The sequence below is a fragment of the Mercenaria mercenaria genome, chromosome 10 (genome assembly GCF_021730395.1).
Source record: "Mercenaria mercenaria strain notata chromosome 10, MADL_Memer_1, whole genome shotgun sequence".
NCBI classification, from domain to species: Eukaryota; Metazoa; Mollusca; class Bivalvia; order Venerida; family Veneridae; genus Mercenaria; species Mercenaria mercenaria.
In genome coordinates, this window is record NC_069370.1 from 54,816,906 (window position 1) to 54,925,386 (window position 108,481).

Sequence of the window (108,481 nt, forward strand, 5' to 3'; positions counted from 1 at the left end):
TATTTTACAAAGCAGACTTGCCTTTCAAAACAGCCTATTAATTAGCTGGATAGCAACACATGACTTTCATGCCAGAGGCGAAAGCATTCTTCTGTGAATCATTAACCACAAACTGTTTTCTGGCAGAAAACAGTGACTTTGACCCTCTGACCAAAACAATGGAGTCATCCTTGGTGCAGCTATTATATCCTACGGAATTCCATGTCTGTAGGTACAAGAACTGGTCAAAAGAGTCAGTGTGAACTGAAAACTGGTATCATTTATCAACAAGCAATTAGCATGTATGACTGATACATTCCTACTGTACAAATTAGAACCTTATTATCAAACCTGGGGTCAACTTGAATTTTGACCCTTGAATGAATTGGGCTCCACTACTTCCAAATGCAAGCGTAGTTCAAAAATAGTTTATGGCCCAACCTCTCTCCAGTTACAAATCAGTGTGACCTTGACATACTGACCCAAAAGTACAGAAATACCATGTTCTTGCCATTTATCCAGTAAGTTTCATGCAAGTATTCTCCAGTTTTATACAGAAAAACAACAGTATTGTTGAACCCAAAACCAACACTACCGGCTCATCTGGGCAATTATGTAATAACTTTTATTATTATACCTCACATAAATGTCTAATGCAAATTTCCCATTAGTTTAACTTGAATAATATATCATATTCCCCAGTGATTTAATATCACATGCGCAAAATCATTATTTTCAATTTCTGCGCAGGTGATATGATCCATAATTTCATATCACATGCGCAACAGCGTTATTTTGTTTTTCTGCGCATGTGATATTATTTTTTCATATCACTCGAGAGAATGATACTTTGGCATTGATTAAAAGAGGGAGCTGATAAATATTCAGACAAGACGCTTATATAATTATACGTTAGGATTAAATTACCCTTTTCTGATGCTCTTGCATGTGCGAACACGGCTGAATTTTCTTTTTTATGCTACGTGCAAAATATTTCGAAAACAATTTTTCATCAAATATTGAATCGAAACTACCACAATAAGTTTGGAAATGATCTAACTAAGAAAATGAGTGCTCACACTTTTATGTTTCATTTAGAAAACAGAAAGCTATCGCCGTTTTTTGAATGCTACTGATTGATGCTATATTGAAATATTAGAATAATTATAGGAGTCAGCGATATGTAAACGTCTCGACTAAATCTATCAAAAAAGTCTTATTACAAAGCAAAGTCGCAACAAATTATGAGTGCTAACAAGTAAAGACTCTTTAATTCTGTCTTCATTAGTTCGTTAGTAATTAATTTTTAATGTTAAATACATTATTATGTTGATTTTCCAGTAAATGCTTTGACACTTATACATTTTCGGTATAATAAAATAAATATTGCATTCCTGAGAGGGCGATATGAAAAATGTTCACCGCGAGATATATGAATATTGACCGAGGCGCTCAGGGATGCAATATTTATATAATATTCATAATTATGCTGAAACTGTTGCCAGATACTGACTGGAAATCTAAGTCAAGCATTTTAACAGCCTTGACCTGCAGCCAGAACCATAAACAACATCTCCTAACCATTAGCAATCTTCTATTTGTCCATCTTGTTTCAGTTGTGGACAGAATACTTTATTTTCAAGGTTATTGTGACTTTCACCATTTTGACCAATGACAACACTAGGGCTTACCTACTCACCACAGGAAATCAACCTATAAAATATTATGGCTATAGTCTCAAATAATCTTCTGAATTTGAAACTTCCTAGTCTACTGATACAAATATACTAAGTAGGCTTCACTACTTGAATTTTCACTAAAAAAAAAAACAAAGACAGAATTTGTTTTTTTAATTTACTGCAAAATTGTTAGGTCATTATTATATCATATTGTATGGTATAAAAGAAGAATATAAGTTACAAATATAATACATGCAGCAATATTATACATGGGATACATACATAAACATTTTGAATTACTTGGTACAATTCACTTCCTGGTTATAGCTGGTGACCAGCATAGTGTAGGCAGTGTAACTAAAGTAGGAACAATGTATTTGAGATATATGTGTATTTAACTCCATCAAAGTAAGTAGACTGAAAAAATAATTAAAACATCATTTTCTGAAAAAGAGTTACTCGAGCTGAAAAAAAAATGATCCCGGGTAAAATATTTGGAAACGAGCTGTCACTAATGGTGACAAATGCCCCCGCAGCGCCTTGACCTTTGACCTGGTGACCCCAAAGTCAATAGGGGTCGTGTACTCAATAAGTAATATTAGCATGTGAAGTTTGAAGATCCTGGGTGCAGTGGTTCGCGTGTAAAGTTAACGTTGCCTTCATGTAAAAAGTTAACATTGTGACGAACGAATGGACGGACAGTTGAAAACTAATATGCCTCCCTTCAGGGGCATAAAAATGGAGACAACTCCGCTAAGACTTTATTGTAGGCTAGGTGGCTATTGACCTAGAACCTCATGCAGACTTTGCACTGTTTACCTCTAGGCAAGGATAAAACATGCATAATTGCCACATGGATTAGCAATCTGAATAGAAAATTATGTAAAGATCAAATAAGTTAATGCCCTGGGGAAAGTGTGACATTTTCTGGGGTGAAATTTGTCAACAAACAGACAATTTTTCTGAAAAAGTCAAAACCCACAGAATTTACAAGGTAAAATATGTTGAAAAGGCTACTGCTGGAAAGAGAACAATTTCTACTACCCATATAATATATGCGTCAAAGTATGGGAAAAATATCTAGAAATATGAGAAAACAAGGCAGTCTGAAAGACAGCTAAATCCCCCGCCACTGCTATGGATAGTGAAAGGGTAAAACCTTTGATTTTAGCTGTGACCTTGACCTTGAACTGACACGGCTGACTCATGAATTCTGCACAACGTCTTGATGAGGTGATCATTTGACCAAAGTTTCATGAAAATCCTTCAAGGGGTTTAGGAGATACAGAGCTGAAACCTTTGACCTTCAGTTGTGACCTTGACCTTGAGTTGACATGGCTGACTCATGAGTTCTTGATGAGGTGATCATTTGACCAAAGTTTGATGAAAATCCTTCAAGGGGTTAAGGAGATACAGAGTGGACACCAAATAGAAGGCTCAAACCTTCGACCCTTAGTTGTGACCTTGACCTTGAGCTGGCATGGTTGACTCATAATTTCTGCACATCGTCTTGATGAGGTAATCATTTGACCCAGGTTTTATAAAATTCCTTCAAGGGGTTTAGGAGATATAGAGTGGACACGAAATGGAAGGCTCAAACCTTTGACCTTCAGTTGTGACCTTGACCTTGAGCTGACATGGCTGACTCATAAGTTATGCACATCGCCTTGATGAGGTGATCATTTGACCCAAGTTTGATGAAAATCCTTCTAGGGGTTTAGGAGATATAGAGCGGACACAAAATGGAAGGTTCAAACCTTTGACCCTAAGTTGTGGCCTTGACCTTGAGCCGGCATGACTGACTCATGGGTTCTGCACATCGCCTTGATGAGGTGATCATTTGACCCAAGTTTTATAAAATTCCTTCAAGGGGTTTAAGAGATATAGAGCGGACACAAAATGGAAGGCTCAAACCTTTGACCTTGAGTTGTGACCTTGACCTTTAGCCGGCATGGCTGACTCATGGGTTCTGCACATTGTCTTGATGAGGTGATCATTTGAGCCCAGTTTTATAAAATTCCTTCAAGGGGTTTAGGAGATATAGAGCGGACACAAAATGGCAGGCTCAAACCTTTGACCTTGAGTTGTGACCTTGACCTTGAACCGACAAGGCTGACTCATGGGTTCTGCACATCGTCTTGATGAGGTGATCATTTGACCCAAGTTTCATGAAAATCCTTCAAGGGGTTTAGGAGATATGGACCGGACACGAATTTGTTACGGACGGAAGGACGGACGCACCCCACGGCGGGGGATTAATCAAAGAAACCAATTTTAGGACTGTTAGATGCATGACTGTCTTATCATGCATAACATTTAACATAGATAGGTTACTTTTCCTTTGCACTAGTTGGTATAACATGGACAGGATTAGGATTGACAAAAGATGTTCACTCAACAATTTAACTATATAAACAGATTGTTTCCCATATGTAAAGAAGGCTTAGGGCAAGTCTCTACATGATAGTGACTACAGTTTTTCCAAGAAAGTGATCCTGTAGTCTATGGTATTTTAGGTATAGTATACTGTGAAATCATTCATTTTCTAGGGGGACTTGTATTCTTGCTTGCATCAATCCACAAAATTTAATCCCAACAAACATATGAGCCGTGCAATGAGAAAACCAACATAGTGGCTTTGCAACCAGCATGGATCCAGACCAACCTGCGCATCCGCGCAGTCTGGTCAGGATCCATGCTGTTCGCTTTTAAAGCCTATTAGAATTGGAGAAACTGTTAGCGAACAGCATGGATCCTGACCAGACTGCACGGATGCGCAGGCTGGTCTGGATCCATGCTGGTCGCATACCCACTATGTTGGTTTTCTCATGGCTCGGCTCAATTATCAAACTCGCACTTGTTTAATCTTCAAAAGTTGAAATCTACGAATTCATATCCCCATGAAATGGCTGCTTTTACCAAAACCATGAAATTTCATGCCCATGAAAATAAATTATTTCACAGTACCTAGTTTGGCTAACTGTTCTGAACAAACAAAAACAAAATAATTTTGAAGAGTCTGATTATCAGAGTGGAATTTCTAGCTAGTTATAAAAGAAAAAGATCTTTTAAACATTTTACCACTGTGTGGTCCGCAAATTGAAAAATGGGCCTGGATTATATAAACTTGGCAGAGAACAATTAAGTAAATGTGTACAGAAAATATTTTGAGTCTAAACTTAGCACTTTTTGGTAAGAATATAGAAATTTTCTATAAGTAAACGTGTACAGAAAATATTTTGAGTCTAAACTTTGCACTTTTTGGTAAGAATATAGAAATTTTCGAGAGAGAGAGAGCGAGAGCTTTCACAGTAAAAAGTACCATTCCTTTGTTGCTATTCAAGATGATAAAATTCTTTTCAACAATATTAACATCTTTCTAGAAATCATTTCTGTAAAATTATTTGAAATTCTGCATTCCAGTTGCAGAGAAGATTGTTTTCTTTTGAACAAATCCATCACCATGGCAACCAAGATTGTTTAATATTGCCAACATGAGAATTTCTTCATTGCTTCTGTGCATAACAGGCAAAAAGAGTAGAAAAGATGGATGGATATAAGGCAATCACAATAGGTACCCCTTGCATTCTTGTGCTGGTGAGCTAAAAATATAATGAGTATTTTAATTTAATGCAAAGTAGAATTGACATCAGACTGTGATACACAATTATGCAACACCAGGTCTTGTACCTGCCTTGTTATTCTTGAATACTGCAGTTACCAGCTAAATATCTATTGAATTTCTGAATTTTTATGAGTCTTGTTTTTGCTCTTGTGTATAACAAATGTCTGTCCACACATTGTAGGGTCTCTGTTCCACACCAGACTTGTCACCATGTCAGACAGCTTGTTATAGTCACCAACATTCTGAAAAACAAAATTCTCGATTTGTGAATTATGTTGGTTTTGTTGGCTCCTAAACCAAACAAGTACTATCAATAATAGCCTTCCAGGTTAGCTCTGTAGGTAGAATATAAGACTACTTATCAAAAGATGAGTTTAATTCCTGGCAATATTTCAGTCCCAATATGACACAAGACACAATATCTGATGGCATTCCATCAATCTGGCAAAAATTACCAAAGTAGATATAGTTTTTAGCTGAGGCAACAAATTTTGTCTTCCAGATTCATATTGGCAAACTGTTCAGTTACTTGCAGAGAATAAGTCAGTATTTCTAAAGAATTCTTCAACACTGGTACATGTATTTCAAAGAGAACTAAAGACCAATGTTTTAATATTTAAACCCGTATCAAAAAATAAATGTTTTAAAGTGCTAAAAAGGTGTTATGCTGAATGGGACTTTTTGTTTTAATACGCCATTTTGAAATTATAACAAGCTGAAGGTTGGTATATTTGCAAAAAGATCTGTGTCTCTGAGTGTAAAGCAGTTCTCATAGTCAAACTTCATTTTCTTCTGATTCAAATAGACAGCAATAGGGATCATCTACTTGGCATGTCCAATCATCCCATGAAGCTTCAACACTCTGGGTCATATGGTTCTCAAGTTATGGCTTGGAAATGGTTATCCATGTTCTGCCCCTGTGACCTTGGCCTCTGAAAGAATGGCTGCAAGGTCAATAGGGGTCATCTACTATGCATGTCCAATCATCCTCTGATTTTTCAATGTTCTGGGTCAAGTGATTCTCAATTTATGAATTGGAAAAAGGTTTTCCATGTTCTGGCCCCTCGGTAACAGTTTTCCATGTTCTAGCCCCTGTGACCTTGACCTTTACTAGTAATCGAGTGACCCCAAAATCAACAGGGTTCATCTACTCTGCAAGTCCAAGTATCCTATGAAGTTTCAACATTCTTGGTCAAGTGGTTCTCAAGTTATTGATCAGAAAGGGTTTTCCATGTTCAGGCCCCTGTGACCCTGACCTCTGATCAAGTGATCTCAAAAACAATAGGGGTCATCTACTCCAAAAGCCCTATCAGCCTATGAAGATTGAAGGTTCTAGGTCAAATGGTTCTTCAGTTATTGATCTGAAACGTTTTTCAATGTTCTGACCCCTTCAACCTTGACTTTTGATCAAGTGATCTCAAAATCATTAAGTGTCATTTACTCTGCATGTCCAATCATCTTATGAAGTTTCAACATTTTGGGTCCAGTCGTTCTCAAGTTATTGCTCAGAAACAGTTATCCATGTTCAGGCCCCTGTGACCTTTGATCAAGTGACCCCAAAAACAATAGGGGTCATCTAATCGGTAAGCCTATGAAGTCTGATGGTCCTAGGTCAAAAAGTTCTCTAGTTATTGATCAGAAATGAAGTGTGACGGACAGACAGATTTTGATTCTATTGTACAAACTGAAGTTTTTAACAACCATTCATCACTAAACATTTACACAGATGATACCGCTTTACATAATAAGCAATTAGGAAATCTCAATCACAGACAAGGAATTATAACCTTATTTTAATTGCATAAGGTGTTATTAACATGCACAGCTAAAAAACAGATGAAACCTATAACTGACAATATTAATATCACATCAGTTTAACATAAAAATGCTACTTACAAAATGTAATATTCCGAAAATGAGGATATCTGGTATATTTTCCATTGCTTCACTAACTGTTTTCATAAATATGAAAATATCATCCTTGTCTAACAAGTTCCCATCATAAACATGTACCACACATGACCTTAGAGGGGTTGTCATGGTAATATCTGAGTCTACAGCAGATGTCTGAACACACTTTGTGTTTTTGAAGATTGCACTTGTACTGAAATTTGAGTATATGAACACAACGCTGTTGCAAATGACAGACTCTAAGCCGGTATTTTCCTACAAGGAAAAAAAAGAATCACGTTCTTGTAATTAACTCTTTTTACTAAAAATTACTTAAGTATATCCATTATTGTGCCTAACACAACTACTCCGCAGAAAAGTTTGTTGTGTGTGTGTAGATGCAGTTTAACCAGACTGCATCTTTTTACAATAGTAAGTTGAGAAATATTTCCAGTGGTGTCATATTTTCCATCTAGTTTGTGTAAATTCAAAGATCCATTTGTTTTGTGATACTTATTACAATTATTCATCAGAAAAAAAATCAAAATATAACTAAATGTATTAATATTTATCATTCTGATGGGTATGATGGTCTTAAATTGCTCACCTGGGCTTCACAGCTAAAGAGGTAACAACATTTGTGGAGAATCATCCAAGAAACATTTCTGTCATTTCTTTTAAAACTTGCTTGTAGATTCAGAGAAATTTTCCATAGAGCCATGTTAGGAAAACCAGCTTTGCTTCTGACAGCCATGTTTCTTGATAAATCACTATGACTTTGATAACCTTAGAGGATGTTTTTTTAAGGAACATTTCTATGAATTGATTTCAATATTCAGACCAATGCTTCTGGAGGAAACGATGTTTGACGAGTTTTCTATGTTTAGCTCTTGCTGCCATATTTTGGCAAATATGAATATTAACTTAAAAATCTAGGTAGAAGGTTACCAAAGGTGCATTTCTCTGAATTTTTTTAAAGCAAACCAACAGTTTAGGAGGTGCTGACTGGAGATTTTTCTATGCGTAAATTGTTTTAAAATCTGGCCAGCAGATTCTGACAAAAAGGTTCAAATGTTCCACTATATATACATGTAGGGAAATGTGATCATACTCATTGTTGGCAATGTTTTTTGTTGTTTTTTGACCAATCAGAATGTTTTGAACAATCTTGGATGGTCACACAAGGAGTGTTTGTCATAAATCATTTCAAAATCAAGCCAGCAGGTTCTGCCAAGAAAGTTTGTTTCCATTTTATACATAAAGGGAAAAGTGACCTGACCCTTGTTGGCCATGTCTTCTTACAAATCAGAATAATTTGAATAATATTGGTAGATCACCCAAGGAAATCTCTGTGAAATTATTTTAAAATCAGATCAGCAGTTTCTGACAAGTTTTTATTAAAGGATTTCCACTAGAAATGTAGAGAAAAGTGACCACATCCCCTGTTGACCGTGATTTTCGAAAAATCTGTGTAATTAAAATAATCTTGATAGAGGGTCACCTAAGGCACTTTTGTGAGCAATTACTCTGAAATCAGCAAAGCAGTTTTGGACAAGAAGATTTTTTTTTTTTTTTCTTTTCCATTGCCTTGACCAACAGTTCATTCCTGTGAAGTTTGTTTGATACTGGATATTGTTATTTAGGAGGAGATGTCATTTGAAGCAAATGCCGATGGACGACCGACACTAGCTGGCTGGAAAACCTTTTGCTTAAAAATAGGTGAGTTTACAAGCCATATTTTAAAGCCAATATATTATAATCAGACTACAGAATAGATGTGATCATAAAATTGCAACATATGGGCAGACGGACAAAATGTCTGACTACGTGGACAGGTATTCAACTTCTGAATGATTAGGAACTTGTGTACTTACTTTTACAGCAAGACTTTTACTTCTGCATTTTGAGAATATAGCCTCCTTTAGATCTTTGTTAACTTGGCAGGATGTAAAGTTAACTTGAACAGTCACATTCTGTTCTAAAAGTAGATATTCCAACTGGTTTTGACATGAAACATAATAATAGAGACAATAAATACTTTAACTTCTAGATTTTTTTGTGTGATTTATAACTGACCATATATGTCATTGAAATGGTTGAAATCCAAGTAAGCAAAGAACTGATCTTTGCTACCAAACTGGCTAAAATGTAACAAGTATACTAATTTTCTCAAATCCATTTGACTTGCTTATGCATATATAGGAAGCTATTTTAATCAGTACCTGTATATAAATGTTCAGAGTTTTATCCACTGGATAAACTGTCTACTAGCTTATTTGAAATTATTTCTACACCATATATATATAAGCACATCATTATTTGTTCCAAAGCAAAAGATGTATTGATAGGACAAAAATATTTTCACATATTTATTAAATAAAAATATATTGACTGATGCCATGCTTTCTGCAAGATTGCAGCATTTCTTTTGGTCAAGAGACATCATATGCTGATAAAATATATTCCTTACCAGGTTAGTTATTCCACATCAGGTTGCATACCATTTGACATGGATTTTGAAGTTATGCTGTTTACGTAAATCTACAGCAAGTACAGAACTAAAGTGTAGTAAACATGATGAAATTGTTACCTTGGATACAGGATATACACCGTCTTGAAAATCTATATAATAGATGTCCTTGCCAGCATCACACCATATAGATAATAATACATGAGAAATAGGTTAAGAAGAAACAAATCTATTTAAAGAAGAAATCTGCTTAAATCCCAGTTCTGCTCGGTTTCCATTACATACTAGTATAGCAATGCTTATGGGACAATTTCATATACAGCTTCCATTACATACTAGTATAGCAATGCTTATGGGACAATTTCATATACAGCTTCCATTACATACTAGTATAGCAATGCTTATGGGACAATTTCATATACAGCTTCCATTACATACTAGTATAGCAATGCTTATGGGACAATTTCATATACAGCTTCCATTACATACTAGTATAGCAATGCTTATGGGACAATTTCATATACAGCTTCCATTACATACTAGTATAGCAATGCTTATGGGACAATTTCATATACAGCTTCTATTACATACTAGTATAGCAATGCTTATGAGACAATTTCAGATACCGGTAGTTCTGGTTCTTAGTATAAACCCAGGAAAAAGCTTTAGGAAATCAAGATAACATTTCCCCATATCAGTCACTCTCTTCCAGATATTTTACAGTGATTTTTTTGGTCTTTAAACATACCTTTTACAATTGCTTCAGCTGCATACAAATCTTTTCTGTAAGTCACCTGTGTTTAACAAATGCAACATTATTATAGCAATTTTACAACATGTTTGACATTGTTGGATTAAATAATTTTGGTATTGTCAAATTTTAGCATTGATGCTGTGTCAAGTACAAAAGGCGTTCGTCAAACTGACATGGTCCAGAGTATGTCATAAAAGAAGGAATTTTGACAATCCAGCAGGAAAAGCTAACATGTAATAAAAAGAATATCACATTAATTTTGTATATTTCTACACAGAAGTTATTAAATTTGTTGAATAAAAGAGATGAGTCCTCCACAGGGTCTAACATTTTAATATTTTATAAGACTTTTTTAATAAATTCAATATGAAAAGACATGCATGTTATATCCTCTTGATGAGTAGAAATTAAATAAATGTTTATATACTATATAGAGTTAAAATATACAGCAGAAAATCATGATGGGGAAAAAAACAGATGTCTTTTTTCATATCAAACAAAAATTAAAGGTCATGCTTGAATAAAATGGGCTCATTGTCATGACAGAAAAATGCAAATTTTGCGACACTTTCTAGATATTCATGGAGTATTCTGATGATACCATGTGGAGTCTATGCCTAGATATGAAAATGTTCACACACCTAAACTCTCATTGATTACTGATGACTTTAAGGAAGTTACAGAAGACATTTGATTTCAGAAAAATGCATGCTTCATTTAAAGTCAGTTGAATATTCTACAAAAAGTGAATAAAATTAGACCAAGTGAGCAAAAAAATATACTTTTTAATTTGTAACTACGCTACAAAAACAAAAAAAGAAATATTTCATCCTTTACACATGCAAGTCTATGTAATAAAAGATAATTAGGGCCTACCTATGTATGGGCATGATCACCAATGTTTATGTCTTACCTTCCATAGATTGTCTGGTCCAGTTAACAGCTTGGCTCTTGTTCCTGTGTACTTCATGGCAAGTAAAAGACATTCTGTACCATAGTCAAAATCATGATCATCTGACTTTATGGAAAAAATAAAAGGAAAAAATTGAAAACACAACACTCCCTCTTTTTGTATATAACCTAGGGCAAAATATATGGTCTGAGAATAGACAATGTGACTATGAAAAACCTTGACTTCTGCAAAAATTTGGTAGAAACTTTGATGCTGTTTTGACCAACAATTTTTAAATACATCCTTTTTTGCATTTATTTTTTTCTGCCAAAAACGGTATTAACAGAGGAGACATTTACTTACATTACTTGTCCCTACTATACCTCTCTTTCTTGCATAGATGGACAAATAACAACTGGACAATGTTTTCTATACAATATTTCTAAACACTGTTTGACAGAGGTATAAAAATAGATTACTCTCCATATTGTTACCTAATACAGCACAGTGGTAATTATCTTGACTTCAAGGCCAGGGGTTGAAAGTTTGATCCCCCACTTCTTCAGAGGCAACTTTAAATCAAAACAGACACACACACACTTGGGTTACCTTTTCATAAGCAGTTTTTATGACACTGAGCTGGAATCCTTGTGGCATCTCACTGGCACAGTACCGACTCCTGTCTAGAGATTCTCGCAATAAACCCTCATCATCTGCTGATATCACCGTGGAAACCAGCGGTCTTGTAACACCTGCTGCCTTAGAAAAAGTTTTCCTATAACTTATACAGTAGATAAATGATTCACCAAGTTAAGTTCAACTGACATACTTTAGTAAACTGCATACCTGCATTTATGATTTGGTGTAAAGAAAATTATCTGAAACAAAACTGGTTTGAAACATTTAATTATTAGGCAGGGTCCTCCTTTCACTTTTGGGATTAGGACCTCTGAAAATAATTTCATCAAATCCTTGTTGTTTCAATGGTAACAGGAGTTCTAATTTTATTATCTTAGACCCAGGGCACATTTACTAAAATTAAAAACATACCCCAAATGACCTTGCATAAACGGCAATCTTCTGGATCACTTTCTCATCTATAAATGGTCTCACAGCATCATGGATAATTACTACACTAGACATGTCTACATCTGCGGAAAGTATTAGAATCAAATATAAATTAATATTAAGAACTTTTCTCCTCTAATTATCTGCCAGAATCTCAAGGATTTTGACTCAATATTTACTGACAGTATGTAAGGTCACACAGATGGAAGGACATCAACAATCTATATGTCCCCATATCAGTTTTAAGGGGACGCAAAAAAAAATAATTAGTTGTTCAAATATACACAAGAGTTGTGAAATCTGCAAATGTATTTTACTTTTTTTTCATGATACTTAATATATGTATTAAGTCCAATAGCAATACACTGTGTGGAAATAGAGATACCTGGCTACAAACAAACCTTAAAGCAAAAAGACTGTGTAAGAAGTTGCTATCTTAGTAAAATATCAGACATGGTAATGAAGCCTACAATCTGATCTTGTTTATTAATGTCTGAACTTTTGCAAAAAAAGCAGGATTTTAACATATAGCAGGGACATGCGACAACTGTTAGAACTTGATCTTTTATGACCACGAATGCCCTAAAACTGACCATGTATTTTCTGGTCTCGTAATCACTGTACCTTTGGCCAATATCTTCACACCAGCATAAATAGATCTGTGTCTTGTGGTACAGCCCTTCACAACAACTACCTTGTCTAGTTTATTATCCAGTACCAGTTGATCCATGTAGGACAAAAACTTTGCGTTAACAACCACTGCTATCCTTTTAATCCAGGTTATCCTGTTAAGTAGAAAGTATTTATTAACTATACAATAAATCTATATGTTTACACTAAGTTAGAGCATTCTATTCCCTAGCAAAGTCCTACAATCATTATAAACCAAATACAGCATTTAAGGTTTGTATAACTGTCCAAAAAGATTACTCCTGTATATTTCTAGAAATCAAAGGTATTTCTTAAAGAGAATGGATTTTTTGTTCTTCTGCGTTGATGCACTGAATAAGATGTCTAATAGATATATTAAGGATATAAAACATTTTTGGACCATGCTCAATATGCTCAATTCAAAACTGGTAAGAGATAAAGATTTTTTTATCACATTTTCTAATTCTCTCTTATTTTAACTAGAAAACTTTACCTATGAAAAGCCTTGATTGTATGAAGTATGACAGGTTGGTCTATGAGTAAGCTGTATTGTTTAGGTAAATCACACCCGAACCTCTCCCCACATCCTCCCGCTGGTAGCACAACAGATACATCAAAGTCTACAGTACTAGTTGTTTCCTCCGCTTCATCCATGACCAACTGCCACTTGATTATAATGCAAACTAAAAAAAAGCAAGTTTGAATGACAGCATATTCAATATTAAAATAAGCGTGACATTGTCGGTACACTACCAGTCAGGAGTGTAACTGTTTAAAGTTATCGCAGTTTATAACCCATTTGAGTTATTGCTTATACTTTCATAACTTGTTTCAGTTATCATAAAATATTATAAAGCCCTCCTGTGCCAATTCCGTATTTTGAATGTGACTAATGCTATTATTACCTGAATCCTTGACGTTTTATCTTTCCAGCTCTGCAGTAAAAAAATTTACACAAGGCTGATAAAGTTTTACGCAAGAGTTTTAAAGCTATAAAACTCTTAACTTCCCATTATGCTTATCAGGTCATGATCAGATTAAAAGAGAATTTGATTAATCACAGTTTGCTACTAATTTCACTATAAAGGTCACTTTGTGAGAAGAGCAAAAAGACTTTTATTGAATAACTTACCCGAGTTAACAATATTTTATAACTAATACAGGTTATAAAATGCTTGAAAAAGTAACTGAAATAGGTTACATAACTTAAAACAGTTACACCCCTGACTGACTACAGTAATATAATTATGAAAAATATGAGTAGATTTAGATTACAATAGTAGATGTAAATATCAACTAGGGGTTAGAATTAGAGGGTATATGTTTATCCTTTAGTATCATAATGATAGCCCAATTGTGATAACATGTAATATGGTTATTTATAAGTGCAATATGATGTGGAATTTATTTTTATGATATATTTTTATATATTTAACAAGATAATATAGTCTCAGGTAACTCAGTATTGAGTGGCAGCATTCGATATGTTTAATGTTATTATATGTAATACATGTATGTACTGTAATGTTATTTATGTATGCTGATGAGACTGAAATAAATAAATAAATAAACTAATATTACAATTTGAAAGTCATTCATTTCATTGTAGGTCAATATTTTAAACTCTTCATAGGTATTGTGTTTAATCAACACCTTTTGATTGACAGGAATAAGTGTTAAAATATAAATGGATTAACTGGCTAACCTACAGTATATTAAACTTTAATTAATCTAAACCTTTATCCATAATTTGGTCAATAGTTGTGCAATTTTGATGAAATTTTTTTCAGATTGTAGATTGGGAATTTTTGCACTCATTTTGGGAAAAATACATGCTTTTTGGCATTGGGAATATAGCCGAATAACGGCTATAAAAACGGCCGAAAAAAAAGCCTGTATGATAATCTAAATCTACTAAGAGCAATTCGAAATTTTTTTCTTCAATTATATTTAAGTATTTTTCAAGATTAAAGGAATGTTTAAATCTGCTATAAGAGAGTAATCGTTGAGAATTGTTAATGTTAGCATATCAAGTTTGATAATAATTGTCCAATATTCTCTGTAGAAAAAGAATTACTGTTACTATCTTGACCTATCCATATATCCGACAATCCCAGGTTTTCTAACAGCATTTTTATTTGAAACGCCCAGTTTGAATTATTATATGTACAGTAATGTTATTGTTTGCATTGTTGCACAGCATATGATAAATTCTGTTTTGTAGTGAGTTTTCATTCGAATTCAGTAAAAGGAACCAGCAGCTTAGCATATTTATCTTTTTTTTTCTTATTCTATTATACTTAGTTCACATGCTTGTAAAATTTATTCTATTTCTCTCATTTTTGTCTTTCACAAATGTATTTCTTGCTTTCTTGAAATTATTTTTTGCTATTATGTAACAAGATTCATCAAACTATTTCGACTTATTAGATAATCGAGAATTTGTTATTATTTCAATTTATTGATATAACTTGAACATGTACAGTTTATCATTATAAGGACAAAATATACTAAAACATGCAAGAGAATGCTGCCAATAAATTAACGGTTGATAGACTTAATTTATCTTGCATCACTTGCCTATAAAGGATAACAAAAACTAACAATTAAGTTGTCGACAACAAACGATGTGCGATATAAACAATTTTAATATAACATTTTTTCCACAATAGATATATTGCTTATTTCCTACACAAAATCAGCATAATATTTGGACAAAATTAATGAAAGTCCGAAAATCCCCAAACTTTGTTTTAATCATCCAAATCATTAATCTTCTAACACTTGATTGACTTATATAATTTATTTTCTCACAATATAACAAACAAGACAATCTTATTTTTTACCATTGATAATTTATTGTACAAAATTTGCGTATATTATATTTCTATACTATGATGTAAATTATTTGATAGCGGCTTTTAGCAATGTATTTTTTTATGTCACAACACTGTTAATTGATAGCAAACTTTCAAACCTTGAACAACAAGGCTAATTTTAACATCAATAAAATATTTTATTTTGTAGTTATTACACCCCTTCCCCCTCCCTACCATGCGCACCTCCTGCCCCACTATCTATTGAAGTACGATCATCAACTCTTCTCTCTTTTCTTATAGTCACTGTTTATAATGTTATAATGAAATAGAAATAATGTTAGCATACTTACTTTTACAGAAACACCATGTCATATGAAAATTTGTAATAATTTACTTTTGTCTGTATACTCACATGTTGCATATGTAACTTGAGTTAATAAAGTCATGTTCTGTTCTGTTCTATTATCAAAAGTACTTTTATTTTTTTTCAATCACTGAACATCAAACAGAGGGATTAAAATATTTTTTTAGTTTTGTAACTATTGTCAAAAGTATCTTTAATCATCAAAGTCACATTTACAATCATTGAACAAACAAATGAATTAAAAGATAACCTTGTAAATAACTTATGTTTAAAGTTTATGGTCATCTCTACTAACAAACATCATAAAATATTTTTTTAAATGTATTAACTAATGAAATTATTCATAACTATACAACCCCTCCCCCCCAAAAAAACATTATAATCATATTTAATAATAAAAACAAATAGGGGGTGAAAAGTCTTCATATGCTATAAAACACCAGACTTTTCACCCCCCCCCCCCCCCCCCCAAATTGGGGGTGAAAAGTCTTGGGAGGAAAAGTCTTGGGAGGAACAGTCTTGGGGGTGAAACGTCTGACACCCTAGCTGAAGTATCCAATGGAATTTCCGGGAGTCAGCAGCGCTATCTAAATCTTACCTTCATGATCTTAGATCGTTCAAACCTGTGGTCATACTGAAATTAATGTGTTTATTTGTGTGATAACTTATGAATAGACAGTGTGTAAATATTGTTGTGGTGGTGGACACAAGTGTCTATGTACAGTTCTCCATTGCTGGACGTCTTGAAGAAATAAAACAGGAATAGTACAGGCTATAGCGTCTGATCTACACTAAAATAAGGTTATCAATGTAGTTTTTTACTTGAATACCTTCTTTAAATTACCTATATTGCTACCGCATTTAAAATGTTTCTGATGTGCACAAAGCACAGTAAATGGTGTATACTCAACAAAGGGGAACAACTCTGTATTAAGGCATAACTATCTGTACACTTGGGTATGTGTAACGTTTGAGGTAGAGAAGATTTTACACAGGGAGTCTATGATAAAGTCAGAGTGAAATGTAATCAATACCCAAGTGAAATTAGTATAGGTTAAAGGTCAGTAATTCAAATCCTTCTTTGTTTCATATAAAAAACGACAAATTCATGTCGTCTTTACGTATCTTTAGAGAACATCACTTTTTCCTACACCAATTTTTCATGAAAGTTCTATCACAAATTAACGCAAAAATGAAAAGAAAATAGGGGGTTGAATAGTTCCTAGTGAAATGCCAGTCAGTTGTGGTCTGCTACCCTAAAAATGGCGCATATTTGCTCTCCTCCGCGCAATAAACACCTACTTCCGGTTTCGATCTGCAAAACTTGCCATGTGGGTTGTATGCATGAAAACCGTCTCATTTCATGCAGAATGTATTCTAGTAGCGAAAAAGTGTGATTAAAGCACTCGTTCTACACGAATTTGCGCAGAAAATGGGAAAATTAGGATCTATTTATTATGGACTTCTTTCGACACGGAAGCACATTTTCGACCGAATTACTGACCTTATTCCTATAATATCCACAACGTTTTGGACATATATATGCATGTTAAAATTATCAAATGTTCTCGATCTGCGCACACTATATTTGGAGTTTGATTTGCTCTATCAATAATATTACTCTACTGTAAGATAACTTTTTTTTAAAAATTTCACGCTTTTTTACCTTTAGTAAAAAAGGAAATATTTTAATATTTTTATTGAAGATTACAGACATTTTTGATACCATTTCTTCAAATTATATTATTAAACATTCATGATAAATCAGTTACTTATTACCAGCAGTATTTAAATATAAAATTTGAAAAAATAAAATTCCTCTAGAAGACACATTAATTAGACTTTCACGCCACCATTCCGACGATCAATTTTTGTTTAATTATTTGATCGTTGACCAAGAAGTTGTGAGGAATGTTAAGGCCAATTTTAAAGCCACACTCTCTGACCCCCCCCCCCCCCCCCCCCCCACCCCCACCCCATGAAAATTATGTGTTCTTTAATTTTTCAGCCTATTTGCAATTAAGCGACTAAACCCTGTGCTGCTTCCTATCTAACTATTTATACTGCAGCACTCCTCTTTACAAGAAATATGTGCAGCTGCGCGCCTGTACAAGAAATTTAAAAGTAGAATGGATAGGAGGATAAAAGTAATACACGATGTGTATTGCAAGCATGAATACAGTTGATAGTGTTAAAAACAAGAAGGATTTACAGATAAAAGCAGTTTAAAAACAGGTCTATCATGTTAAGCACAGTCTGCAAAATTTCCTTAAGTTTATTTAATTGTGAAATATTATGGATGTAGCTAGCCTACTATATTTACTTGAAAATGAAATAAAATTTAAGGCCATATAGGGTTCAGCAAGTTAATAGTATGCACTTGTCTGTTATATAAAACCTTTCTCATAGGTTACACGTTATATATCTTTACCCAATATAATGCATCAGCATTAATTACGACAGGGTATGCGTTGTCAGCAACTTTTAAAGATCAAGTTAACAAAATTGATCAAGCAGATATTTTGTGTATTTTATTTTGTTAATATTTCTAAAAAATATATACACCCAGCTATGTCCTTAAAAGTAACATAGTACAGTCATAACATATGACAGTTGTAAATGTAAGGAACCATCACAGGAAGAAAAAAATTTTAGTCACTTAATAGTAGACAGGTAATAGAACATATATTTTTCACTTGGGGTGGTCAGAGGGGGATATTATGGCGTTTTGTTTAAACTTTATTATGGATGAATTTTTGACATTTTGGGAGAGAAAAATGAGATAGAATTAATGTTGTATTAAGTGAGATAAGACTAATTTCCAGTACGGGTAGTACCAAGATATGTACAGCAGTGTAATTTTGATGTGATGTTGTAGTGAACAAGTGTGACAGGAAAAAACCCTCTTCAAAATAAGGCCAAGATTGGTAATATTAAATTTGTTTGCATGGCTTTATTTGACAACAACTTGAACATAATACCGTTTATTAGGAGTTAGAGACCCCAGCTCCTCCAATTAAAAAACAACTAACACCAGGATAAGAGTTCCGTGGTGTTTTACCCCTGGCAAGGTAAACAGGGACTCTTCTGGATTTAGAGCATATTAGACTTTCCTCGCACTAACATTACTACTTTTTAACAGTCATCTGAAGGAGCCGCCTTATGGGTTTTCGGTGACGACTATAAATAAGCTTACATACAAACGCCTTGTGTCCGTCTCCACCATTTAAGCTTGAAAGTTGCCGCCATATGATCTATAAATGTGTCTGTGTGGCCACAGGCCAATTGCAAGTACAGAGACCTATATGACACTTTTCTTGACAACCTTGTTAACTGTAACCTTCAGCAAATGGTCACAATCCCCACTAGGAAAGAAAATATCCTAGATCTTTTTCTCACTAATCATCCTTCCCAAGTTAACGCAACTAAAACCCTCCCAAGCCTTGGTACCCCAGACCATTACATAGTATTTCATGAACTAAATATTAATATATGAGACCAGTTCAACCGAAAAGATCAATTAGATGTTATAAGAAAAGTAACTGGTCAAAATTCAAATCAGACCTACTTGCTTAAAGAGAAAATAAATAAGCTGAGTGATAAATACATCCCAACAAAACTGAATAAGTCACGTGCGGACCTGCCCTGGTTATCCCCCAAAATCCTCAGACTTATACGCAAACGGGACAAATTGTATTCAAACATGAAAAAGAAATGTAAACAATCAGCTATTGCCCAAGCATTTAAGGCCCTAAAATGTAGTATCCAGAAGGAAATAAGAACCTCCTATTGGTCTTATTTAGAATTGGTCATTTACTGGCGACTCCCAACCGGGTAGGAAAAAAAGTTCTACTCGTTTGTTAAACATAACAGAACAGAGAGTTGTGGTGTAGCCCCCTTGAAGTATGAGGGTCTAACTCATACCGACAAGGCAAACATCCTCAATAAACAGTTATAATCTGTCTTTTCAAAGCCCCAACCCCTAAGGCTGAAACAACTCAGCAAAAAAGCAACAAATGCCAAATCAGCACCAGAGATGCCAACGATCCTTATAATTGTTGAGGACGTGGACAAGTTACTAATTGGGCTTAATCCAAATAAAGCCTCTAGTCCTGATGAAATTTCACCAAGATTACTAAAAGAACTTCACCAAGAGATAGCCACAATCATCACAAAGATATTCCAACTATCTCTTGAAACAGGTCAAGTTCCAAAAGACTGGAAAAGAGCAATCATTGCACCAGTCTACAAGAATGGCCCAAAATCCAAGGCTAGCAACTATAGGCCCATATCCCTAACATGTATTGCCTCTAAATTAATGGAACATATTCTTGTCTCAAATATCATGTCCCACTTTGACAGAAATGATCTCCTTAGCCAATATCAACATGGCTTCAGGTCAAAGCATAGCTGTGAAACACAACTTATAAGTTTCACACAAGAGGTATTTGACAATCTTGAAAATGGCAAACAAACTGACGTCATCGTAGTGGACTTCAGTAAAGCCTTTGACAAGGTTGACCACAAACTAATTCATAAGCTCGATAACCTGGGAGTCCACCCATTACTATCCCAGTGGATCGAGTCATTTCTCAAGGACCAATCCCAAATAAATAGTTGTGGATGGCTTCACCTCGGATGAACTTCCTGTTCTGTCTGGGGTTCCACTAGGGTCATTCATAGGCCCCTGTCTCTTCCTAGTCTACATAAATTACCTCCCAGAGTCCATTAAAAGTAAGTCACAACTTTTTGCAGATGAAACTATTGTCACACTGTGAAATGATTTCAGTTGGTCAAAACATATTAATAACATCACATCAAACGCAAACAATTCACTTAGATTCATCAAAAGAAATGTAAAAACAAACAGAAAAGTAAAAGAGCTTCCACCCAGATAAATGCACCGTGCTGAGGATTACAACAAACCAACGTCACTGTCGGGAGACCAGCTACTATCTCCATGGTCAGCGTCTCCAAGTTAACGACAGGGCCAAGTACCTTGGCGTAACCCTCAGCGATGACCTTCAATGGGAGAAGCACACTCAAGCAACAGCAGCCAAGGCATCACGGTCACTTGGATTTCTCCGCCGCAACCTGAGAGATTGCAGCAAAGTGGTCCGCGACACCACCTACAAATCAATGGTGCGACCTACAATGGAATATGCTGCAGCTTCCTGGGACCCTTACAAAGCTGAAGATGTCAACCATCTTGACAAAGTCCAGCGTCGTGCCGCCAGATACGCGTGTAACAACTACTCTGACAGGACTCCGGGATGCGTCACAGCAATCGTTAATGGACTCGGCTGGAAAACTCTTCAAGAGTGCCGAAGAATCTTACGATTGACCATGCTCTTCAAGATCTCCCACAACTTAGTGGACATTCCAGAGGCAGCACATATTATCAGAGGCAGCGACAGCATAACTAGGGGTTCCAGGAGGCTATTTCTCCTATACACGAACATCACTGTGTATAAGCAGTCCTTCTTTCCCAGGACGATACAGGACTGGAACCGCTTGCCAACCACTTTCACAGACATCGATGCTTTCAAGGCTGCTCTCCATGCCTCGGTAGCAGCCCCGCCTCTGTACTCGGTGTAGACAGCTCATGTGTTTACCATAGTTTTAACTGTATACATAGTCAACTTTTAACTGTACAGCCTTTAGAGATGAGACTGTCTTGCTCCAACCCAACCGTGGACAAAGTACAATCCATGCAGTTATTGGAGTCCTGTCCTGTACACGGAAGAAGAAGAAGGAGAAATGCTTAAATATCTCAACTGGCAATCTCTTGAACAGCACCGTATCATTCGCAGCAACAAAAATTCGTTCACGTTCTGGCGAAAATTACTCTTTTGTACTGCAAAACATTAAAAAATATCAATACGATCTGTAAGAAATGATCAATATATATTTGAAATATCGGTGACATTTCAGAATTTGATATTAGCGCTGGATCGACATCCCGCACAGGCTACGGCGTTTAAAAGTTAAAAAAAAAATTAAAAAGATAAATAAAAAAACTTGTGTTATTAAATATACTTCGGATATTTTGTATCATTTTAAAGTTTTTTAACACCTATGACAAATGGCTCTTAATACCGTCGTCAACAGAAATTTTTAGTCCATAAACTACCAGGGTCGTGAGCATCTCATTGAAATTACCGCATAAATACGCTCATTTACTTTTAAAAAAAAAAATGTTTTTCTTGTTCTTTACAAATTAAGCACAGTCAGTTCACACCTTTACGCGTGCCTGATCACCGTCAGTTTTAAAATTAAACAGTTTTATATAAGCCTACAAGTCTAACCCTCTAAAACGCAATACTGAACTTAATTTAGAACCAAAATTACAAAAATTTACAAATTGTTTAAAACAATGGCAGCACAGAAAACTTACTCTGGTGGGGAAGGTAACAGTAATCAAAACATTTGCTTTACCTAAACTTATATATCCCTTCACAGTACTTGAAAATCCACCAGAAAGTATTGTCAAAGATATAACAACAAAACTTTTTAAGTTCTTATGGGATGGAAAAAATGATAAAATCAAAAGAAACACTCTCTTCAGTAATTACAGTTTAGGAAGCCTTAAGTTTACGGATATTAATACATTCCTAACTTCTATTAAAGCATGTTGGGTAAAGCGCATAATTTCGAATGAAAATAATGGTTACTGGAAAGTCTTTTATGGAAACGTACTTAACAGGTTTGGTAATACTTTCATTCTACAATGCAATATGAACCAGAAAGATGTTTCAAAAATATGCACAGGTCACCCTTTTTTGAAAGATGTACTTGTTTCATGGTTTTTAATAAACAGTTATTATGCTGAAAACAATGAATTACAAAAACATATAATTTGGAACAATAGTGAAATTAAACTTGGAAATAATGTAATCTACTGGGCAAGATGGCATGAAAAAGGTATACAATTCATTGATCAACTTTTTGATTTTAGAACAAATAAATGGTATCAATTTGAAGACGCAAAACAAATACTTGATCTGAATGAGACTGACTTTTTGAAATATCATCAGTTAGTATCAGCAATTCCGAAAATTCTTAAAGACCTTATTTCAATGCAATTTCTTTATGGAAGCAAAACCAACCACCTTATTGAGAAACTGAAATCAAGTAAAAACCCAAACAAGTTTCTTTATAACCTTTTAATGAGTAAGAAAACATATGAAAAACCAGCAGCTATATTCAAATAGGAAAACATTCTTGATGATAAGGAAATTGATTGGAAAAAAGGTTTTAGTAACCCATTCAAAGCCACAATAGATAACAATCTTAGAAGTTTTCAATATAAATTGTTAATGCGCTTGCTTCCAACAAACAAATATTTTTATAAATGTAAACTGCCTCAAAGTAAGTTATGTGATTTCTGTTGCATGAGTAATGAGAGTATAGAACATTTAATTTGGGAATGTCCAAAGGTACAAATTTTCTGGAACAGACTACAAGTCTTTCTGGAAAATAAGGGACACAATGAGTTAAAACTGAATATAAAGAATGTTTGTTTTGGTTACATAGATAACACAGATAAAGAAGATATCCTAAACTTTATCATTATTCTTGGTAATTTTTTTATCTTTAAAATGAAATATACAAAAAATGTTCCTTCTTTTGATAACTTTTTTACATTTTTCAAACAGAGAATTAGAATTGAAAAAGAAATAGCAATGATTAATGACAGGCTCCATAAATATGAAGAAAAATGGTTAAATTTTACTGAAGTGGACTAATATTGAAATAAGCCAAGCCTCTTAGCTATACAATACAGTACCAAATTATCAATTATGAAAAACAGGAAACGAACAACACTATCCTTTAAAATTATCCTTCTTTTTGCTTTTTAGGATCATGATTCCAAGTGACATAACTCAACTCTTACTCTTCTCACTTTCCCTTCTCATCCTTCCATTTTTGCCTGAATGATTATTATCTTTCCCACTGTCCTTTCACTTCTAATCTCTTTAACTTTTTTTTAAAACTCTTAGATATAAACATGTAAATCTAGTTGTATTATTGTAAATTCTGTCTTCTATGTACTTCTTTTTGTGCTTTGATACTTAAAATAATGTTTTGAGTGTAATTTGAAATATAAACGATTTGTATGTTTGTATTTAAGATTGAAAAATAAAAGAGAAAAAAAAAGTCTAACCCTCTAATGATATTTGTTTGGTTCAGATTGGCTATATGCGCGTGACATCTATGTTCTTAATCTTAGTAATTGTAGGTCTTTTTAACTTTGCAACTTATGAGCTTGCTCATCTTTTAACAGTCTGTCACAGACAAAGCGCCTCCCAGTTATAATCACTATGTTTTTTGGGGGGCCTGTAGATGTAAAAGCGGTGCAATAGATGGAACGGATAAACTGTACGGTACGTGAAGGTGATTAGCAGCGGCTCACTTACCCAATCAGAAAGCATGTTGCATTTGGAGTTAGGCATGGATGACAATATGGCCGACAACTCCACAGAGGAAAAGAAAGTTTGTAATTTTTTCAAGAAAACAGTAAAAAGACCGCAACAACGTCCTAAAATACAGTTTAGTGATACAGGTTAATGATTTTAACTCACCTAAGTCAAAAAGTAAGATGATGTTTAATTTGTATCGGACTTACACAAATTAGTCCGACGTTCTCAGTATCCTGTTTTCTCATATTCTCGGGGGCCTAAGGGGTTGACTTTATTCCCAGTAACAGATTAACCATTTCATAAACAGCATTTGGGTGTTATTTTGTAGAAAATTCACTTGTCTTTCAGATGGAGTCATAAAAGGTTACTGAAATTTTCCCATTTAATTATTTTGTTACTGTATCGTCGCACCACATAATTTTACGCACACCTATTTCGACGCCATTTTTTTTTTACCTCGTTCTCGATTAACTTGGGGTTTCCGATGACGTAGTAACTCGGTGTAATGACAGAAAACATCATGGTTAATTTTACCGATAAAAAAGTTGGAAAGTTTAGGATATGAAGATATTTATTAACTTACATTTACCCTATACATGATTTTTAATGTTTCTACTAATGTAAATTTTCATCCATTTTAAAAACGTCCCTGTGGAAGCTTAGATTAAAAAAGTCACTGGAAATGTTGTTGTACGTCTGCAGCCGACTTTGGTGCTATCAAGGTCACATCACTGCCATGTGACATATGTAGTCGCACTATTTTATGCACTGTTTTGGAAGGTGTACGGATTATATATCAATGCGATCATTTCTACTCACTTCCTTTTTTTTTCTCTTGTCAAGTAGGCTGCGAACACTGGGTTCATCTAGTTTTGTATAAAACAAAATGTACCCAATTCCTCTGTAAACACTGCAGTCCAGAAAAATGAAAGAAAAAACAGGAGACAGTGTGTATTAAAAAAGCAGAGTGATTATTTATGTTCTTAGCCCCTTATGTTCATGAATGTTTAAATGTTTTCAGATTTATTTATATCATTTGGCCTTAATATTGATGATCTACTTGCATCTGCTTTTGTGTCAAGTTTTATTGCAGCGTCCATGACAGTTATGGTGTAGCACATTACTTACAGTGATTGCACAAATATTTAAGCCAATCAAAAGCTTCGTAACAAGTATCATGTAAGATGCGTCGAAATAGGTGTGTTAGAAAAAAGTATGGCCGACCACACTAGTTGTTGTTTACCTTTTGATTTCTGGCAGTCAGTTGTTTAGAATAAGATGTTATCAGTATGATTCAATGCATAAAAGGTTTGTGCACATGCAACATCTAATAGAGTCACGTATGTTACTGAATGAAAAAGCGCGGCCATGTTGCTTGTTATGTGCGTCGAAACTGGTGAGTCTGGGATATTTGAATGTGGGACTTTATGTACCAGTCCACTTATGTACCAGCCCTTTATGTACCACTTTATGAGACTTTATGTACCACATATAAAAATAAAATAAAATTTAAAAAAAATCCAGCATTAATTGATCTCTATGAATTGTTCCTTATTCCAATTTTGTGAAATGCATTGTTAAACTGTTTAATCACTTTAAATATTTAATTTAAGTCAATTTAAAATGTTGGCCCATATTGTTGATTTAATCAACAATTTCACAGTAAATTACAACCAAATTATCACCTATTATCACCTATGCACAATAGATATATAGATAGAAAGTTATAGCTACTATATAATATATGTGGTACATTAAGTCTCAAAGTGGTACATAAAGTACCTGGTACATAAATGAACTGGTACATAAAGGGTCCCACCCTATTTGATACCACCCTCACTCGCAGAAATGGACCAAGAGTTTCTCGTATCCTGCGACAACCTATTTTCGGACACAACCCGTATTCGGCCGGCCCCGGTAATGTTTTAGTTTTCCTGGAAAACACGCCCCTTCCGGTTTCCCTCACGCATGCTTTGTTTACAAACACCATACAAATGTCACGCTGGTAGTTTTGAAGAAAAATAGAAATTAAAAGGGTAAGCAAATGATAAAAACTTACATACTGTTACATTTTTATATTTTTCACTATTCCCAAAATATCACGTCCAAAATATGTGTTTTTTAGAAATAAATCCAATGTTTTCATGTTGAAAGCTCTGTCGTCCGACAGATGAGATTATTTTACAGGCTCCGCCCCCACTGTCAAATTTTGCAAAAGTATACTTCGCACAAAAAGTTACCACTTATAGACCCGTGTACCTTACGAGGTTTTCTTAATCAATTGGTTAATGAAATTTTAATTAGTGGTAGTAAAGTTTTTTTTTCTCTGTTTCTTTTCAGAATCATGTGCCCACTAGGGGATCATACAGACCTTATGATGATAATATGTAAGGGATGGGTACACTTATCATATTGTATGTAACAGTGAGGGTAATCGGAATAGGAGACACGTTCCTGTGTTCCATTTGTGCTGCTGATCCCACCAACTAACTCCATAAACTAACACTGAAAATACTTTATAAATGCGTTTTGGGTAGTTTTCTTGATACTAACAGTTAAAATGAATGTTCGAAATTTGTTTAAACTGTTTCTGACTTTTTGTGACGTAAACTTTGGAGCGCAGTATATTTTGAAGCAGGTGTCCGAAAACGGGTTGTACAACTTCCGGTTAATGGAAAAGTAGGTCAGCCATGTTGGAAAGGATATCTGAAACATGCTGCGGGATGGGGTTTGTTTACTTGCATATTTTTTAGGATAAATGATTGTTGAACAAAACTCCAGCATTTATAATTGTTGTACATTTTCCACTTAGCGAAACCGTAGCGATATACCGTTAGGTGTCCGAAAACGGGTTGTACCGGGATATTCCCGTGGATTTAGATTTGACTTTTCATCACAAATAAGTTGTTGAATTTAAAACATTAAAATTACCATTGTGTTATAAAAAGATATATTCTGTAGTAAATACATCAAGAAATATTACAATTATTTGCATAATCAATAATTTATGGCAAATTTGCTAACACCACCAGAAACAAATAAGGATTTTTTTAAAAACTGAGTAAAATGCTGATAGTTTCGTCAATATGCATTCAAATCACTTGAAATTTTCAGTGTGTCAATTTTGTACCATTCCTGTCTAGAAAATAACAAACATTAAATTATTTGACAACTTGAAGGCAAAAAACGAGAATATGAGAAACCCTGAGAATACGAGAAACAGGGATACGCAAAGAAAATTATACACAGAAATTATGGCAGCAGGAGATAATCTCGCATAAGCTCGTGTCACCACGTTACCTTATTGAAGTGTGTGCTGACTTGATCTTCGCAATTAAATCAACAGATGCTTATTATTAAAGTATTACACTGGCCATGACATAGGGCAGCTCGTGATAAAACGAATTACGTCCAATTTTTAAATGACAACTGTTGATTTCTCAGACTTCCAATTACAAATTTATGCCTTCCCCATGTAGAAAATACTAATAACATAAAAAAAAAACACCATTATCATAAATAAACGAGGTTTGAGCCTTCCATTTTGTGTCCGCTCTGTATCTCCTAAACCCCTTGAAGGATTTTAATATGACTTGGCTCTATATCGCTTGGAAGTTGGAACAAATTCATTGATATTGTCATACATGGACTATAAAATATACTTAATGTCAATGCTTCCACCCAATACCATCAACCCTTTTACTATCCATAACAGCGGCGGGGGATATAGCTGTCTTTCAGACTGCCTTGTTTTAATCTTAACATTCAATTGAATTATTTTCTGTACTGAACTGAAATTGCAAGTTCCAAATCTGTAGGTAAAAACACATTAATTGTATACATATAAATTTTTGCAGATAGCAGTAATGATGATGATGATGGTAATGTTGCTGTGAAAGCAAAGAAATCCAGAGGACCAAATAGAATGGTTCAGTCTGTAAGTTGGATAGTAATTTCTCCTTTTTTTTTAATGATGTAAACTTTTGTTCTAAAATTACACAATTTGAAAACTTTATTAAATTTATAGTCACTATAGTATTTAGTTACCTTTAGAAATTTTAAATGTAAGAAGCTTTATTCAAAAATATATTAATAATATAGTATTCCCTCAAAATGTTTCTAGCTTACCTGTGCCTTTTGGTTTGAAGTACATAATTTAATGTATGTTTGTTTCATGGTTTGATTTATTTTTAGATTGTTTCATTGACTTTACTGTAAAATAGTCCTTTAAACTACTGTTCATCGTTGGACTGAAAAAATTGAATATCTTTATTACGTAGTAGCCTAGTGGTAGAGCGTCTGCTTCAAGTGAGGGAGGTCGTGGGTTCGATCCCTGGCCGTGTCATACCAAAGACGCGAAAAATGGTACTAGTAGCTTCCTTGCTTGGCGCTCGGCATTAAGAGGATAGTGCTAGGACTGGTTAGCCCAGTGTCAGTATAATGTGACTGGGTGGGGTATCATGTCACGTGTCTAGGGCGTGATATTCCAGTGCGGCAGCACTATAAAGTTGGGCATTGTGCTCACTGCTACAAGTAGACACTGTCGTTTATATGACTGAAAAATTGTTGAAAAAGACGTTAAACCCAAACACACACACATACACAGATTTTGAGACATGTTAATCAATTGATTTCAAGATATTACCTCAAAGTCATGGCTCATTCATATAAAAACAAATTAATTGAATATAAAGAAAATAAAAATCACAATAAGAAAGTATATGTTAGAAAGTACCAATATATAATATACTGTGAAATCATTAATATTTGTGGGCATAAAATTTTGTGGTTTTGGTCAAAATGGCAATTTCGTGGGGATATGAATTCGTGGATTTCAACTTTACAACATAAAATGAATGGAAATTTCACTTGTTCGTTGGGATTAAATTCCGTGGATTGACTCAACCACGAAATCCACAAAAAATTTCCCCCACGAATATTAATGATTTCACAGTACACACACATATGTATATATTATACACTACTGAATAACTTGCTGGTCGATACTCAGAACTATTTACCAAGGTATGAATATTAATGAATATGAGCAATTACATCAAAGTATCATTCAATTTCAATAAAAAATTAACATGTTTGTGTACATGTATATGAAGACTTCAGAAGAGTACTGTATGAGAGGTTTAAAATAGTACACACCTATTACATGTATTGCTAAACACAGTATAATAATTATGTTCTACCAAAGAACTGGAAGGTTGTGGTTTTTTTAATAAATGACTTTTATACACAACATTTAATTGTGAATGTGGCTCTTCAAACACCGTAAGTTGATATATATTTAGTCAAATTAAATTAATTAAATGTATTTAAAGCATTCAAAGTTAGTACTTCCCATATAAAAGTAAACTGTTGTTGTAAATGGTGCACATTGCAAACATATGAATCTTTAATCTCAGATAATTTTTCTGCAAGTCCTGAAGCTTTTGCTTTATAGTTGTAATCTTAAAGGTAGAAAGCAGGTTTTGTACCAACACAGTTAAGCCCCAAGTCAACTTTTTTCAGACCAAAACAAAGAAGTTTGGTCAAGAGAACCTCTCTGATAGTGACAGTGATGAGGAGATTAGAAAATCTGTAGCAGTAACATACAAGTCAACAAAAACAGGGGTGAGTTATTCCCTTGTTTCCTTACAAAACCCTTAGTTACTCATCCTTCACCTTGAATTCAATGTAAGAAGCAAAGATATAGGATTTTGTGTACAGTCCAGGCCATCTGACATGTGAGGCAAACTTGGAGCAAGTCTGTTAACTTTCTGAGAGGTCCTTGACTGAATGTCAGATGTTTACACAATCTATCAATTCATATTAATGTATTTAAAAATTGGTGAAGGATGGTTGATTCAGACAAAAAATGCAACAAATGTTATGACGACTTACCAGTTGATGTTTTACATCCAATGGCAACTGTTTAATACTAGTATAATATTAAGACCTGCATTTGAAATTGCTTTTTTCAAAACAACAAAATATGGATCTGACAAATTTTCATTTGGTCAGACAGTCATTGTCTGTTTCTCTGACCAAATGTCAGACAATATATCCAGCAGTATTGCAAAGCCTATGCATAATATGCTTTATTACCAAAAGTATACATTTGTATTTAAGTCACCTTTAGAGAGTCTGGTGATTCAGTCATGAGGTGATTCAGTCATTAGGTGATTCAGTCGTTTGGTGATTCACAGTCATTAGGTGATTCAATCGTTAGGTGATTCAGTCGTTAGGTGATTCAGTCATTAGGTGATTTAGTCGTTAGGTGATTCAGTCATTAGGTGATTCAGTCACGTTTTGTTACTGGTGTATAATACAAATCTTGGTTATTAATACAAATGAACTAGTACGGTGCAAATGGTAGCCATATTGGAAACCATCGTGAATTACTCAAAATGCTGACAATCTGATCAGCTTCAGACTAAATCCAAATTAGCAGGAACATTTTGGTATATAACATGCTAAGTATCTGAGTAAATGTGTATCAAATATCTATCATATTGCTGGACAGAGTAAACGTTTGTACTAACATGCCTTATTTTATTGTTGTAGAAAAGTGAAGGACCACAAGATATGGGTGCAACATCAACAGTGCAAATAGATACAGACCTGGCAGCAGATGCCAGAGCCATCTTTGAGAAACAACAAGAGATAAACAAGGTTTGCTCTCTATTTCAGAACTGGTGAATTTATTTACACAGAATTTTATTTCAGATTCATTTCTTAATTAAGAAATTTTACAAGATTGTTTGACCTTTAAGTGGGCTTACCTTTTTAGGTATTATAGAATTTAGAAACAAAACAGAACATTATTGAAAACTATTTTGGTGTTTGTAACATTAGTGGTGAAAACAAAATTTCTTCAGTGTTAGCTTCAGGTGATTTTTTTAACAAACTGTCAAACAATGTTATTTGGAAGTATTGTTTGAATTATTCTTTTAGCCTGCCTGGTTAGCTCAGTAGATAGAGTACACAACTATGAGTTGAGAAGTAGTAAGTTCAAGTGCATGTTCGTGTTAACCTTTAGCTTGCTGGCAGCAAGTGATTTTGCCTTTGTGACCAGTGCACACTAAGATCAGCCTTCACATCCATGCAGGCTGATCATGGTCTGCACTGTTTGATATTCAGTCAGTAAATTTTCATTGAACACCCCTTTGAATAAATAAAGATACTGTCCGATTGAATGATGGACTATTCCATTTTAAAAACTTAGAACGGTAACGGTTAAAGACATGACGGGAGATATTGTGCCTGAAGTGATTTATCCTCCACATTGTCATGTTGAAGAGTTGTGAAATACAGAGAACAAGCCTGTATGGTAACAGAATCCATGAACACATTAGGTTAAGTTATCATTGTTCACCTTACTGAAATACTGATGAAAAACTGTCTTATAACAGTCATACAAATATTCAAGTCCTGTCCCAAAAACACATGCACAAAATATTATTATGTTTCCCCCTACCTTGATAAACATATTGTTTTTGCCCTGTCCGTCCTTCCGTATGTCCCTCTGTCCGTTACACTTCATTTCCGATCAATAACTGGAGAACCATTTGACCTAGAACCTTCAAACTTCATAGGGAGGCAGGGCTTACAGAGTAGACGGCCCCTATTGTTTTTGGGTTACTCCATCAAAGGTCAAGGTCACAGGGGCCATGGAAAACAATTTTCAATCAATAACTGAGAACCACTTGACCCAGAAAGTTTAAACTTAATAGGATGATTGGACATGCAGATTAGGTGACCCCTACTGATTTTGCAGTCACTCGATCAAAGGTCAAGGTCACAGGGGCCTGAACAGGGAAAACTGTTTTCAATTCATAACTTGAGAACCACTAGGCCCAGAATGTTAAAATATATTAGGATGATTGGACATGCCGAGTAGATGATCCCTATTGCAGCCAACCATCAGTGTCTCTTTGACTTTTGCTCCTGTCCCCTATTGACTTCTTGCCTATACAGCTATGCATTGGGGGAGACATGCACTTTTCTACAAAAGCATCTTCTATTTTTAAATCAATTTTGGTTATTTCAAAATATGACACTTGATCCTTTGTCAGTTGAAATACTGAGTTTCAATTGTATTCACACTTCCAAACATTATACTTTGAATAATTAGGAGTTGAAAGGTAAAGAGGATGACAAGGTATACAGAGGGATCAACAACTATCAGGTTTTCTATGAAAAGAGAGATACTGCACAGGGTAATGCAGCCAGTAATGCTGTCAGGTAAATTTATTTTTTCTTTATCAAAAACACCATTTTTTTCTGCACAATTTAGTTTCTTTAAAATGATTTGTTATGGCAATAGTTTTGTTGTTGTCTTATAGTTTTGTTTGTCCTACATGTACAATGTACTTTCCATAATTCTGCATCACTAAATGGAGCAGGCCAAACCCAGTATAGTTTGGTACACAACAGAAAGTTTCCCTTGTATCAAAGTAAACTGTTTAGTGAAAATTATTATAGTTGGTGATGAAGAGGAGGATCAGCCATGTAACTTGTACTGCACAATCTGTCTAGCTCTTATTGCATAACTCATATTAGAAGAAACATAATAACAATTAATTTCATACAAATTTTTATAATTTTATCATAAAATTGTTTACAGTTTCAGCTGGAAAAATGGCTAATCATTTCCTAGGATTGAATTTGATGGATTGTTGCAACCATGGAATCCGTAAATTAGTCCCCCATCAGTAATAATGATACTAACTAAACAATTCTTAATTTAGGAAAGGGCCCCTTCGAGCACCTGCACATTTGAGGGCAACTGTAAGATGGGATTATCAACCTGATATATGTAAGGATTATAAAGAAACAGGAATGTGTGGATTTGGAGGTAAGTATCTTTTGTTATACATCTTAATACATTTCCATTCCTTCTATTAACCAGTGGACTGTGTTTGTTACACAGTTAGCATTTAATTACATTGACCTCATTAGTTTGGTGTATCTAAGAGTCAGAGAGCCTGGTTAGGTAATCTTGTGCTCACTCTTCACAATGTTGTGCCATGTCAGCAGTGAACAACAACTGCATAATTGTCATGCAAGTATGAAATACATAAATTTGTAAAGAAGCATTGAAAGGGCCTCTGTGGCCAAGTGCTTAATGTAACTGACTTTGAATCTCTTGCCCCTTACTGCTTTAGTTTGAAGCCTTACCGGGTACTTTGGGTGTAGAAATCTCTTAGGTGAGGAAGTTATCTTGTTGATGGTTCTACAGGTGCCCTCCGTTAATTGAAATAATCCCTGGAGGGGCACCTCAGGCCTTCTTCCACCACCAAAAGCTGGAAAGTCACCATACGACCTGTAACTGTGTTGGTATGACATTAAACCCAACAACAACAAAAAAAGCATAGAAGCTAGGATTTATGACCCACCTTTAAGAACTGTGGGTAGTTATATAACTTTATACATGTCATTAGTCAGCTATTATTGAGATACGTATCTTTCTGTCAGTGACAGTCTGGATACTTGTATGTGATAAGTTAATACTCATTTGAATGTAAAAGACCCTGTTTCTGAATACTACAGTGCCCTCCAAAAGTCTGGATACAGATGAGAAATAAATAATATTTCATCAGAATATCGGTCATATATTTAACAATAAGCTTCACAACACAAAATAATACTTTGACGGCATAGATTTATAATGTATGTTTATCTGATAATTATGTCTTTTAAAAGAATTTCAGTTTAACAATTTTGGTGTTATTTCCAACTTGTCTCTAGACATTTTGAGGGCACTATAGTTGATAAAGTTCTGTCTTCATAATACTAATAATAAACAGATTTTTAAGAAACAACAGGAGTTTATTGTTGAGTCACATGTTTAATTACAGACAGTTGTAAGTTCTTGCACGACAGAAGTGATTACAAACATGGCTGGCAGTTAGAGAGAGAAATGGAACAGGGAACATATGGACACGGAGGTAGGAATAGTTCTATCCTGATTTTCTGTATTTCTTGGTGATGAGTTAATAAAAAATCAAATCCATTTTAGTTATTAGCAAACCATTTATGTTTCCATTACATATATTACCAAATCAAGATAATGTGAACACTGAATTTAATATTCATGGGGTAATAATTTTTGTGGTCCACATATCAAAATTCAACAAACAAGTGATCGATCTATATGTATTCATCTTGAATTCAGAATCTGAAATGTACAAATTCATATCCCCATGAAATAACTTTGTTGGTAAAAGTAAAAAAAAACTGTGTTTCTAACAAAATCCTGGCTTTGGATGATAATGAATGTGAGAAGAGGGGTTCGTGTGCTGATTTTCAGAAATTATCTCTACATTACAGAACAAATGTTTTGTTGATTAGGGAGTTTTTAATGCAAAATATTTATTTAATGTTCCATGTTTACAGAGGAGGAGAATTATGAAATCAGCAGTGATGAGGATGATCTCCCTTTCAAGTGTTTCATTTGTAGGAAATCGTTTGTAAACCCTGTAATTACTAAGTAAGTTTTTTTCTTCATCATATGGTCTGTTATAGAGTTATGTCTCATGTTTCTTTTTTTATCAGGAGTTGGTTATTTCTCAGATGCAGTCTGATTCTTTGCACTTCTGGATTATTCAGTGAAGTATATATATTTTGAGTCTGTTTTGTTTGAGTTATTTTATGGAGTGAATTTCATATATCCAGATGTCATGTGATTATTGTCTGTCCTTGATGCTTATATGGACTTCAGATATCAGCTAAATGTCTTATAGATACACCAATCATCGAACACATAAAAGTATCATGCAGGGATAACAAACTGTTTTTATGCTCCCAGCATCTGCTGATGCGGGAGGCATATAGTGATTGTCCTGTCCATCCGTCTGTTTGTTTGTTCGTCCGTATATACGAGGTTAACCAAATGGGACCATTTCGTCTAGCATCAACACCCCTTACTAGAATGACTTGATACTAATGCAGATGTAACCTGTGACCATTCCTCATCTTCAGACATCACCTGACCTCAGTTTGACCTTGACCTTGACCTCATTTTGGACTTAGGTTGCTTTATATGGGCCGTCTCTTGGTTAACCAAATGGGACCGTTTCGTCTAGCACCAATACCCCTTACAAGAATAAATTGATACTAATACAGATGTAAACTGTGACCATTCCTTGTCTTCAAACATGACCTGACCTCAGTTTGACCTTGACCTCGTTTTGGTCTTAGGTGCAAAATCTATTGACAAGGATGCCACTGGGGGCATCAAGCGTTCATTGAACGCAGCTCCTTGTTTTGTGTGTTTTAACATTTGCTAAGGGATAAGTTGCGCCAAGCCCTTTTTATATGATAAGGTGTGTTAACAGCACAGTATCTCCTTGTTTTTTGCTCTTGTTAAACACTCCTTGAAAATGATGATATAAGATCTTGATTTGTTTTCCAGTTTAGAGTATATTGTAATGCTAACATTATCAGCTCACCTGTCACGAAGTGACAAGGTGAGCTATTGTGACCGCTTGATGTCCGTCGTGCGTCAACAATTTCTAAAAAAATCTTCTTTTTGAAAACCACTGGGCAGAATTACACCAAACTTCACAGGAAATTCCGAATGATCCTTGGGTAGCCCCCTTTCAAAATTATTCAAAGAATTGAATTCCATGCAGAACTCTTGTTGCCATGGCAACCAAAAGGAAACACTTTAAAAATCTTCTTGTCCAAAACCACAGGGCCTAGGGCTTTGATATCTGGTGTGTAGCATCATCTAGTGGTCCTCTACCAAAATTATTCAAATTATCCCCCTAGGGTCAAATATGGCCCCTCCCCGGGGGTCACATGATTTATATAGACTTATATAGGGAAAACTTTGAAAACCTTCTTGTACAAAACCACATGGCCTAGGGCTTTGATATTTAGTATGTAGCATCATCTAGTGGTCCTCTACCAAGACTGTTCAAATTATCCCCATAGGTTCAAATATGGCCCCGCCCCAGGGGTCATTTGGTTTATATAGACTTATATAGGGAAAACTTTGAAAATCTTCTTGCACAAAACCACATGGCCTAGGGCTTTGATATTTGGTATGTAGCATCATCAAGTGGTCCTCTACCAAGATTGTTCAAATTATCCCCCTAGGGTCAAATATGGCCCCGCCCCAGAGGTCCCAAGTTTTAAATAGACTTATATAGGAAAAAAAGTTTAAAAATCTTCTTGTCTGATACCACAACACTTAGACCTTTGATATTTGGTTTGTATCATTGTCTTATGATCCTCAACCAAAATGGTTCAAATTGTACCTCTTGGGTGAAAAGAGGCCCTGCCCTGGGGGTCTCAAGTTTTATATAGACTTATAATAGGAACATACGACCTAGGCTTTTGATATTTGGTATGATGCATTGTCTAGTAGTCCTCTACCAAAATTGTTCAAATTATGCCCCAGGGATTAAAAGAGGCCCTGCCCTGGGGTCACTTAGTTATTATGTGAGTTATATAGGGAAAATACTTAAAAAATCATCTGATCCTATTTCCAAGACTGGTTAATTATAATTACCTGATGCCCTCAAGTAATATGATGTCACTTTACTGTGACCTTGAGCTACTGACCTACTTTCTTGTTTTTTAAGATACAGCCTTGAAATATTGATGACATACACGGTTTTGCACACAAATCGTAAAACGGAATTTCGTTGACCATGAATGGGACCTACTGACTTTCTTAATATTTTATCATCAGTTTGACATTTGAAACTTGTAGCTCATATTACTCAGGTGAACGATCCTGGGTCATCATGACCCTCTTGTTTATTTAAACTGTTTGCCTTGTTACTTTCAGATGTAAACATCATTTTTGTGAAAAGTGTGCATTATCTCAGTACCGGAAGTCCCAGAGATGTTTTGTATGTAATGAACAAACAATGGGTGTATTTAATCCTGCAAAAGGTGAGTACTGTGATTAGGTGACAATTTCATTGCCTGCATCATACATGGCCGTTTGATAAAATCACTTAAGCCAAAGATTTGAGGTAAACATCATTACTTTGCATGACTCAGAAGAATGTTGATTTCTTGTATCGATCTCTAGATTTTATAAAACTAATATTAAGAATTTATTCATGCTTGTTCTTTTACATCTATTTGTCAAGCTTTCTCAAGCTGATGATGGACCTCAGCGGGTGAGTGGTCAAGATCACTGCCTTCGAATCACTTGCCCTCCACCGCTGTGGGTTGTCTGGTGCCTTCCAATGACCAAAATAATACCTAGAGGACACCTAAGGTCTTCCACCACCGTCAAAAACTGGAAAGTTGCCATAATGGCCTATAATTATGTCATTGTGACAGAAAACAAAATAAAGTGAACTCTGGAGTCAACATGGATTTTTTTAAATGAGTTGATGATTAATTGAGGAAACCATTACCAGACTTGATCTGTAAAAGCTTCAACATATAGATGTTTATTTTTTCATGTTTATTTGGAAAAAAAGTATCAGAGTTATAATTAGATCAGATTTCATGTAAATAATTTGATGATGATATGTTACACTCCATTTATGACCTTCTGTCTACAACTTCTTCAAATGGGTTGTGCCTCCAGCTGCCAGACTGTGACGCTATTGTTTTGGAGTCTTTTAGGTTAAAACTCGAGGTCAAAGTTACTTTAGTGCCGGACACTTTTTCTGATAGGTAACTAGAGAATGGTTTAGCCTTTTGCTAGTCAGTAAATGAATCCTATTGTTTTTAAAGTCATTTGGTCAAAGGTCAAGGTCACAGTGACTTCAAGTTCCAAAAGGATTTCTGCACTATACATGGAGAAGACTTGGGTCATACAGTCACAAAGCATTTGGGCATGTGTGTTTTAGAAACAGCTTTTGTCAAATTCTGTTCTATTTTTTGCCGTTTGTGGTGCCTTGTTCCCAGTCTCCAAATTTCAATGTCAGCTTTCCTGTAGGGTCACCATAGTTTCGACGCCCCAGAATAAGAAGGGCGTAAGTGTTAGTTACGCCCTTTTATGAACCATACATTTTTTGAAACTACACTGTGACACACCAAGGGGCATAATTCTGTAAAAAAAAATTTTGTCACAAACTGCTGTGTTGACCAAATTCACCAATAATAAAAGGGCGTAAGTGAAAAGTTTTTCAGCATCCCAGTAATAGAAGGGCGTATCTACACTTAATTGTTGTACCAGAAAAGTCCACTTACGCCCTTAGAATTAGAAGGGCGTATCTGTCATAGACAGTTTTTTTCATTTTGCCAAAAACTATGATTTACCACTTACGCCCTTCTAATTCTGGGGCGTCGGTTTCTTCTTTAGGTATTTACATTTATATATGAATTTTGGGGGCCTCCGAGGCCGAGTGGTTAGGGTCGCTGACTTCAAATCAGTTGCCCCTCATCGATGTGGGTTCGACCCTCACTCAGGGCGTTGAATTCTTCATGTGAGGAATCCATCCAGCTGGCTTACAGAAGGCCGGTGGTTCTACCCAGATGCCTGCTCATGATGAAATAATGCACGGAGGGGCACCTGGGGTCTTCCTCCATCAAAGCTGGAAAGTCGTCATAAGACCTATAAATGTGTCGGTGCGCCATTAAACCCAACAAAATAAATAAATATATGAATTTTGCCCTGTTTAAGGTAATGTCAAAATCTGATTGTATATTTTTCTGTCCTTTTCAGATTTGATAGCCAAGCTAAAGAAGAGGCAGGAAGAAGGAATTCCAGATCCAGACAGTGACAGTGGTGCTGAAAATGGTTGATTCACTCATATGTTAATTTTAATGTGTTAAAAAATCAACAGTCATAGCACAACCATGCATAAGGTGACTGGTTTTTATAAATCTTCCTTATAAAATTTTTTGAGAAAGATGATTGCCAGTCTAGAATGATTCAGGATTGTGTTCTTGTGTTCATAGGCACAGACTGAACAGTAGATGAGTAAAACAAGAGGAAAAGTAAATATGACATGTGATATTATGTATGACATTCTGTGTCTTATATTTATGTACATTTGCTACATGGCGACTGTAAAGATATTTAATGCAATAAAGAATTATATCAATATCTCTACATTTTAGTTTTTACATTAATCTGTTGTTTAACAAGAGCATGTTCTGAAAAGGGACCTATTTTCATGTGTGGAATGTTTGGAGTGCAGATGTTGTTGAGTAAGAAATTAAGTAAAAAAGAAAATGGGTTCATCCAAAGAAACTTGAAATTTACAGTTAACCCTTACACTGCTGGGCACGATTGAGTCTGCCTTTGCAACCAGTGTAGATCATGATCAGCCTGCACATCCATGCAGTCTGATCATGATCTGCACTATTCAATTAGTAAATTTTCAGTGAACACCCCTTTGAATAATAAGTGGTGTTGCTAAAATTGAATGATGGACCAGTCCATTATAGAAATTCAGCAGGGTAAAGGATAAAATAATCTATAGGAGAGGAGAGACAGTACCAAGAGACATGAGCAGTGTAAACAAAAAAAATACTTGATGTGGGTCGGGGCATGCCAAGAGACACTATAAAGAAGGTAAAAGGAAAAACGTGTTAAAATACATTTTTGGGATACTAAAAACCAGTATTGAGAAATTACAAACAACTTAAGGGTGTGGATGGGAGGGGGTTGACAGGATATGAAGAAACTATCAACAAACACAAGGAATAAAAGCAAAAATGTTTAGAGATGGGGATTTGTAATTTTAGGGAAGATGGAAGAAGCAGATGATGGGATACTAAGAGAGAAGAAACACAAACTAAAAATTTTTTATGGGGGATATGAATACACAATATCAAGAAACACAATGAAATAAAAGTAAAACTAATAGTTTTTGTGTTGTGGTGTTTTGAAAAAAGTAGATGGAAGCAGATATCACAATAACATAAAGAAAAAAGTAGAATTAAAAAATGAGTGGTGGGGGAATAGACAGCTGTATGAACAGCATTTCTTTATCCTCGATCCACTTCACAGCAGGGAAAAACAAAATATATTCAAGAAAGGCAAATTTAAAAGACGCCAGGTTGATGTCTAGTTAGCTCACCTGAACTGAAGGCATCATTATAAGGCCCTCTCCCAATTTTGTTCAAATTTAGGCAGTTGACCCCTTTTAGGGGCAATGAGAACTAAAAATAGAAATGCCTCTAAAAAGCTTCTTCTCATGAACCACATAATGGATCTTCATAAAATTTGATCTGTAGCATCATAAGGTCCTCTCCAAATATTATTCAAATGGGGTCACTTGCCAAAAGGGGCCGTTTGAGCAAAATTAGAAATACCTTGAAATGACCTTCATGAACTGCTAGAAGGATCTTCATCAAAGTTGGTTTGTGGCATTATTATAAGGTCCTCTCCCAATTTTGTTCAGATGGGGCCAATAAAAACTTGATTTGTAGCTTTATTATAAGGCCCTTTACCAAAAATTGTCTAATTGGGACACCTTGCCCCTTTTAGGGGCTGCTAGAGCTAAAACTAGAAATACCTTTAAACAACTTCTTTTAATGAATGGCTAGATGGAATTTCATCAGGCATGGTTTGTAGGATCATTAGAAGATCCTCTCTCAAATTTGTTCAAATGGGGACAGTTGGCCCCTTTTAGGGGTTGCTAGGACTAAAAGTAAAAATACATCTTAATGACTACTTATATCGGGAACCACTCAGTGAATCTTCATCACACCTGGTCTGTGGAATCAATATATTAAGGGCCTTCCATAAATTTGTTCAGATTTGGGTGTTTGGCCCCTTTTAGGGTCAAATGGTTAAGGACCTCCTCAGGCCCATATGGGCCTCATGTTTTTATTTTTGACTTGATCTTCATGAGACTGTCATAATGTTTGTTTGTTTAAAATGGGGATAAAATTTGTTACAAGGACACTTGGGTAAAGAATTACGCCATCAAGCGTGATAATGGAAGGTTGGTGGATCTACCTAGGCGCCATCTCGTGCCTGACACTATGCCTGAAAGGTCACCTAGTGCCTTCCTTCACCATCAGAAGCTGGTAAGTCACGATATAACCTATAGATGTATCTATGTGACATTAATCCAAACAAGAAGAAATTCTTTGTAATTTTTTCTTAGCACCATTAAGCATTTCCATTTGTCACGTTCTAATACCTGTTCTATCTGCGAGACAATAAAATTCATTACTGTAGGGACAATCAGTCAGTATCAAATTAATGTTATTTCAAAGTCAATAGACTGTTTAATTTGCTGTAACAAGAATAATTCATTGTCTCGTAATCTGATGTAGATCTATGGATTTTTCCGCAGTAGGTTGCTGTTTGATGAAAGGTTTTTTTTCATGATCTTGTGATCGTTACAGGTGTACATGGATTGCTGTTTGATCTGTTAAAATTTTAAAGATGTATTGGATCTAACGTTCATAGAAAAATCCTAATGTTTTTTTATGATGTGCCGCTGAAAGAAGAGGGGTTATGGTAATGGTGCCGTCCGTGTGTCCATTTGCCCAAGCAAACGAGAGGGCATTGGGAAACAGTAATTTCTGTTCACTCCGTACTTCTTATAAACTGGATACTTTCTGTCGCTTGTTGAATACATTGTCACAAGAATGTTCGTTTGTAAGAACGTCCGTGTATCCGTAACAAGAGGCCATTATAATATAGGAGACGTGCCGTGTACAAGAACCATAACTCTACCTTGCTTTATAAGTTTTCTATGATTTACTCATAACCTGTTTTTCGGAGGCATAACTCACAACCTATGAAAGAGATATTGTTAAAACATCACACAGAGGAAGCGCAATGTATAAGAACTCTACATTTCTTAATTTTGTAATGATCTCCTTTTTAATCCGGAGCATAACTCAAAACATCTGAAAGGATTCTGTTAAAATTTCAAACAATAATAGGAACTATTGAGAGAAAGTGCGGTGTACAAGAACAATAACTACAAGAATCATAACTCTGCCTAATAATATCCCTTTTATTATTTATCCATAACACTTATGTCTAGAGCATGACTCCAATCATATTGAAGGGAGACTGTTAAAACTTCAAGCAATGATAGAGTTCATTAAGAGGAAATGCAATGTACAAGAACCATAAGTATACCTTGCCTACCAATTGAATTACCTCCCTTCTTTGATTTACCTAGTGCACTTTACAAGAACTAAAACTCTACCTGGATTATTTTCTTAATCATCTCTCCTTAATTGATTAACTCGTAAAACGTTTGACCGCAGCATAAATCGAAACTATTTTGGGGATTCTGTTTAATTACGCACAATAAGAGAGGACATTGAGAGGAAGTGCACTGTACAAAAACCATAACTCGACTTACTATTAGGATAATTTCCCGTTCTTAGATATACTTGTCCGGGGCATAAATCTTCGTGTTGAAGGAATTTTGCTCAAACTGCGTACAAAGATCGAGGCTATTGAGAAAAAGTGAAATGTGCAAGAACCATAACTCTACCTTACTTATTTTTTAATACTTCCCTTCAATTGATTTACTCATTATACACTTGTTGGAGAAGAACTCTTAAACTCCGAGAAGGATTCTGTTATTACTTCATGCAATGACAGAGGCCGATGGAAGGAAGTGCAGTGTATAGGAACAATATCATTTTTAATTTTCTCCCTTTGTTAGATCTGCTTGTCCAAGGCTTAACTCTTTGAAGGGATACACATGTTGAATAGTGGATGAAAAAAATAGAAAAAAAAACCTTTGAATTACTGCACAATTTTCATTCCGGACATTTTTTCTGATATGCTTACGTCCTACTTTGACTTCATGGTTGCGTATTTAAAGCTAAGCAGACTAACGCATGTCTGGCAAGGGGAAACAGCTGAAACTGCTATAAAATGTCGTATTCCATTTTTATTTTAATTTAACTACTTTTTACCAAGGGCAGGATAAGCTCATTAGAATATTGATTAGACAATATTTCACGTTTCCATGACTCAGCAAGGATTCAGAAAAAAATGAGATTGTCTATACTAATATAAGATATAGAAAAACCTTTATTTAAGCGTATCCTAAACATATTCGCCCTTAACAGAAACGCACTTTTCCATCCGGGCTATACATGACCTGAAAGCCGAAGAGAAGTCTGCCCTTGGTATATTATGCAGACACTGATACTTTGCGCTACCAAGAGCACTTCTGTAATTGTAGCGACGCATGCAAGCATTTTTTCAGCAAAGGAAAGAGAGAGAAATCAATGGGACTTAGGTCGGGTGAATATGGAAGATGCGACATCGCTTAAACTAATACTGCTGAACAATGTGCCTCTTGCGTGCAGATGCATTGTGGTGTGTAAGCCAGATGTCCCATAAACCAATTTGTGAGCGATGTTTAATATATTCTTTTCTGACTGATTTTAGAACGTTGTCTGTGTTTATCTTTCCAGTAAAAGGTCTGCCGGGTGTACTGGCTATTTGCCTAACAGAGCCTTTAAATTAAGAAAGTTGTGTAAAGAACCCGTTTGCAACTTTGAGTTCTTTTTTTTTGCAATAACTGATCGTTCTTGCCCTTTTCTTAGCCACTGTTTGTTGTTTATCCGCATTTTAGGTTCGAAATAATATAAGCATGTCTTATTTCCTGTGAGAAGTTCGTTAAATCTCCTTTCATCTGCTCTTTTAGGAGTTTTTCGCAACATTGCACCCGTTGGGATTTTTGCTCTGGTCAAAAGATGGCGTACCCACCTTGCACACACCTTTGGTAATTTCAAGTGTTTTGTCAGAATTTCATGAACACTTCCTGATTAAAGGACCACAGATGCAGATATTTGGGAAGACTTCTGCTACAATAACCGCTACAGCAGCAATGTCAGCAGCGTTTTAATGTGCGCCCATAACGAGGTAGATCATGAATCCCTTATTTAATACCCTTACCCTCCTAAAAACAGTGACGTTGGGTAGCGAAGAATCGCCGTACACAATTTTAAATTCTTGCAGATTCTGCTTACCTGGTTTATTCAGAGAGCAACGCATCTTTACGTACTTCTTACATAACACCAGTGTATCCGAGTGTAATGTGTTAATTACAACACTTGTGCCTTAGCTATAACAAAACCAAATTTTCAGTGAAGATGGCTGTTGAAACCCCCTTAAAGTCCGTAAAAATAGTGCTTGTAATTATAATAGTTTCTGCGAAGCACCATTAGTCTCAATATCTTCTGAATTCCCTTAGCTTAGAGAATAGCATAATATTTAATTCGTTTTGTATCCTTTGTACGGTGGTATGTTTAGGACATGCATTTTTTTTAAAGATTAAGTTATCTCGTGCACACGACATCTTATCTAGAAGCGAACGACATCTTATCTCGTGCGCACGACATCTTATCTCGAGCGCTCGACATCTTTTCTCGTGCGCACGACATCTATCTCGAGCGCTCGACATCTTATCTCGTGCGCTCGACATCTTATCTCGTGCTCACGACATCTTATCCCGAGCGCTCGACATCTTATCTCGTGCTCACAACAACTTACCTCGAGCTCACGACATCTTATCTCGAGCGCTCGACATCTTATCTCGTGCGCACGACATCTTATTTCGAGCGCTCGACATCTTATCTTGTGCGCACGACATCTTATCTCGAGCGCACGACATCCTCTCTCTCTCTCTCTCTCTCTCTCTCTCTCTCTCTCTCTCTCTCTCTCTCTATATATATATATATATATATATATATATATATATATATATATGAAGGTCCTTTGTGTGTATTCAGATCATCAGTAAAAACATACGACTGCCACCGTTTTTGCTTTTGTTTTGTTTATACTTATAACCGTTTCATTTGTTTGCAGGGTATACAAACTGATAAAAAAGGCAGCAAAATTTCAGCGATGACGCAAAGTAATGAATTTAAGTCCTTGACAAAATAAAGATTTAGTATGTAGGCTTCGCCTATATATCAAACAATTTCCCCGTTTCCCCTTAATTCATGCATGCAATGACAATGTACGAATTGATACTATCAGTAGAACTGCAATTTGTTGCTATTCTAACATGCAATAAGCATCATTAATTACTGTAGTTCTTTTAATTTTGAAGATACGATGACCAATTATGTGCACTGCTCTCTCAAATGATGTGATAAACTTGCACTTGTGGGAAGTTTAAATAACATCTGAATAGGAGGGACCCTAATTATCTAGTTGTTCGTATGTTTTTACTGATGACCTAAATACACACAAAGTGTCCTAATATATATAGATAAGATGTCGTGCGCACGAGATAAGATGTCGTGCGCACGAGATAATTTAATCTTTAAAAAAATGCATGTCCTAAACATACCACCGTACCTTTGATTGACAGAGCAATAATTCCTTAATATCCTTTTAAGAGCTGAAGGGATTTTATTGAAACTGCATTAAAATAAAGTGGACATTGTTGGGAAATACAAGAATCATACCTCTGCCATACTTACTTTTTGAATTACCTCCCTTTACTTTACCCCATAAGACTTTGTCCTGAGCATAACTGCAAAACTATTGTTCAAAGTGATTTTGCTAAAACACTTCACAAGGACACTGATAATATGATCTGACCAAGACTTGCCATTATGTTTGCTTAAATTAAAAATGAAATTGCATTGGTTTGATCCAGACTTCTATTCCCTTCACATTTTGCATGGTTTCAAATGACTAAGCCTACACTAGATATTGCAACAGACATAAATAGTAAAGGATAAATCAATTATCTTTCATGCCATTACCTCCATATGAGTTTCGCTTGAACTTTGTTGTCTTGTTACACAAGGCAGAAAAATTGTATACAATCGAATTTCATCTCTGACACTGTAGTCGATACGAAATTACAGGCCTCTCTCTTGATTTAGACGATACTATTGGCGTTTGTCCCAGAGAACATTAACTAGGAAATCTCGTTAGAAACAAGAGCTGCAGTAGAGAAATATTATCGACATATATAGTTTATTAAAGAAACGCTAATCAATCATACGCTAGTTAATCATATCCTCATGTCGCCTGCATGTTCTCTGTCAATTTTTGCATCCTTCTCAAAATGGAAATTTCGATCTGTTTACACAATGGCTATACAAGGTTTATTTCTAGATTTAATAATATTCAATTAATTGCGTCTTTAATGCACACTTGCATAAGATTTCAGAGTTGCAAACTGGATCGGAAAGCTATCAAGAGAATGAGAAGTTGAAAAAACGTATTCGTATTCGAAAACAGATTTAAACTTTAAGTTACATTAACTTTTATTGCTGAAGAAATTTTACTCCAAGTTATATGTAGTTGCATGCAGACTTTCATTTCAATTTATATAGTTTTAAACGTGGCAATTTGAAGTTAAAACGTTGATAATTACGGGATTTGGGGCAACTGGTGGCCGTATCATTGTTTCAGTTTGATTTCGGATCCAAACTACTGGTAGCTGGGGTAGCAAAATCAGTACTGTCCTCCTCTTTTGAGCGGAACTTCCTAGTCAGCCATTTTTTTGCCCTTGAATCAGAAGTCATCGCTTCATTTCATACGTCTAATCTAAGCACGCAATACAAACACGCCAATCAGATTGTCAAGAATGATGTGGATGTGGCATGCAAGTTAATGATTAAAACTGAACGATATCAATAATTGTTCTTGTATCTCCATGACACAAATTTCCGTGTTTGTTTTCATTATTACAGTGTTTGCCACACTTAAAGTTCATTGATTTGCTGATTTTTCAATTGCAATTTTAATTTCTTGTGTAAATGTTTTGGCAAGAAAATGCCTATTGCAAGAACACATATCCTTTTATTTGTTTTTTGTTGTTTTTAGTTAATATCAAATGCTTGTTGCATAATGGACACAAAAGTTGAAAAACTAGGTTAAGGCTTCGGCTTTATGCATTTGTAAAACCTCGCAAGGTCATCTTACTCTGAAAATTATATGCTTTAACAGTGAAAATGCATGGGACATTTAAGCCTGGATATGGAAAAGATAGTCTGAAAGTGAATCTGGAGTTGTAACAGACAGAACTGGTGATGATTAGATAAAGGATAAAGGAAACGTTCTTATTTCAATGTACAGGAGGTAATTTACTAACTTCTTAATTTTCAAGAGGGAATATACGTGCAGTAATGACATGTTATGATTTTTGTTACCTGCTTTTTCCATCCACTAGCTATTTACATAGACTAGATAAATAGTGGTAAAGGAGCAACTGATGATCTTTCAGCCAGACTATAGAATTAAGCTAAATTAATCTAAATTAAGGATTCGTCAAATTTATTTAAACTTACTGAAACATTGGAATCTTATTGCGTATTATAGTTATACATGTACATAAAAGTACTGACTGAACTTTCTTGTTTTAGTACATATAGCTCCACATTTCAAGATAAGTACATTAGAATTTACTTTGTGAAATAAAATGAAATTAGGATCTTTTATTTTCTGTTGTCTATTGCCAGTTTGATACTCAGAACACTTCCTTCCAATAAATTCAAACCCATAAAATATTCATAATCAATATAAACATCCATTTTAGGGAAAGTAAAATATCAGACATTTTCTGATCAATGGATTATAGCATGCAGAGTTGCTGTTCATGTAAGTGAGGTCAGGAAGGACAACTCTGTTAAGGAAACATATACGTCCATATCATGTTCATCATCGGCCGCCATAACTAACATGAAGAGAACCTGAAGAGAACTGTACATGGCAGACGAAGCACGCGATATACCCATCAACGACGTACTGCATGAGCTAAAAAAAATGTGTGCCGATGAATGATAAGTCATTGCAATAAACATATAATAATTTGTGGAATTGTTTGTACCATAAATAAAGGCGTATTATAATTTAAAATTGGTCTTCCTGCTTGAACGCAATGTAGCGAACGAACCAATGCCAGGCCATCTTAAGAGTTCACATGCAACAGTCAGTGACAATATGTCTGGTTTTATCTTTAGACACTGGAAAACTTTTTCATTTTCTTCATAATATTTCGCAAAGTTTTTGTTGAGTTAGTTGACTGCCTCCAAATCAGTATTCAGCCTGCAAACCAATGATTTATTAAACAAGAGGACGTATAATGCGTGGCCAGATTACAGAGAAAGGTGATTTTAAGGCATCATTACATACTTGCAACAATTATCTAAGGTATTTAGAAGATACCACTTTAATATGTTATACATGGACGCTTCTATTATATTATCATTTTCTGCGATCACTTTTTACTTTGTTTACTTTAAAACACATTATTCCGTAAAGCGGAGACTCCCAATTAATTATTGTTCATTCTGTGAATTACTGCTATATCCACATAGCGTAAGTGTAAAATCGATATATTTCCAAGTCTTCATTTATCGGAAAATATCAATATAAAGCACGGCTTCATAATTCCTGTTCATATATGTGGTATTGCTTTATAGGACATAGATTCCGCCGTTTATTGAAAAAGATTTTGGATGGGGTTATACAGGAGTTATTTCTGTATCAAAGCGTATTGATCTTAGCAGTCTGACTAGATCTATTGCTAGATGGTGCCAGGCCGTTTTTGAGAGAGAGGGGAAAATTTATAACATTGTAGCGACTGTGAGATCAATATCTTCTTAAGCTCCGGTATTACCGGAATCTTTATCAAATTGTCTTGGATGAACAGGAGTTTTTAAAACGGGCTTTTAAGACTCGTAGGTAAGTTCGATATAGATTTTACATTTATTCATTCCTTAAGGAATTTTAGAAAAGACTTTAAAGCAGAGTAGATATGAATGCCATGACTTACAGCAGATTATTTTTTACCATCTTTATTAGTTTGTGGGAGTTGCAAGAAAAGATTCGTAGGAAAGGGCGACATAGATTATACATTAATTCATTTCTATGGAAGGCCGCTGCACCATTGAGCCATGCTTGACATTCCTTTAAGATTAATGACCAATCTAAACGTAGAAAAGTTAATTACAGAAGATATATAGGTTATTCTAGCAAAATTCAACATCAGAAAAAGAAACCGCAACAATAATTGTTAAGAGTTTCTCATATAAAATTGTAATAAAATGTTAAATTTCATCATAATTATACGTAGTTTGAAATCCATCTAATCTGCATGAGACATAAAAATTGGAAGTTCGTAAACTTAATAGCCACTGAGAATACTGAATTTTAAATAATTTTGGAAGTGATGTCATCTGAACACAGGTTTGTTCTGCTCATGTATATTAGAAAATAATCATGTCAAGAAGTTTGTACACGCCAATTAATCTAAACTAAATGTAGGCGTTATTTTATTTTATATTGCATGTATTGCATGCAATATCGATAACTAAAATGGTTGAAATATGTAGAATAAATGGCAATGCACATGCTTACATATGAGGTATTCCAAAATAGGACTAAATGTATAGGTGATTTTTAATTTCAATTTTGCATGCAGTATCGATAACTAAAATGATTTAAATATATAGAATAGAGTGATGTATATAAAAGGCAATACGCATGCTTAATGAATGATGGACATTCGAAATATCCCAAGAGGCTGTTTAACTAAAACTAGATGTAGGTGTAATTGCTTGTATAGCATGCAGTATCGAGAACTGAAATGGACTGGAGTGAGGTATATAAATGGCAATGCGCATTTACAAGCTTCTGCTTAATGAATATGACTGACATTCGAGACATCCCTAGAGGACGCCTTGTTTCTGTTTAGAACACAATTGCTCCATACCATGGCCTTGAAACCAATGCAAATCAATTTATTTGAACTGAGATACGTATAGAAGGGATCGTTGTATAAACTTGAGGAAAGGCATCAATTAGAAAAGGTTTATGTACAGAATTATATGACTAGCAGACATTTTAGTACTCCAATAAATATTTCTCTACAATAGGCCTACATTAGAAAGTAGTGATATATGTCTTTTTCACGTGACGCAAAATACCGCTTAATTTTCACTTTTGTTGAATCATTGTTTAGAGAATTGTTCGGGAGGCGAAATAGACAGGTATTTGAAAAACTATCAAATAAACAAAAACAAACCTTATCTATCCAAGAGACATTCCTTTACTTTCATAAAACGTAATGTTTACCAAACGGAATTGATTTTATGCATTTTGTTTTCCTAGCTACTCGTAAAACACATTTATAGATTTCGAGGGGGGGGGGGGGGGGGGGGTATCCACTTTGTTAGGTGTACTTATTTATTTATTTATTTATTTATTTATTTATTCATTCATTCATTTATTTATATCAAAATTGTTTTCCAAAGAACACTTTATTATTATTTGAAGTATGTAAATAGGAAGAAACAGCATATTTCAAAAAATAATGATAGATGATAGAGCTTTCATATGGTTGGCAATGTGAGTGGGAAAAACGCGGGAAAACATTCCATTTTTAGGCTGGCGGACTCGTTCACTAACCTATTACTACCTCAAATGTAAAGCAACAAAATCAGTAACTCCTGAGACTGACAACACCAAAATCACTTCATGCGCACTTCAAATAGTTTCGTTATGCATAGTTTACCATGGATTTGTTTAAAGGTTGTTAAACTTACCTGTTTCAACAAATTCATTTTTTTAACCATTTTATTGTCATGTTTTCTGTTACAGGAAAACTGTTCAATTTATCTTTCAGACGTACGATTTTTTAAATAAAATAAGTTGAATGAGTAATTCCGGACAATGTTTTGTACATAAATAAAATGGAATTAGTCACAAAAGCATATTATAGTTTTCCCTAATATGCATTTTCTATCAAAAGACATTAGAAAACTACTAAAACTCAATACAGTAACGTTACTAATAGCTCCTAAAACTAATGTAATCATTTCACAATCGGCAGGGGATAATTGTTACAGGAGACGGCGTTCGATATACCGTGCGCGTTTGTTGGCACAATCGAGTTTTCTATCTGTGATAATGAATAGACTTATAGCAGAGTCGGATCATTAGCGGGCGATTACCATATTGATCCGTCCATTTTATCTCATGTGTCCTCTTTTTTAAAAAACACGGCATTATTACAGATTACAAGATAATTTTCAGGAGGATTATAGAGACATAAGACAGAAACACATAAAATAAAGCCTTACAATTGATTTCTATGTCGTTGAAATAACCAAATATTATTTACAACCAGAATTTTATAACAGTTTTTTATATCAATAATTTAAGTTTTGGAATGTTTTTTTATACATGTGTTCACAAAGAATGACAACTCTTGTCTCAAGATACTTACAAGAGTTTTCTTATTATAACGGTATGTTAAGCTAGACGATTGTTCAAAATAAAGTTAATGTGCTGGTCCCACTTAATGCAGCTGAAATGCTGCAATTCTCCTGCCATAATACCTATAATTTTGAAGACACAATATACATCAAATGCATTTAAAAAGGTAGTTGCCTCACTATAGCTGATTTTATTAAACATTGGTATGGTGACTTTAGTCATGGCAGTATCCTTTATGTCAGGAATATCATGAGTTAAAGTAACTTGATTCACCTGCCGATATTCTGATGGTGATGCCGGTGTAATGAAGTATTCCGACCCCCATAGAATAATGACCCCCGGTCATTATTCTATAGAAAAAGTGACCCCCCGGTCATAGTATTATGACCTCCAGATCATAGTACTATGACTCTCCCACGTGAAGAAAACTGAACCTCACGAAGAATATTGACTCCCATAAAAAAAACGACCCCCGGTCATTTGGTCAAAATTAGTGATAACTCATGTATCTAAGGCCTAATTGCTGCATTTTATGCCCCCACTCGGGGGAGGGGGCATATAGATTTGCCCTTGTCCGTCGTCTGTCCGTCCTTCCGTTTGACCATTAGCCCCAGATACCATCACTTGACACAGAAATCAGAACATTCCACAACGGGAAAAGAGATTCTATTTCTAGACGCTGTATCTTGGTATATACATTTTTTCAGGAAAATAACAATTCACAATACTTTCACAAAACACACAAGTGTCAATAATCCCTGCAAACTTCGGTATGAAGTAATTCTTCAGAAGAAAACTGCACAAGAAACTGCTAGCATAGAACTTAGTATTAATAGAAGTTGCAATACTTATCAGTGGCAGTAAAGTACGGTAGCGGCAACAATAGAAAGTAGTAGTAGTAGTAGTAGTAGTAGTAGTGGCAGTTGCAGTTGCAGTAGCAGCAGCAGCAGCGATGAATAAGTGACAGCAACAACAGCAGCAGGAGAAGAAGAGGTAGATGTACAAGACGTATTAGTGGAAGAAGGTATAGTAGTATCAGTAGTTTTTTTGTTTGTTTGTTTTGGGTTTAACGCCGTTTTTCAACAGTATTTCAGTCATGTAACGGCGGGCAGTTAACCTAACCAGTGTTCCTGGGTTCTGTACCAGTACACACCTGTTCTCCGCAAGTAACTGCCAACTTCCCCACATGAATTATCAGAGGTGGAGGACTAACGATTTCAGACACAGTGTCGTTTACCAAATAGTCACGAAGAACATACGCCCGCCCGAGGATCGAACTCGCGACCCCGCGATCCGTAGACCAACGCTCTTACCTACTGAGCTAAGCGGGCAGTTGTAGTAGTAGTAGAAGTAGTAGTAGTAGTAGAAGAAGAAGTACATGTAGTAATAGCAATAGAGGTAGCGGCACCAGTAGTAGTAGTACAATCAAAATGTTAACTATTGGCAATGGAGGGTATTAGAGTTGTGGATCTAGTAAAATTGTCCGTTAGGTTTGGTGGGGATCACTTTTTAATAGATATTATCGTCGAAAGTCTTTTTAGGAGCCGGTGCTTTACACGGAAAGAGTAACTTTTTTGAACAGAATAATATCCGGGAATCGATATTGTATGAGAGTTCGAATGTAGTAATTTCGGCAGTGAGTATTTTACATGGAAGGAGTCACTTTTTCTATAGAATAATAACCGGGGTCGTTATTCTATGAGATTCGAAAGGAGTCATCTTTAGGGAGTCAGTATTTTACTTGGCGGGGTCAGTTTTTCTATAGAATAATGACCGGGGGGTCGTTATTCTATAGAGTTTTCAAAGGGAGTCAGTTTGTTATAAGGGAAGTCAATATTTTACAGGAAAGGAGTCACATTTTCTATAGAATAATGACCGGGGGGTCGTTATTCTATGGGGGTCGAAATACTTCATTACACCGGCTCTCGTTTCCGAAACGGTTAATGCATTTGTTAATTCAAGTTAAATGAAAAGTTCCATTTATCTGTTGGAATAAATTTTAGATTCTTTATTTATTAAGTACAACAGAATTATTAGAAATGTCCAAAAGGTAAAGTATAAAGATGCGGTGTTATTAATAAAAGAAATACGTCTTTCCTCTGATGGCACTATGGAAACTCTGAGAGAGATTCTACTCAGAGCCCTTCCTTCATACATGATCAAAGGGTTCCTAAATTGACCCTATGTCAATCATCCGACCTTCCCATCTAGAATAACTATAATATAGCATCGCACGTGAGTGACTATGTAAATTTTCACAGACCTATGTTTTAAATATACATGTAGATTCATAAAAGATATCTTCAAATTTGTTCTAAAACCGACATTGCTGTAAATTCTTAGCATTTAATGTTAAACAAATTCTTGGAATTGTCTGAATGTTAAAACGGGCATTCTTCCATCTTAATGTAAACTTTATCAGAAGAATCCTTCGTGGGACAAGACCTTCTATAGAAATAATAATGACAAAGGATAAAATCGCAAAATCTGCAAACAACACAAATTTCCTCCGAGTTCATTATTAATCCGATCATGAAAATCGTGACGATTTTCCGTACAATTTGCATTGAATTAAATGTCAAACGTGTATTTTTGAAAATATCCAATTTCACTACTCAGGACATATTTCTATAATCATTGGCCGTTTCAGTTATACTATTTAATGAGTGAGCAAATTTTTAAAAACATTTTAGGAGTATGACTTTGACAAAAACATATCTCACATTCCTCGCTTTCTAAAAAAAAAACACAACGTATTCGTAATTTTGCCAAATACCTTTACTTTTAACAATTTAATAAGCAGTTCATTCAAAATCAAATTTATGTAACATTTTATGCATATTAAATGAAAAGATAAAACAATTCGTAACACTAACAAAATTTCCTCAGTTTGTTTTGCTGGTCTTATGCATTTTCTAATTTCTTGATTCTGTACGAAACATGTACTAATTTAAATATCCTAAGTAACTACAACATATTCTCCAATGAACAGTGGTGTGAGAACATGATTTAAATAAATTATCATAATGCTTAAACACCATAGGCAGGCACCAGACTAGAAAGAAAATGTCATTGTTATACCCTAGGTATACCATGAGAACCATGGCACTCAATGGGGAAATAAACTAGTCTATTTCAATCGTGCATTTCTCACCTAAAACGCGCAGTTCTGCAAATAGATTCTACTGATAATTTATCTTCCACCGTTTAACAGTCATATGCATAAAGAACCTTCCTATAGATTATTGTTATAGCGTAGACACTCCGTGTATTTTATGTTTTTGCTTATATTTATTGAAAATCGCCAACGTTTTCTCACAAAGTAAACAAAGACATTTTTTGGCATAATATCTTACACAAATATATATTCATATACATACACTGTATTCAAATTAAATTCTGTAAATTAATCATCTAAACTTGTATTATAATATTTGAGAAACATTCAAGTGTTCCCAGGACCTCCCTCAACATTCACTTACTCTGAAAGTTGACTCGACCTTCACTTGTATTCTTTCCAGAGTAAAGGTGTGACTGTTAGACATTTAAATCAAATTGCACCCAATGAATTGAGTTAGAGAAATGTCTGTAAATATAGCCAATTACCTGTGCAGATATAAGTTAATATATATCAAAACCGACTACGTTAGCACCTAATATTGAGGTTAGTACCAATGATCGTCTTGCCTAGAACAACTGTTGGTATGGAAATAACATTGGAATCACTGGGTGGATTTGGGGATAGCTCGTCATATCTCTTCCGCATATCATTATATGGATTCAATATACCCACGATGTAGGCTGCCTTTAGCCGCCGCTCGAAACACTTCTGTTTTTTGTTTTTGGTACACCCATATTATCCTAACGTAAATATGGCTCACATAAATTCATACCTGTACGATGTAGATAACAAGGTAAAATACATATTGTATTTGAACATCGGGATATGAATGTTGGAAGATCAAACAATCACACTTTTGTTTTAGCGCAGAATATACCACTGTGCTGTACGACTATAAATGATATACGTGCTAAAATCTTCTCTCATTTTCATTTCAGATAGTAGTATTTCATACCATGGTGGGCATGATTGATCATCACTGCACTGTTACAGAACCCCTCCGCTAAATAGAGTGCTTTTCATTGCAGATATCCTAGAGAGAATTCTAAAACGGGATAGGCAATACTGGTTCCTGCATTGAAATTGTTCATGATTCCTAATTTCCTGCCAAAGTTATTCCATTATGCTCTCTTCAGAAACACACACGATTTGACAAGAGAAATGTGATACTAATTGATATTGCAAGAAAGTGAACAATTCAACAGAATTTGAAGAAAGAGGAGGCGTCCTTATATTTGGCAAGATGGATTACAATTCAAAGGGAGTGCGCAGGGATATGATTGATTCGCTGTTAACGTATGTTAACAAGGACTTACTCATATGTAAATTGTTCTACTTCTTTTTCTTCGCGGCATTTGGATCTTTGTATCCTTTGCTAGCCATCTATTTCAAACAACTTGGTATGAATGCGACGCAAAGCGGAATTCTGATAGGTTTTCGACCGTTTATTGAATTCTGCAGCGCTCCATTTTGGGGTGGCATAGCCGACAAGCTAAGAAAATGGTATAACTTGACATTATTTTCTTTGTTATGTTGGATAGTTTTCACTTTAGCGATGGCTTTTGTAAAACCACCACACAAAGCATGTCTAGGAGACGGTAACACCACGGACACAGATATCATTAATTTTGAAAAGGATCTAATAAAGCCTGCGTATAGTACAGTCTTCTATGAGCGAGAAGATGTTAAAGATGCTTTCTTTGCTCTCTTATTAATAATTGTAATAGGCGAGTTCTTCAGCGCACCTGCTATCACATTTGCCGACACCGTTACTTTATCTTACCTTGGCGATGACACGGACAATTACGGCCGTCAGAGAATGTTCGGTTCCCTTGGTTGGGGCTTGTCCATGTTCTTCGTTGGGATGGCTCTTGATCATTCAACAACATTTCCTGAGCATCCCTGTGAGTTTCAACATAACAAAGAAAAGAATTACACTGTTTGTTTTGCCGTTTTCTCTGTTCTCATGATTTGTGCGCTTATAACAGCGACACAGTTTAGATTTCCGGGCCAAGAAACGGGAAAGGATAAAACATGGCCCAACATTCTTCTATCCTTGAAAGATAAAATAACTGAAACTATTACGGGTAAAAGAAAAATGGATCGAGAACAGCTGGTTGAAGAAGATGATGAATTTAAATTCGGTCAGCCAAGAGATACTATAACAGATACACATCAGACAGAGTCAGAATCAAAAGTTAGCGATAATGGTAAACCTTTACAAATTTCACTTCAATCAAAAACTGACATGGTCACCGACGTTATAAACAGCCCCGGAACCGTCGCTCCGCCCGATCCTGATGAACCGTTTCTCGGCCGATGGGTAACAGTACTAAAGCTGTTGGCTTCGCTAAAGTTTATCTCGGTACTGTTTGTTGTTTGGTTTATGGGATTTGGTATAGGCCTCATCTTCACATTCCTGTTCTGGCATCTTCAGGATCTTGGTGGTAGTCCAACACTGTTCGGTGTGGCATCAGTAATCAACCATATATCGGAGTTGCTTGCATACTTCCTTTGCTCTAGATTTATTGCAGCATATGGTAAGTGTGAATTTTATTCGGTAACATTTTTATAGATGAGACTTTTATACAATATTATCGATGTACGGCTCTTTGTATTTTCACCGATTTATTTTCTTGTTGATAGTAGCTTCGGAAAGTATTTATTTTCAGGTATAACTAAGGCAATCATTACAAATAATACACAGATGTTCTTTTGCTCAGTCATATTTTGTATGTCATTGATAACGGGGATATTTGCATTACCATTCGGTTTGTGATAAATGTTCCAACTAATCCCTGCCAGGCATTTGCCGTTTTATAATGGATTATGTTGTCAATGTAGAAGCTACTTTAGGTATTACTGCGCAAAAGACCATGATATTTCTACACTTTCCTCCTTTGTCCTCACAATACTTGCTGGAATTTATTACTTTGAATCTTTATCACGTTAAATCATAATGTAGCGTTGAACATTGTACTTTACACTTTAAGCAAATTCAATACATTTTGGGCGCAAGGTGAAATTATTTGCCATTAACGTATATGCATTTTCTACTGCTTAGAACTTTGCTTAATGTTTGAATGTATAAATTGGTTTGTTTGATAGTTATTGCTCATTACTTTGTATGGAATGATTGTTAAAATGGTAATTCTGGAGAGAATTGTAGTCAATTTTCATAGCTCGCATCGCCAACATTGCGGTTATATATATTGAACATAAGAATAGGAAATGTTGTGAATTGTATTGTACAGTGACAGTGCATTGTAATGTCAAGAGTTGTCAGATGCTGTAACAACAAAACTAATATTATAATATGAACACATGAAATATCATTAATCTTTTTGACGTCAACTGAAATATCTTTTTTTCAGGTCATATCAATGTTTTATATGCAGGGTTATGTGGCAATGTTGTAAGATTCTTATATATATCCTGGCTTAAAAATCCATGGTGGGTGCTACCATTTGAATGTGTTCAAGGTAATTTCAATAGTCAGTTTTGTTAGTATATAAACCCAATTTTAAGTAGACCAAACTGAATGTTTTCTTTCTGGAATGTTATCTATATGATTTCTCAACTTGACTATCGTAAAATGTATTATTATTAAATCTATCTTTATAGATCTAGTTTTTTCCATTGGTCTAAACGCATTCACATGTTTAATGATAAAAAGTAGTATTGGCTCTTGACGTCTGGTATTTTGACGTCATAACAATGTGACGTCGTACGCAAATTACAGGGAAAAAAGACCAACCGCTGCAAATGTTTGCATTATTTTTTTTTTTTTTATTTATCTGTATTCAGTTACTTTTCAAGACGTCAGATTCAGTAATTAGCAATTATTGCCATTTAAATAGTCTCTAATTATGTTTGGTCAATACGAGAATTTTCGATTTCGGTCGATATCACCTTTTCCAGACCGATAAATTCCCTTTTCAACATCGCAAAAAGGCAATATTGTGAAATGTTGACTGTACAAATGATTGCTACGCAGTTGGAGCTGCTGGCTGTCAGACTAACTTAATTAGAACATTTTCATTTTCATTTGTAAATATAAACAGATCAAACCAGCTATAAATAATTCAAAGCATTTATAAGTAGCATTTATGTTCGTATGTCTGATGCAAGCTGCACAATGCAGCGTAAATCCCACGATCATTGTAACCGTGACAAAAATAATAAATAATATATACAATTCTTTGCATCAATAACAACGTAGAATATGGGGTTTTCCAAGCGTTATAATTTTAAACGAACTGTACATGAATGTTGATCTAACTGAAAGAACTAAAAAGCCTTTAACAAATACTTGACTTTTGTAGGTGTAACTATGGAAATTTATTTATTCTCGATCATTGCTAAACATGCATCAACGTCTCTGCAGTGGTTCAATGTCAAATTTAGCTCTTCACGAGCCAATTAAATATGAAGCAGCTTCCAGTAACCATTTGCTGCTATTACGGAAGCACATGCGTGTCTGATAAATCGCTTACTCGAAACAATTTTGGAAAACAATAACTATTTCATACATCGTTAAAATGATTTTGAAAATAAATTACTATCGACCCTTATTTAGTATCTATTTCTCGATCTTAAATGAAAAATATAAAATACATTCACAAGTCCTGGATATCTGTGCAGATTTGGTTTCATCCCCTGTCAATAATGTTTTTTCAACCTGTCTAACATTGTGTCTTCTTGAATCATTCAATTTCAAAATCAACTTTAGAATGAGAAAATGAATACTTTAAAGATTTGATTAGATTAGCAAACATCATTTCCCATGACAACGGCAAACCAAATAGTAGATTTATAATTATTATCATTATTTTAGAAAGACATTGAAAATTCTCCAAAGCAAGATTTCAAGTATTCAAATGACATTTGCCAGATATATGTCAGCAGCGGGTCAGTGACGTTATAACACTATGTACAGGGGTCACCGCCAAAGTCAGCCGTCTGAAATTTCAAACTTCTGTATCTTTCAAATGTTGGATGGGTTTTAAAAATTCTTTCAGAATTATGAACGATAGAAAGATATTCTTTTTTTTTTTACAAAATTAAGTTACAGTAAAACTTTCCTTTCCATCCGGAATTTAATTTTCAGGTTTGACTCATGCCGCCGTATGGGCAACGACATGCTCCTATGTGATGCAGGCCATACCACCAGGGCTTCGCTCATCTGCTCAGGGTATACTTCAAGGCCTTCATCATGGCTTGGGCCGTGGCTGTGGAGCTGTGTTTGGTGGTATACTCGTATATAGTTTTGGTAAGTTCCCGTCTCAGTGCTGAAATGAGAGACCAAAATTCCTTGCTATTAAATATATCTTAAATTAAAACGTCAGTCAAGTATCATGCAATGAGTACATTCTTCCGTGAGTTAAACGGTTCTGTAGTATTTCAACCTCTTAACAGTTTGAACCATGAGAGATTCTATGGTGTTCACTTCATATCGTTTACAATGTACATGTTACGTTTTTAATAAGACCACGCAATGACGTATTCAGTGCAATCGAACTGAAAAAATGGAATCCTGATAGATCAAGTACTGTTATCACTTGGACAAAAAACTGTGGCAACAAACGGCCTTTATGACCCTCATGAAAGTGATCGTATTGTCATATTGTGTGAAAAGGTTAAAAACTTCCCCGGACACTATATTCTGTGACTGGAAAATGGCATTGTTTATATTCTTTCAGGCAGCGAGAATACATTCCGTGCTTATGGCATCACTTGTATTTTTGTCCTTGCGGCATTTTTTGGAAGTAACTGGTTCTTAAAACGTCAAGGGATTTCAATAGAAAGTCGTGTACCTCATGAAACTCTGGATGAAGATCAACAAATGACATTTGATCCGCATGGTGTCCCATCTGGCCTGGTGCGAGATTTGTCCAGTAGCAAACTGAAGCAAGTTGATGGTGAGATACTGTATAGTTTTTATAATAGTGTAACTGACAGTTGCTTATCCTGTAATGTGATATATCTTTTGATCCGTTTACGAAATAATCTGCGATAGTTTGCTTTAGCTTCTTACCCTCGGTCGTTGGGGTATATAATGTCCCAGTAGTTCCCTCGTCTCCTTCTTGGCCTGAAGAATTGAGTATCAATCAGTTTAAAAAAGAATTGTGTGTTAGGGCTAAAACGTAGTCATTTAAATGGCTTCAGTTCATATTCCAGACCCCATACTTAAGGAAAATAACATGCTAACTGCTCAAGAGCTTGATGTTGGAAAAATTGCTTTTCTCAAGTAGATAGGGTTATGTACAATCTCTCACACCTGCTTTTAAAGCTAGTTGCATTCGTATTTTTGATATTTTCAGACCAAGTAACAAGCTATGGTGCGACATTAGGAACAAATCTAAGAAAAGGTAATGTGATAACCCAGGATATTTAGTATGTTATAAAGCTTTACTAGGAATAAAGAAACGTCATAAGTACATATGTTGAGAGAAAAAAAAAAAACAATTTATCGACGTCCCAGACACAAAAAAGATCATAAGTCAAAAACAGTATTTTTGAGAAAGTGAAAGAAACTGCATATTTCTGTTTTACAGATTTCTCAACGAAACTATTTTCATTTTGAAATCACATCGCTGGCGCTAGAAATACTGAAAGTAACAAATGTCATATATTTATCCAGCTGAAGGTATTAAGCTGTATGTAGAAAGAAGGCATAAGAACGCTTAAGTAGCAGTTACGACCTTATATATCTGAGATATCAATATGTAAAAATATTTATTCGTATTCATCTCCGATTCAGTGTACTGTTAATGACATATTCCCGAGTACCATAAAATACGCAATATTGTCCACCGTTTCTTTTTTTAATTTAGAACCGCCCTATCAGACAAGTCAGGCAGCTGATCAGCAAGACGACTTTAATCCACGAGCATCTGAGTACACTCAGAGTGGTAATAGCTATGGAACAAATAGCTATGAGTCAAAGAACAGACCTTGGGGTGAAGCAGAGCAATCGTATAACCAGTATTCCCAACACCGACGAGATAAGACCAGTCGAAACGATCAGCATACGCCTGCAAGTGATGAAGTTCGAGAATCTCAGAATGTTGCCAAAAATTCACAAGAAGATCGCCGTGTAGACGAGACTGATGGATATGCTCGAATGGTAGAGGAAACAGAATATCCCAAACGACGAACTGATAGCGAGTCTCCTCGTAGGCATAGTTTTGGACATGGTGAACCAAAAGAAAGGAAGGAACGACGTCGACGTCAAAGTGGTGACATAGAAGGTATGAGAGAACGGGAAGATTATAGCGGATATCAAGAACAAAAAGAACGCAGGCGACATGGAGAGGAAGCTCGTGGTGAACATAGAAGGCATGCAGACAGAGACGAACGTGGTCATAGACGACACAGTAAGAAAAGGTCATCTGAAAGTAGTCAACTCCAAGACGTGAGTATTAAAAGATAATTGGCCATAATTACATAGTTTGCTTGAGCAGTGGGAAGGTCATAAATCGTCATTTTGTTACATAAAATGATGATTATTATCTTATAATGCAGGGCGGACGAAGTGGTCAAGTGGTAACACTGTTTGACTACGAAACCAGAGATCGTGAGTTCGAGTCCCCGCTCCTCCAACTAAAAAGATACTAACATTGGGATAATAGTCACTACATGTATGGGTGCTTTACACCTGGCACGTTAAAGAACCAGGGAAGCTTCTGGAATTGGAGCGACCTCTGTATCTTGCACTATCCTCTTACTAACATTACTAACAGTCTTCTTTTTATTAAACAAGCAAAATGCAGAATGGAGTGTTTGAAAATAATAAGAAATTCTATAGCGTAATTTCATATAAAAATATCGTAGTCGTTAACAGTTACATTTTCAGAGTATATCCCTTTGTTTTTCCTTGTTACAAGAAAAAATTATTTACAAAAGCAAATTAAAGTGTGTTATTATGGCCAGATTACATTTGCATTTGAGAAAAACATAATATTGCTTTAACTAACGGTGTGGGTTTTGTTCGCCTTAAGATTTTCAAACGGGAGGGGTTTGTCAACCATGAACATTTAACAGGAGGGGTTTTGTCCTACTTCATGTCCACCGTCCGCATTATGAATTAGGTGACGCTGCAATATTACATCTTCACGCTGATGTTCGTTATTCTTTTAAATAAGTGCATAAAACTATACATCAGTTGAGTTCACCAAATTATATTTTAACAAAAATGAAATATACATCATTCAACGAATATGAAAACGTTTGCACCTAAGGTTTTATTGTAATGATTTTATCACAGCTATGCTTTAAATGATCGCATACATGACGATATTTTAGACATTTTATGCAAAAAAAAAAAAAAAAAAAAAAAAAATAACAAGGAGGAAAAGAAGGAATGGTGGCATTATAAATCATGGTCCGGATCGGTCAAAATTTTATTTTAAAAATAGCATGGTATGATTGAAAGGTTGAAAATGGAAAAACTATTTGCATCTAAAGATTCCAATTTTTATTAAGTAAAATGTGTACTTGTACTTGTCGTTTTGATTTCTGTATAGGCTGATCACTACCAAACCAAATGTGTCTAGACTAGTAGTAGTCCAAATATAAATAGCCCTTATCTTTCTTCCTTTCCTCGAGGCCCATATTTTCTTTTATTCTACTACGTTTCAGTATGCATGTGTAGCATTCTATCAAAATCGACATTAATGTTCCTTTCGCATGCTAGGTTAAATTGGCGACTATCGAGGCGAGACATTGAAAGAAGTAAATTCAGCGGGTTGTATAGTTTTAAAAACGTTTGTTTTTAAAATCATTAGGATATGGTATATCATGTTTTTTTGCGCAACGTACATGTTGTTTTGAAATGTAATTTAGTCGAAACTGTTAACTTCGGCAGTACGGAAGTGCACGAGGTCAGTGCTAGTGCCTAAAGAATTGCAGGAATTTCCACTGGATTTTGTTCTTTTACAGCTTGATCCAAACCCCAGTGAGAAAATAGTGTTTGAGCAACTACCGGATATTGCGTCACGACTTCCCCGACGTGAGCAACCGTAATGAGTGATATTTACGGGCGAAGAACTTTGAAAACGTTTTAAAAAAGATCCAGCAGACATTGAAATAATTTGGTTTCATAATGTGCGTTAGGTCATATGATAGAGAATATGTGTGCACTACTACTAATGTTGTCAACTTAAGATCACATTTTCTGAGAGAAGAACAGTTCTGTTTAATAAAACAGACTCTTTAAAAAAAATTACCGGTCAATAGCTTGTGCTATATTACTGGTCTATTTTCAACACGTTTGCTGAGCTAATAAGTTAAAAATTAAAAAAAAAAAATGTGAAAATTCACTTCTGACGTCAAGAAATAAAAAAGGACCTCGGACAATAATTTTGACTACTCAGACAGGCAAGTCATTCAATTAGTCTAATATATAATATACACATTGAATGGTTTACCATATTATCAGTAGTCACATCCTGAACGAAGCCTATTTTCACTGAATAAAAAGTAAAATGACATAACTCGTATCAAATTGTGTAAAAATATAGATATTATGTAAATTGGTAACATTTTATGTTTATCCATTACATTAATAGAGGCATACATTCGGCTCATTTGTTAAGTCAGTAATGACGCTATGTATGGTTTTATAAAACACCCACAGACATTCCAGGACAAAAAAAAGAATTTATAGTAAATGGGTGCTGGATTTATTTTTTGTTCTGCAATGTCTTTGGGTGTTCATTTTTTAAATCCTGTAGCACAATTCCTGTCCGAACAAATAAGCCGAATGCCTGTGGGTAGTTAAACTAGAATGTATATATGATACCTTTTCGCTTATCAGTTGGTAAGTGTCGTAATTCCTGTACATAGTGCATTCCGTTGTCATCAAATATAACTTATAAACGTCGTAATTGTGTAACAAGGCTGAATTTTAAGAGTATGTGAAATCCAGTTACGAGATGGTTGACTCAGAACATACAGTTCATAAACAAGTAATTATGACAGTGGTAGACCTTCACAAAGGTTAAGGCATGCTACATAATGTTTTATTGAATTCCTAGTAGTATACTAGTACTTCTGTTGCACGAATACGGTAAGTATTTTAATAGTTTAGCCAGTACAGTTTGTTGCCTAACAATTTATGGCCAAGTCTTCGAATCAATTTATCATTAAATTACTTTGTCATAAAATTATAATTTTAGGAAACTGCTTCAGTCTACGACTCTATGGACATGTTTTCATGAAGCGGTGTGATTTTACTAACATACTTTACATGCCAAAAACAGTCAAATTTTTACACAACATATTTACATCGAAATTTTTGTAATGCCCTACACAACATCAAATAATACAGAAAGGAAATGGTCTACTAATAAACTTCGATAATGTGGCAGTTGAGTCCAATAAGTTCAGGGGTGTTCAAAGATAATCCGTCATAGATCAATTGCAAAGCAATTATTGGATTTACCTGCATTGGACAATAAACAATGTCGATTGTATTCAGGTCAACTGCCACATTATCAAAGTTTATTAGTATATTTCACTGGGTTGAACTGCAACTGAATTTTCTGACGACGCAGTCGATGTATGCGTCCTTGCTTTAGTGATAGACGCCGACACCGTTAATCAGAGAAGCCCCACATGGTCCATCCGATGAAAAGAACCTGTGCAAGGATTCATAATAGTTAGTATATCCACTGAGAGCATTCGCTCAGGTTGCATTAACTGCAGTAGTAGCATGTTATGAATATGAGCCGTGCCATGAGAAAATCAACATAATGGGTTTGCGACCAGCATGGGTCAGGATCCCATGCTGTTCGCTAATAGTTTCTCCAATTCCAATAGGCTTTAAAAGCGAACAGCATGGAGCCTGACCAGACTGCGCGGATGCGCAGGCTGGTCTGGATCCATGCTGGTCGCATACCCACTATGTTGGTTTTCTCATGGCATGGCTCAATTTGTATTTGCTACAATTTAGAAGTGCTGAAATAACGTCTTGTTTATGTCGAGCAGCGGGAACTGCATCACGCTATATTATCTCAGCGCCCCACCAACAACAAGCCACCAAATTTACCATTTTCAATAGTATATATATAACATAGGATTTCAACAGTGTCGCCATTTGCAGCATTTTTTCATTATAGATTTGAAAAGTTTGAAATAATTTTGCATGAAACTGTCACAAGGATTTCACAATAACTGCTTAGGTACATCTTAGTATAGTTAATACTGAAAATTGCAATTGTATACTGTAGTGTTACAAGGGTTCATTTATGTAGCACTAGTTTTAGAATAATTGTTTAGAAATGTATTCTATATTAATTTAGTTAATTGTCATGTATATTGACGTTTTGTTTCACAAGTTACAAGATAATAGGAAATAAAAATTTAAACAATTTCAGCACGTTTTTTCTAGATTAAATCCAATCGAGGACTTACATAATTTAAGTCCACCGAGCTAGATGAACACGTGTATTTTATAAACTGGGACAGCGATCCACAAGAAATCCATCAATCATAGATATCCCGGCACGACAATATTCTCAATGGCAATGCTACGAAATAACATACGTCATCGTCCTCCGGTAAGTTGCTGAGAAAAAAGCCAAGGTTACTAGAATTGGCCGTTTAAAATGATTTTGCATGTCCCGTTTGCTGTTTGCATAAAATATTGGTCGAAATCTCCAGCCCATCTTTACAGACAAGACTATGGTTATTCTCGATTTCTAAAAGCAGCCGTATATTACCTACGTGGACAATCAGATCTGCAGTCGAGTTGCTTGACTAAGCAATTGAGGTAGGGGTCTGGGGGTTACACGTGACACTGTCTCTGAGACAAAGATTTATGCCAAATAAAAAGATTGCTTTATGCATGGTAGTTACAGCCCGGACAAGCTCTAAAATGACCTTTGACCCCAAAGTGTGACATTGACCTTTGAGGTAGGGACCTGAGGTTTGCACACAACACACCATCTCATAGAGGTGGACATTTATGCCAAAGAAAAAAATTGCTCGGACGGACGGCTGCACACACGTACACCGAACAGCCATTTGGACAGCTATGTCTTCGCATCTGCATGCGGGCTCGACAAAAAAAAAAACATAGATGTAAGTTGTTCATTTTATTCCATTGTTATATGCATTTTACAGGAAAAAATGATAATTTGAGTACCGGGGTACTACTGTACTACTAACAAAATTTCATGTTTAGAATTCGGGAAGTTTCTGATACACTTCACGTTAACTTTGATTTTTTAAATATCTTGCACAATAAGTTACCACTACGATGAATTTTGTTTAAGGTTACTAATTTCTTGAAATACAAATGTAAACTGATCCAGGAAATTTTGTGAAAAAAAAAAAACAACAAACTCTTAGGTTGATGCTTGTTTTTTGGTCCAACAGAATTGGAAAATGTGCAAACCTTTAATATGGTCGCAGCAGCTTCCCAAACAAATTGAACTAAAGTTCATTGTTGCAAATAAATGTTTTTAACAATATTCAATTGCTAATTATTTTCTCAGTCAGTTAACTGACTGTGCCACTCCTGTGGACCCCTTGCCAACATGACAGGTAAATTTCAACATGTTGCAGCTCATGTCCGATAAAGACTGTGTTAACACTGGTAACTTATTTAAAGATAAGCAACCTATTTGTGCATCTTTAAACAGACTTGAGAAATGCTATGTATCAAAATATGAAGTTATTTTCTATTTTCCTTTAATTTTAGCTGTAACAAAATGTGCTACTAATTTTAGTAAAATATGCATTTTTAAATCAACAACTTTTTTATGCAGTACAACATAATATTTTTAACTGTCTTAAGCTGTACAAATGAGCTATAATCTTATATTGTAAATCTCCCAAAAATACATCTACACTCATAATTGTGTGGAGTGAACACAGATTTCACTCCTCAGAAAAGATGAAATTGAAAATGAATGAAAAATGGAAACTACTACAAACAAACAAATTCACAAGAGCAACAGATTCCTATCAAAGACATCAAGTATACATCTCTACATAAAACATGTGATAATAAGCAAAACTTAGTTGTAACTCAACATTTTTTTCGATCACTTCTTTAAAGACCTTCATGCATAAATCCCAATAAATATTATTTTTTACAACCATATGAAATTCATTTTTTTTTTTTGTATTTTTTTTCAAATAGCTTGAATACAATGTATCATTTGTACTATTTATGCTGATCAAATACTAAGGGTTTTTAATCTGAAGAACTCGTATAATCAATTAAGAGCCAAATTATCAATTACAGACATTTCCAATGGATTACATTTATCAAATGTGGTCTCCAACAATTTCACTGTGATGGAAAAATGTCTCTAAAATTTGACCTCCCAACATCAAGTTGATAAATCACTGTGAAGCAATCTTATTTCCCATCTGGTACATACTTGGGATGACTTTTCAAAAATCTCCTGACTGCAGTTTCAGAACAGTTTTTTCCAAGGTATCAACTCAAAGTTTTTCATAAATATATACAGTTGAACACATTTAACATTCCAATAGCTAGCAACTATTCATTTTCTATTGCGGGCTGAGGTTCAGTCGGCTCTGTCTGCTTAGCTTCAGTACCGTTACTAGCTGGTTCCGTATTTACAGCTTCATCATTAGAGGGGTCTACTGTATTTAGCTTTGTCAAGGCAGATGGTCCAGCATCTTCAGCTTCGCCAACTGCAAGTAACAGAAACAAGACTATTTTACCACATGGTTACAATTGTTCTCACAATGTGTATTGTGTATGTACAAATTATAATCATAAATATTTACATACGAAAAGTGCATAAAGGTCTTGATAGAAAAGCATTCGTTGTCTAAATGAAGCTAGAAAAGCTGCCACTAATGCATCAGATAGAAAAATTGGATGCAAATATATTGTAGAATGTCATTTCTTATTGTAATATTTAAAAATCCAAGATGCTTCAGTAAAAAAACGTTCAATTTTTGTTGACAAACTTATTTAAAAATTGAGAGGTGATTATAACATTTTAGATACAAAAAACTCCAAAGCATGCTTGCATGCAGCTAAAAGTAGCAAGAAAATTTAGTAAAACTTGTAAAACATTATTATAAATGCAGGATATATGATAACAATGCAATTTTCAATTCACATTCCAATACAACTGAAGCCTTTACTTAAACATTAATCTAAAAATAAAGTTTCAACACAGGACAATGCTTATCAGTTTCCAACTCCAACCAGGTCCATTCCGTCAGCACTGAGCTAAATAAAAACATATTTATTAGTAGGGAACAACAGTTTCTCTTTCAAAATGAACTTCTACTCATCTGATTTTTCACAATGTAAAGAAAAGGCAACCTCTTTTAACACATAGTATGAAATATTCAGTTTCTAAAAGCACCTGCACCTCTTAAATTGAAATGCACCTATCAACAAAGTATTTGATAAGAATATTAATGTGTGTTTCTGGCAGTTTTATTTGCTATCATGAACAGTGATACCGAAAATCACTGGTTAAAAAATCTTTCTAGATTAGTTAATTAACAATTTTGATACACTCAGTGATTTTTCAATATTTTCAGGATTTTATGAGTCAGGACCACATACATGTAGGCACCACAGTTTTAAAATCATTGCTCCAAAATTCACTTCAGAGTAGATTAAACAAATACAGAGTATGCAACATGAATCAAGTCACTATGAAAGAGAAACCTTGGTAGGCTGGAATTAAAACTAAAGAATGAAGATTTTGTATTAATAGCAGTCAATGTCATTTTTTTGTAAAACATTCCTTTGGGGACAACACTGCTGTACTTTAACAAAAAAACTTTCTTTCAACACTCAATTGAAAAACAGAATTCAGCAAATTATTAGAAACATAAACCTTCACATTTTGTGGTATTTTAGCACAGGGAAAAAAGGAATAAAAGCTTAAAAAACTGTAATCCAATACATAAAACACTGGTCAAAAAATATAACTTGCTTTTCAAAAAAAATAAAAAATACAACATGTCATAACTGAGTAAATTAGTTCACATCAAACTGTTCTGTTTTGTTCACTACAGCATCTTGCAGCAATACCTCTATCACTAGTCTCTCTGTACAAAGAATCTTTTACCTACCAGAACTTCTTGCAAGCACACAAAAATAGATGCACGTCTTAACTAAATCCCATAGTAGCACACACATGGGGATAACAAAGATAACATCTATAGAAAATTGTTAATTGACTTTTGGGGGTTTAACAAATGAAGTTTAACAAACAATAAATCAAACTCTAACCATCATGCAGTGACCAAACTAGGTCAACATCACCTGCTTTTAGGCTTAAAACGCCTAACTCAGTACCTGTTTTTAGGCTTAAAATGCCTAACTCAGTAAAGATAAGTTGATCTTGCTGTAAGTACTGCAATAAACAAAACAGTAACATTTAAAAAATGTTAGAGGATTCATACGTTAAACTTACATGGTTTTTATTTTTAGCAACTATGTATTACTCAATGCCTGGAAATGTCACAGTTAGAGTTTAAAATAATACACCGATGGTAGAGCTTTTTATCTGTGAGTCCAGATAAGGAATGTAGCTTACATAAAATTTCCCTCTTACAGTGAACTGACTGCATTTCCTTTAATGTTTACCTACACGGTCATTTCTAATTTCGGCAAAGCAAACACCATCTACAGTGAAATCATTTAATTTTGAGGGCAAAAAACTTTGTCCAAAACGGCTATTTTGCGGGTATATAAATTTGTTTATTTTGACTGAATGAATGGGACTTTACTGTATTGCTGGGATTAAATTTTGTAGATTAATTCAACCATGAGAAATCCACCAAAATTGGTTCTGAATGAAAATTCATGATTTCACACTGTCTGCATGATACAAGATTACAACATTTACATTTATTACTACTTGTTTATCTGTGTCTTTACCATCATTTATAAGCAAATTTATGCCCCCTACCCACCAAAATACCTTGACCTGGACTCATTTCGTGTTAAATGTAAACCCGTAAGAGATGACTAGCAGACGAAACTGTTTCAAGCATGCCTTTTAATGCTTAAAATTATCTTATTACATCAGATTATCCCAGGCATTGTACTAACATTCAAGTTTGTTTTGTTAACATAAATGAAATATTTTATTGCTATCACTAAGTATTATAGATTATGCGCTTTTCTGTGTATAAGTCTTTTATCAGAAAAATAATTGTCAGGTTTTACTGATGAAGATGAGCAAAGAAAACAGAAAAAAGAAAATGTTCCTTCACATAAATATCTAATCTATCATAAAAACTATATAGAAACTAACTGTGAACTGAAAATTGCACTGTAAATGTTACTAAATAAACCAAAATGCAAAATCCCTCAACCAAAAAAAAACTGATTATAGGGAATAATTAACATTAAAATTAAACAAACATAACAAAAAAGTAAGTAAAAACATGAAAAACAAAATTTTCTATTTCATGCAGTAACCCCTGACAACCGTTGTTGCTTAGCAACAGCAGGCTCCTATTCTAAAAGTTTATGTGTTGCCTAGCAACGAGGTTAATGTCTGCACTGCAAGGAGAGGTAAGAAACAATCCACTACCATAGGCAAACCTCGGTAATGACATGATGGAGGGGTGATTGATGGCAGAGTGTGATATGCCAAGTAGAACAGAACAGTTACAATGGGAATATAAGGGTAGTATGTGCTTGAATAATCTCTGCTTATAACACTTTAAGCCCAAATTTTAAGGTAGTTCTGCATGTATGATAAATGAAAGGTTATCATGTAACGTCATTTATCCAGATAACACAGAATAAAAAAATGAGGATTTTATCAAATTCTACATTGTAGAAAAAATTTAAAACTGACTCAAATGTGCAGAACTACCTTAAGAAGAATATATTCTTGCTTCAGTATTTGTAGGACATTAATATAAACAAGTAATCCTCATTTTCCTTGCTACAGTCTGTATTTTTGTACAGATGGTGTATTGACAAGATATCTATTGAAAAGTTAACTCTGGCAATGAGAGGCATCCTGTATCAGAAACTAGGACATAATGTACAACACTTACAAATGTAAACCTGCCTTGAATATTAAAGATGCACCACACAATAACCGTATTCTTTTGTATTTCTATGACATGCATGAAAAATTTGAGAAATACAAGACATAGTATCTAGTTACAAACTGCCAAGACAAAGTGATTAATGTCTAAACATTTCATCAAATGAATGTAGCAGTATGCACAGTATTAGATGCATTAAGTTGAGTTATTTATCTGCCTTTTTAAACTATACTGACAAGGCAGTCTGAAAGACAGCTAAATCCCACGCCACTGGTATGGATAGTGAAAGGGTAAACCTTTGACCTTGAGCTGTGACCTTGACCTTCAACTGACATGGCTGACCAATGAATTCTGCAAATCGTCTAGATGAGGTGAAAATGTGACCCAAGTTTCATGAAAATCCTAGAAGGGGTTTAGAAGGTACAGAGCTCAAACCTTTGACCTTGAGTTGTGACCTTGACCTTGAGTTGACATGGCTGACTCATGAGTTCTTGATGAGGTAATCATTTGACCCAAGTTTAATGTAAATCCTTCAAGGGGTTTAGGAGATACAGAATAAACACAAAATGGAAGGCTCAAACCTTTGACTCTAAGTTGTGACCTTGACCTTGAGCCGGCATGTCTGACTCATCAATTCTGCATATCGTCTTGATGAGGTGATCACTTGACCCAAGTTTGATGAAAATCCTTCAAGGGGTTTAGGAGATACAGAGCGGACACAAAATGGAAGGCTCAAACCTTTGACTTTGAGTTGTGACCTTGACCTTGAGCCGACATGGCTGACTCATGAGTTCTGCACATCGTCTTGATGAGGTGATCATTTGATTCAAGTTTCATGATTATCCTTCCAGATGTTTAAGAGATACAGAGCGGACACGAAATGGAAGGCTCAAACCTTTGACTCTAAGTTGTGACCTTGACCTTGAGCTGGCATGGCTGACTCATCAATTCTGCATATCGTCTTGATGAGGTGATCACTTGACCCAAGTTTGATGAAAATCCTTCAAGGGGTTTAGGAGATACAGAGCGGACACAAAATGGAAGGCTCAAACCTTTGACCTTGAGTTGTGACCTTGCCAGCCAACATGGCTGACTCATGAGTTCTGCACATCGTCTTGATGAGGTGATCATTTGATTCAAGTTTCATGATTATCCTTCCAGGGGTTTGGGAGATACAGAGCGGACACGAAATGGAAGGCTCAAACCTTTGACCTAGAGTTGTGACCTTGACCTTGAACCAACATGGCTGACTCATGGGTTCTGCACATTGTCTTGATGAGGTGATCATTTGACCCAAGTTTCATAAAAACCTTCAAGGGGTTTAGGAGATACAAAGCGGACACAAAATGTTACGGAAGGACGGACAGAGACCATTCCTATAACCCCCCATTATTTGTGGCGGGGGATTAAAAAGAGACTGAATGATTAAGTTTGCAGATTCAGCTATGAAATCACATTACTCCAGGGAGGGCCTAAATTGTCCACCTGTCATCATGTAGTGTAGCTGTATTATACCAGTATTATCAAAATTATTTTTACAAAATCAATGTGGGAGAAAAAAATTGGTCACTTGGTTGTTGTTGTTGTTGGGTTTAATGTCACACTGACACATTTTTAGGTCATACGCAGATAACCTAACTTTTGATGGTGGAGGAAGCCCCCATGTGCCCCTATGTGCACTATTTCATCTCAGGTGGGTACATGGGTAGAACCACCGACCTTCTGTAAGCCAGCTAGTTGGCTTCCTCACATGAAGAATTCAACACCCCGAGCAAGGCTCAAACCTATCTGTGAGGGGCAAGTGATTTGAAGTCATAGCCCTTAACCACTCAGCCATGGAGGCCCCCAGATTGTGGTGGGTCTTTAACCTCCTTCTATTCAAAAATATAAACCAGACTCTTCAAAAAGGCTGTTGTACCAGCCATGTGTTAAATTGAGACAGATACCATGTAGTAAGACTTTTAATATCAGTATAGTATTACTCTGACTAAAAATGTTAATGGAGACAACTTCTGTTGCCAAAATATTCTGCTAGCAACTGAATGTAAGGAAAGAGAGAAGCAAATAACTAAGAGAGCTCTACTAGCATACTAACTTTTATCATTCATCTAAAATAAATGACACAAATGACAAAAAAAAAGTTAAAAACTTTTTAACTTGAAAACAATGGTGCTTAAATTTTCTGTTGCTTTTGTATTTCTTGGCAGTATTAATACATTGTCTGTAAATAAGTGATTATTTCCCATTAACAATCAATAACAAATGGCTTATACTTATGTTACTCAACTTATTACAGCATTGCTGCAAGTTATTAATTTTTCAAACTAGGGTCTATATAAAGAGACGGCTGACTAAGTTTTAGAATTGCTTTTAACTTGATATTAGTGAAAACTGCCAAGTAAATATTTGTTTTTCAATAGGAGTACATTTTCTTTTAATCTATTCTAGAATCAACTGCATTTGTTCCCATTGTTTTCAAATGAATGCGATTTTCCAATAAAAGGAAAACTTCAATGATAAATTTAAAAAATCCAGTAATAAAACTGTGTACCCTTCAGAACAGTTAGTTCTACTGTACATTTTCTAAGACCCTTAAATCAAAATCCACAAGTCTTTGTTAACCATTGTGCAGAAAAACATATTTCAATAACTATTAGCTGTGAAACACATACAGACAGAGGAGCAGAAACTGTACATCTAAAGCAACAAGATGAATACCAGAAAGTGGTCTGCCCATGATAGGGTGTGGAAAAGAAGTGTTAGCGTAAATACAAAACAAAATAAGTGTTAGAAATAACAGCAAACTATAATGACATGCTGTATTTTGTTGATTAGCCGACCTTCCTGCTTTCCAACTGAGCAAAATGATAAAAAAACATCTGTTAATGTAACAGAAAGGTTATTTCATTAATGAGTTTTGGTTTAAAATTTAAGTTGGGTAACATCATAATGCAAATGTAAGCTGGGTATATTTTCATAACCTTTCTACCATGCTTTATAAACAGTAAAACTAATCCACTCTCCTTGCGGGCGTGCTTATGTTGGCTACATTACAGTGCCTTACATTCTTTTGTTTTCCTTCCAGCTGCCAATTTAGATTTAGACCTTTGGGCTGACTTTGGAGACAACCCATCTGGACCAGAGGCAGAGCCCGGGCTCCCCGCAGTGGGAGACACCGGCATGCAAGATCCAATGGCTCCCTCAACACGGCAAAATTTGCTCCTGTTGTTTACATGCTGGCTATAAGAGCCAGAGTGGCGGAACTTTTTACCACAGCTGGTGCACTCGTAAGGACGTTCGCCACTATGGAGCCGAGAGTGCTCCAACAGGTGGTGTTTTAGCTTGAATGCTTTGTCACAGCTGTCACATTTGAATGGCCGAGGACGGCCGTCATCCTTCACTGAAACACAGCCGATATATACAGTTAATAAAAGTAAATGTGCTATTCCTTCTCTGAAATTTATTTCTCAAAGATAAAAAACACTAAAATCTCCTTCAAATTAAAGTACTCTAAAACAAATACAGGTGCATACACATTACATTCATAAACATATAGAAACAAAGAAGACAAGGTTTTACAACAGTTCCACTGTAGATAAGACCCTAGAATATGATCATCCACATAGTTAATGTAATAACCTGTAAACTATACAGTCAATCATTTAACTATCAAACTTTTTTATTACATTATGCTCCCTTTCTCAATTAACTGCCTCGAAAACATATCTTTCTGAATCAGACAGTTAAAAACTTGAGCCATTAATATAATGAAAGTGATTCCTGTACGTTGAGATAACACTGTGTTCCTAATTCAAAAACAATACACATCATACTGCTGAAAGGGAAATAGAAACCAAGAGCAATGTAACTTTTAATTAGTGATACATGATTTCAGTTGCTGATTATCATAACATGCACTGCTATTCATGACTGTTGAGAAGCATAACAAAAGAAAACATTCAGGTTTTTGAAGCTGATTCATGCAAGTTTCTTCACAATGCAAATTCATAACATGCCATTTGCATTTTTCAAGGAATACCAATCTTCTCTATAGCTTGAGTAAAATACAAAATTTCTGTTTAGCATGACTCGTTAATTTACTTTTTTTCGTAAGTATTTTCTTTGCTAATTATTTAGACTGACCATTGCTTAGTGCAAGGAGAGGGCAAATATTTTTGAAACCTCTTACTAAACTTGATATTTACTGATTAATCTGGAACTTCAAGAAATATTTTCAGAAGTTCCTGTTAACCCCCTTTTAATATATTTATAATAAAGGTATTACCTAACTATTAGCCATCAAGGAATGTACTTTTAAGCTTAAATACTGTAACTGAAGAGGTGATTTAAACCATTAATAAATTGTGATCAATAGTCTAATACTAGATTTTAAGTACAATCTTTTTTTTGTAAAATACTAACACTAAATATATTTCACTGTCTTGTAAAATTACCATTTCTAACCTCTCTTTACTTAACAAGAGGGTCATGATGACCCTGGATCGCTCAACTGAGTAATATGAGCTACATGTTTCAAATGTCAAACCGATGATAAAATATTAAGAAAGTCAGAAGGTCACATTCATGGTCAATGAAATTCAGTTTTACAATTTGTGTGCTAAAACTGTGTATATCATCAAAATTTCAAGGCTGTATCTTAAAAAACAAGGAAGTAGGTCAGTAGGTCAAGGTCACAGTCAAGTGACATCATATTACTTGGGGTCATCAGATTTTTATAATTAAACAGTCTTGGAAATAGGATCAGATGATTTTTTAAGTATTTTTCCTATATAACTCACATAATAACTAAGTGACCCCAGGGCAGGGTCTCTTTTAACCGCAGGGGCATAATTTGAACAATTTTGGTAGAGTACTACTAGACAATGCATAATACCAAATATCAAAAGCCTAGGTCGTATGGTTTCAGACAAGAAGATTTTTTAAAGCTTTTTCCTATATAAGTCTATATAAAACTTGGGACACCAGGGCAGGGCCTCTTTTCACCCAAGGGCTACAATTTGAACAATTTTGGTTGAGGACCATAAGACAATGCTACAAACCAAATATCAAAGGTCTAAGTGTTGTGGTTTCAGACAAGAAGATTTTTAATATGTAAAACTTGGGACCCCCGGGGCGGGGCCATATTTGACCCTAGGGGGATAATTTAAAAAATCTTGGTAGAGGACCACTAGATGATGCTACACACCAAATATCAAAGCCCTAGGCCATGTGGTTTTGTACAAGAAGACTTTCAAAGTTTTCCCTATATAAGTCTATATAAACCATGTGACCCCCAGGGCGGGGCCATATTTGACCCTAGGGGGATAATTTGAATAATCCTGGTAGAGGACCACTAGATGATGCTTCATACCAAATATCAAAGCCCTAGGCCATGTGGTTTTGTACAAGAAGATTTTCAAAGTTTTCCATATATAAGTCTATATAAACCATGTGACCCCCTGGGCGGGGCCATATTTGACCCTAGGGCGATAATTTGAACAATTTTGGTAGAGGACCACTAGATGATGCTACACACCAGATATCAAAGCCCTAGGCCCTGTGGTTTTGGACAAGAAGATTTTTTAAGTTTTTCCTTTCGGTTGCCATGGCAACCAGAGTTCTGCAGGGAATTCAATTCTTTGAAAAATTTTGAAAGGGGACCACCCAAGGATCATTCCTGTGAAGTTTGGTGTAATTCTGCCCAGTGGTTTTCAAGAAGATTTTTTTAGAACTTGTTGATGGATGACGCACGACGGACATCAAGCGTTCACAATAGCTCACCTTGTCACTTCGTGACAGGTGAGCTAAAAAGTCTGTAAAATACCAAAAACAACTGGAAACCCACAGTTCATGGCCACTTTTCAGGTGTTAGCAAATAAAATTACATAACCCCAATGAAAGTAACAAAAACACAGACATTAAACTACAAATAAAACACAAAAATGATCCTACCCGACCACACTGACAGACCTAACATTTAATTGTCCCGCAAACCTTAAGACTTGTGCTGTCTCTTTCTTTCTTATTATTGAAGATCTTGTTCTACTTCTGAATTCTGTCTGTTGAAGTTTGTCAAACAGACACTATTTAGGATTTCGGGCATTTTCTTTCTTTATAAGGTGGGGGAAGACTGTTAAAGCCCTTCCAGCATTACTACAAGCATGGGCGTGCAGCTGGGTAGAACAATCTACCTCACAAGAGGCGTAATTGTTGTATAATGGTTATTCAATTGTGATGGACAGGCCCCGTGTTCACAAAACATTTTTCGATCTCAGCTGAGTTTGAGTTTGAAATTTTAATATCAGTTTTACCAAAACTTCAAGGTTAAATTTCAAATGAGACTGACCTTCAATACCGAATAATCACTTTGAAATAGTTATCAACTTAAAATTTCGTTTTAAACATGCCATTTAGATATAAATGAGAAATTAAGTTTCATTATCAAACTCAACTGAGACTGAAAATGTTTTGTGAACACGGGGCCAGGTAGTTATTTCCAAACCACTGTCATTCATAACCAACCACAAGATTGAAGGTTGCAAACTTGATTGCAGTTATACTTACCTTGGCAATGCTAAACAATCAATGATAATCATAAAGCTGAACAATCTACAGGTATGATAAACCTGTGTATTAATAATGTTTTCAGTTACTGCATCTCACCAGAAATACACACAAAATATGGTTTGCTCTCATTTATGAAGTACTATTAGCTTACACGTCTCATGATTTTGAATTTGTTTAAGCTATAACAATATCTATATTAAAATGCTGCTGACAAATAATTCTTGAAAAAAATGGAGTATGTGGCTACGGGATAAGGCAGTCAGTGTGGTCTCTAATGTTGGTCCTACACTAACACTGAGGTACTCACAGAGTCAGTAAAAGTTAGAGGAGTATCCTGGTATTAATCACAGCAAACAGAAGAAAGAAGAATATGTGTAAATAGTTATTACGGGTTATATGACACCAAATGTGTTAATATCTAATATGTTTGATGAAAGATACATGGAACAAATCACAATATGGAGAACTAAAAGAGGACAACAACTACTACTTTTCTTAATTCTAGATTTTTTAGAATTCTCGGCAGCTACATCAAACATTTTGCCAGTAAATGACATAACCTGAATTCTAAAGCATTTTTTGCTAACCAATACACATCAATATAATATTTACTTTTGCCAACACAAAGAAACTTCGGGTTCTTAAAGAATGCTTAATGTCAAATCAATTCAACTTTAAACTAGAAAACAAGTTGAGTGAGAGCGGATTTATCGTTTGCTGCAAATATCAATTGGTAACACATGAATTAATCTAAAAATGACTGTATCAACTAGTAATTTAAAAGTTTCCTCTGAGACAGAAGTAAAATATCCACAAAAATTCTCAAGATATGCCCAAATAAACTTGTACTTATTCTTGTATTCCCAATTTAACTATCTTTCTATTAATGACACAATTATTCAGTGTCTACCTATACTAACATCTTACCCTGGTACTGTTTCATGCAAAATGAAATTGTAACCTGGGAATTTCTTAACTAGCTGTCACTTGTGTTAGTAAATTCAGTCAATGACATAGCTTATATGAAATCATTCACAGCCTGGGTTAAAACCTTAAATATCCACTCTAACAAAAACAGTGTACCTTATCAAGATGTGAAAACAGGTTTGACAAATCTATATCCCGTGAACTATCACATTAATGCAAAACTGCTACCCAGTTATGTCAAGGTAAAAAGGTTTGGTCTATTGACTGTATCATATTTTTTTTTGGTAACCTCTAAAGGTAAATAGTAATAAATCACTGACCAATACTTAAAATTTTCAAAGATGAATTCAATGAAAACTAAAGGTAACCTCTGTGTCAGTATTATCAGAAACATTTATTACAAAAAGTATTTGATACTATGTATTCTATATATCATGTATAAGTGCATATGTAAAACAACTACTGATATTACAGAGTGCTATCCTTGTATCTTACCTCGTCTATTTACACTAGGTGATGAGGATTCCTCAGCTTCCATACTTTCTTCAGATCTGTCAAAATAGAGGTTACACTGGTTACTATCCATATTGGTTCATTTTTAATTTGTAAAGTATTCTTTTCATGGATCACTTAAACCATAGGATCTTGCTTATTAAACAAGAAATGTCTGTTGACAGCGTGCTCGACTATTCGAAGAATTGTTGGAAGTATGGGGTCAAAATATTACCAGCGATTTTCAGACAGAAGAAGACAAATAGGTAAGACTATGTACCTGTATTTGTGGATTTGGATAAGTCTTGCACTATATGGCAATGTGTGACCATGATGGTAAGCAAGGGTTCAAAGTTTCAAAGCCATATATCAAACAGTTAAGACCAAATATGGAATGGTATGCGAAACTTAACTAATTTCTATGTCAAACAAGAACACAATGATACAGAGATATTGGACTTTATATGTCATTTTAACCTACAAATAAAAAATGAACGAGAGTGCCAGATTGTCACAAAATACACCGGTCATTGAACTTGGCCTAATTCAAGAGCCATAATCCAGGAGTGCCCGGGGTGGTTATAAAACATGGCCGAGATATTATGCAAACAAACATTGTCAGCAAGTTTGGTGAAGATCGTATGAAAACTATTCTACTTAACGCAGACAAGGCTAAATTCGCAGTTTTTCGAGTATTTCAAGCACCATAATCAAAGAGTGCCTGGGGCCATTTGTTCCTTAATGCTCGATCTTTATTGGCATACACGCTGCAATTTTTTTCGGAGTGTTCCCTTATAACATATATAAACAACAAATGCTATATTGCATGTGATACACAGAAGGAATTTTTCCACTGTACCTATTCATTGCTTCCATGTCTTCAGAGTGGGATATATTCTCTGCTCTCTGTATACCATCGAGATCATCATACTCCTGTGTACCAACACTATCATCATCATCTTCTTCTTCAGCTTCACCAGTTGTTGAATCTGGACCCTAGATCACATCAGCGAGATATACAGACATTGTGGAGAAACACCTTCCACACAACAGTAGTTTACGATTCACAGCCTCTGCCTTGATAGCTCAGGTGGGAAAGACCATAATAATCAGTTTGGAGAGAGAGTTTGATCCCCTTGGCAAATCAAATGCAGCACAATATTAAGCATACATGTCATGAGGAGAAATCTGCTAGAAAATATTCTTTCACTTAAAAGTTTTTTCTTAAAACATTGTAAGGAAAGTAAAAGTGAACAGAAACACCTAAAAAGAAGATTTACCTCAAGTCTAGATACACCATTCATGTTTGTTTCACTGTGCTTCACTCCATCTGCATCTCCATTCATAACTTGACTGACTGGCTCCTGGATACCCTACAAAAGAGATGAGTTAAGTATCAAAAATAATACTTTAACAAAAATCATATTGTTAACACAGCGATAAATGAGTCAACTGTAGCAACTCATTAAGTGAAACTAGACTGCAGTCTATTTACAACCACATAAACAGTTATTTGAATATATGAAATGTGAAACATGCAACTTCAGCAAAAAACATCACAAATCCTGCATCTGTTTGGTTTTAATTTCATGCTGACAGTTCAAATTATATGACTTCTTTCCAGCTTTTAATGGTGAAGAAAGACCACTGAATTTTCAAGGCAGCTGCATGATTTCCTCACATAAACACCCAAGCAGGGAAACACACTCATGTGAGACGCAGGGGGCATGTGATTCAGTCAGGTACCTGTACTACTTGATGACAGAGGCCCCTCTTTCCAGACACTATATTCATTAAATTTTAACACTAACTTCTGACCCAGTTGTTTTACAAAATAATGCATGTATACCTGCTCAGCATTCATTTGCTGTACAGCCTCCTGATGTTGTTTATTCATTTGTTCTTCTGTTTCTCTTCTTACTTTCTCCTCTTCTTCCATTCTCTGTCTCTCAGCATCACATTTCTGTCGTTCCTCTGCCAGTAGAGCCTGCTTTTTGCGATCCTCTTCCTACAAAATTATTACTTGTAAATGTTATTCAAGAATTTAATGAAATGACAACCTTCCATTGTGTCTGCGTATCAAAAATTACACGATATGTACATCATTTCCATATTTGTAACACTTGCTACAACAAATTACTGGTGCAGTAAGTGGAACTACTCAACATCACGTATACTGCATAGACGTGAAATTTTTCCAACAATCTCAGCTCAGTTCTCAATATATATGTAAAATCAACAATCTCAGCTCAGTTCTCAATATATATGTAAAATGAAGTCCTCCTTCTGGGGTTTTATTACTTACTGAAGAAGGGGAAAGTTCCAAAGTAAAGATAGGTTGTGAGGTTGATGGGGGGGGGGGGGGGGGGTACTCCCATTTGGAACTTAATTTGCTACTGGAAAAGTAGCTGCGAATTCACACCACTATAGCAAGGAGAAACACAAACCCCTAACTCACACCAGCGGTTAAATAGAAACCCCTGTTCTTGAAGACTTATTCTTATCATCATGATCTTGAATCAAAAAAGCTTTGCAAGAATTATAAAGTTGAAAAGCTTACTAAGAGACATTACACGCAGATACGATAGACAGAATGACCACTCCAGTATCTATTCAGTGTGATAAAGTATTCAAGCATAAGTCAGTTCAACAAGCCAATAACTACTACCAACTGTAACCACTTTTAACTATTATGTTACTGCCTACTGCTAAAACTTAATTTGATAAATGTAAAAATTTCACCCCTGTTCAGCTTACTTGTTTTGCCAGCATTTCTTGTTGTTTTTGTTTCAACTCCTCCTTAGCTTTTGTTATCATGTTCTGGAACATGTCATCAGTAATCTGTGGCTTGTTTTCACACAATTTTTTATACTCCTCGTGGAACTGTTCGCTTCCCTCAGTGAACTTACGTTTCTTGGCCTGATGTTTTTCTTCTATCTGCTGTAACTCTGCTTCCAACTTTGTCTGAAAAAAATATTGTAATAAATGTCATTTTCTGAAAGACATACTTTGGTCATCTTTCACTGAAACATTTGAGCCGTGCCATGAGAAAACCAACATAGTGGGTTTGCGACCAGCATGGATCCAGACCAGCCTGCGCATCCGCGCAGTCTGGTCAGGATCCATGCTGTTCGCTAACAGTTTCTCCAATTCCAATAGGCTTTAAAAGCGAACAGCATGGATCCTGACCAGACTGCGCGGATGCGCAGGCTGGTCTGGATCCATGCTGGTCGCAAACCCACTATGTTGGTTTTCTCATGGCACGGTTCATTTTATTATTAAAACATTGGTTTAAATGTAGGGAAATCCATATCAAATATGTTCAACTAGGCTAAATACATAAACTGAAGTCTGTGTATAAACAGCTGTAATCATAATTTAAATAATATCACATCTAGGAACGGTGTTAAAACAACGTCCAGCTTTTTTGTGGCATTACTTAGCCATACCGTGTTTACATATACATTAAGCAGAGTGTCGTATTTTACACTCAGAACTATCTATACACACAAACATGTTCATTTTATGTTTTAATAAGTACTTTGTAGAAACTGTTCTTATTTTCAAATATAAAATAATATATTTTCAAAATGGTAAAACAACAGTAAGTCTAGCTCTTGTTGATTAATGAAAAACTTTTAAGTTCCAGAGGGAATCAAGGTCTAGAGTCAACAAAAGTCAGTGATATCTACCACATGATATTTACAGGTCTAAAACTCTGCTATTAAATGCTTATAAATAATACAAACAAAAAGGCCAAGACTGCAAAACTGTTATAATATTTCTTGTCCTAATGGCATTCGTTTTTTGATTCTGTTCTTGCCATTTACCTGTGAACTGACCTCAGTTCAAATTTCTTCACTGTCTTTAAATAAGGCAAAACTGAAATTTTGTATCATCTGTGTTTTGAACATTAAGCTCACCTGATGCATTGTTAGTGATTGCACCTGTTTCTTGAGAACACCCATCCTACCAATGGTGACCACAGTTCTAATGTCTGGCACAACTGCCTCACTTAGAACCTCATTTATGAGACGATGGTTTCTCAAGTATCGTGCATGGGCAATATGCTTAACTGAAAATCCATCATCTTGATCTGAAACATGAAAAAAAATCATATAAGCATAGGTTCAACCTCCAACAGATCCAATCAGAAGCAGGTTGAATTTACTAGGAAGTGGAAAGCACAGAAAATCATGATAACAAATTACTTTTAGAAAATTTAATGAGTTTTCATTGGCTGAAACAGACATATTTGTTAAAATCACATTTTTTATTAAATGAAACATTAACACTCACCTACCCACTTTCAAGCATTCTACAGGATTTAAAATGCTTGAATAAACCAGGTTGATTCAAGAGAAGTTAATGAAACTTCATTCAGTAAAAAAATCTAAAAGGATTATTAACTGATCAAATAAAAACCTACCATCATCATCATCTGCTGGCTGAATACTGATTCTTGATCCCCTTTCTTCTTGCTTTGACTGAAATTAACAAGGCTTATGTTTTTTATATACAAAGAGTCGAAGAGGGCCATGATGGCCCTAAATCGCTCACCTGTGTTTCAGAGCTTGAACAGGCTTGGGAAGTGGAAATGGACCATAATATGCTTCAGGTGTTAAAAGTTGCAGAGGCAGTAAAGTTAATTACATAAATAAAGGTAACAGATGACAAACAGTTCAAACACTTATGGCCAAGTGCCCCCAATTAGAAACAAGAGGACCATGATGGTCCTGAATCGCTCACCTATCTCCACATGACCCAGTGTTCAACTGAGTATGACATCGTTATTTCTATTATTTGACATAGTGACCTAGTTTTTGAGCACATGTGACCTAGATATCATCAAGATAAAAAATTCTGACTAATTTTCATGAAGATCCATTGAAAAACATGGCCTCTAGAGAGGTCACAAGGTTTTTCTATTATTTGACCTAATGACCTAGTTTTTGAAGGCATGTGACCCACTTTTAAACTTGACCTAGATATCATCAAGGTGAACATTCTCACCAATTTTCATGAAGATCTCGTGAAAAATATGGCCTCTAGAGAGGTCACAAGGTTTTTCTATTTTTCGACCTACTGACCTAGTTTTTGACCGCACATGACCCAGTTACGACCCTGACCTAGATATCATCAAGCTGAACATTCTCACCAATTTTCATGAAGATCCATTGAGAAATATGGCCTCTAGAAAGTCACAAGGTTTTTTCTATTTTTAGACCTACTGACCTAGTTTTTGACCCCACGTGACCCAGTTTTGAATCTGACTTAGATATCATCAAGATGAACATTCTGACCAATATTCATGAAGATCTCATGTAAAATATGGCCTCTACAGAGGTCACAAGGTTTTTCTATTTTTAGATCTACTGACCTAGTTTTTAACCCCACGTGACCCAGTTTCGAACTTGACCTAGATATCTTCAAGGTAAACATTCTGACCAATTTTCATGAAGATCCATTGAAAAATATCGCCTCTAGAGAGGTCACAAGGTTTTCCTATTTTTAGACCTACTGACCTAGTTTTTGACCGCACATGACCCAGTTTCAAACTCGACCTAGATATCATCAAGGTGAACATTCTGACCAATTTTCATGAAGATCCATTGAGAAATATGGCCACTAGAGAGGTCACAAGGTTTTTCTATTTTTAGATCTACTGACCTAGTTTTTGACCCCATATGACCCAGTTTCGAACTTGACCTAGATATCATCACGGTGAACATTCTGACCAATATTCATGAAGATCTCATGAAAAATATGGCCTCTAGAGAGGTCACAAGGTTTTTCTATTTTTAGATCTACTGACCTAGTTTTTGACCCCATATGACCCAGTTTCGAACTTGACCTAGATATCATCAAGATGAACATTCTGACCAATTTTCATGAAGATGCATTGAGAAATATGGCCTCTAGAGAGGTCATAAGGTTTTTCTATTTTTAGACCTAATGACCTAGTTTTTGACCCTACGTGACCCAGTTTCAAACTTGACCTAGATATCATCAAGATAAACATTCTGACCAATATTCATGAAGATCTCATGAAAAATATGGCCTCTAGAGAGGTCACAAGGTTTTTCTATTTTTAGACCTACTGACCTAGTTTTTGACCCCACGTGACCCAGTTTCGAACTTGACCTAGATATCATCAAGGTGAACATTCTGACCAATTTTCATGAAGATCTTGTGAAATATATGGCCTCTAGAGAGGTCACAATGTTTTTCTATTTTTAGACCGACTGACTTAGTTTTTGATGGCACATGACCCAGTTTCGAACTTGACCTAGATATCATCAAGATGAACATTCTGACCAACTTTCATAAAGATCCCATGAAAAATGTGACCTCTAGAGTGGTCACAAGCAAAAGTTTACGGACGCACGGACGCACTGACGCACGGACGGACGACGGACACCGCGCGATCACAAAAGCTCACCTTGTCACTGTGTGACAGGTGAGCTAAAAAGAAATTGGGAGAGGACCTAATAATGATGCTACAGACCAAGTTTGAGGAGAGGTGTGTGTGTGTGTTCGGGTTTAATGTCTTTTTCAACAATTTTTCAGTCATATAAACGACGGTGTCTACTTGTAGCAGTGAGCACAATGCCCAACTTTATAGTGCTGTCTCACTAGAATATCACGCCGTAGACATATGGCATGATACCCCACCCAGTCACATTATACTGACACCGGGCTGACCAGTCCTAGCACTATCCTCTCAATGCCGAGCACCAAGCGAGGAAGCTACTAGTACCATTTTTTAAGTCTTTGGTATGACGTGGCTGGGGATCGAACCCACAACCTCCCGCACTCGAAGCGGACGCTCTACCACTAGGCTATCGAGGCGGTTATTTGAGGAGATGCATCCAAGTTCAAGAGAAGAAGTTGTTTAAAGTAATTCTATATTATGTTTTAGTGGCCCTTAAAAAGGGGGCTGGGTGCAACCATTTGAACAAGTTTGGGAGAAGGTCTTGCAATGATGATACAGACCAAGTTTGGTGAAGATCCATCATGCCATACATGAGAGGAAGGTGTTTAAACGTAAGTCTATTTTTATCTCTAGCAGCCAATAAAAAGAGCCAGGAGCTCAAATGGGCCCTTACAATGATTCTACAGACCAAGTTTGATGAGAAGTTCTATTTTTAGCTCTAGCAGCCCTTAAAAAGTGCCAAGCATCCTAATTTGAAAAACATTAGGAGCAGACCTTATAACAATCCTACAGACAAAATTTGATGAAGATCTATCAAGTGGTTTATGAGAAGTCATTTAAAAGTATATCAATTTTTAGCTCCAGTGGCCCTTTCAAGGGGCTAAGCTCTCTCATACAATGAAATCTGGGAGAGGACCTTACAATGACGCTACAGACCAATAAAGATCCATCAAGCAGTTCATGAGATGAAGTCATTTAAAGGTATTTCTATTTTTAGCTCCAGTGGCCCTTAAAGGGACCAAGTGCCACCATTCAAACAAAACTGAGACAGAACCTTATAATATGATGGTATATCAAGTCTGACGAAGATCCATCAAGCAATTCAAGAGAAAGTGTTTAAAGGTATTTCTATATTTAGCTCAGGCTGCCCACGAAAGGGTTCAAGCACCCCAATTTGAATGAGTTTTAGAGAAGACCTTATAATGATGCTATAGACCAAGTTTGATGAAGATACAACAATTGGTTCATGAGACGTCATTTAAAAGTTTTTCTATTTTTAGCTCTGGTGGCCACTAAAAGGGGCCAAGCTGATTCATTTATATAAACTTGACAGAGGACCATGCCAGGCTGCTACTGACCAACTTTGGTGTAATTCTGACAAGTAGTTTAAGAGGAGATGTCATCTGAAGAAAAGTGTGGATGGATGACAGACTGACGGACAGTGAGTGATCACAATAGCTCAAACCAAGCATTTTGAGCTCAGATTAGCTAAAAATGCAGCTGTCTGATGACACAACTCATTTTCTAAAACACACTAGCAAATCAGGTTTCATAATTATGAAGGAGTAACACGGATATACCTTTGTAATAACTGTCAATGATTAGGTGAGTTCTTTCCTGGTAAATTATCTTGCAAATATTCAAATAACTAAATGAAATGCTAATTTAAGTTTTGCTGGACTAAATATTGAGGATTTATAAGCCTGTGGATTTGTTTTGTTTGTTTTTGTTTGGTTTAACTTCACACCGACACAGTTACAGGTAATACTGCATCCAGCTTATTATGGCGCAGGAAGACCCCAGGTGTCCTTCCAGGCATAGATACTGGCATTTAACAACACCTGGGTTGAACCACAGGCCTTATACAATCCAGCTAGATGGCTTCCTCACATGAAAGAATTCTAAACCTCATGCAAAGTTTCAAAACCACTGTGGTATGGGGCAAGTGATCAAAGGTAATCAAACTTAACCACTAAGTCACGTAGGCATGATTTGCCAAGGAATCTTTTTGCAAACAATCAAACTGTGACAATAACAGGGTTTCTGTATCAAAGCACTCTACTCTACTTGTAACGTAAGCAATAAACCATCATGATATCTTCATACAGATGTGCTTAGAGTTCCCAGTAAATATGTACCTCTCGTTTACGTTTGGATTCAGCATGTGCCTGCTTTTCTTCTTCCTCCTCAAGGGCCTGTTCTGCAGCCACTACAATTAGACACAGTTGTAAATAATTTTTGGTAGTAAAAAAAGCCTACATATCCTTTGCAGGGGTAGCATTTGATGTATCCTTTTTAGAAAATTTGTTTGCAACTTATAAATATTGGACATCAGGTATAATTTAAAATAACCAATGAGGCACCAACATTTATTTCATGTTTAAACTAGATGGACTTTGTCACATAGCAACAAATATATTATTTCTTCTTCCTCTATATGAATAAACTTCTATCTTTTATGGAGTCTAGCAGCCAGCACTCAAATGATTTGCAAACTCTGGTTCATACACTGGCCCCGATCCAACCGTCACATCTCGTATTACTGGTCCCAATCCCACCATCACAGCTATCTCGTATTATTGGTCCCCGTCCCACCATCAAAGTTATCACCTATTATTGGTCCCCGTCCCACCATCACAGTTATCACCTATTATTGGTCCCCGTCCCACCATCACAGTTATCACCTATTATTGGTCCCCGTCCCACCATCACAGTTATCACCTATTATTGGTCCCCGTCCCACCATCACAGTTATCACCTATTATTGGTCCCCGTCCCACCATCACAGTTATCACCTATTATTGGTCCCCGTCCCGCTTACACATTCATTTATCAATATCTATCTCAAATGTTGCTGACAGGAGATAGGGATCTGTTAAATGTAGCATACATGCACTGAAGGAAATGAATTTCTTTAAACTACTTCAACTTCTGAATAAGATCACAACTAACATTTTAATTTTTAAGTTATTTATACATAGGAAAGAGTTTCTTGAACTTACATCTGCCTTTTGCAGCCACCCATGCTTGGTATGCCTGTGAGTTGTGGTAATTCTTCATAGCCTCGTTATAGGCTTGCTGCAATATAAGCACTCTATTGTCAACTCAAATATTTTCTCAATTTCCCTAGCCTTTCTCTTCAAGTAAAAAACAAACAGTTTAGCTCTGGCAGAATGCAATTTAACTTCCGTGTTACAATCTTAGATACTTCAAACTTATTTTTCAAATGTCAGATTTTTTTTTATTGGTGTGGGAGAGAGTTCTGGCAAGATAATAAATAATGTTCCAAGGATGAAAAAATGATAGAGACAATATCAATTGTTACGGGACAAGTGTAGTTCTGATATATATTAGGAAATAAGTTACATTGGTTATATTCAAAACATTGAAAGTCCAACAACAACCGCCATAAAAACTCTTTTCACTTTAGTATAGACTTATATTTTTTCGGAGATATCAATAATGGACAGTTACAGAGGCATGACCAAAATATGTCTAAGTGCATACATATGCTTCCTCAAAAAAGAATAAATAGGTATTATCTTCATGAATTTAGGAATCTCCTTTGTCAATACAGGCCTGGGATTTGTAAAACATGAAAAACCTGAAAATCTACTTTCTGAAGCCTGAAATGTTCATTTTGAATAGAAATATACTGGGAAATTCTGACAGTCAAAAGCCTGAAATTAGGAGCAGTCCTGTCAGTAATCACATACTCTGGTCATGAATCTAGCAGGTTAAATGAGGCTTCAGTTTCACACAAATAATTTCCCCCAGAAGACTTTACTATTTCAGCTATATCTGCATTTGTTTAGTCAAAGACAAGCATGCATTACAAATAAAATAGCAGACAGTATTGTAAGCCATGGAATACTGGTGAATAACTGTACTTGAAATATTGTTTATATTTGTCCCAGATCCAATTTTGCTGAATTGCTGTAATGCCAGTGGATAATTTATTTCTTTGATTTTCATGCAAACACTGTCATTGTTTCAATAAGAATGCCAGAAAACTTCATCCTCATCAGACACTTATGAAATCAAGTAAAAAACTATAACATGCCTCTCAACCAAATTAATCATTTCCTTAACCCAGCCTTGAAATATTTCAGGATTCCCCACTTCTATGCATTTCTTTCCTTACACAAGTTTAAAATCTCTCTGCCAAACCCCTAGCAAAACATTTCTACATTGCCATATTAAGCCCCTTTGACCATGATCACCTTGATCCTGAATCTAAAAGCAGACTTTGAAGCACAGTATGAAGCAGTTTTCATAAATAATACACATGTAATCCTAATGACCTGCTCACTTCCTCAATATATCTATATCTATATAATAATAATATACATCATGCAATATCAAACTATATACATCGGTCACCATACTACAACACCAAGCAAGCATACTGCTACAATATCATGCTCTACCTTCTCAGTATCATATTCATCCAGATAAACCTGTTTCTCTGAATCACTCAGGTCTCGCCACATCTGACCTATTATCTTCGCTATCTCTGACAGCTTCAGGTCCGGGTTTCTGTTTTTCACTTCATCCCAGACCTAAACACACCAAATGAGAAGGTAATTATGTAAGTTCCCATACCTTTTCAGTCTCGTAGTCATCCATGAATCCTTGTTTTTCAGAGTCATTGAGATCACGCCACATTTGACCTATAATCTTGCCTATCTCCCATAACTTCAGCTCCGGATTACTGTTCTTCACTTCGTCCCATATCTAAACATATGGACAAAGCATGGAAGTACCCTTGCATTTGTACACTGAATGATTTCTACTTTACCTGAACATGTGAAATATTTGCTTATTTACCTATATTTGATCTGATTCAGTACATGCGATATTCTTTCATTTAATCTTTTGCAAGTTGCATCAAGAATACTTCCATCAAAATTTAATACATTTCTATCCAACAAATAGGGAAGTGACCTATTTTTTTAACAAGGGATTGACATTTTTCAGCTAAAGATAGCTTCCTTCAACACTGAGAAAATTTTTACCTTATAATCTTCATATTAACAGTTAACTTCCATCATGTGTTACTATACTTCTCAAATTAATACACAGGGTAGTGGGAATATTATAACATAAGCTAGTTCCAGTGTACACATTTACCATACAATTATTATACAAAATTAAATAAAAATCTTGTCAAATCTTCTAAAAATGCGCATTTGTCCCTAAAAGTATTTCACAGAACTATTGTCACAGTTACATTAAACATAAATTAACACTTTCCATTGATAATAACTGACTTAACAAATCATCAAGGCCTTGAAGTGGTTTATTGTCTAATTTTTCACAGTTCAGAGTTCAGATGCGCAGGAATTGAACCACAAGGGCGTTAGCCTTCATGGTTAAATATCTAAATATATGAACGATGAACTCTGGTAAATTAAATTGATAAACCATAAAAAGGCCTTGACTATTTTCATTCTAACATATTACAATATTTTTAATAAAATTTATGCTTGGTTTCATTTAAATGAGTAGTAATGAATTGGATGTCAAGACGCAGTTTCACGTCATAATGCTCTCATATCGGCCAGCTCATCGACCGTAGTTTGTTGCAGATTATACAGAGCTTGACTTTCTTCTTTGTTTAACTGGCAATCAAATCAAGCTGTGTTAGAATAAAAATTAAAATATGTCACGGTATAGGACTTGAATATTAAAACAGTGAGAAAGTGTGTAGGAGGACGGGAAGCTCAGCCGGTACAGCATCGGAACAGTATTCCGAGGCCCCGTGTTCAAGTCCCAGTCTGGCTGCACATTTTTCTCACCCTGTGACATGAGTTAACTTGTCTACCCTTTTCAGTACCTCAATACTGAGAGCTTAAGACAGCAGCTCTCATATTATGTGAGATCCCCTTGCAAGACAATGTGTTTAGATGACAGTATGTCTGAAACCATTCATACTCAAGGTGTAGTCTGTATGGGGACGTTATCAATTAGTTTTGCAACAATAAAGTATCAAGGAAATCTAGATAGATTTCCTAGTTAAATTACTTATATTATATCAAACTAATAAAAAAAGTCTCCAATTTCTGTTGTGCATTATGATGGCTTACCTTCCTACTGTACCTCATGTATGGCATCAGTGGCTTATCTGGAGGTTTAGGTGGCTTTGGAAGTCTGGAATCAATCTGAAATACACATACTCTTCAACTTTCACATTTTTTCACAATACTGATTTTGACAAACAGTATTTCTGTTAAACTCATATTTCACATGTTGCGTTTAATGTAATACCAAACACAAATAAAGGTCAAATAGCGGTTTTCCTGTTTTGATGGTGGAGAAAGACTCCAAGTGCCCCTCTATGCCTTATTTCATCACGGACAGCCACCTAGGTAGAACCATAAAAACAATATTGACCCAATATTCACATTTTGCTGGTGTATATCACATTATATTACAGAAATGAAGTCTGTAACTGTTCTAGTCTATGAAGTGTGAAAACATATATGAATTATGAAAGCTTATTTTTAGTAACTGTGCAACATATTTATCATAATTTTCTACAGAAGCAAAAATTATAGACAATCAGAATTCTTTTATTTATAGTTCATGTAATAAAGTTATATATTACCTCTTGTAAAAAAAACAAGAGCTGTCACTAATGGTGACAAATGCCGCCCCCTCCCCCCACAGCACCTTGACCTTTGACCTGGTGACCCCAAAGTCAGTAGGGGTGGTGTACTCAATAAGTACTATCAGCATGTGAAGCTTGAAGGTCCTGGGTGCAGTGGTTTGCGAGTAAAGTGCCTTCATGCAAAAAGTTAATGTTGGCCCCTGTGACCTTGACCTTTGACCTGGTGACCCCAAAGTCAGTAAGGGTGGTGTACTCAACAAGTACTATCAGTATGTGAAGTTTGAAGGTCCTGGGTGCAGTGGTTCGCGAGTAAAGTGCCTTCATGCAAAAAGTTAAAGTTGGCCCCTGTGACACTGACCTTTGACCTGGTGACCCCAAAGTCAGTAGGGGTGGTGTACTCAATAAGTACTATCTGTATGTGAAGTTTGAAGGTCCTGGGTGCAGTGGTTCGCGAGTGAAGTGCCTTCATGCAAAAAGTTAATGTTGGCCCCTGTGACCTTGACCTTTGACCTGGTGACCCCAAAGTCAGTAGGGGTGGTGTACTCAATAAGTACTATCAGCATGTGAAGTTTGAAGGTCAGGGCTTTTTTTCGGCCGATTTTATAGCCGTTATTCGGCTATATTCCCAGTGCCAAAAAGTATATATTTTTCCCAAAATGAGTGCAAAAATTCCCAATCTACATTCTGAAAAAAAAATTCATCACAACTGCACAAAAATTGACCAAATTATGGACAAATTTGTAATGGAAGTATGTTAAAGAGGTTGTACAATGTGAAACAAGTGTGTGAAAAGTGCTTAAACACATCCTTACTATATCCTATTGGACTAGATATTTCCCAATTTGGAACATTTGCGCATAAAAATTCCCAATTTTGGGGGTACAGGCTAGGTTCCCAAATTAGCTAGAAAAAACCCTGAAGGTCCTGGGTGCAGTGGTTCGCGAGTGAAGTGCCTTCATGCAAAAAGTTAACGTTGGCCCCTGTGACCTTGAACTTTGACCTGGTGACCCCAAAGTCAGTAGGGATGGTGTACTCAATAAGTACTAACAGCATGTGAAGTTTGAAGGTCCTGGGTATAGTGGTTCGCGAGTAAAGTGCCTTCATGCAAAAAGTTAACGCTGGCCCCTGTGACCTTGACCTTTCACCTGGTGACCCCAATGTCAGTAGAGATGGTGTACTCAATAAGTACTATCAGCATGTGAAGTTTGAAGGTCCTGGGTGCAGTGGTTCGCGAGTAAAGTGCCTTCATGCAAAAAGTTAGCGTTGTGATGAACTAACGAACGAACGTACGGATGGACAGTTGAAAACTAATATGCCTCCCTTAGGTGGCATAAAAGTACAAAAGAAGTATTTCATAACTTACATTAGATGACCGTGAAGTAAAGCTTGCTGATTTAGTGGTCAACTTAACAGGATTGAAATTTGGATTACCACTGCCAGAGGACACAAAGGGGCTGCTGGAACCCTGTAATAAATAAAGAAATCTTGTTTTGAGTATTCCATGTTAAAAATACATTCAAGAATTATTTCCTAGGCATAGCCAGTAAAGACACAATGTGACAATATCAAATCCATGAAAACAAATTGCTTTGTGTGTTTTCATGTGCAGTTATTGGTACAATCCGACAATTCTTGCGACTCATCAAACTTACAAATATGAATAATACAACCTGTGCATATTTCTCAAGTCCTTGCACAGAATAGAATTATCACAGTATTATAGAAACTAAAAGACAAGTTAAACATGTTACAATGTTAAACAAAGCAAATGTAGGCAGTTCAAAATAAAAAAGGATTGTAAGTAACTCCTGCCTCAAAAGCGGGAGTGCTATCAAATTCTATTTTCAAATGGGCTGCTGGAGTGCTTTAATCTCTAATGCTGCTACAGATACTGTGATCTTTGTTTGAGAACGTTATGAAAATATCTTGACTATGCATTTTATATACAATTTCAAATCTGATTTCTATGACCTTTCATATTTTGTTGCAACGGTATTTTAACTCAGTAATGAAGCTGGAATCAAAACTTCATCAGTTATTTGCAGGGTTTTTTTCGGCCGTTTTTATAGCCGTTATTGGGCTATATTCCCAATGCCAAAAAGTATGTTTTTTTCGCAAAATGAGTGCAAAAATTCCCAATCTACATTCTGAAAAAAAAATCATCAAAATTGCACAAACATTGACTAAATTATGGCCAATTTTGTAATGGCAGTATGTTCAAGAGGTTGTACAATGTGAAACAAGTGTATGAGAAAGTGCTTAAACACATCCTTACTATATCCTATGGGAATAAATATTTCCCAATCTGCAACATTTACGCGTCAAAATTCCCAATTTTGGGGGTAAAGGCTATGTTCCCAAAACAGCAAGAAAAAACACTGATTTGTTTGTTTGTTTTAGGTTTAGCACTGTTTTCAACAGTATTTCAGTTAAGTACCGTACTTAACCAGCGTTCGACACTAACGGTGTCCCGGGATCCCGAGGACACCAAAAATCTGCAAGGGATCCTAAAGTTCACAATTTCGGTGTTCCGTCGGAACTCTTGATTTTCAGATAAAATATGATTCTAAAAAAATGAAATTCCCCAGTCTTGTTCACTCAAACATCGGTCTTTTGCTAAGCCGTTCAGTTGACCCGAGGTCCCGGGTTTTGACCCGCGAAAATCGAGAAAAACTCGTATTTTACCCGCATAAATTACGGCACGTGCGTCGGCTTGACTCGCGGAAATTTACTTAGATGCGTTCCAAGTTCGATAGTTCTGCCCCTGTCAATCAAAATCCAGTGAATTTCAATATTGTTCGCGGTACAAGCGGAAATATGGCAGTAGGCGGAGCGTCGTATGTTAATTAGCTTCCGACAGATGTCAGTCACGCCACGCGCCAAATGACACTTGCTTATCTCGAGGTTTGTATTTAGTACAATATGCCTTGTCATGATCAATGTTTACAAATTAATTGATAAACAATGCAGCCTTAGATTATCGTGTTTGTACCATCATTTTGTATGCTCGATACGATTACATGAGCCGGTCGGGCGTTACGGTCTATAACAAATTTATTATCGTTGCCGAGGCTTTGTTTGGGCAAAACAAATTAAATAAGCAGGAAATTATACGTGTATATGAGAAATTAAAGTTAAAACATTCTCTTTTCAAGAACTTTAACGGTTACTTTTGTTTTGTATTGTCACTCGTTTTCTAGACGACATTTTTCGAACATTTTTATCATTCTTACAAGATTTTTCTAGTAAAACTAAAATAAAAGACCAATAAAACTCTGCATTTACGAAAAATATGATCACTGTTGCAAAGCAGCTCTTATTTAGAAAAATTTGCTAATAATAAAAGCATGCAAACAACTAAACCCCACCCACTTTTGGCAATGTGCAAATAAAACAACTATAAATATGAAATGTTAAAGAAAATCTGTTATGACCAAAGTACAAGTTTTAGATAAAGTCTGTGTGGAGTTGCATAAATAAGGCCTAAAAATCTTTGTATCTGGTAACTGCTCAAAAAATTAGGGGTAGTAGGTCGGAACATTTTTATTTTTTTTTTTATTTAAGGGAGGACTTCGGAATTGTCAAAAAAATGATTAAATAAAGGGGTTAAAAGGGGAATGAACTAGGCCAGGCATACATTTAGACGAATAACTGAACAAATGCAAGTGAGTGCGGATTGTAGTTGCAGATGAGGGGGAGAGGACCTGGACAGAAATGACATTATTCTTTTACTGCAAAAGTCATACAAGCTATTGTTGTCATTGATGTAAAATGGAAATAAAGTGGAAATAAATTACATGTAGTACTGTAAACAGTTGTGTTTGTTAGATTTTAGTTTTTTCATGTTCTTACCACATTTTGTTATCAGGGACTCCTAATTTTCAGCAGGGATTCCTAAATTTCCCAGCAGGTATTCCTTTGGGATACCTGGCAAAAAAGTTAGTGTCGAACGCTGTTAACCTAATCAGTGTTCCTGGATTCTATACCTGTTCTACCTGTTCTCTACAAGAAACTGCCAAATTTGACACATAAATCATATGTGGAGCACAAATGATTTCAGATGCAATGTCTCCTATCAATCATCTCTGTGCATGAGCCTTGCCCGGAGATCTAACTGAAGACTCTGTGGTCCACAGACCTGCTCTCTCTCCCTACTGAGCTAAGCCAGTGGAGTTAACTGAATCAGTGGTACACAGACCCGCTCTCGCCCTACTGAGCTAAACCAGTGGAGTCAACTGAATCAGTGGTCCACAGACCCGCTCTCTCCCTACTGAGCTAAACCAGTGGAGTCAACTGAATCAGTGGTCCACAGACCTGCTCTCTCTCTACTGAGCTAAGCCAGTGGAGTCAACTGAATCAGTGGTCCACAGACCTGCTCTCTCCCTACTGAGCTAAGCCAGTGGAGTCAACTGAATCAGTGGTCCACAGACCTGCTCTCGCCCTACTGAGCTAAGCCAGTGGAGTCAACTGAATCAGTGGTCCACAGACCTGCTCTCTCCCTACTGAGCTAAACCAGTGGAGTCAACTGAATCAGTGGTCCACAGACCTGCTCTCGCCCTACTGGGCTAAACCAGTGGAGTCAACTGAATCAGTGGTCCACAGACCTGCTCATTCCCTACTGAGCTAAGCCAGTGGAGTCAAATGAATCAGTGATCCACAGACCTGCTCTCTCCCTACTGAGCTAAGCCAGTGGAGTCAAATGAATCAGTGATCCACAGACCTGCTCTCTCCCTACTGAGCTAAGCCAGTGGAGTAAACCAAATCAAAAAAGCTTGTTAAGATAATTACCCTTCCCCCAGATTCTCCTTGCAAGCTTCTTTCTGACCTTGACCTCGCTGAAAATAAACAACAGTATGTCTTAACAAGCTACATTTGTACTTATAAATTTGTTTGAAATTGTTTCATAAACTTAACACCACAGAACATTTAACACAACTTTGAAAAAAAAAATTACCTTAAATTTTATTTACAATCAATGTAAAAGACATCTTAAAAAGACAAAGTGACATTATTTTTTGTGAAACAAACATTATATACTAAAGATTTTTGGAGTTCACAAGAATATGGTACATGACTACCACATGTAGGAGGTAAGAGACTCAACAGAATCAGTAAAGCAACCTGAAATAAACAGTGTGACTGGAAACACCTTCCGATACTGTATATCAAAAGAGAACAAACAGTCAAGAATAAAGAAAGAAATGTTACCTGTTATTCCAATCTGCTTATCTTAACATATCCTTAAAAACATTTTAAAAACAATCATTAATACAGCAGAAGTTATACATACACATGCTGGGAGGAGTCTGTGGAAGGTTTCTAAAGCTTGGTAAAGCCATCTTATCCAACAAAATCAGTGCGCTCTCCTAGATCTTTCAGCATTCACTGAAAAGAAATACAGTTACTTTAATAATAAAATACCTCTTGGAATTGGAATATTTTTTTCAACTGACAAGAACATGTATATTCAGGCTTTTAATTCTTTATGAAGTTCCATGTACCTCTGGTGAATAGCGGCAATTTCAAAGCAAAAAAGAAAAGAATTTTGTTTTCAAAACCTAAAAGTTTTGCTACTTTGTAAATACTTGTGTTTATAAATTTAACTTATATCCAGGGACCCATAAAAGGTTATTTTTATGTGACTGGTGTCAATGTCATATCATAATCTACAGCACCTTACCTTAAATACTGGCTATGATAATGACTGAATGCAGCACTTTGTAATGTAATGCGATCCAGTGTATCAGGACATGAACAAGACAATTTAATAAAATGCCGTCCAATAACTCAAACAAGAGGACCATGATGGTCCTGAATCGCTCACCTGTTCCCACATGACCCAGTTTTGAGTATGACGTTGTTTTTTCTATTTTTTGACATAGTGACCTAGTTTTTGAGCTCATGTGACCCAGTTTTGAACTTGACCTAGATATTATCAAGATAAAAATTCTGACCATTTTTCATGAAGATCCATTGAAAAATATGGTCTCTAGAGAGGTCACAAGGTTTTTCTATTATTTTACCTATTGACCTAGTTTTAGGAAGTATGTGACCCTGTTTTGAACTTTACCTAGATATCATCAAGGTGAACATTCTCACTAATTTTCATGAAGATCTCATGAAAAATATGGCCTCTACAGAGGTCACAAGGTTTTTCTATTTTTATACCTACTGGCCTAGTTTTTGACCGCATGTGACCCAGTTTCGAAACTGACCTAGATATCATCAAGGTGAAGATTCAGATCTATTTTCATGAAGATCCATTGAAAAATATGGCCTCTAGATTTCTAATTTTAGACCTACTGACCTAGTTTTTGACCGCAGTTGACCCAGTTTCAAACTTGACCTAGATATCATCAAGATGAACATTCAGACCAACTTTCATATAGATCCCATGAAAAGTATGGCCTCTAGAGAGGTCACAAGGTTTTTTTATTATTTGACCTACTGACCTAGTTTTTTAAGGCACATGACCCAGTTTCAAACTTGACCTAGATATCATCAAGGTGAACATTCTGACCAATTTTCATGAAGATCCATTCAAGCGTATGGCCTCTAGAGAGGTCACAAGATTTTTCTATTTTAAGACCTACTGACCTAGTTTTTGATCGCAGTTGACCCAGTTTCGAAGCTGACCTAGATATCATCAAGATGAACATTCAGACCAACTTTCATACAGATCCCATGAAAAATATGGCCTCTAGAGAGGTCACAACGTTTTTTCATTATTTGACCTACTGACCTACTTTTCGACGGCACGTGATCCACTTTTGAACTTGACCTAGATATCATCAAGATGAACATTCTGACCAATTCTTATGAAGATCCATTCACAAGTATGGCCTCTAGAGAGGTCACATTGTTTTTCTATTTTTAGACCTACTGACCTAGTTTTTGTCCACACATTACCCTGTTTCGAACTTGACCTAGATATCATCAAGATGGACATTCAGACCAACTTTCATACAGATCCCATGAAAAATATGGCCTTTAGAGAGGTCACAAGGTTTTTCTATTATTTGACCTACTGACCTAGTTTTTGAAGGCACGTGACCCACTTTCGAACTTGACCTAGATATCATCAAGATGAACATTCAGACCAACTTTCATACAGATCCCATGAAAAATATGGCCTCTAGAGAGGTCACAAGGTTTTTCTATTAATTGACTACTGACCTAGTTTTTGATGGCATGTGACCCACTTTCAAAACTGACCTAGATATCATCAAGGTGAACATTCTGACCAATTTTCATGAAGATCTCATGAAATATATGGCCTCTACAGAGGTCACAAGGTTTTTCTATTTTTAGACCTACTGACCTAGTTTTTGACCGCACGTGACCCAGTTTCGAACTTGACCTAGATATCATCAAGATGAAAATTCAGACCAACTTTCATACAGATCCCATGAACAATATGGCCTTTAGAGAGGTCACAAGGTTTTTCTATTATTTGACCTATTGACCTAGTTTTTGAAGGCACATGATCCAGTTTCAAACCTGACCTAGATATCATCAAGGTGAACATTTTGACCAATTATCATGAAGATCTTGTGAAATATATGGCCTCTAGAGAGGTCACAAGGTTTTTCTATTTTTAGACCTACTGACCTAGTTTTTGATGGCACGTGACCCAGTTTCGAACTTGACCTAGATATCATCAAGATGAACATTCTGACCAACTTTCATAAAGATCCCACAAAAAATGTGACCTCTAGAGTGGTCACAAGCAAAAGTTTACGGACGCACGGACAGACGACGGACGCCGTGCGATCACAAAAGCTCACCTTGTCACTTTTCAGAAATTGGGAGACCTGTTTCTTTCATTTATATATATGAGCCACACAATGAGAAAACCAACATAGTGCGTTTGCGACCAGCATGGATCCAGACCAGCCTGCGCATCCGCTGTTCACTTTCAAAGTCTATTGCAATTAGAGAAACAGTAAAATAAATTATCCTGTTCATTTAAATGTAATATGATTATTAGTGAATAGCAGTTTTAACGAGCCAAGAAAGGTACTCTGCAGCTGGACATACAGCTGCAGTGTTGACTACCCGCCGTGATTTGGCCATTCTTTTTCCTATTTGAAATACTTTACATTTACTGTCACCAAATAACCCTGCCAAGTAAGCTGAAAATTTCATGCTTTTAGCTAAGCTTTCATTTGCATAGGAATACTAATTCCCTTGAGTAATGACAAACCATGTTCTGATACCTTTCCATAAAGTCTTGCAACACTTGCAAACTCAATTAGGGCTCCTTCGGTCAGCTACTAAGCTGGCCGGGCCGAGGGTGCACTGGTTCAGTGAATATTTTGAAGTAAAATTTCCAACCAAGGTATGCAGTTTCGATTTCAAGCTCGCATTAAACAGATACGTTGATGTTGTTGAATGATTTGTAATATATATAGATGTTATCATTTATTTTAGGCTTTGTCGATAAAGACAGATCTATTAAATGCGAGCTTGAATTTTGAAATCACCAGCTTTGGTTTTAAGATTATAAACCAAGCCCCAGTTATATGTATGTAAAGAATTTCATGTAGGAGAAATATTGTCAAATCACGGTGGCTAAATGTCCACCTGCAGAGTACTTGTGATATTTATCAGACAAGTCACATTGTCTGTTTGTGGTGAATCCAGCATTTTGGTTTAGTGGGGCATGAAATTTTTGAACTCTTGAATTTTATTCTAGTGTGAAATGTAAGGAGACTTTAAAAGTGACTGTTTTGCTTGGTTCAAGTCCTGTGCTACAAACGATGAAAGAAGAAATGCGAGCCAAGTAAGCTGAAAATTTCATGCTTTTCTTCTTCTTCCTTTCTAGTACAGACACCTTAAAGCGTATACTCGTACTGGCGCAGCGCGGTGTAAGAAAATCTAAAATTAGGTGAGGTGGTTGGTAAAAATATCTATGTACAGTGCAGTTAAAAATGGCCATTATGAGTCTATCTAAGTGTCACCTTCTGGACTTCTCCCTTGAATCTGTCAATGGTGGGGCTGTTGGCGGCAGTCTGTGGGAGGCTGTTCCATAGGCGGATGGTGTCTGGGAAGAAGGATCTCTGATAAGTCAGGGTTCTGGCAAAAGGTACAAGGTAGTTGAGTCCATGGCCTCTCACTGAACTGATCGGGATGAGGTGTGTTGTAGGGACTTCAACTAGTTGGTACACAATCCGGTACATCATGGTGACTTTTGCCTGTGCTCTGCGTTCCTGTATTTTAAAGTGGGCCACTGGAGCTGTTGCAGCATAGATGATACACTACTTGTTCTTCTGTAGTCTGAGAAGATCATCCTGGCTGATCTACGCTGCACCATCTCCAGCTTCCGGATGTTGATGTCAGTAAAAGGATCCCATATAATTGCCGAATATTCCAGTAGTGGCCTCACCAGGGTAAGATAACACAGCTCCTTGGTCTTCCTGGGGCATTGATGGATGTTACGTTGTAAAAATGCTCTAGCGTTGTTTGCTTTCTTAGTGATGGTGTTGATGTGGTGGCTCCAGTTGAGTGATTTTTCGAAGTTCAGGCCTAAATACTTTGCTGTGTTTACTTCTTCTAGAATATGTCCATGAATGTTGTAGGGGAGCTTGATGGGTTTACGTTTCTTGGTTATATGTAGAACCTGACATTTCTGGGGGTGGAATTCCATCATCCAGTCCTTTTCCCATCGCTGAAGTCCCTCCAGGTCTTTCTGTAATGCTATGGCATCTTCTTCTGATCTGATGTGTCGATAGAGCGCACAGTCATCTGCAAACATTCTGGCAGTAGATTCAGAGGATATGTACTTGGGTAGGTCATTGATAAATAGCAGGAATAACAGAGGTCCCAGGACACTACCCTGGGGGACACCAGATTGGACCGGGGCTTGAGATGATTCATGGCCATCGAATTATACTTTCTGGTGTCTGTCTCCTAGGAAGCTGCATATCCATCTGTGAAGATTGACTCCTACCCCATAGTATCTGATCTTAGAGATAAGTCGTTGCTTTTAGCTAAGCTTTCATTTGCATAGGAATACTAATTCCCTTGATTAATGACAAACCATGTCTGATACCTTTCCATAAAGTCTTGCAACACTTGCAAACTCAATCGGGGCTCCTTCGGTCAGCTACCGAGTGTGCACTGGTTCAGATAATGATTATTTTGAAGTAAAATTTCCAACCAAGGTATCCAGTAGGCAAATATAACCTGATTACCTCAGATTTAGTAAGGCAAATCAATTTAATTGAAACCTCATATTACTGCTTTACCTGTTTTTATCTTTTTAACAAAAAATTATTCGCCTCAGACAAAGCACATCACTGTAGCATAGGCGGCGCTGCAAGCGTCTAATAAATGAGAATCGAAATGGAATCTATTAATACGAAAGGGATGCCATTTCGCGAAATTTGCCTAATTTAACGAGTTGGTCGGGCACGACCATGATAAATAAAAATGAAAACTATATATATCATTTAAATATCTCTCTCTCTCTATATATATATATATTATATAGTTAAAATTAATGAAATTCCCTAAGATGTAAAATGGATTCTAAACCATTACGATAAAATATTGTTGTTCTGTAATTTTCAGTTCAAATATTGCTAATATTAATGCAACGTCCATCCATAACCTTGTCAGGCCTTAATTTAATAGATCTAATTTCATGAAATCATCTCATAAAAGGCTCCGCATAGTAAAATCATGTACTTCGATCAGTCAGATTTTTTCACGATGATGTAGACTGCTACGTACGGTGTTCCGGCAGAGCCATCGTATTGTATTGTATTATATTGTACAGGTAATTTCCGCCTCTTGGATAGGTGCACCCTCCGGAGAGGTATTTTTCTTTATATGAACTGTGCTCACTATGTGCTATTATTTACAAGTGCACACTATATATATTGTATATATACAAGTGTCTGACAGGTGCAGACTAGTAGAAGAGACAGCTAGATATTCAGATACAAGGGAATCCAGGTACCAGACCCTCAGCTCTTTTTGAATAGACCCCTTGGTTCTTTAACGTGCCCGGTGTATAGCACCGATACATGCAAGGATTGCCTGGGTTTCTGACCAGTACATCTCTAGTTGGATGGGAAACACTTAGCGTTTCTGGAAATTCCCGAAGCATCTGTCGGGGATCGAACCCCTGACCTCTGGATTGGAAAGCAAGTGTGCAAACCACCGAGTTATTCCATTCTGTTACACTGTCGACCCCTGTGCAATGGTAAGGGTGATAGTACTATAACACGATGTGACAGCATACGACATGATGCAACAGTACGGCAACATAACGCGATAGCATGACGTGACGACGCGATAGCATGACAAAACAATGCAACAGCAGAACATTCTACTTATACGTAAAACTCTGCACAATTAACTGAAGACGATTATATAACAGAGGCGGATATGATGACATTATTATTAAATAACATTTAACATTTAGCCTGCGTTTGTATGAAATCTTGACATTCAACAGAGGCAAATAAGTTGGTCAAACTCCATATCAAGATGAATGATTTTCTAATGTACTTTTTTGTTCCCTTGACGCTAATTTGGCGGGCATTGACAAACTATATTCAGTATAACTTAATTGTTAATTTCGTCTTGTATACTTAAATTATTTATCAAACAAACAAATAACCTTTTCTGGGTTATCATACCCGAACATTTATTATCGTTATTCTGCAGCGTCTGATTCTGAACAAGGTGTTCTTGCAGCAGATTCGAGTCAAGAAGCATGGCGAATATGGTCAGCAGGATGGGGGTAGGTATGGTCCGAGAAATTTTAAAATCCTGCGTTTAAGGCCATTTTAGACATTATATACAGAGCAAAAATATTTTTGATTTATAACGTTCGGCAGGGCGACATTCGGGGTTTTAGAAAAAATCAAGCAGTTTAGACAGATATTACGAGATTAGCCGATAGTTGCTTGCGTTTTCACACATACAATGTATGTAAATTTTGCACGACGTATTTTACTTTATACATTCATTATATTCAGTTGAATGGTACTATAAATGTAAGCTTTTGTGCTGTATATTTGGTGATATACATATGAACTGTTAATTAAGTAGAAAATGGCTTGAAATTATGTGGACATTAGAAATATGTTCGTTTTATGTAAATATCATTCGAACATATGCATGATCATATTTGTCTATAAATAGCTGTTTATGTCACATGGGTCTAAGACCTTCTGGATTAAAATAAAATAAACTTGAAACTTAAAACTTTTATTAAACATTTTATTTGTTAAAGTTGTCATTTTCCCACTTCCATTTCATAAAGTCTAACTAATAGCCAAGATGAGAAAAAAATATTACTGTGTGTGCTACTTTCGTCTGGACCCTTCAAGAAAATGTTTAAATAGTATGACATGTTAGTTATTGTTATGCATTCCTTCCGAAACAATATGTTATCTTTTATTGTTTTTGCATGCTTTTTGTCTGCAAGTAATCATTGTCTACTTCGGCATATCGATGCTTCTTGTTATTGCGCCCATAATGTACTCCCGCTACCATAAAATATTTAAAATACATTGGTATTATTGTCCACAAGAAAAAGAATTGTTTACCTTATAATACGAGCGTCATCGTTGTCATTAGATAGACAAATTAACGTAAGGAAGGATGTAAATTGTTCAGATGTTAGTCTTAGTCCCAGGTTTATATGAAATTGTGTTACTGAAATTAGGGACATTAGGATCACTTTGTAATCACATGGTAGCATATTTTGACCCAATACTGCTCTCTCGCCCGCCAATATACAGCTTCTAAAGTCTTTTCCAGTAACATCGCATCATGAACGTTTGTCGAATACCAGTAACAACTAGATTCAGAGCATTTTCATTATGACTTATTTATTCAATAAAGTAAAACAAGCACCCTGTTTATCTGCAATAGATACTTCGAAGCAAACACAGTCAAAATTTGTTTCCCGCTGAATGTAACAACTGTGGTCGGGTATTTAAAACAATGGACCTACAACGAACAGAACTGTTAATGTGAAAACAGGCTTGTATGTTTTGTACGATTTTATTATGCAAAATTTATTAAATTGATCTTTTTCAACAGAATAATGTGGCGACCTTAAATGTCATTCAGATATTTGAAACTAAGCTTGCAAGAAGGTTTGAGATATTCTGCAGTGAAGCCTTCAAACCATATCGACACAGGTTGTTTTCATTTCGTGGGAGCACACAATTCGTCAAGTTTAAGAGTATTTTCAAATCGGTTACCCAGTCGTCATTCTCATGAATGATTTTGAAAACCAATGTCTTCCAAGGGCATCTACTGATTGCTGATCAAAAACTCAATGTCTCTGCAGCCGTTTAATAGCTAAAACAATTCAGCTCAAAGATGATTATATGCTGTAACGGATCTCTTAATGGACGCGACCATCAGAAAATGAAGACAGCGTCAGTTAAGTTATGGTAGCCAGAACTATGCAGCCGTATGCCCATATTCATTTGTTTTCACACTGTTTAGTATAGCATATGTTGGCCAGCTCTCCATGTAATTCTTTGCCTTCGATTTTCGTCATTTATTTGCACATTCTAGTGTTATATTTTGCGCCAATCATGTCATAAGCGCACTTTGGTGTTACTGGTTGTACAGTGTCCATGACGGTCCACAACTGTTTGTTGGCTTTGGTTGCATGCAGTTTTTTAACTATTTGTATCAGCGATATAGATGTATAACCTAGTAGAATACAGTTATAAATTTTACTCATGAAGGCATTTTTAGCTTGCTTATGTGAATGTAGGATAAACAGGCCAATATTAATACAGCAGCTAATTGGCGGTAAATTTAATATTTTGGTCATGCAGAATAGAGGATCGGTTTGCGTCTTCTAACATTTGTATTTTTGAATGTGTTCTTCAAAGATAAGATATTAAAACATAAATCATGGTCATGGTGACCATATCATTTTTCAGTTTATACTGTCAGGACGTTATCTTGCCTTAAACAGTGCAATTGCAGGTGAATATTTTGAAAATATTGCTATACTTACTTCAGAAAGTAACCAACATTTTAACATTACAAAACTATAAAACTAAGTTGGTCAAAAATATGCCTTGTTTAAAATACAGACTTTGTGCATTACAGGCATACAGTGCAAAACTTAAATACAGACAGATGACTTTCAGTGACTACGGTTTAGGGTGCATGAATAAATATCCGCCCTATCTTCACAATGTCTTTTTCAAATCTTCCTAATGGTTGCCCTAAATCATGTGACGAAGTTATCAGCTTATTAAATTGATAAAATGCTCGGTAGAGCCTCACATTTTGTTATTTCATTCAACTTGTTTAATAAATTCAATATGAAAAGACATTCATGTAATATGTTCTCTGTTTAATCTGTTTCTTTCTCTTCCAAATAGCTCCCATCTCTCTTTATGCCCCAACTGTAATTAGATTTAAAATAGCTGTGTAATGATATGTGCAAGTTTAGCAGAAACAGGATAAAAGAAATTATGGGTTACAATGAAGGAACAGACTGGTTACAAAAAGGAAAAGACATATGTAACAAGGAAGGAACAGATAGGCTACAGCTTAAAATAGACAGGATAAAGGAAACCATAGGTTATAATAAAGGAACAGACAGGTCACAAAGGTTACAATGAAAAACAGTAGCTTCAATAAAGGAACAGACAGGTAACAATAAACAAGAGGGTCGTGATGACCCTATATTGCTCACCCATTAAACTTGGCCTAGGAATCATCACGATAAACATTCTGACCAAGTTTCATGAAGACAGGGTTTTAAATGTGGCCTCTACAGTATTAAAAAGCTTTTACTTTGATTTGAGTGGTGACCTAGTTTTTGACCTTGCATGACCCAGTTTCGATCTTATCCGAGGAATCATCAAGTTAAACATGCATTCTTACAAAGTTTCATGAAGATAGAGTCATAAATATGGCCTCAAGAGTGTTTACAAGCTTTTCCTTTGATTTGACTGGGTGACCTAGTTTTTGACCCCATAACACCAAGTTTGGTACTTGGCATAGTAATCATCACGACAAACATTCTGACCAAGTTTCATGAAGATAGGGTCTAAAATATGGCTTCTAGGGTGTTAACAACATTTTCCTTTGATTTGACCATATGACCCATATGACCCAGTTTCAAACTTGGCCTAGAGATCATCAAGATAAATATTCTGTGCAAGTTTGTAACAAATCAAAGCATAAATGAAACCCCTATATGGCTGAAATGGCCAGAATAGAAAAGTTGCTCTAGAATCCATGATGGAATCTAGCCAGTTTTCGAAAGGAACCGAGATCTTATTTTGAGTTCAGTTGAGTGTACGAGTGTGTGTGGTTAAAATGGAATGTAAAATGTCACTTCTATCGTGTTCACAAGGTAAAAATTAATAAACTTTGGCTCTTTCAGGGGTCACACGGGGACCGTAACTCTGGAACCTATGATTAGATTTGATGGATTCATCATGGCATCCAAGATCTATTGTTGTTAAAAGATATTTTGCAAGTTTGTATCAAATCAAACCATAAATGAATTCTCTGGCTGCAAAAGCCAAAATAGCAAATTTTGGCCCTTTAAGGGGTCATAACTCTGGAA

General features: G+C 35.7%; 4 protein-coding genes across 10 annotated transcripts; 2 read left to right on the forward strand and 2 right to left on the reverse strand.

The window, feature by feature from the left end:
• Positions 1–1,825: 1,825 nt before the first annotated feature.
• LOC123561512 (D-ribitol-5-phosphate cytidylyltransferase-like) lies at positions 1,826–13,935 on the reverse strand. The gene is made up of 9 exons (XM_053553126.1): positions 13,502–13,935; positions 12,982–13,142; positions 12,340–12,440; positions 11,899–12,048; positions 11,311–11,415; positions 10,392–10,437; positions 9,048–9,151; positions 7,180–7,449; positions 1,826–5,525 (listed from the first exon to the last, which is right to left on the reverse strand). Exons 1-9 carry the CDS (start codon positions 13,660–13,662, stop codon positions 5,391–5,393), a joined length of 1,233 nt encoding a protein of 410 aa, XP_053409101.1. The 5' UTR covers positions 13,663–13,935; the 3' UTR covers positions 1,826–5,390.
• Positions 13,936–24,598: 10,663 nt separating this feature from the next.
• On the forward strand, positions 24,599–39,636 carry LOC123561511 (E3 ubiquitin-protein ligase RNF113A-like). Of its 2 annotated transcripts, none has more exons than XM_045353944.2 (10): positions 24,599–24,757; positions 28,472–28,551; positions 30,138–30,239; positions 31,173–31,280; positions 32,743–32,852; positions 33,359–33,465; positions 34,469–34,558; positions 35,007–35,100; positions 37,411–37,517; positions 39,253–39,636. In XM_045353944.2, exons 1-10 carry the CDS (start codon positions 24,625–24,627, stop codon positions 39,330–39,332), a joined length of 1,011 nt encoding a protein of 336 aa, XP_045209879.2. In that variant the 5' UTR covers positions 24,599–24,624; the 3' UTR covers positions 39,333–39,636. The 2 variants fall into 2 exon arrangements, with proteins under 2 accessions (XP_045209879.2, XP_053409102.1); XM_053553127.1 differs by having other exon boundaries at positions 24,646–24,788.
• Positions 39,637–48,906: 9,270 nt separating this feature from the next.
• Positions 48,907–65,183, forward strand: LOC123561509 (major facilitator superfamily domain-containing protein 6-A-like). Of its 2 annotated transcripts, none has more exons than XM_045353942.2 (8): positions 48,907–49,185; positions 55,780–57,381; positions 58,216–58,323; positions 59,952–60,113; positions 60,544–60,762; positions 61,165–61,212; positions 61,678–62,258; positions 63,785–65,183. In XM_045353942.2, the coding sequence occupies exons 2-8, from the start codon at positions 56,085–56,087 to the stop codon at positions 63,866–63,868; spliced, it is 2,499 nt and encodes an 832-aa protein (XP_045209877.1). In that variant the 5' UTR covers positions 48,907–49,185; positions 55,780–56,084; the 3' UTR covers positions 63,869–65,183. The 2 variants fall into 2 exon arrangements, with proteins under 2 accessions (XP_045209877.1, XP_045209878.1); XM_045353943.2 differs by having other exon boundaries at positions 55,870–57,381.
• Positions 65,184–66,929: 1,746 nt separating this feature from the next.
• LOC123561508 (SWI/SNF-related matrix-associated actin-dependent regulator of chromatin subfamily E member 1-like) lies at positions 66,930–103,237 on the reverse strand. 5 transcript variants are annotated; one of them, XM_053553130.1, is made up of 18 exons: positions 103,159–103,237; positions 98,195–98,292; positions 97,693–97,739; positions 94,268–94,369; positions 92,381–92,455; positions 90,897–91,028; positions 89,294–89,369; positions 88,430–88,500; positions 84,285–84,342; positions 83,779–83,951; positions 82,613–82,819; positions 81,705–81,863; positions 81,136–81,228; positions 80,715–80,851; positions 79,859–79,914; positions 74,934–75,269; positions 70,155–70,212; positions 68,382–68,518 (listed from the first exon to the last, which is right to left on the reverse strand). In XM_053553130.1, the coding sequence occupies exons 2-17, from the start codon at positions 98,241–98,243 to the stop codon at positions 70,181–70,183; spliced, it is 1,803 nt and encodes a 600-aa protein (XP_053409105.1). In that variant the 5' UTR covers positions 98,244–98,292; positions 103,159–103,237; the 3' UTR covers positions 68,382–68,518; positions 70,155–70,180. The 5 variants fall into 5 exon arrangements, with proteins under 5 accessions (XP_053409104.1, XP_053409103.1, XP_045209873.1 ...); XM_053553129.1 differs by lacking the exons at positions 70,155–70,212; positions 90,897–91,028 and adding an exon at positions 90,722–90,853 and having other exon boundaries at positions 66,930–68,518; XM_053553128.1 differs by lacking the exon at positions 70,155–70,212 and having other exon boundaries at positions 66,930–68,518.
• Positions 103,238–108,481: the final 5,244 nt, after the last annotated feature.

What these genes read in the sequence shown, in the direction of transcription:
- LOC123561508 (XM_053553129.1), bottom strand. Translation starts at nt 98,243, where the DNA reads ATGGCTTTACCAAGCTTTAGAAACCTTCCACAGACTCCTCCCAGCATG. An exon ending in GACATGGAAGCAATGAATAG is followed by an intron (nt 79,915 to 80,714) that starts GTACAGTGGAAA and finishes CTATTTTGACAG; the next exon opens with ATCTGAAGAAAGTATGGAAG. An exon ending in ACCTAGTGTAAATAGACGAG is followed by an intron (nt 75,270 to 79,858) that starts GTAAGATACAAG and finishes GCTGTGTTTCAG; the next exon opens with TGAAGGATGACGGCCGTCCT.
- LOC123561509 (XM_045353942.2), top strand. Translation starts at nt 56,085, where the DNA reads ATGGATTACAATTCAAAGGGAGTGCGCAGGGATATGATTGATTCGCTG. An exon ending in AGGAACAAATCTAAGAAAAG is followed by an intron (nt 61,213 to 61,677) that starts GTAATGTGATAA and finishes TTTTTAATTTAG; the next exon opens with AACCGCCCTATCAGACAAGT. An exon ending in AAAGTAGTCAACTCCAAGAC is followed by an intron (nt 62,259 to 63,784) that starts GTGAGTATTAAA and finishes GTTCTTTTACAG; the next exon opens with CTTGATCCAAACCCCAGTGA.
- LOC123561512 (XM_053553126.1), bottom strand. Translation starts at nt 13,662, where the DNA reads ATGGATGAAGCGGAGGAAACAACTAGTACTGTAGACTTTGATGTATCT. An exon ending in ACAATCAAGGCTTTTCATAG is followed by an intron (nt 13,143 to 13,501) that starts GTAAAGTTTTCT and finishes TCTACTTAACAG; the next exon opens with GATAACCTGGATTAAAAGGA. An exon ending in AGCTGAAGCAATTGTAAAAG is followed by an intron (nt 9,152 to 10,391) that starts GTATGTTTAAAG and finishes ATCTACTTTTAG; the next exon opens with AACAGAATGTGACTGTTCAA.
- LOC123561511 (XM_045353944.2), top strand. Translation starts at nt 24,625, where the DNA reads ATGTTGCATTTGGAGTTAGGCATGGATGACAATATGGCCGACAACTCC. An exon ending in AACAACAAGAGATAAACAAG is followed by an intron (nt 31,281 to 32,742) that starts GTTTGCTCTCTA and finishes TTGAATAATTAG; the next exon opens with GAGTTGAAAGGTAAAGAGGA. An exon ending in GTAAACCCTGTAATTACTAA is followed by an intron (nt 35,101 to 37,410) that starts GTAAGTTTTTTT and finishes TGTTACTTTCAG; the next exon opens with ATGTAAACATCATTTTTGTG.